Below are 144,179 nucleotides of genomic sequence, written 5' to 3'. Positions count from 1 at the left end.
TCAAAAATATAGCTGATATTTTTGTCAAAAAAGTTGGTTCGAAATATTCACCATCCCTCTTCTATCATCAAACGTAAAACCAATGACGCTATTTTTATCAGTTTTATCATTTCTTAGCAGAACTTGATCAAAATATATGCAAAATCTACGAAAATCTGAACACAACAACGGAGGCCTCCTAATTTCTTTAAGCCTCCTATTTCTTTAAGCCACTTAAATCCTCGGAAAAGCGAAATTCAATAAAAATCGTTTTAATTAGAAATTCAACGCTTTCTAATGATACCACTCACATTCCTGTATGATGAATATATTGATCGGCGAAGATTGACTGAACAAAAAAAAACAGTTGAGTGTATAGTTTATCCCCCCACTAAAATGGGTCGCAACAGAAACTTGTTACTAATGCATTTTTGGAGCCCCGGGCTTTATTTGTAAAATTATCAGCAACATCATGGAAAGAGCTTTAAATCTTGTACATATAGTTGTGCACGTTCGTTATACAAGGCACGTAGTCATGATATTAAATAGTCTTTTCAGAACGAAGCCAAAGATTTATCTTTTTCGGGGTTGCGTAAAATACAGCTACATAAGACTGGTGCGCTATCTGAATTGATCCAATCAAAAATAATCAACATCTCAAGAAATTTTAATTAGGAATAATAATTTGATAAAATTGCGTAATTGGATACTATTTTTTCGTTTTAATATCTATTTTTGAGAGGTAAATACAACGAGGTCAACTTTCGTTTCAAAACTAACTTGCAGAACGTGAGCACCCGTAATATTCCTTGAAAAAAAACGCGTAATAAATCAACAAGATTCCCTCACAATTTTTTCATTATATATATAATATATATATATATATATATATATATATATATATATATATATATATATATATATATATATATATGTATATATATTTAGGCCCCACTGGCATCAGGAGTCCAATAATTTTATTCCCATTATGGCCTAATAAAATTATTACCCTACCAATTGAAATTAATATGTTCGAAAATTAGCTACAAAGTTTACACATAAAACGGACCAAACAGAAACAAATAGTTTTGCCAAAAGTATATCAGTCCGAGTTCTCAAAAATTAAAACGCCTTCCAAATTTTCAAACAAACGTAGTCGATTTTTTAGAGAAGAACTGGTTCAATTTTCCACAAACTTGAGTTGATGTTGATCTAGACGCCTTTGATTATCGCAAGCGCCAATATTGATAATATCAATATTTTTCCAATATTTAGTTTAAGCAGAGATTTGGCATAACTCCATATAAACAAAGATTTCTTTTCATTTTAATTGATAGCTCAAAACCAAAAAAAAATTCGCATTTCTACAATAACAGTTCTCCTGTCTCTCCAGTCTTCAGTGGTTCCTGGATAGTCAGTTTCTTTTTCTTGAATACCGATCCATTCTGAAAAAATGCATTTAATTGTTGTGTCTATAAAAACTTGAGCCTAAATACATTTAGTTGCTTTATTCGTTTTAAATAAATAAGCAAAATATTGGTTTTATCCAACTCCGAAATTTTAATAAATGATCTCTCATTTAATGCCAAGTTGATTTTTGTTAACAATGTGTTACAGCACCAACAATTTGAGCTAGCTTCAGCTCAATCAATTAAATGATCAAAAAGTAAAAAAAATTGTTTGACAAAAAGTGCGCGAAAATTTTTTAGTTATATACGCACTTATTTTAGCTCAAATAAGTATCGAGGCAAGGTATATCAAATTTTCATTCTTTCGTATCCTTTTACCCCGAGTTATCATACAACTGTTTTGATTTCATACTAGTTCATATATGATTCTTAGCTACAATACTAGGTCATTTATGACTTGTATGACTTCTTAGTAGACATACTAAGATCCTATTAAGTTTTCTGGAAACCACTCAGGAGTCATACAAAAACTGCGAAAGCCAAAAATTGGTACAATCTTTGTTTTCGATTGAAATAAAAAAATATCTTGGAAGTTATGTAAAGTCATATATGATACATAAAAAAATGACTGCTGCTACAATTTTCCTTACAATGTACTCACTCGCCATTTTTATTGAACATTATGCATTTATTGAACACCACTTTATTTGGGGCGCTACAACAATAACTTTGAACTTGATAGATTTTTAAAAATAAATTTAAATATATGTGTGCAATACAAACTTTTTTGCCAGATTCATATAGATGAGCATTTATAGGTATGAAATGGCATTAGAGTTACAAAACGCTAAAATTTTATATATATAGAGAGACTTACTTTTTCATTTAGCACCAAAGTTTGCGAAAAATATTGCATTACAAGGACTCTTGACGGATCACAAAGCGATGACGGGGAATCACAAAAAAAACAAGTGTTTGGAAAGAAAAAAGGTACGATTATTGATTATCATATTAGGATCAAATAAGATTTCTTGGTAATCATACGAGGATCATATAGGATTTCTTCGATTTCATCTTAGGATCGTTCTAAGAAATCAAGTATGGACAGTATGAAATTATATAAAATCACTGCGTGAAATCGAAGAAACTTCAACCTGAGACTGAGCGGAACTTAGTTCAATAAGGCGCAGTCAGCAGGAAATTTTTTAATATTTGGTCCTTATTATTATCCAATATGACTTTTACTTCTTTTTAGTCACAAAGTTATGTCTCTCACATCCAATATGGCCATATAGGTTGAAAAGCATGACAAAAATTATCTGACAAATAATCAATCTCTGAAACCACTCGAAACTTTCAAAATAATATCTTATTTTGCGAATAATACAAAATTAATTCACAAAAGAGACCGATTATACAGAACTGGTCGGGGGATTGGGGGGTTGACGAAAACAGAACAGATTTGATAGAATTCCTCTCAAGAAAAATATCACGAAAAAAAGAACTCCTTCTGCAATCTTATGCAAATAAAAAATTTTAGTAAAATGATCTTTTGACTTATAAGGCTCTTTTTAGATCGCGTTTTTAGAAAATTTTTTGATGATTGAGCCATTTTTTGCATTTTAAAGCAACGAGCCCCATAACAGCTAACTTTTTCGCCCAAATATAGTGCTGACATTATTAACAACATATTGCCAAGAGCTGTGCCCATGTTGAGGTGCGCAACACCAAAACGCTTTTAAAGTTCTGATTAAAACATGCGTTTTCTCCGTTTTTGACATCTCTTAATAAAAAACAAAATTCTAACAAAATATTCAAAATTAAATTAAATTACAATTAAACTCTCACTCAGAAAATAAATTATGGTTTGATGAACTCATAGAAGTGATATGAACTTGTTATGAACAGGTAGCACTCGCTTTGAACAGGGAAATTTGATTTACTGCACGGATAGATAACTGAATTAGTTCAAATTTTATGCACATTTATTACAAAAATAAATTCAAATATCAAACTGCAGAAGCTAAAATAATGCAAACTCGTCTATGTTTTAAATTAACAGTCCAAGCTGCGAGCACATTTTGTACTGTCTAATAAACCATCAGTTAAGCTAGTCATGTTCAGGGATTCGTAATTAAATTTTGCCCTCTTATACTGTTTTTGTTTTCCTAAACTTGGATTATAAAAGTGCGTGGGCGTCACTTTTGACAAGATCAAACCTAGCTTACTAAACCTCTAAAATAAATTCATAATCGAGCAAAAAAATATCACCCTAGTTGAACTCCGATGCTTATCTTGCAAGGTTATTGCATATCCCACGGCTATGTTGCAAGATCTAGCAAGAATTTTGCAAGATAGTCGTCGGCAATAGACTAGGGCAGTTACCTAAATTAATTTTACTTTTCGGATGGAAAAGAAACAGTTGTTATGTAAAAAGGCAATGTAAAAACACAATAGCAGCACGTTATTGAAAAACTCATCAACTAACTCTCGATTCTTCGATAAAACTCGTAACTTGAAACATTCTGTAATCTAATAAGAACCCCCAGACAAAATAGTCCCAGACAGAATAGTCTTGAATAAATATGGAAAAAATTGTAAAGAATAATCTACTAACAATTAACAAACATAATCTATGAGTTGATTTTCTGAATGTTTTGTTTTTAATTGATATGAACGAGGATTATACCAAGAACTTGTTTCAAAATACATAATTTGGCTAAAACTAAGTTGTATCAGTTTAATATTTGCTCAATAAAGTACAACTATATGAATAACTTAAGTGGTTCCTTTGTTAATTGGCTCGCATATGTTTAACTCTATCTTTAGTTGTATTTTGTTTTGGACTGTTGGTCTGCTTTCTTGTTACAATTTTGTTTGGGACTGTTTTGTCTGCTTTCTTGGGACTATTTTGTCTGGGACTGTATTTTCTGGGACTGTTTTGTCTGGGAATATTTTGCTATTCGGGTCTGTTTTGTCCATGACTCTTTTTTCTGCGACTGTTTTGTCTGTTCACCCAAAAAAACTTCCTTCAACTGTGCGTCCTAATTCGCGAAAACATCTCTAATTTCAAATTAATTCAGTATCGATTGAAGCAGAATATTGTTCAGAGCTGGGCCAGTGCTGATCCGTAACCTTTTTCTCTTATGTGGCACCTGGTTCAACATTACGTGGGCAATGTCCGAAAAGGCAAACTTAAAAATTTTTCACTGATGGACGCAACATAATTTCACAATTTTGAGCAAATAATTGGGTTAAAAGTTTTTAGGCTAATTATTTGCCCAAAATTGTGTCAGGAAAAAATACCCAGTGTGACAAAGTACAACAAAATACACCCAATATTTTATTCAAACGTTGAAACTACCAAAACGATTATTTGGCTTAATATTTAGTTAGTGCATTTGACCATGCCGCAGCAACCCCTCGGACCTAAAATGAAAACATCACAACCAAAGATGGGATTAAAATATCAGCTAAAATGTGAGAAAGGAGTCAGGACAATTTACCCAATTCCATTTCACCCAATGCCATTATAGCCAATGCCATTTTACGCAACCTGCCATTTTAGCCAATGCCATTTTACCCAATGCCAATTTACCCAATTTACCCTATTGCTAAATTAACCAGAACGACTATTTAGCCGACTAATTTGTAATCGGATAATTGAACGAAAAGATCAAAGAGCATTGGGTAAGTTAGTATTGGGTAAAATGGCATTGGGTAAAATGGCATTGGGTAAAATGGCAGGTTGGGTAAAATGGCGTAGGGTAAAATGGCATTGGGTAAAATGGAATTGGGTAAATTGTCATGTAACCGTGAGAAAATATGCTTGTAATACCGAGCGCTAATTTCTAATCCGATTATTGAACGAAAAGATCAAAGGGAAATAATTGGGAATAATGGCATTGGGTAATTTAACACATTGGCTATTTCGGCATTGGGTATTTTGTCATGCAGTCTTAACCACCATTCCGACTTTATTTAATTTCGGTCCAATTTACATTATCTTAGTAATTAGATTAGTGTAACCATGGACAAAAGTAAGGTTTGGAAAGGAGTTATTTGTAGCTTGAAAATGTGACAAAATTGAGTAAATTTACTCGAGAAATCCAACATTGGCCACGTAATAAAAATTTCTCTGAATTATACACTAACTCCTGTTGTGACGGGTTATTCCAAATTTTAGAAGATTCCAGCAAGATAGTTTAACACATGCAAGATTCTAGCAAAGATCTGAATCTTAACAAAGTATGAACAAATGTTCTAATGTTCAAAAATGTTTTGAACAGAGAAAGTTTTTTGTACTAATTTCATAACTCAAATTTACAGAAAAACTCATTTGCAATTGAAATTTTTACTGGGACCTTGCGAAATTTTACCAGGCTGCACTAATTTTGCAAGACACAATTTTTAACTTTGGAAATGTCGTGAAAACAATATGACTTAAGATTAAAAATGCTTTTGCGTAAAAAGCTCAGCTTTTTCTGGTGGATATTCTAATCGGTAAGTCTAGTGAGAATATTGCGAGTTTCATGCTGGATTTTAAATTTTTATATATTAATCTGAAGTCAGCTGAAACGCATTTTTGAGAAGATATAAACAATTGGAGTCCGAAAATTTTTTCAATGGTAGCTTCAAGACAAAAGGTTAGCTTATTTGACGCAAAAGCCATTGATTTCGTTTTTTCTCACAAGATTGGAAAGTTGAATTAATACTTTGCCCCAGTTGGGGTACAAAAAAGTTTTGTTACACAGGCAGGTCGATTTCTTAAAAACTTCGTTACAAAATATTCAAGAGCCAAAAGTGAAAAATATGTTTACACAAATTTTAGCAATTTATCTATTGTTTTCTGTCATGTATTTTTGTTTGAGGCTTCACGTTTTCTTATTTCCAAAGTCTTTTGTCTTCAAAGTAACCCTTGTGCCTGTTTTATCCTTGTGGGTCCTTTCTTTTTCTTTTTAAATCGAATCAAAATGCTTAAAAAATAACTGCGAATCGAAAAACTTGAAAGCACCTTGCAGGCAATTTACAATCGTTTGCAGTCTCCTGCAGGAGTGCTTCCAAAATTCGATCAAGTTTTTCAATTCTTCGATAATCGCGGAGTCACTAAAAGAAACCCTGTATGTATCCTAAGTAATGCTGCTTCAGGGCTCTCACCCTAACACACAATCTAAACACTCTCTAATTAGTTCTTGAACAGATTGAGGGATTTAGTTTTTAAGATCAATTCCATTCCTTTCTGACTTCCCGTTTTGGTGGTGATGGCCATTTGTCATCTCATTTCCAATATTACCATTTTTCATTTCATCAGATTTGTTTCCGGGTTGTCCTGTAACAACTTTTTTCTCGCTTGCAATCTGCAGCAAAGCCCTCTCTCGCTCCCGGCTTGAAATTGCACAGCCACAGCAGAGAACAGAGGATAGACAACTTAGAACAGATGTGATTGTTTTCACTCTTTTCAACCCTTTTGCTTCAATCTCCAAGTTACCGAACTGGTCTAGGGTTTCATCCTTCATTTTGGCAACTCTGGCTCCTGTCATCATCAGTTTCCAGTTTACAACCAGCAGACCGTCCTCTCGTCCAATTGTAACCGCTGAAAAATTTAAAATTTCCCACATGGCTTGAATTGAGGTTGATGAGTTTTCGGTAACATTCGGATTTGGAAAAATCTGGCTCAAATTGCTATGCCTACCCTAGTAGCAGTAGCAACAAATTTTACATCTTATTCGGATTTACAAGATTCGGATCTATTCTGTTTTGCCCCCCCCCCCCCACCGATGTTTTTTACGCCCCAGTTACAAATGATATGTTGTTATAAAGCGCATTACAAAAGCACATTAAAAAAAGCAATTAAAAAAATAGCACGTGCGCCTGAGGGACGCAAAGGATATAAGGGGGGATACAGAATAGATCCTGAAATTCTTGTAAGATTTAGAGGAACTCTTATGCTTCTGACCCCCCTCCCCCATGTTTGTATAACCCACGCTTACCAAATATGGTATATCTTACCAATATGTAAAAATAGCACGTGCACCAGGGGGCGTAACAATTATATCAACACTGAGGTGGGGCGGGGGCCGCAATAGATCGGTCTGATTCGGTTCCGTCCATCAAAAGGGCCACTTCAGATAAATGTAAACCGACTGACGTTGGACAAATGCTCTCAAACGGCAGGCTAGGCATTTTAATTCAGAAGGGTCGGTAGCCTAGATAAACTCTTATGGGTACTTAATTTCCTACTAAGGAGCTGTTCGAACCCTCGACCTGCGAGTGCTAGACTGAATCATTCACCTCTTGGCTACCACGCCTTTGAAATTTCCTATCTTGCAATCTGTTTTGCTTTAGCAAACAGACTTCATTTCTGAATAAGAGCAACTGATATCAGGCAAAAAATACAGTCAAGCGTGAAAAAGTCACTAGAGAAGAGAAATCGAAAAAATATATATATTCCAGAACAGAAGCGCAAAAATGATAACGCAAAAACGGTGAAGCATAAACCGAAAAACCGGAACTGGGTTTAGTTGAGGAGGTTTGGTGCGGTTGGCGCAATGTTCGAAAACAGAGTCAATGTTCGTAAAGAAAGAATTCAATGTTGAAATCATGAACAAAATTCCTTCAGCTAAAAAACTGCAGACTATCATAAAAAGACACATTTACAACAATTGCTCCAAAATTTTGTTCGAGAGTAATTAAAACATCTGAGGTTGAATAATCGAGTGGAATAATCTCTGTTACCCTGTAAGAGTTCAGTTCTTGGAGGCACTGTGATGAGTCTTTCTGCATCGTGTTTGTTCACCAGATTTCTCCACACCACCCTCCCCAGCTGATTAATTGCAACCACACCCTTCTCTTCCACAACTGGGGTCACACAGCAGTCTCCCAATGCAAATACATTGCGAAATGAGTCCACCTTTAACATCCAAAGCGAATCATTTCTTTTGGAGAAACAATTTGAAATTTTTTTTCGGACAAAACTTTAGGAATGGAAAAAGAATAACGTTAATTTTAAAAGAGTTTCCCAACTCTTTATAATTGCTTTTATGCGAAATCGTAGTCGCATCAACTGCTCTATTTGAACAAATGAAGCGAAAAAATGATAGCGCGAATTACATATGCCCTTAAGATAATTGTTTAATTAATTTTGGATTGTTAGCGAAATATGAATTGGGATTATGGAACCCGCATTTATGAAATCAGAGGTTGTTACACTGTTCTCTTAACATAAGAAAGCAGGCTTTGGTGGCAATTTCAAGAAAAGCCTGAATATTGATTCTTTTTAATCATACGACTGGAGAACTAGGTGTTACTTAGGCCAAAGGATTTTAAAAATGGACAAAATGGTCCACTTTATTTTGGCAGGAGCTGTAGCTCGTAATGATTAAAATTCTAAAAAGAACAAGGAGAAGGTAGCAAGTAGAATGCTACTGTTGTAATCATTCTATTTTTCAAAAACAATGAGCGAATTGGTTTGGACAGTTGGCACTGCGAGCAAAACTGCGCAATTGGAAACAAAAAATGCACTAAGATTCGTTCAAACCAGTAATACAGATATATACTGGCAAAGCTTAATTTTTTTTGGCTTTCTGATACTCTGCGCCGGCTGCTATGCAACCGCTTACAATCAAATGTAAACTAAAATGTTCTTTTAGGTGGAAGCTAACCTTTTGACAAAACATTAAGTCAAGTTGAGATCAATCTATTAAACATATGATTTTTTTGGCTGACCAGAACTTTAGACCTCGCAGTATTTAAACCGGTTATTATATTTTTCTTACTAAAATCGCTACCTTAAAATACGCTTAAATGCTGTCAGAAACACCACAACTACAAAGATGGCAATTTCGAAAAATAGTTGACTCATGATGATTATGCAACCAGGCTCATATGTCTGGAATCCTACAGGGGTCTGAAATCACTAAAGAGATAATGATTAGAAAGAAAAGTGATCTTTATCATGCAAAAATAACTCGAGTTCCTTGTTTTTTTATCGATTATCAAGAAAACAAGGAGGCTCGGTAATGTGCGTACGCACATACTGTTCCGACCCCGCTCATCCACAGTTTTGACTTAATTCGCTACCAAATGATGAAGAGATAGATGAAAACTTTCAAAAATATACACATGGTTCAATAAACAAGGAATGAAATATAATAATGCCACACTAGGGGGCCGATGAAAATTGCTGATAATAAGAGTACTAGAAAAGACAATGAAAAAATCAAACAACAAACATTATTTACTACCAAAACTCGATGTCTATTAAAAAAATCATAACAAAATTAAACTAGCATCAGATAAAAACCAAAACAAAACAATTTGACCTGTACATCAGTAGAAACGATATGAGGCCTGTCCCCAATGCGACTGGTCAACAGGTCGACAAAAAAGAGCAAATAGGTGCGAAGTTCAAAAATGATTTTCATTTCTTGAAAACAATTAATTTCACAGTTATTAATGTCATTAGATATCAACTGAAATCAATAAAATGTTCATTTATATGTCATTATCCAATGTTCGATTGGGCAACCTTTCAAAGCCAATGGGATCAACAATTCTTGTCATAATTAAAAAAGAAACAAAGAAATCCTTTGAAATGTACAAATCTAAAGAAATCTAACATTTTATGAAATCTCGTAGTAACAGTAGTAACGAAGCCAAGAAACAAATGTTTAAAGCAAAAGTCGTTGTAAAGATTAAATTATAGCTCACTGGAAATGGGTTGTGACCTGTGTTTACAGAGACTGAGCTACGAATCGACAGAAAAAATATTTAAAAAGGACGAAGCTCAAACACCCAAATTTATTTTTGAAAACAAACGTTTTCAGAAGACATAATAGACTTAGGATTACCCAAAAAGCGATGGATTAGTTTTCAACACCTCAAGAAACCAACTGGACTTGTTAACAAGGAGTCTAAATCACGAGCCCACAAAAAACAAATACATAAAGAAGCCAAAACTTCAAACAATTTTACGACAAGACACTGTTCAAGGCACTATAATTTTACGATGTAACATATCCAAATACGCATTTTTCGACGTTTTGCAATTTCGATAAATTTTTTCTTTATTTGGGTGGGCCATTAGTGTGATAATTCGACAAGGAATCTAAATGAACTCATAAAATATGCAATTCTGATCAAAAACAAAAGAAAAATTAAAACGCTTAGTACCAAAACAAAGAAATCTTTAGTTGAATATAAATCGTTACCGATAAAAAAATATAACTCAAAAGAAGCCGGTTTCCTCCTGTTTTTACTGAGACTGCGCCCGAAGTTGACAGAAATAAAAAAAGTGGTGGCAAAGTTCAAAAATTCAATGATATTTTCTCGAAACAAATATATTCAAAGTCATAACAGGCATTATGTAACAACTGAAAAAAATGTCCAGGTTCTTTTATACCTTCTAAAATCTTACTGGATCTCTCATTGGGGACGGTAAGTAATTGGGCTACAAAAAGTATAAGAAATGAATGCAAAACGCATGAAGTCCTACATATTTTTTTGGATAGAATTGGTTAGAGCCTTAAAAACCATGAGCTTAACTCTGAAACCATAATATAATCTCGTTTGGTTTCATTTATTGTATATAGTATCTGTCACAAATTGAGCCCTGATGTGAAATTAATGTCCGTATTTTACATAAAAAACATTTACATAGCGGAAATATTTTGAAAAATAGGTCGCGCCCCATTAAAATCTAAAAAAATTTTATGATAAGGATCCATAATGAGATCAGCATTAGCCCAAATATTGCTGCACGTCTTATAAAAACTCAATTGTTGAAACGGTTGCGAAATAGATCAATTCTTTGCAAACTTTTTCAGTTTTTCAAAAATAAATAATGCTTTTTGTGTAGTTATCGAGTTTAAATTATCAAAAAAAGGCAAATTTATAATTCCAGAGGATTCTTAAAGCCAGCAGGAGTATAACTAGCTCTCTTTCAAACTTAAGAAGAATATGGCTGCTGTTTTAAGGTATACACTTTCAGCAAATTTAAAGCCAGTGGGCTAAAAAAAAGCCATTTTTCGACGAAAAATTTTGAAAAGTTTAGCATAAGTTCTAACAAAAAAACTCGCATCGAACAATTCAGTAACCCTCCTCTATCTTTAGAGATAAAATCGATAACACGACAGTTAACACTTTTAACAAATTTTACCAAAATTGACGATAATTTGGTCAAAATTGACAAAAATTGTTCAAAATTGTGAATAAAAACAGCTGATTTACATCTAATATTCACAAAACTTTTAACCCCGATAACTCCCCATTAAAAAGCTAAAATTGAAAAAAAATCTTTTTAATTCCATATTCTACGCTGGACGGGTTTTCTAATGATACCCCTCACAACTCTCTACGAGTACTATATCGATCGGCCAAAATTGTCTGAACAAAAAAAAACAAAACCCATTTGAGTATATAGTTCCTCCCCCCTCATGAAGGGTCGGAACAATGATGCGGTTTTTCTGGATAGTTGTTTTTCGAAATATCACTTGTGTGTTTCGAATTTATCACTTTGCTTCCTCAGAACTATCCTCAGAATTGTCTTTAGTCCTTTTGCACCTTTTTCCCAGAGTACCACAAATGCACTTGTTTATTGAATCACAGCAAATGTCTCCATTGAAACCAGCTTTCTTTAAAAATTTTCCTCAGCAGTTGTTTCAATTTCAGCTTCGGCTTCAAATTTCGGCTTCAACACTCAGCAGCTGCCATGTTAGGTATGTGGGGAAAAATAGCTGTTAAACGCATTTCCCTGCAAAACCGAACAATATTGAGTGCTTTTCCCGACCTGCATGAAACTGTTGACTTTGATGGCTCCATTGGTTGCAAGCGATCCTCTGAATGTGTTGTTTTCGAGAAAAGAACTGTTAAAATGTGTCCTTCTAGGCAACATCACAATTTCTGAGGATGGCGCAGAGGTCGACAACTCCCGTGTCACACTGTCGGCTTCTTTCCCCATGTGCAGAGTGACTCCAAGGCTTCCCAGGGCTTTCTCTGCATACTGACCCGCTTCGGGTGGCAATCTCTCAAGTAGTTGTTTGGATCTTGTGACCAAGTGCACCTTCTAAAAAAAGGTCGAAGCACATCAGTAAGATTTAAAGAAGGAAGACCAATTTATCCAAAGAACGGAAGGCAACACATTCCTCCCAAATTATACCCCCCCCCAAGGAAACTATAGCTCCCATCATGCTATATTTAAGGTAATTCGGATAGGTGGCTAAATGTCATGTGAACACTCAGCTGGAAGTGACGTTCCATAAAGTGACCATACGTGACTATAAACTAAGAGGGAGGACTATAATGAAAAGACCCCAAAATACGACTAACAGATATATGTTGAGTTTACTTTGCTTTTGTCGTTTCGGAATTTATGAGCGAGACCTCCTGCCAACTCAACCCCAACAGGACCACCTCCCACTATCAGAATCTGACCAGCTCCACTCAGCCGAGAGCGCCACAAACCCAACTCTGAAACAAATAACGAAAAGCTTAAAATTTGACTGACTTTAAAAATGCAGGGCTTCCTGTTTGGAAACTACAATTAAACATACCCGGCAGATTGCCGGAAAATAGCCGCCGTTGATTTCAATAAGCATGATTGGGATTGAACGAATAGAATATATTGAAAAAAAAAAAGATTTTTGTACAAAAATATTTTTTAAGTTCGATTTATTCTGATGGCATTTCGTAGTTGAACATACTTCTGTTTCTTAGAGAGAGGCTACAGGGGCTACTATCAACACCAATAAGCATTAGAGGTGGTAACTAAGACTTATAGGAACGACGTTCAAATAGCGGGCATCTAAAATTGGGCTTTATGGGTTTATCCCGTTTCTATTTCTGACTTCAATTTTTTATACCGACTCTGTTCATTTTGAATTGCTTTGCTGAGCAACTGATGTTCAAATTCACTTTAAGCAGAATGAGAGAAGAGAGAAACTAGCCTAGAGAAGTCAAAAAGATTTCACGCAAAATGTCGAAAAAGCGGCAAAATGGTAAAGCGAAAAAAAGTTTGACGAAGTAAAAAAACATAGCAGGACAAGTCCTGACGTACAATTCAAAGAATTTTCATTGACTAAACAGAAAAACTAGACCTAAATTGGACTATGGGTGAATTGAAAAAACCATTTTAAAAAAATCAGATAAAAAAAGAAAAAAAAAAACAAAAAATCAATGTTAAAATACCGCATGTGAACAAAAAAAACCACTAGCGAGAAATGAAAATTTAATTCAAACAAAAAACTAGGCTTATAATGAGCTGTGAGTGGATTGGGAAAACCATTTAGAAAAAAATCCGATCCAAAAAATCGAAAAAACAGTAAAAATCAGAGTGAAATTGCCGCATGTGAACAAAAAACCACCATCGAGAAACCGAACTTTTGTTCAAATACCATTTTCGCACTCTACTTTAAAATTAGAGCGAAAAAATTTCAGGCCGCAAAAACACTCGTTTTTTCGCTCCATTTCCTGTTTCGGCGTGACCAAAATCACTACTCCAATTTGACTTCAAAAATCATGAAAATGTGTGAACAGATCTTAAAAAAAAAGACAGCGCCCCAATACAATTCAAATTCTTTGAATTGTAAAAAAAACATAGCAGGACAAATCTTGACGTACAATTCAAAGAATTTTCATTGACTTAACAAACAACTAGACCTAGAGCGGACAATGCGTGAATTGGGAAAACCATTTCTAAAAAAAAATCAGATAAAAAAAAACAGAAAATCAATGTCAAAATGCTGCTAGGGAGAACAAAAAACCACTAGTGAGATATGTAATTTTGATTCTAACAAAAAAACTAGGTGCAGAATGAGCTGTGAATGGATTGGGAAAACTATTTAGAAAAAAATTCGATCCAAAACATCGAAAAAACAGTAAAAATCAGAGTGAAATTGCCGCATGTGAACAAAAAACCACTACCGAGAAACCAAATTTTTGTTCAAACACCATTTTCGCACTCTACTTTAAAATTAGAGCGAAAAAATTTCAGGCCGCAAAAACACTCGCTTTTTCGCTCCATTTCCTGTTTCGGCGTGACCAAAATCACCACTCCAATTTGACTTCAAAAATCATGAAAATGTGTGAACAGATCTTAAAAAAAAAGACAGCGCCCCAATACAATTCAAATTCTTTGAATTGTAATACGAGCGCAATAATAGCCGGCTGAGAAGATGAGGGCGGCTATTAACTAGAACAAAATTGAAAATCAATCTCTAGAAATTAAAGCATTAAATTTCACAAATCGTTTGACATGTTCATTTTCCAGATAAAACAAAATTTTGAGCCAGTAATTTTCGATAACCAAGTAGTTAGACTTCGACCATTTAAAAAATTCTTTGATTGGCTCAAAGTTCTGTAAGAAAAAATTAAACGCACAGTTTGGTCAAATGATTCGGACGTGGTCTGATCAACTGACATTATGATGTAAGGCCTCAAACTGTGTTGATATAGTTTTCTAACGAAGCTTGAATTTCTTAGCTTTGATTGGCTAACCTGTCAATCTGGCACTTGTATCTCTGTTGTGGTCCTTGATTGGGCTCCCGTATTGTGCCCCAGTGGCAATGACCAGGTATTGGTACTTGACATTGCATGACACTTCTGTCCCTAGGCGGTGGTTGTTCACGTGCTTGTCTGTATATTTAGTGTCATCATTAGGTGATTTAGTATTGCATGACTGTTCAGCTGGAGTTGTGTACTCTACAATACCTCCACTCTCACACCCGTCACTTGTGATATTTGTTACTGTTCCTGGGCAATAAATAATTGCTGATAAAACTATATATAATAACTGACAGAAACAATATTAAATTGACAGCTTGAAGTCACATTGAAGTTCTGAGAAGTTCGATAACATTCGACTACCAAAAAAGTTTGAGAACAAATAATGATTTTGAGGAAATGGTGCGAATAATGACAAAATAGGTGCTAAATTATTATTTGTGTGAGTCGCGTTATGCAAAAGTGGAGACATTTTTGCATCAATTTAAAGGCCCCAATTTAAATTATTGAAGTTATTTTACTATCTTTGTTAATTCAGGGTTAATATTCAACCAATTAAAATTTTAGAATTTTCGGCAATTATAAAGCAAAAGTTTGGTGGTAATTTTCAAAATCCATAATGCTAAACTTTACAGATCGTGAATTATACTATAAAAATTTAAATCTTACATCAATTGTGAATCAATTATAGGCCTACTTACGTAAAAAAAAAAAGTTTATTTATCACTACGCGCAGATAGTTAGCAAGGCAAATCTTGTAGCGCAAAACTATGTTCTATTTTGTTAGTGCTTTGATGTTATTTTTGCACGTTTACTTCATAATCCTGGTTAAAAACCAAAAGAAACCAAATGAAATGAAATGCGCCAATATAATCATGACTTTAAGAGAATGGTGACATAACGATTACTAAAATTATTAAATAATATATTAAAAGGTTTATATTCACGAGTTAAGAATTGCACTAAACCGATTCTATAAACAGAAATTATTTTAAAATATTGTCCCCAAAAGATTTCTGGTCTAGCAAATAAACCTCCACGGAAAGAAAACCCTGTTGGGTTATGGACTTTCGCAGGCGAAATAAAAGCGTTTTTAACAAAGTAAAAAAGAATTAATTTCTCAAAAATTGGAGAATACCATATATAGATTGCTTTTATACTTTTCTAAGAAATCATTTCGAACTCCAATGGTATCATAATCTTTCTAAACAAGCTGGAAAGTTTTTACATCATATAATCTAACTCCAATAATAGTTATCTAAAGTCATCAGTTTGAACCAAGTATTGATTCACAGCACCATCTCTTAAAGATTATATCATATCAATTTAGTGAATTGAATCAATTTGCCCTTGTCTGATTAACTATTAGGTACAACTTTCTGATATTTCTAAGTTTAAGACTATAGTACGGTTCGAATTTCCAACACCACCACTAAGACCTGAGCAGATTGCGTAAAATCTGCTCCCCTCGAAACTGTTTTGAATGTTTGCGCCTTTGACAGGGGTAAAAATTTCCTCAAGATATTTGCTGCCAGTTTGCAAGTAGGAACCTGGAATTGAAATAGTCTCATCTTTCGTTTTGTCCCGAATGAAGTGAAATTTTGTCTCGATGTGCTTGCTCCTCTTTGAATGACTGGGTTTTGGCAAAGTCTGGCAACTATGGTAGTTCTCTCCAATTGCTATTGGATGTTTCTGTTGGATGCCAAAATCTTCCAGAAGTTGCTTCAAGTACAGTGCTTTTTGAACTGCTGCTGCCATGCCATGCTTCTGATTAAAAAAGAGCAACTGTGGCCTGCTCTTTTCCGAAACCGCTCAATATGACTAACTTTATGTATTTTATAAGTCAGGTTTATATGTCAGTTTTATATGTCAGGTTTATAACTCAACCTGGTTTGCTCAATACAATTTCTAAAAGTTTCCCTATTATTGTAATGCTAATATTTGTCCGACAATTTTCTTTCACTTTTTGATGAAATCTTCTCTAGTTAAATTATTGCTGGAGTTTGAAAGTTTTTATTGTTGTGTCTGAATTTTGAAAAAAATTGTAGCGCAAATCTTTGGAAAATGTTTAATTTGCACATCTAGTAGATCTTTTCCTATTTCTGTTCAAAGGTTTTTAAAGCTTTTAAGAACAGGAAATCCATTTTACTTGCCTTTCATTTTCAAATAATAACATAAAACCCTTATGCATTTATTCTAAATGCAGTAAAATACTACAGATAAAATTTTGATACGTTGCACTTTTCGCCATTTTTTCGGAAGCGATGTCAAAATGCCTTTTCTTTCTTTCTTTTTTGGAGGTTTATTCGTTCAGATCAGGGTTACTCCTTTTCAATTTTTTTGCATATTTTTCTTGAAATTCTTGCTGAATAACTTGCTAACTTTTAACGTATTATTAATTTAATTTTTTTTCTTAAAAAGTTTTAAAAACTTGTTCCAAGTTTTGTTTAAGTTAACTAAAAATTGTATGCTTTAATTTATTTTGGTTTTGATGACACATTAATCTAAGCTGGAACATAAACTTGTAAATTTGTGATGTCCTGGTTTCAAAAAAATTTTTGACAGCAATTCATGCTATGACAAACAGCTACCTTGTACGAAGTGGATGTTGTACTGGGCCATCTTATTTTTGTCGAAATAGTCCTGTGTTGATATGAGGTGTTTTTTAGCCAGCTCCTCATCACACAAGTACCTGTCCACACCCAGGAACCACTCCAGGTACTCATTCTTGTCAATTACTACTGTTTGGAACTTCGACCAGGTGCCAGTGCTGATCAACTGGCGAATCAGAAATCCTGCAAAAAAGAAGAAATAATGATATCTGCGACCTATGTTATACCTTAAGAAAAACAAACAAAAGAACAATAAAACCAATTTAAGCGTTAATTTTCAAACGTTAGCTATCAAATGGCGATTTCAGTTAATTCAGTGGTTATTTAACCAGAACAAAAATTCTTTCTGTTTCAGAACCTACTGGGAGTGATACACTCCTACGACAGTCCCAGTTTCATTTGAACAAGTCTACTGTTTTAATTACTGCTTCGTTCTGATTTTTTTCGAATATTTTGTGTCAGGACAAAGTACTTGATGCCAAATTACCCAATGTGGCAAAATACCCAAAATACCCATTATTTTTCTCTATATGCAAAAAAAATTGGAAAATAAATAGCATAACTTACCTAAGAGAGAAAAATTATAATAGATTTAAGATTTATAATCACAACGGCCGGGCTTCAGCGGCCATAGGATTTGACCGTGAAACTATCACAACCGAAGCTGAGATCAAAAGAAGCGCGAAAAATTGACAAAACACGATAGTAGTACGGACCACTATTTGTTCCAACATTACTTGTAATGAGGGGAACTATATTATAGCCTCTTTTTTCTTAAGCCAAAATCGAAATTTTTCTACGCATTATAGAAAGATAGGAGTCGTATCAATTGAAAGCTTTAGGTTTACTTCCGTCCTCGATTTCACATACACAAGCGCTCACACACATACACACACATACACACAACACACACACACACGCACACACACACACACACACACACACATATATATATATATATATATATATATATATATATATATATATATATATATATATATATATATACAAACACACAAACACTCACGCCCACTACAATATCATGAACAACTCCACGATAAAAATCTTTTCTCTGACTTTTTATATTATGTTTTTACCCAAGTCCGCCATCGTTCAGCTAGGTCTCCTCGTTTGTTTATGCGCATTGAGGTGTAAACTATTCAGGTATTTATAATGATAACTTTAACACACAAAGCTGTAGTGAAATTTGCAAAAACTTTTCTAGCTCTCCTTTTTTATTTGTTTTTTGGAATCTACCAGCCTAACAGGCCAGTTTAACAGCTTTAGAATTCAGGGATGGGTTCTAAGAAACATATAGCAGCACAACATTGCTTTTTGAAGACAGCATTTAATTTTACAAGAATATCATTCCACTTTGCAAAATTTTTGAACGAATTTTGTTAGTTTTTGTCACTTTTGCCTCTGGTAGCGTCTTTCACAACAAACTTAGTTTGTGATGGCCTGTAGGTTAGTTGTTTCACAGCATTTAGCAAAAACAGACTTAAACACTTTAATCAAAAGTTGTAACCAAAAACTGGTTTTTGACTGTGTCTGTTTTTGGATTTGACCTGAATGGCTCTAATTGACAAATTTTTGTTTTAGAGCTTTCTTATTTTGTTCGCAAAGTTCATAGTCTAATTAATCTTTGATGTTTTTTATATTTCAATGACTGTAAAAAGAAGCTTCATTGCTGATAAATTTTTTATTCTTTCTTTGTGTTTTTGTAGCTGCTGACATCTAATTATTTAATGACAGTGTTCCTTACAATCCTGAGAACGCTTAGTTCTTGAATTTGACCCCATAATTCTGATTTCCATTTTTCAAATTGATATATGCTTAGAAGTTTAGAAAATATTACTTTTCGTTGAGCACTGATCAACAAATCAGAAAACAGTTTTCTCTATTACAGTGCTTATTGTACAAGGAGTCTGGAAATGCTAAAATTTTTGTTAAAAAGGCGAGTTTTCGAAAAATTTTAGCACAAAATTGCATTTTGTTTTTTTCTGTGAAAACTTTTGGGCTGCTTGTCAATTTCGTTCTTGCATGAGCGCAGTAGATGTTGATATTTTCCTTCTACACAAGGAAAATTTTTTCATCTGAAGCTCGTGGTCTGTGTATTATGCTAAAGTCGGCTCTAACAACAAACGATGAAGTCATATTTGACAGAGTTTATATTTTTATATTGTCTTCTTTTGAAACATTTTGTTAGTTATTCGTTTTCATTTAAATTTCAAGGGCTATTTGTATTTGTTTTTATTCAACTCTTATCGGATTGCAAGAGCCAATTTTTTTATTGTCATCTGGGCTTTTAAGCAGATTTTGTCAACAAAAAAGGTCATTCGATTTCTTTAAAAATTGAATGGAATAGATTTTTTATTTTTGCTTTTTTCATTTTTTTTTCAATTTTTGTTGTATTTGCCTCTGTTTGCTTTTTTGTGTCAAATAAAATATTTTTGATGGTTTCAAAGAACCATCGATAAACTTAGAACTCTTCTTTAATAAAGTTTCATAGAACAAAAGAAGAACTTAACTGACGAACTTTGTTGTTATGTCGATAAGTAATGGTCTCAAGACTAAACTCAATTCTAATTTTGTTTTGGCGCTATCATTTTTTAGTGACCTATCAATCACATGTCAGAAATAATTTCTCCCACTAACAGAAAATTGATTTTAGCATTCACTGACCTCCAACTAATGAACTCGATTGTACCTAGGCCATATATGATTCTGAAGAAATGTTGATGAAAATTGAAAATCAGCTCCGGGATTCGGAACTAAGACCTATTCACATGTCAATCAAGTAAAAAATTTTTAGCTAATCTAAAATTTCTCTGTATATCTTCGCATAGATATCTACCATATATACGATCTAAATTTTTGTATATTTTCAGTTCCGATTTTAAATAAAAAACTCAACTTATTGAATTCTTTGGACCCGTGTTATCGACCAAGACAATGGTGTCCAGACCAACTACAGACAGACAAATTTTGGATTCTACAGAATGCAGAATCAGATACTGCGTGGATTTTGTTTTTGAGGCAAAATGTCGAGCAGAGAAGAAAAAGGAAAAAATCAACAACGATGTTACGGTACAGGAGCTACAGGTAACCAATATCTTCCTTAATATGTGCGGGCAAGGTTCAATTATTAAACTTAGGAGCCTAATTAGTCCTATGAATTTAATAGCCACTCCATATAAAGACATCAGATTGGCGATTCAAAATTATAATATTCCTAAAGACAGAGTAGTAACGGCAGAAAGAGCTAAATTTCTGTCCATAATACAAGGTGTAGGGGAATCAGACGACAATTTCCTAGCACCTCTTAGAGAAGAAGCACGCTATTGCGACTTAGAAAAACCCAAAACAGCGGCCATCTCCGAAGAGGAGTTGGTAGAAATAAAGTATATCTCAAATTTGAGGGACCCTGAAGGAAAACTTAGACTACTAGACGGTATTAAAGCAAAACCAACAATGTCGACAAAACCAAATCAACAATTACTGAAGTGACCGAGATCTTTCAGTTCAGAAGTCAAGCAATAACTTTTGCAAGTTCTTCATCAGGTAATAAGCTTTTATCTGTGAAAAAGAAGATGGGTTCAACTTCAAAAAGAACTTTCGGAAGCCAAATGAAAAATTTACGGCTAATAAAAGCAACAATATATGCAGTAGTTGTGGAGGTAAGCCATATTCTAGTAGACACTGTCAAGCGCTAAGTAAAAAATGAAACACCGTTGAAACGGTGGGTCACTTCTCAAACATTTGAAGAAGCAAACCCCAACCAAATTCAAGTAACTACAATAAACAGAATAAATTTTGCGAAGAAGGAAACATTTCTTGAGAGCAAGCATCTCCAGCATCTGAGATGGGAATGTTTTATACTAAAGAACAAATATTTAGCATGTCTGCGACATGGGAATATATCTCAATAAATAACTGCAAAGTACAAATGCAGGTGGACACAGGTGCAGATAGCACAGTGATGTCATCAAAAATATGGACTGAGCTTGGTAAACCTCAGTTGGATGGTAAGATAAGACATCTCGAAGCTTAAGATGGTCATCAATTAACGCTTCTGGGATCACTTATTCGTGACTTTGATTGGAACGAAAGCAGGCGCACACAAAAACAACTGGCAGTTGGGCAGTCTGATTAAGAATTTGGACTACTTGGTAGAGACTTTCTACCCAAGCATGATATAAAGGGTTACAAATCTCATGTGAAGCTGATACCAGAATCACAGCCAATGTTCTGCAAAGCCAGAAAAACACCTCTAACTTTTCAGTACAAGGTCACAGAGAAGCTGGAACAGATGAACAGATGGTCAGACAGAGCGTCCTTGAACCGGTACAGCCAGGAGGAGTCACTAATGCATCTCAGGTGACGTGGCAGAGAAAGAAGAGTGGAGAACTGAGACTTTGCGTGGACTTGAAAGTGCATATCAACGGCAATGTGATTGGCAAAATTGACCTCTCAGGTGCCTACTATCAAACTGAACTTGACAAAGAGGCAAAGGATATATTCCCAATTAACACATCTCAGGGACTGTTCAGGATGTGCCGATTACCTCAGGGATTGAAAAACTCAAGAGTCGACTACATGAAAAAAATTTTACTTTAATGAGAAAAACTCAAAACCAGTTGATAGCGTTAGTTTTTTGGGATACTCCATTTCAAAGGAGAGTACAGCACCCGATCCCAAACATATTGTAACAAATGCAAAAGCACCAACTAACAACAAACAACTCGAATCGTTTGTTGGGCTAGCAAATTTTTAAGGAAGAATGATTCCTGATTTTGCAACAAAAATGCTGCCCTTAAATAACATGAAAAAAAGCGATTTCTCATGGAGAAAAATGCAACAAAAAGCCTTTGAAGACAAAAGATATGAATTCTGTGCTAACCCACTTGTGCAGCCATATAGTTTACGAAAAGAAGCATCAGCTACTACTGACGCAACTGAAAAAGGCATTGGCGGGGTTCTTTCCCAAGAAGGACATCCAATCATACATGTATCAAGAAAGTTCACTACAGCGGAGCAAAACTACTCAAGCATAGAGCGGGAAGCACTGGCAATTGTGTTTGTGGTCACAAGAGTGATGCAATTCCTGCTTGGAAGACGATTTACCCCACAGACGGACCACAGACCACTCATATATCTCTCTGCACCAGACGAAGAAATCCCGAAGACAGCATCAGCTAGATTAACAAGATGGGCAATGGGCAGTAGTTCTAACGGGCTTCGACTATAAGTTGAAATACACATCAGGAGAGCAGATACCCATGCAGATGCTTTGAGCAGAATGGATTTTGACGAAGACGAATCCGACAACGATCGAGTGTGCTTCGCAATCAACATCTACTTCACTCAGAGTGATTTAACTGGAGCAAACAGACTCTTCCAGGACATAATGAAGCGAATCAAAAGCAGCAATTGGAAACAATGTTCAGAAGCGGAAAAATGATTGGAAGAACACAAAGATGCACTGACCATACACAGTGGAATCATCTTCAGAGGTGTTGTTCCTTTCATTCCACCCGAACTAAGACACTTGGTTTTGACAAAAGCATCCTGGGAAGAATGCAACTGAGGCATCAGTCAGAATGATAGCATAGTGGCCTGGAACTACCCAAGACATTCAACACTTTGTTAGTAAATGTATGAATTTTCAAATAATCCAGCCTAGCCTGGGAAAATTGGTCTATGCGTGGCCAGAAGCCGACGTTTAGGCACGTCTCCAAGTAGACTGGGGTTATGTTAAGGACAAAGGCAATATTTTAGTAATAGTTGACGCGGGTTCTGGCTGGATAGAAGCTTTCCCCGCGGGAAATAGAACATCAGAAACAGTTAAAGTATATCTTAGTCAAATCTTTGCAAGATTCGGAATACCAAAAACTTTAGTATCAGATATTGGTCCTGAATTTGTGAGTGGTGACCTTAAATTTTGGTGTGAATCACTGGGAATTAAGAAAATGGAATCACCAGTCTATCATCCAAGAGCTAATGGACTAGCTGAAAGAGCAGTTCAGACAGTGAAGCGGGAACTTTTAGCATGGAGTCCCAATCATAATGTTTCATTTGGAGCATTCCTGCAAAGGGTACTGACGACGCATCGCAATACTTCAAAGACGCGGAGTAAAACTCAAGTTGAACTCCTGATGGGACGCAGAGTGAGACTACCAGCAATTGCATATTTCGACTTGTGCGAGCCCATTCTATTCAAGGCCAATGAAAAGACAGTCGCAGCTCCTGCTGCTTTCATCATCTGGAAAGGCTCGAACACATCTTTCAGACAGCCCGAAAACTCAACACGGACTATTTTAGTGAGCGACAACCAAATTACAAGACTAGACGAGCACAAATTGAAAACTGAACCAGCAAAGGAGGAGAGCATATCTCAATCAGAACCACAACTTCAGAACACAGATGTGGGACTTACACATGAAGATGAAGCTTCTGCAGCCACATCATCTGCAGAGCACCAACAGCCGGAAACATCAGAGCCTTCACGAACATCAACAAGAAACAGAAAACAACCTGACAGATTTGGAGAAACTATACCCACAAACTTGCTTAAAAAACGAGGGAGGATGTGATGGTTTCAAAGAAACATCGAGATACTCAGAAGTTTTCTTTCTTAAAGTTTCGAGGAACAAAAGAAGAACTTACCTGACGAACTTTGTTGTTATGTCGATAAGTAATGGTCACAAAACTAAACTCAATTCTAATTTTGTTTTGGCGCTATCATTATCTTATTGACCTATCAATCATGTGTCAGAAGTAAATTCTCCCACCAATAGAAACCTTATTCTAACATCCACTGACCTCCAACTTATGAACTCGATTGTACCTAGGCCATATATGATTCTCATGAAATGTTGATGAAAATAGAAAATCACCTCCGGGATTCGGAACTAATATCGATTCACATGTCAATCAAGTAAAATATTTTAAGCTAATATAAATTTTCTCTGTTTACTTTCGCATAGATAACTACTATAAATACGAGTTTTTTTGTATATTTTCAGTTCCGATTTTAATTTAAAATTCAATTTATTGAATTCTTTTGACCCGTGTTATCGACCACGACAATTTTCATTAGATGACAAGTTGTTTTTGTTGCTTTTGTGATTTTTTGATAAACTTTTTGGTTTCTTTTGTATGAATTAGCTTATACCGGTTTGGAACATAACTGTAAATTTGTCTGCTATATTATAAATTTTCAGGTGTTTCATGCAACTTGGGATAAAAAAATTGAGGACTTGTTGGAACTTTTTGTGCATTGCCTGAGCCCTCTTGCTTGTTGCTTGCAGTCAATTAATTGATCGGTAAAGATTGAAGGAGTCACTTGGGTATCATGGGTGGGTATTTTGGAACGATTTGGTTTTGGTTGCCTCTTTCTTGTTATTGGTTAAGATGCAGCGTAATAAATTCTTTATTAATTTTTATTTATCAAATGGATCAATTATTTAGCTTGTTCGTTTGAAAAATATTTTTTTATTTGTTTCCTCGGCCATTTTTGTAGCAAAATGCTTGCGACAGAGTATTGAAAAGCATTAAGATATAACATATCAGCTGATATGTTTTTCAAGAAGTAAGAAATGCAGATTGAAGCAGGTAAAAGCAGCCCAGATTTCGAACCGAACCTGGTTCCGAAGATAAAAACGAATGTCAACTACTATTTATTTTATCTTGAATAAAACTCCGTAGGCGAAAGTTAACATTTAACTGATTAATTAAGTGACGTAGAAAGCAGCAACAACGCACAGTTGAAGAAAAACCGTCATTTTTGATGTGTAACGACAGAGATAAGAGATAAACATCTAGCTCGAAAATTAATTGAAACTTTCTCTAAAATGTTCCCGCATAGAGCAAAGTGCCAGCTTTTAAGTCCCAATTTGGCAAAATAAACATCGAATTGCTTGCTAAATTGTAAAGAGAATTACTACACGGCGCTCTGCGAGACAGCCATAGAATATTAAACTCTATTTTTTAGCAAATGTTCTGACCCCACTTTACTCAGAGGGAGGATACTAAATGCTCAAATGTGTTAATCCATATAAGTTATTCGAGTTTCGCTTCCCAAAGTTCTTGAGGCATAAGAATTTGCTTATTTTCAGCACAAATTATGTCAAAATTCAGCCATTTTGTTCTGGATTTCTGAACAAAATTAAAAAAAAAATGTTTCTTATTCAAAACATCTGAGTTACACAACAATTTCAGTCTTGACTTTTTTTCAATTCTACGGTTTTTTGTTGTATCTTCCCAAAAATGAAAGTTAATGAATAGCGCAGAAAATGATCATTAAGGTTATTTTTGCGGCTACACCTAAAATGAGGTGTTGTATTATTATAATATCAACACATCGAGCGGAGATTAATATAAATGTAAAATATTCAAACATGAGATGCTTTAAGGAAAAATTAAATTACCTTAGAATTTCAGCGTTAATGGGTTTAAAATTAGCTCAAAATAATTTTTCGATGCAGCGTCAAAGCAGCTTATTATATAACTTGATGAAAGATTTGTTTTTTTGGGGGGTCTCATCTCTTCGCCAGTTTTCAACTCTTACAACGTTTTAAAAGAAATGAATTATTTCTTATTTAAACGGCTTATCAATTCAACCAATTTTTTGGTTCTTATTTAGCTAAAGGGACTAAATTTTTTAATCCGATAAAATAGGTGTCTTAGAACATTTTTCTAAATTTTTTTTTCTAGAAATCTGAACTATTTTGTAAAACACATCTTTAGTATTTCAGTTTTGAGACTGACAACTCCGGTACTGTGAATCGTGCGTAACTCTTCATTGAAATTATATCTTGTGCAATATTTATGAACTTATGTTTTCGAAATTGATAATTTTTTAAACTTGACTAAATTTGAAGAATGGAGCTTTATCTGTTTTCAATAAATAAAAAAATGTGCATCAAAGAGCACGACAATCGTGAGAGTAGGTCAAATTTCTAAAAAACTACCAAATTTCTTAATTGTTTCCTTTGTCTCCCCACAAGGACGTGTGCTTATACATACAATTGTCCAATTATATCGCAGATCAAGATGACCTAGTAGAGGCCCTTGTAAATCTGGATTCAATACAAAATCACTACGTACGCAGAATCGGTCACAGAGTTTTGTTGGGATATAAACTTAACGCGGTTTGTTTTGTCGACCTCTTACTAAACTTTGACATCTTGCCTTAAAATTTAGAATATTACTAGATTCTCATCCCTTCAGGGAGAACCGAGTTGTTAAAGTTATATATCGTTTTTTGAAGTATATATATATATATATATATATATATACATAAATATATATATATATATATATATATATATATATATATATATATATATATATATAAATAGTCCTCTATTTTGCTTCCAATGAGCAAATACAAAAACGATGATATTGTTTCAGACAAAGAAAAACCTCTGAACAATCAAACCATCTGTTGTTAAAATGTCTTTTTTGACGAGTTGTATCTACTATTTTTACTTCGGCGTTGTCCGAAAAGCAATTCAGTAAGATCAGAAAATATTTTCACCGATATGTATCTCGAAAAACGAAGCTCGATCACTCAATACTTTGTGTCTATTCAAGCAAGGGTACAACAAGCATTTTTTGCTCTATATCTTTTCTGAATGCAATTAGACAGATGAGCAAAAACTTTGTTTGAACCTCATTGGAAAAATAAGTTTATGGTACTCACTATAAGTAAAAAAAAGAGGAATACTATTTCGATACGAATTTTGAACAACTTTGAATCAAGTTCTTCCAGCCACTTGAAGATATATTAACTAATTAGTTTTCAGTTGAAGCAAGAAAAGCCTACCATTCGCTAAAAGATATCTATTAATTAGAAATTTGCTTTTAAGATCTTTTAGAAAAAAATAGCCAAAATTAAAAACTCAATTTAATTTTAAAACAGTTTAGCAGTTTTTGAAGGTTTCATAAAATTAGTTTATCCAGATGCGTCGCACTGCAACAAAAAATTAAACGATAAATCATGACTTTCTTAAAGGGCACATAAGATGCAAATCAAATAAAATTATTTTTTTGAAAACACTGCGTGAATTGTTTTTGAAATTACTGCACGAAATTGAACCGGACTGTTTGCAAGTATGTTGAAATCGCGTTAAGTTACAGTAAAGAATGAGCCCAGAACGCGCTGTTTTTATAAAAGCGCAATTACTGAAAAACTCATTGAGTAATAACAATTGAGTAAAAATTGCGTAATGATTTAACTTTTATATGAAAAAGGCATAAAAATAATTGTTTGATAAAATTTAGCGTTATGGTCCGAATCTTCGCCTGGCACAGAATTGAAAACATTGTTTCTGTGCAGCGAACTATAGTCCACGCAAAACCCGACCAAGAAAATGTGTATTTTGTCCATGCGAGCTCAAAGTATTTAACTTGATTTCTCGGTTGTCTTGGAAAGTAGCTATGACATTCAACTTAAGGATCCGAACTTAAGGTCGACGTTTCCAGATCGACTAGACCTCTGATCAGATGATCCTCGAGCGCACACCTGTGCATGGATGGTGGGCTCTAATAACATTGTCTGAAAAAAACCTCGGGCGCAAATTAGCCTGAACAATCGTCTGGAACTTATCTGAGCAGATGCTGATCCAAGCGCACACTATTCTGATCAGAAACCATTTGGAACAATTTTTGTTTCATATTTTTTGTTTTATTTTACTTAGAGATGTCGGTTCTCCCAGGAGGCAACAATACAGCTGCCTTCTGATCAGAGACTAGTTTTTAGTCTGGTGGCACTGCTCAGAAGGTAGGGGTCTAGTTGATAGCCAAGATCAAGACTGCTGCTGCTTGCTATATAGAAAGCTGCCTACGTTTATACATTGAATCGGAAATACATCCTAATGGTATACTAAATAAATCATCTTCTCAACACTTGGGTTTTATTTTCATTGGCAATACTCTTCGGATTGACTTTTTCTTTGTTCATGTTCAAAACTATTCTCTGATCAGACTAATCTGAGCGCACTTGAGTCTGATCCGAGATGATTTCGAGCGCACTTTAGTCTGATCAGAGGTGGATTCAAGCTCAAACAAGTCTGCTCAGAGGTGGATTCCGACGCGCATTACTCTGATCAGGAGTGGCTTTTGAGCGCATGATCGTCTGATCAGAGGACGTTTTCGAGCGCACTTCGAGCGCATACAATTTGGAGAGCAGGATAGTCTGCTCAGAGTCCACCACGGTTTAAATCGCTCAAATCAGTGGTCACTGTTGTCTGAGACGGTGTCATCAGAAAATAATTCGATCTGGACCTCAATCTAGGAGATAGGTGGTAAAATTTTACCTCCAGCAAGTGAAGCTCCGACAATGACGAGTTCGGCACCCCCTGTCTCGTATTTCTTGTCAGCTGCCATTATAGAAAATGTCTCAACCTCATAGCCCAATTAACTGTTCCGGAACTAAAACTAGGTTCAGCGAAAAAATTTTCTCTTCACGATCGTCTTTCAAATTGGTAGCTGTACCTTCAGTAATGGAATTAAAAACGGCGTAAATCTAAATAAAGCGGCACTAATTTAAAATTGACAGTGGAAAGGAACCATTAATTGGTTGCTAAATGAGTATCTTTCTTCCGTTCCATCCACTGTCCACTAACGATTAAGTCACTCAGTCATATATTTAAGTGCGCCACTATCCATCCAGAAATCACATTTTCGTTTCCTCGCAAATGTGATTTAAAAAGCGAGCTTTGAGAGAATAAAGGGACAAAATTTTTGATGTGAGTTGGCGTCGTTTGAACTGCAGAGAGCTCAAAGGGGGAACGAAAAATGAACTAGAGAGCAGTGGTGGTGGTAACTGAGGTGATCGAAGGTAGAGAAGTGCGTTGCTAACCATTTGACGTTTGCCTTAGCAAGCACGGCCGAGTAAGTAAGGCGGGTGCATTAAACTACTATTGTTCCCGGAGATTTAAACTACACATCAAGCTTGAAGCAAATCTAGTGGAAAAACAGATTCGTTCACAGCAATAGGGAGGTAAAACAGAAAACAGAGTACACAAAGAGTGAAACTAAACAACGTACTGAAGGGAAATGTAACATTTTTTGTTCAACTGTATTTTTGTATATACTTGCTTTTATTCATAGCGTTTGCAGCAGCTTCCTGTGTGAATGAATTGATGCATAAATTAAATACAAAGTACAGAAGAGACAAAAAGAGCTAGCCGTCGTACCTAATGGAAGCATTTTATTTAATGCTATATTTAAAAGTGAAAAAGACGGAAGCGGCGTTTAAGCAAATGCATTTTCTCGCAAATTCCATTTGTGAATTTGTGATTATCTTATTTCTAAAACGGATAAGCGCTTAAGAAGAACAGTTTGGGTCATTAGGACAAAGCATAAAATAAAACTTACTTCAAAGTCGAACTTACTTGGAAATAAAAATGTGCTTTCAAGTCGCAAAACAGCTTTCGATAGCTCAATGGCTACTAAATTAGTTCATTCTTTGACAAATCGACGCACACAAATTCAGATAACAATAATTTAGGTTCTCAAAAATTTTATTTGGATGAAACTTATAAAGAAATTCATTTTACGTTATTTTGAAAGCAGCTTTGGGTATTGCTGTTAGAACAGCTTCGATTTTATATCAGCCGTCTAGCAAGTGACTCAGTTTAAAATTGGTAATTTTCAGAAACCTGAAATAAGCTAGCAAGTTACATGAAATACTAAAACAAGTGCCACACAAAATTTCTCCAAGTTTTGCAAAACCAGCGTACATAAAATGCAAACATCTCGCAGCCCCTTAATTATATTCAAAATCTGGCAAAATCTTAAAAATTCTAAGTTGCGCTTAAGAGAAATAGATTTTGCTAAATCGTGTCCCCGCCAGATGACAATTGCAAAGCTTGTTTTATAAAAAAAAAGTTGGGAATAACAACAGCCTATTTGCACACCAGTTCCTACCTATACGTCCGCATCACTAGTCTAATTGCATTTCTTTCGTTATGAATGTTCAACTCATAATATCACTTGTTTCAAGTAAACGTAATTCTAGACATAGAAGAGGCATGGGTCACACTATATTTGGTTCCCAAGACAAAAATGAACATTCAAAAATTTCAGAGTAAGAAAAATAGAATTCTTTATAACTTCCATATATACCTTGAAAAAAATCTCAGAGTAAGAAAAATAGAACTCTTTATAATTTCCAAATATACCTTAAAGAGCAAAGACGGTCGGAAGCCTGCTCATAAATTGACATAATAGTGACTTACTTTAATAACGGCTTTTGTCTGTTTTGGTCAGAAGTTTATTTAGAAATTTATTGCGCTCGGAATTGCGCTATTAAGTGAGTCACTGAAATGCAATAAACTATCTAGCTGCCTTCACCTTGCTCAATGATGGCAATATTTTTAATTTTAAGCACTGCTTAACACTTATTTGGTTCCAATTATTACAAGTTTGTAAAACTGCTTGAATAATTATTTGAACGGTTCGGACGTTAAATCATTGAGTTTTGCAGTATAATGTGTTTTGTCTTTTTTAGGTCTAAACACTTTGTATTCCATAAGAACTGTCAAAAATTAAAAGTAACTGCCAGTTTCATGCAAGTTTTACTGCTTTCTGCAAACTTCCGCTTGGCTTCTATGTTATGGATCACTCAAAAAACAAATCATAAAAGCCCACTGAGACAGCTGCTCTCCTATTACTGACAGGGAAAGCTTTACGCTGCCGAGTTACATTCAGTGGTTACAAATCTGTCCAGATGTCACAATTTCCTTTTTAGCTTTAGTGAATCGAATTACCCGCTGCATTATAAAATATCTTCGCGGTACATTATACTCAATTAGTCTCAATAAATAAGCGTCCATCATTGCTGACTCAACATTTCGTATCAATGAGTCCATCAATTAATTTCCAAGTTGAGGCAATCAAAATTTGGTTGATTTTTTGTTCGTGAATCAAGTTAAAATTCGATATTGTAAAGTCCCTTGGGAAAACAAGTTGGGCAGTTGTAAGCCAGTAGGATAACTGCCTTGGCACTTCAGACAAAATTGTGGGATTCTACTATATTTAATGTTAATGTACTTTAGTCTACTATTGTTACGATTTTGGGATTCCCTTTAATTTATGTCAATGACTCATTATCTCCGATAAAGAAGAATGTCAATGGATTTTTTAGCAATAAATAAAATTACCATGTATAACCAGAACCTCGCCTTGTGCTTGTTCACTTAGTAGCACAGTAACACAATGGTTTTGCGAGGTTGTAAGCCAGTAGGAGACATTTTTTCAATTTGATACCAAGTTTAACTTAATTAAGAATTTAGATCCTCAGCAAGAACATATAAAAAACACACAGTAGATCTGATGGAGTTTAGGTTTCAGACCCACTTCATATATGTATTCACTTATTTATGATACAATCTAACTGGAATAGTTGAGAAATCATGAAAAAATGGATTGGGTTGGGACTGAAAGTAACCTTTAAAATCTTTTATTATGCAACTCAATCGTTACTGTTTCAATTACCCTTAATTGGGTTTAGTCCGTTAGTAAGGTCGGCTCGAACATCGATAGCTCTTTTTCCCATCGTCATAATGTTTATTATCTTTTCTAAAAGGAAGTACAAAACAGAGCTTCACTACTTTACTCTGGTAGTAGAAATTTTGGTAGTAGAAATTTTCTGCTTCATCAGAACCCTCATTGGTACCTGTAACTGAACCGAGCTTGTGTTATCTTCTTTTTTCGCTGTCATTCGTTAAAAAAAACAGAGCAGCAGGCAGACAAATTTCTGTTCAAAACAAATTTATTCCTGCCAGGTGTTCAAATTTGACCGATAAAATTTTCGGAATAAGTCTCAGATGAAATTTGAATAAGTTTGTGTCTGTCAAATTTATTTCAGAAGAACAACCAATTTTTTCTACGAATGCTAATAAATGGTGGACCAAAATTTTTTTAGCTAGCATAAATGGCTTGTGAAAATGGCGTCAAAGTTGTTTGCTTCCGAAGTTACTGGTGTCAAAAATATTGAATTGAACGTCTGCACAACCACACGAATTATTGTTGAACAAAGATCTTCCACAATCAACAGCCTCCTCAACGCTGAAAACAAAGCTTTCATGCAATTTGTCACTATTGCTCTCACAATCCTGCAAGCTGAGGTATCGCCGGCAGGTTTAATTTTCTTCATATCTTTTGTTGAATTAGATGCTCTTTGATGCCTTCTTTGTTCCATCCAGAATGATACTCCATAAAGTCTTCTCCTGCTCAAACTAATGATCCAATTATTACTGATTGTCGCTTTTGGTTAGCTTCTTCGCGCAAGGAGCCGCACAATTGCATCAAGATGATAGCTGTGTCTAGCTGGGTCGCCTTTTCTTTTTGAATCATTTTCATTTTTACACATGTTAACAGACACCACAAATGCTATTTGTGTCCTAGCCCAATTTAAAAAATGAAGTAGCCAAAACAGTCCATTCCAACTTTTATGAAGGCTTCTGATTCAACCAAAAAATCTTCAGTAAGTCGGCCACAACAGGCGCTATTGCTTGTGCTATCGATTGTGCCATCGATTAAGCTCCGCAGATAATAAACTTGTTATATATGGGGTGCAGAGACAATCATATGCTAAAGTTTTACGTCTACTGAACCATGTCTTTTTAAAACTCAGTTCCTGCTTGTTGCTTATTTCTCAAGGATAAATCAACAGCAAGATGTTTCCAATGTAACAATAACAAGTGATTGCTCTGCGTTGAAATTCGATTAACATTTGCATATTCTGACTCTGGTGCAAGAGGTCCAAAAAAGTCCTTTGCGGTGTTTTTGTTTTTGGACTTGAAATGTTCATCTTGTAAGCGAAGATTTTTTGCAGGTTGACCTTAAAAAGGAAAGAATGTTATAACTCAGTGGGAAAAATTCAGTGACCTTAAGAGGCGCGTGAAAACAATGGCTTACGTAGAGCAAGCGATAGGTAGAGCAAACGAGCAATTTTGAAATCCATTACTTCTAGCTTTAATAACTTGCAGATTGCCCTAGCTTTTCTCCTGTTTAGCGCATACTGTACGTGCTACCATTATAAATATTTTAAAAATATCATAAATATCGCTCGCTTTATATATGACAGTTTTCACGAGTCTGTTTAGGTTACTTAATGGTTCCCACTCAATCATAACATTCTTCTCTTCAAACTGTTCTGAAGACTGGCACGGTTATGCCTTCATCTGAGGTGATGAAAAAATTCACTTGTTCTGGCTATTAAGTTTCCGGTCGCATCAATCAGTCCAGCCAAGTAAGACAACCGATGGCAGCTGTGTAATGATTTATAATTGACATCGTGTATATTTTTTTTCATTTTTTTTTACTATCTGTTCTCTCAACCTCACTGCCAAGGGTGTTGCTTATGATTCCTAGCATGGTATTTAGGAAATGTACTTCATTGGTGCCCTCTGACCTCTCCAATTACGAACCCTAAGTCGGTTCAGAATACTTTTAGGTGATTGCGTAGAAACGCCAGTGCGCACGTCGTGTCTTCATAAGCATCAGTGAGTACATGAAGAGCAGGTTTGTCCCCCACAGTTTTGAAGTTTATTCCACCGATTTTGGCTTCAGCGAAGATTGGAAGATCCTCTCTACCTCAAGAAGTCTACTTATGACTCCACGCCATATGACTCTATAATCACTTTGACTCTATAATTTTGTCCCAATGCTGTCCAAACTTAGTCCAAGTTTTGTTCAGAATTTGTCTCATCTGATAATTTAACGGAGAAATAACCTGATTGTGTCCAAAACTGGTGACACAAACTTCCCTTGAGTGATTGGATTGTCAAAATTGTTGTTGACAGCTCTGCTCAATTAACGAGTGTAGTCTGTAATTATTTCTTTCGTAATTCAGGTATTTAATATCCCTCCGTATTTGGTTGAAGATCAACTTGCGTTGCGCTCCTGATTGACATCGAGTATTATGGAGTTCTTGCGCATCTGCGTCGTTGCTGCTTATCCAATTCTACAGCTCAACACTATGTTGTGCCAGTGATCGAAAATTCTCGTTCGTTGCTTGAGGGGAAATAAAGTCTGGCATATGTTTATGTGAAAGTGGAATAATACGAAATATGATCGCATAGAGTTTATGCAACATTTGAATTTGCTATACTTCAAAGACAGTTTCTTGATATCGCAATGAATCTTTACTGACGCAATTGGCATCAATATTGTCAAAACTGTATTTTTAGAAAAGCTTCTTTCTGATTTGCTCTTCCACTGCACTGTGCCTAGCACTCAGGTTGAGATCTCAGACCGGAGTGCCTTTGGATCAGATCATACCAGGACTACATACCCGTCATTTTCAAGACATTCGCGTTCGAAACCACCTCTGATATAACTTTTTTGCGCTCGAAAAACATCTTTGATCAAAGCCTCTGCTCGAGCCTAGGATCAGTCACAACTGCCATCGTTACCGCCAAAATACTAACATACAAAAAGATCTATGATGTTGAAGACTTGGATAAGGTTTTGGCTGTGAAGAAAAACACGTACAACGCGAGGTCAAACAATAATGACAATGATGATCATTATTCGCCGGCTCACAAAAAGCAGAACACAAGACAATACTGACAATGACAAAAACTTCATAATATCAGAAGTCTTGGTGAAACTTAAGCATTCTTGTTAACATGTTACAAAAAAACTGAACTGTTATTAACACAGAACTTAACGTGTGGTTAAATTTATTAACAGCGCAAGAGATCAAGAGGATAGGCTAAAGTTAAGTTAGTGTGTTTTCTCCTCTATAAGCATGACTGTCTTGCTTGTGATTTCCGCAAGTTGTCATTAGCAAACTGTGAGGTACGCAGTTTTGCTGATGGCTACAGATGGTTACACTATACTAAAAAAACTAAGTGATTTCCGCAGAGGAAGCAAAAAAAAGAAAAGAAAAAAGAAACTTTTAATTCATACTTTCTTTCTCTCTTTTTCAAACTGCTTCTAATTAAAAGAATTTAATTGATAATAAATGTGATGATCTGAAATAAAACAATGAAGAGTGGGATGGTTTTAATTGGCATAAATTTGCTGCCAAAACGCGGCGCTCCTTTATTTCTTAAAAGGAACTTCTCAAATCTCCACTAAACACAATGAAAAAACTCAATACATCTGCAGAATATAAGATCACTGTCGAAAAATTTTGACGATTTCAAAATATTTCAAGAAAGTGAGAAACAGGCAATTGCGATTTGCTTAACTAAAACGTGGCTAAAGCCAACAGATAACAAACAATTTTTTAATCTAGCAAAGTACAGTAGTTCATTTAGTTCGGAAAGAAAAAAGAGGGCTGGTGGCGTTGGAATATCTGTAAATGGCAATGCTACGGCAAAATTGCTTGCAAAATTGGAAAAGAGACTCAATATAGACTATATCAGTTCTGATAAATTATAGAGGGACTGAAATAGTTATAACCTGTGTATATATATCGCCAAATTATACCAATGAAGCTACGTTTTCAACTCTAGGAAGTTATTAAGATGAAATAGTCCTCAAACACAATGCGAAACATATTTGTGGAGACCTGAATATTAATTTTTTTTCTTAGAAGAAAAAAAAACATGACAGGCTAATATCAAAACTTAGCGCTATTGGGCTCTCTTTTGTGTCATGACAAGATGCAACAAGAGAAACCATTTACTCAAAAAACGTTACTTTATGTGTTTTATAAGAAAATCAAATCTTCTCAAAAAGTGCTGAAAACAGCTGTAAGCCATCACTATTACTATTACAATTACTTTTTTCTGAAAATACCACATTTACCAAAAAAAATAAAATAAGATACGAGTATGGTCAAAAATACAGAACACAGATACTCTCAATCAAATAAGAGCAAAAATTGTGTCATACAGCAACTTTCTGCTCAAAAAAATTAAATTCCATCAAATGCAATGAAACATTGATTAAATTCCAAGACTTTTTAAACATTGAACTGAACAAAATAATTCCGGAAAAAACCCATCTGTTAGAAACAACAGAAACTGGATCGACAACGAAGTAAAAAATGCTGCTACAAAAAAATCACTTAAGGCAAGTGTACTAAAAAAAGGACTTCATCAGCCAAAGAGAAATATGAAAACCAATCCAAAGTAGTAAAGAAACTTGTCAGGAAAAAGATGAGACAATACTATCAAAAAAAATAAATAAAAAAGCTGGTCAAAGCCTTCGAAATTTTTTTGATGCTGTAAAAGAAATAATGGATGACTCCAAAAACCTAGAGCTCAAGGAAGTAGAGTCAAAATTGGAATCGTTTAATAATTTCTTTGCAGACATAGGGAAAAAACTTACAGAAAAGTATACTGCTAAACACAATGAGACCAACACAAAGAAAATTGTCAACAAGCTATTTCTCCAAAAAACAACAATAACGGAGATAAGCAAAATTTTGAGTGATATGAAACACAAATGCTATGTAGTTGCTTTCAATTTGAATAACTATTGCATACGGTTGCTTACGCCATAAATTGAACCTTTTCTTTTTGAAGTCTTCAACTCTTGTCTAAATTTTGGTTTACTTCCTGATTGCCTGAAAATTGCAAAAGCAATCCCAATATTCAAGGAAGGGGACGAAAGTGATCTATCAAATTATTGTCTGATATTACTGCTACCGGTGGTAAATAAAATTTATGAAAAAGTTATCTACAACAGAATTTCCTAAATAAAGTAAAAGTGTTCAAAGAAAATCAATTTGGTTTTAGACAAAACTGCAGCACAATTGATGCACTCGTGGAACTCAGCGAAAATGTCCGATTAAATAGGCTAAAAAATAAACAGAATACGACCAGTACTTTCATGGACCTCAAAAAAAGCTTTGAGACCGTGGATCACCAAATCTTACTATCAAAGTGCTCCAGTTATGGTCTAAGAGGACATGTTTTGAAAGTTCTGAAGTCTTATTTGAGCAGAAGACTTTAATACTCTGAAATAGGTTCGAAGAAGTCATCCATGAGGAGCACAGAAGTTGGTGTCCCACAAGGCTCAATAATTGGTTCCTTGCTTTTTGTTATATACATTAATGACTTGACCCTAGAAACATCTGACAAAAAATCCATCCTCTATGCAGATGTCACTGTAGTTTATACAAAAAGTGAACCCAAAATAAATGAAAATAAAATGAATGTAATTCTTCAGAAAACAGCTTCCTGGTGGAATCGAAATCGACTGACTTTAAACGATGAGAAGACAAAATGCGTCGATTTCTCGAAAAGAGTGCAAAAGAAGTCTGATGTATTTTAACAGTAAAACAATCTAAAATGTTGAAACTTTTAAGTATCTAGGGACTCAGGTAGATAATAAATAAAGTTTTCAGGAACATGCTAAAAATTTAAAGAAAAGAATGTTAGGTTTCTGCTCACTTCTCTACCGAATTAGGAAGGCCCTAACAACAAATCAGTTAGTTCAAGTCTAGCAAACATATGTGCAACCAGTAATTCAATACGGAGTCTTAGTTTACGCTAACACAAGCAATCAGGTACTCAAACCCTTGAATCAAATGGTGAAAAGAGTAGCCAGAATCATAACAAACAAAAAAAGTTTGACTCCATAACAAGTAAGCGGAAAGAACTTCTACTCTATAATGTATCAGAGCTCCACCTGTATGAAATACTCAAAATGGCAATAAAAATAATACGAAAAGAATATGAAATCCCAGTTTTAAAAAAACTCTGTCTCAGGGGAAGAGCTTCTCAAAATAGCAAATGCGCGAAACAGTTCTCGCAATTTGTGTTTATTTAAGAACAAGTTCCACGACTTCTCACTGCAACCAAAAATTTGTAAAAATGGTTAATTGCTTGCTAAACTTTTTTCCCAATATTGACATATTTATTTTTGATCTCTCAAAGCGGCAACTAAAGGACTTTTGTCACAAGTTTTTGGACTTATATTTTATTGAAAACGATGAGTTGTTATCTTGGTTTAAAATGTAAGAACAAACCGAGTACTAAACTCGAAGCTTCCAACAGTTTTTTTAATGTAGCCAGTTAAATTTCATAATCTTTACATATAATCTTTGATGTTAACGATCTCTTCCTCTAGAGACACTTGAAAACAGGCCAACCTTGACCTAAAGTGTTCTCCTGGAGTATTTAATGCATTAATGAATTTCGATATTAACTTCTAAATGTAAAAGAGCAAGTTTCTTTTTTTTCTAATCAAGACTTTGGAAACAATTTATTATTGTTACGCCGTTCCGGACGAAATTGACCTCTGGTCAGACCATGTGAAGACTGCTGACCAGATTTTGTGCGCACCAATTTTTTCCCAGTCTATGCAATTGGAGCGCAGAATACACCGGCGAACGCTGGAAATTGGTATGAACAGAATTCACCTCAGTCTGTGACCATGACCTTGTTAGCACCACAAAACAGCTAAGCGAGACAGTTATTCAATTGCTCATTATGTTTTGGTTAGATTTAACATGATGCAGTCGCTAAACGGAATTCAGGAAACGTATCGAACGCAAAACAAAATTTTTCAAAACAAGAGTTTTAATTTTTCAACTATGGTGAAGTTTCATTCATATTACCAAAACAGTTCAATTTAGAATGCTAAGTAATTCCAAGTCATTTGCATAAGTAAACTAAGAAACAATCATAACAATAGCGCTTTCGCTTTAAAATAAACTAATCAGCATAAAATAACTCATTTTAGTTTTCGCACTGATGTACTGAATTTTATAAGGTCCATTGGGTTCTGTAACTTGAGAGTCTTTTGGCAAAAATCAAGGAAGAATGCAGGTGTTTGATTCTGCCAGATAAATAGCTCCATAAGTTGCTCCCCGTTCATCCCTTTTAGGGTTTTGATGACTGATGATGCACTTTGAATGCCGATAAGTTGAATCCATTTCGCAACTTCCTCTTCAGACCAATTTGACGCAGAATTTTGTCCCTTTGGATCAGGTGAGGGTTGGATGTAACCTTTGATCGGCCCAGACGAACCGGGTTGACTGGATAGCTGCTGTACGTCGCTCTTCTGTACCTTAGCGTCTTTATCCTTTATGTAACTTATCATTTTGTCAAAATGAGTCTCGAATTGAGACTCGTCGAACAGATGATAGTAGATCTCAGCTCCTAAGATTAAACCAAGCCATCCTTTAGGCTCGAAGTCCTGCTGCACTTTTGCAAACACTAAATTCTTTTTCTGCTTATAAGCATACGTAGCCTCAGATCTGCACGCTTGGCTCTGACTGTAATCCTCCGAGAAGCAACAGATTACGTAGGAGGAGTTCTCAATTGCGTCTGCCATTTTCTCTACTGAATCGCCTTCCATTTTCTCAATGTCGATCCAAACTTTGTGTCCTTTTTGTCGCAATTTTTGAAGAATCCGGATAGCAGCTGGCTGTTGTTTCCAGCAATAGCTGATCATTATATGTCTTTCCTCCTGTATGTCGGGTTCAGGCAACTTTTCATCATCATCAATGTCAACTTTTTCGTACTCGTAGAAGGTATGATAATGACTCGGGTGGGCACCTTCAATCTCAAATAGAATTCCATGAGCTGGTTTTGATATTTCAGTTCGAGGATGTTTGGTCAGCTCTCGGACCCTTTCGATCATTTCATCTCTCTCCCTGACCTTAGCATGCGTTTCTTCGAGGAAACAAAGGGACCAAAGCAGTTCCAACGTCCACTTAACTTCTTCTTCTGAGAATTTTTTGATAAGAACTGAGTTGCAGTGTGTAATAATGTCTAGTTTGATCATTTCTAGACCATTGTTTTTGTTCATTGCAAGGCGTGACAAACTTTGCATGAGTTCTTCAACAGTGTATCCATACTTAGTCCCGCGATGACTAGGTAGTTTGATAGCACCCTCAAGAAGAGACAGGACAATGAAGCGCATGTTTGACTCAGTGGCAGCTATGACGTCACTGCTCTCGTCGAGGTCAGCAGCGAATGCCAGCACAAGGAGGGCTTTTGCTTTGATGTTGAGTAGAGACGTGCTCAGAAATCTAAAACAGAGTTAAAGGTCCCGGTACTCAGTCTTCCAAGAGTCCCAATGTTTACATGATCCATGAAAAACAGTTTCGCAGTTTTTGATATCTTTTCCTAAAATTGCACCCGACACATCCGTTAAACGAACAAAGTTTTCCAAACATCTCTTTTACCAGGTAGTATGCCATGACAATTCAACGATAGCAGATAATCGACCATAAAGGAGATATACTATTCCATCAGAAAATCTAAAAATGAGGGGAATTGGTCTTAGTATCCAAATGAAAAATCTTATTCTTTTCACAGGCTCTTGGTCAATTAGCTTGAGTAAGAATCAAAAATTAGAAACTTTGAACTAGCGCAAAGAAATAAGACTAACTTGAGACACACCGGGACTATTCCTTCTTTTCTTATAACTCTCCTGGAGTCTTCTTGGATCCTCAGCGTGTTATATAGAACTGCGAAGAATGCTTTCACCCTTCCTATTGGCTTCAACAGCTGCTTCCCTTCACTGTCTTTCAATTTCTCCACTTGCAACTCTGGCTGCTTGCTTAGCTGACTAATGATTGTACAGTGAAGTCCGTCTTTAGTGACACTCGAACAGATATCTTTACTACAATCTGAGGTGTTCCAAAGCAATGTTAACAGTCCACTGATATTTTTGTGTAACGGGTTCTCAAAATATTCATCTCTAGGAATCTCTAGCAAACTTTTAACTGAGGACACCAATTTCAGCTTATCTAAAATACCCCCAAACTGCCCAACTTGCCCATTGGCTCTCTTACTTAGAGTTCTGTACAGCTGGTTCAACTTCTCAACAGGTTTTGTGATATCTTCCTTTCTAGCGTTTGAAGAAATGCCGGCTGTTACTTCGGCGAATTTTTCCTTTGTGTAGGTTTCAATCTTTTCTAAAGTGTCTAGAGATTTCAATTTGACTTCTGAAGAGCTTTCACCAGCTTGGTCTTCTTCAGTTTCGTCGTCATTCTGGGTGACCTCATTGATGACAAGGGACTTGTTGTCGCTGCCGCCGGCGTTTTCATAACTCATGCCAGGAACTTCAATTTCCTCGGCTTCTGGTGCGTCCTCAATTTGACCTTTTTTATTCGTGGGAGCACAATACATCTCTTCGTCCTCTACCGCTGTCAGTGATGACAACTTAGCGGGAGTTCCCGGTTCGTTCAAATTTGAAACTTTTTGTTCGTCCACAGCCGACGAGGGTGACTTAGCCGGAGCTGGCACCTCTTTTGAGTCCGGAACGTCTGAGTTGGTGGTGCTAGTTACAGTGCCAGGGTCTAATTCGGTTATGACAACTGGATTAGTTTCAACAAACCTCTCCTCAGGTTCACGAGGTTCGATCTTGGAATTTGATGGACCACATCCCATCAAAAGTAAAGCGAACAAATTGACAACTGAACCGAAATTATAAGCTAAGAAACTAGCTGTCCTTCAACTAACTGCAATGTTTAAAATATGTTCAGTTCGAACAACAGCGAGCGTAGTGTATTTTTATTCAACGTGTTTTTGCTAACATTTGTGTGTTTATTGTAACGTGACCAATCAATTTTTCTACTCACTTCTACATTTAAAAAACACGCGGAACAAAAAACGCACGCACAATCAAATATGCGTGTACCAAAAAACAGTATTCACTTAGATCAGACGAAGTTGTGTCTATCTTCGCATACATGTATATATGCTTATACATTTGAATATACATGTTATATAGACATATACTAAGATAACCGAAAAAAAAATTATCAAAAAAATTGCCTAAAAACTTTTTTCTTCATAAAACTTTTTCCACAATTACTCAACTTCAAAATTTTTCAAGCCAGGAAAAAAACGCTCGTTTATTATATCTCGTGCACAATCAGCTAAAAAGTGTGAACTAACGTCGAGCAACAGAAGAACACGACATGTGATCAAAAAATCATGAAATTTTATATAGTGTATTCACCCCCTATATCATTTCACTCATCAAACTTTTCATCCCGAGACCCTCTCCGCACACGGTACGATTTAATTTTAAGTCATTAATCCACAAACTTTGAAAAACTAAAATTATTTTTATCCCTCGGGTTGAAATGAGAGCGTGCGAAAGAATTGAAGTTAAATGATAGGGATGGAAAAAAACGGGCGCACAGTTTTTGAAGCTTTTAAAAAGATATTTACATGTCCGCTTAATGGTGAAGCCAATTCCTGTTAAGGTAGTTAAATTAAATTGATAATGGGCAGTGTGAGACCAGTGATAATTTATGTTAGAATATCGATCAAACTATAGTCTTAAACTTAGTGAGAATTAGAAAGAAAGTTTGACTTACCAGATTAGAAAGACAAGCAATATGACTTCGATCAAAGAAATTATATAAATGAATCGTCAAGAAATGGTGCTTAGAATCAATATTCGGTTCAAATTGGTGAATCTAGATAACTATTATTAGAGTTAGATTAATTGATGTAAAATCTTCCCAGCATGTATTAAATGATGATGATATCTCCGGAAGTGTGAATGAATTCTTAGAAAAGTGCAAATGCATTCCATTTATGGTTCCCTTTGCGACTGATTTGCAGAAGCAAACCATATTGGGTAACCTTTGCTACCCCCACTATAAATCACGGTGCTAAGATTAGTTTTGTATCTTGACTTTTTCAGACTGATAATGGGTATATTTACAGCTGATTTTTGAGTCCTTTTTCATTCCCAAATTCAAATCACCATCTTGATCTAATAATCAGATCTCTCCTGTAAATCTCTAAATTCTAATGTAAAATATCATTTTGTTATCCTCTCATTTTTGAGAAATTAATTCTTCTACTTAGTTAAAAACGCTTTTTATTCCGTTTGCGAAAGTTCATAACCCAACAGGCTATGGGCCCAGCAATTTTCTAAGTCATAAAATTAATTTCCAAAACAAAACTAATTTGTTGTTGACAGTCATAATCCTTTTCTGCTTAGTACCTTTTCTTTTCACAACTGTTTTGCCTGCTCAAACTCCAATTGATCAACAGGTAGTGAAGCTGCTGACCTACACAGGAAAGGCACAGGAGTTTCCAATCTGGAGCACAATATTTGTGGCGATGATGCAGACGAAGGGACTCTACAAATCACTACTGGGGACAGAGGAGCAACCCAATGAGCCTGCGCCACCGGCCAATGGGGCAACCAAGGATGAGAAGAACCACAAGGTGCTGAAGGATGTATATGAGAAGGAAGTTGCAGACATCAAGGAGAAACGGAACAATGTGTGGTGCCATCTGGCACTGACTCTAGATGCAACAACCCTCATGCTGATGAGACATGACTGTGTGGGAGATAATGGCATTGGAGATGGAGCAAAGGCTTGGAAGCTTTTACAAGAGAGATTTAAGAGTGTGGAGACGCCGACAGTGGTGACTTTAGTGGCACAGCTTGCTCGACTGCAGCTCGAGGATTCGGAGGATTTGGACAGCTTCTTCATCAGAGGACAGGAGTTGCTCACAAGGCTACAAGAAGCAGGGGAAGCAGTCTCAGAGACCCTCTTCAACGCCTTGGTCCTCAATGGTCTGCCAATGAGGTATGAAAGTTTTGTTATACAGGAAAGCTTCAACCCGGCAACAAATTTCACAGAGTTGAGGAAAAGGCTGCAGAATTTTCATGAGAGCACGGTGCAGAGACACAAGGGAAAAAGTGGTTCAGTGGCACTGGCAGTGAAGCGTGACTTCAAGAAGGGACCCAAGAAAGGAAACTGCTTTGTGTGTGGGATCCCTGGACACTTTGCCAAGGACTGCAGGAAGAAGGAGACAGCACAATGCAGCAAATGTGGTGAGAAGGGTCACCTAGACAGGGCTTGCAAGAGACAAACAGAGGAAGGCAAACATGAGTCAGTGGCAATGGGTCCAACATTGGCTACACCAGACAACGAATGCTCGGCAGCTCTTACCCAGTGGAAGACAGCAGGCATGCTAGTGGACAGTGGTTGTACAGATCACATAGTGACGAACATCAATGCGTTCCTGGAATTTGTGCTCATTCAATCAGTGGTCAGAAATTCCAACGGAGAGGCTTCCAGAGTGGTGGGCAGAGGCTGTGTGAGGATCAGCCTCAAACAAAGGGAAATTCCAATGCGAACTCAAAAGTGTTCTGTGTGTGCCGGACTATTCTTCAAACCTCCTATCAGTCTCAAGATGCACGGAGTGGGGACATAGCTTCACCTTCGAGAGAGGAAACAGCTGCATGAAACTCCAGAAGGGAACTCGGGTAAAACTAACACAAGAAAATAATTTGTTTTACTTACCCTGCAGCGTTCTAGAATTCAAGATGAGTTCCAACAGCGTGAAACTTGACAGTGCAAGGAGGTGGCAGAGACGATTGGGTCATTTGAATCAAGCAGATGTGGTCAGAAATGCACCAGAGACAGTGGGGGAACTCGATGATGTATGCAATGTGTGTGCATTGGTCAAGATCACAAAGACTCCAGTACCAAGAGTGGCAAAGACCCAAGCAGAAGAGAAGCTGGAGAGGGTGTTCACAGACGTGATGGGACCTTTCAGAGTAGTGTCACTGTCAGAATTCCGGTTCTGCATAGTGTTTGCAGACCAGTACACGAAGTTTGTGTTTGTGTAATTGCTTAAAGCAAAGAGTGAAGCATTGGCCAGCCTGAAGAAATTTGTTCTCAGTGTGGGGACGCCCAAGAAGCTGGGGCAAGACAATGCGAAGGAGTTTCTCTCAGAGCAGTTCAAGAAGAAATGCTTAGATGCAGGCATTCTACAGGAGAAGACCATACCAGAGACGCCACAACAGAATGGGTTAGCTGAGAGGTGCAACAGGACACTGCTCGAGATGGCAAGATGTTTGCTCATCGACTCAGGACTTCCCAAGATGATGTGGGGAGCAGCAATTCTTCACGCATCAAGGATCAGAAACTTGGTTGTGAGACGAGGAGAAGAAAAATGCCCAGCAGAGCTGATGAGAGGTATAAAACCTAAGCTTTCAATTAGTAAATTATCTATTTTTGGTTGCACAGTTTTCATGAGGAAGAGGGACAGAGAAGTCAGCAAACTTGATCCCAAGGCACTGGAAGGAAAGTTTGTGGGTTACACTGAAGGAGAGAACGGATACCTGGTGTACATACCCAACACACGCAAGGTGATGGCAGTTCGAGATGTGATCATCAAGGAGTCTGAAGTGGGCTCAATCCCTGACAACAAAGAAACGGCTGACCTACTAGATGATGGGTCGGAACTGGGAATCTGGCACCCAGATGATGATCATCAAGACGATCGATGACAAGAGAGAACGACAGGACACATCTACTGCAGTAAAGGAGGAGTGGCATGACGCAGGGAGCGTGAATACTCAACAAACAACACTGAGAAAAGAGGCCTCGGATGTTGGAGAAACAGCACTAGATGAAGGATCTAATGCAACAAGAGGGAGTCACAGAGACTCAGAGCCACTGGAAGACAGTGAGACAGAAGACTTCTCACAGTTAGAGACAGTTGGCTTCAATAAAGATGCACTGCAACAAGCGGACAGAGCAGAGCCCAGACGAGGGACACGAGCAAGGAATGTTCCGCAATTTTTTCGGAGAAGTCCGGACTCATCTTGCTGTGACTGAGGAAGACTATGTGGAACCCAAAGCAGTCTACGAAGCCAAGCAACGTGACGATTGGGACCAGTGGCACCGGGCAATGAAGGACGAGGTCAAGGCACTCCAAGACAACGAGACTTGGAATCTAGTGAGATCACCCTCAGACAGGGACGTCATACCGGGCAAATGGGTGCACAAAGTGCAATTGGGACCCAGTGGTCAGGTGGACAAATACAAAGCGCGCTATGTGGCGAAAGGCTTCAAACAAGTGGAAGGACTGAACTACTTTGAGACTTTTGCGCCTAACTGCAAGCCAGAGACATTCAGGATTCTACTTCAGCTATCAGCGAAGCAGGGCCATGTGATGCAACAATTTGATGTCAAGACTGCTTTCCTGCACTCAACAATCGAGGAAGAAGTGTATCTGGAAGAGCCACAGGAATTTGTAAAACGCGGATCAGATGGGGAGAAGTATGTCGACTAAATAAATCAATATATGGTTTGAAACAGGCTGCTAACAACTGGTACAAAGAGCTGGCAAACTTCCTACTGAGACAGGGGTTCACCAGAAGCAGGAACGATCACTGCTTGTTCGCAATATCAGAGGCAGAGGATCACACCTTCATCTTGGTCTGGGTTGGCGACATCATAGCAGCATCAAGAAGTATGACAGTGGTCTCTGATGTCAAGAAGGCACTAGAAGCAACCTTTCACATGGAAGACAGAGGGAGACTACACTGGTTTCTGGGTCTCAGAATCAGACGAGAAGATGGCAAAGTCACAGTTGACCAAAAACGGTACATATAAACAATGGTTGAGCGGTTTCAAATGGATCAATGCAAACCCTCAAGAACTCCAGCTGATTTGAATTTGAAACTTCAGACAGCACAGAACGGAGACGAAGAAGTGGACCAGATGATCTACAGAAGCTTGGTTGGATCACTTCTGTATCTGACCAAACAGACGAGTTCAGACATCATGTTCACAGTCAACATTCTGTCCAGACACATGAATGCACCTACCAATCAACAATGGATGTGCGGAAAACGACTTCTGCGATATCTTCAAGGTTCAAAAGGTTTCAAACTTACTTACACAAAAGAGGCTAGTTATGATTTAGTGGGGGAAAGTGATGCAGACTTGTCTGGAGACGTGAACGACAGAAAATCAACAACGGGCTATTACTTCAAGCTCAACGGACGTGGCGCAGCACTCAGCTGGGGTGTCAAGAAGCAGGCCACAGTTGCTCTTTCTTCATCAGAAGCAGAATATCAGGGCATGGCAGCAGCAGTTCAGGAAGCACTCTACCTGAAACAAATTCTAGAGGATTTTGGCGTCCAACAGAAACGTCCAATAACAATGGGAGAAGACAACCAAAGTTGTATCAGATTCTGCCAAAAACTCCCAGTCATGCACAAAAGGAGCAAGCACATCGAAACAAAGTTTCACTTCATCCGGGACAAGACGGAGGATGGGACTATTTCAATTCATTACGTCCCTACAGACAAAATGGCAGCGGACATCTTCACAAAGTCCTTACCCGTTTCGAAAGTGGAAACATTCAGAGCAGTTTTGATGCGAACAGACTCTAACGATCAGCTCAAGTCTGAGTGGTGGTGTTAGAATATCGATCAAACTATAGTCTTAAACTTAGTGAGAATTAGAAAGAAAGTTTGACTTACCAGATTAGAAAGACAAGCAATATGACTTCGATCAAAGAAATTATATAAATGAATCGTCAAGAAATGGTGCTTACAATCAATATTCGGTTCAAATTGGTGAATCTAGATAACTATTATTAGAGTTAGATTAATTGATGTAAAATCTTCCCAGCATGCATTAAATGATGATGATATCTCCGGAAGTGTGAATGAATTCTTAGAAAAGTGCAAATGCATTCTATTTATGGTTCCCTTTGCGACTGATTTGCAGAAGCAAACCATATTGGGTAACCTTTGCTACCCCCACTATAAATCACGGTGCTAAGATTAGTTTTGTATCTTGACTTTTTCACACTGATAATGGGTATATATACAGCTGATTTTTGAGTCCTTTTTCATTTCCAAATTCAAATCACCATCTTGATCTAATAATCAGATCTCTCCTGTAAATCTCTAAATTCTACTGTAAAATATCATTTTGTTATTCTCTCATTTTTGAGAAATTAATTCTTTTACTTAGTTAAAAACGCTTTTTATTCCGCTTGCGAAAGTTCATAACCCAACAATTTAAAATGAGACAAATCAAACAAACCAAAGGAGGGTATGGGACAAACAGAACAAACTCTGCTGTAAACCAAGCGTATTCTGGGCAAAGACATGAGCTAGACTGAAACTTTCCATACCCTAAACCAGATCAAAATACCCTGGGCCAGAACAATTCCATTTGAAAAGAAAGGAAGCTTAAAATGACAATGACTCTTAAAAACCACTAAGAACATTGTCAAAAACCGTGTCATTTTCATCAAAATTGTTTGAGCCTGAGTCATGCTTATCAATGAAATTTTTTATGACGTAGACGAAGTGAAGTTACCAGAATTAACGACTGAGCTCTGTCAGTTTATCTCATGTCAATTTTGCTTTTCTACTCTATGCAAGATTGCTCCTTGCAAGCGATTTGACTACAGTGAGAGAAGCATGCAATTGGCGAAGAAAAGTCAACACTCGGAAGAAACATCTGTTTGACGACGTAGAAATCACAACAGGAGAAAATTCAAAGAACTCTACAAACAGAGGAGCGGACTGCCCAGTTCCAAGCAAATGAAGAAGCTTCGAAGTAGAAAGGAATGTGACCCCACATAAAAGCAGAATACCAAAAAAGTTATCGACAAGATACCAATGACAACGAAATAAAAACCTTAACGAGAAACCATCCATATTTTGAAAACAGACCTCCACCTTTCACTAATGCCACTAACCCAGGTTGAGGTCCCAGACGGAAAGTCGATATGTCCAGAACGTCCCAGACGGAAAGTGCCTATGTCCAGACCGTCCCAGACGGAAAGTGCCTATGTCCAGACTTTCGTGCGTTCACCAGACCTTCGTGCGTTCATGTCCAGACTTTCGTGCGTTCACCAGACTATTCGTGCGTTCATGTCCAGACTTTCGTGCGTTCACCAGACTATTCGTGCGTTCATGATCAGACTTTCGTGCGTTCACCAGACTATTCTTGCGTTCATGATCAGACTTTCGTGCGTTCACCAGACTATTCGTGCGTTCATGTCCAGACTTTCGTGCGTTTTTCCTTGTTTCCAGACCATGTAAATTTCGCAAATAACAAATTTTAAAAATAGGTCTTTTTCATCGGGTCAAGGAGTTGTTCAAATTGAACCAAACTTGGTATGGAGTATCCCCTTTGTAGGTAGAGTGTAAAACAAAAAAAATTTTTGCGATAGCTTTCGTAGGAAAAAAGTTAGTTTTGCGTACGGTTTTTTTTTTGAAAAAAATTAAAAATAGAGTTAAAAACGGGTGGGACGCCTTTCGGGCGTCAAGATTTTTCGGTGCTCTCTCTCCCATCTCCCCTCGTTCTCTCGCCCTGTTTTCGTCTCTCGCTTGTCTCGCGTTCTCGCTCGTCTCGCGTTTTCTCGCTCGTCTCGCGTTTTCTCGCTCGTCTCGCGTTTTCTCGCTCGTCTCGCGTTTTCTCGCTCGTCTCTCGCGTTGTCTCGCTCGTCTCTAGCTTCGGTCTTTTGGTTTGAGTCTATGATGTGTGTTTATGATGTATGATATATGTTTCAGCTTTCTTGAATGAGTGTCAAAAAAAGTCTTATAAAAAAGTCTTATTAGAGGTTCATTTTATTCTTAATATTGATAGATAGACACCTTGAATTTTGCTCACTCTAGCAAAAAAAGGGATGTCTACTATTAGTACAAAGATGTTCATGTACGTCACGTAAAAAAAAGATCTTATATGTGGATTTGTGGACTGATGGAACCCTCTGGCGTCTTCATCTTCAAAAGGCATCTACAAGCATAAAAGGTTAGTTTTTTAGTCTGATCATGAACGCACGAATAGTCTGGTGAACGCACGAAAGTCTGATCATGAACGCACTAATAGTCTGGTGAACGCACGAAAGTCTGATCATGAACGCACGAAAGTCTGGACATGAACGCACTAAAGGTCTGATGTACGCACAATTTTTTGGTGCGTTCATCAGACCTTTGGTGCGTTCATGTCCAGACTTTCGTGCGTTCATGATCAGACTTTCGTGCGTTCACCAGACTATTCCTGCGTTCATGATCAGACTTTCGTGCGTTCACCAGACTATTCGTGCGTTCATGATCAGACTTTCGGGCGTTCACCAGACTATTCGTGCGTTCATGATCAGACTTTCGTGCGTTCACCAGACTATTCGTGCGTTCATGATCAGACTTTCGTGCGTTCACCAGACTATTCGTGCGTTCATGTCCAGACTTTCGTGCGTTTTTCCTTGTTTCCAGACCATGTAAATTTGAACGCACGACACCCCCGTCGTGCGTTCATCTGGGTCTGGACATATCGACTTTCCGTCTGGGAACTCAACCTGGGTAAAGGACAACATAAACAAAAAGCGCAGGAAACACTGGCAAATTTCAAAAACGCAATCGCTTTTACAATTATAAACGAACACAAAGGTTGTCAAAAATAGTAAACAGATTATACAAAATGAGGACATAAACTGGAATACAAGTCAACAGCTTTAAAATTGCTCAAAAAGGCAGTCAGAAAAAAAGCAAGGCTCGCTGGCAAACAAAAGTTACCAATAAAAAGCAACATAAAGAACAATTAAACAGGAGATAACAGTATCTCAACTAAAAATCAAGTCTGCTATAAAATTTTTCATGCAGTACAATTATTTTTTTGAAGACAAAATTGAAAGGGCAATAAAAACCAAACTTAATTGGTTTACAGCAAATAAAAAAATAGCAAACAAAAGTAAAAACTAATTTATTGTGAAAATTTGCATCAAAATTTTAATTATTAGCAGCTGTTAATCAAAACGAAAATTACCGAACTCATAGAGCAAACAAAACAAAAAACACACAAAAAAACAACAACTAGCAAACTGCACCTAGCATTCTTTGCAATTGTTCGTTTTATTCGATACAAACAAACTATATATAAAATAACAAATCAAAAACAAATTAACAAGCATTCATGCCCTCATGTAATCAACAAAAACAGAATTGAAAAGATTCAAAATATTTGCTAAAGTGAATGATAAATTCTCATGACATAGTATTCGCTTGCACCCAATGCCTAAAAAACGTGATACATGCAGAGACGTACCAGAAACCTACAACAAACCAAACCACGATCACTCCCACCTCAAAGTAACACAAAAAATGGCAAAAAACTGGTTAAAAAGGTCATTAAAAAATTTCTGGGTACATCGTTCAAAAAACAGACCGCCAAACAAATCCAGTTTTCGGAATGAAAAAATATGAGCGGAGAAATTTGTCGAAATCAACAAACTTTAAATTTTACTTACTCGGTAGATAATTACGTGATTAAAACCGTTATTTACATCATTTTAGGGTTTAGTTTAAACATAAACACAAAATTTAAAAATACAAGCAAATGTAATCTCAGATAATTTTTCAAAAATTTTCCACATGTTAGGACTCCAAACTAATGTTTCTGAAGAAAACAGTTGTACCGATTTCTATCAATGAAATATGACACGACAAGGAAACTTAAGGATATCATTTCGATTTAAAAAGTATTTACCCACATCACTGATAGCATTTTGAGACGCAAAAAAAATCCAAAAGCACAAAGCAAGAGAATAAGAATAATTTTTGTTTAAAAAAACTGATCTGCAACGAACAATCACAAAAGAAACAGGCAAATCTCTGAGAGACCAGAGACCAAAAACAAGTCTAAAATAAAACCAATCAAACTAACAGCAAACCAAAACCAAGAGAAAGACGAACTGCAAACAAAAAACTATTGTCCGGAGAAACCGTAGAAAGATTTCAATAAATTGTATGAAGTGCTTGAGGCCGTTTCAGGTCAAAAATTAGCCCGAAACTGCATCCAGGTAATAAAAAATGCTCTAAATGATTCTAAAACAAATAAATGTCCATCTTTTTTAAAATGGCGACTGCTCAAACAAATAGCCTGAAAACAACAGAGTAAAAACTAAAAATTGCCCTTGAAAATTTACAACGCCTCCTGTAAGTGCAATTAGTCAAAAACTTGTATCAACTCCCTCTGCTCTTCCCCTCTCAATTTTTGTTCCGAACCAAACTGTGGGGGGAGGAACTATGTACTCAAATGGGTTTTTTTTTCAGACATTTTTGGCCGATTGATTATTCATCGTAGAGAAAGGTATCATTAAAAAGCTCGTCCAGCGTAGAGTTCGAAATTAAAAAGATTTTGTTGAGTTTCGTTTTTTTTTCGAGGAGTTATTGTGATTTAAAGTTTTGTGTAAACACGCGATATTTGGCATTATTTTGTTCACTTTTAGATGAGTTTTCGTTCAAATTAACTGACATTATTCTATTTAATTCTATCAAATTAATTGACATTTTCTATAAAAAAAACAGTAAATCAAAATTACGTTTCACGCCACTAAATGAATCAATTTTGTGTTCCTAATAGACGAAAGGCGATAAGAAGGCTAGTACTGGTCTCATAGGGAAGTTTACTATAAAAAAATCAAATTCTAATTTAGAGCTCATTTTTTAGAAAACGTTTCAAAATTTTTTGTTTTTTTTGAGTCACCAGAGGCTAGTCACTTTTCATATCACTAGAGGCTAGTCACTATTCATATCAAGGTTCCGTTAAAGACAAACCTCATTTATAGTCAAATGCAGCCCAATGAACAAAAAATTCGCTTTCAAGGAATTGATCATGTTCTTTTTTGGCTTCGACTCTTGAGTTTTCGTAATTTTAATTGACATTTGATTTCCTTTTTAAGGGTTTACAAAATTTTTGGAGTCCTATCGCATACAATCCTTGACTAAAATTGAAATAGGTTTCGTAAGGAGCATTAAGTGAACCTATCTAGTGCTTTAAATGGACAACTAAAGGCTGTTAAGACTTTGAAAATAAATTTTCGGAATTTTTTTTCAGCAATAAACAATCATAAACTTAATTTCGTTAACTGTAAACCCCTCTCAGTAATTACAGGACCCCTTTCCTTCCTACTTCTACCATTCTGGTTAGCAGTTTTATCTTCTAACTGTTGGTCATTTGACTTCAATGCCACAAGAGTTCAAAAAAAAATTCAAAATTTGTGGATATTTTCGTATTATTGGTTCCTTTGGAAATCTGAACATATTATCTCAGTATTAATAGCTCCCATTGGCTTGGACAAGACGACCAGTGGATCATTGATAAAGTTTTCCAGAGAAAGACGTATGGTTTAAATGACTTCGACTATTTCTTCTCGCACTTTTCTACTGAATTTTATTTTTTGCTTATACTTATTGTTGTTTTCATAGTCAAAAGACATATTGCGATGTCCTATTGATTACATTTGCTTGGCAAACAACCTTTTCCTCCCAGCAAAGCATAAGTGAGCGTATTTATTGACATCCATTGAAAGCTATCGAATTTAATGACTGTAAAGACTTTCGAAAATTTTTTTGAGCATTAACCAATCATAAACTTAATTTCGTGAACTGTGAGTCAATCTCATTAATGTCAAGAACGGTTGTCTTTCTACTTCAACCAAAATTTATCTAGTTAGCGGTCTTAACTTTTAACTATAGGTTTTATGACTTCGATGCACGAGTTTTCACCTTTTTTATATTTTTGGACATTTTTATCGTAATTTTGGTTCCTTTTGAAATCCTATCACAATACCTTAAAATTAATAATTACCCCTGGCTTAGAGAAAACGTTTAATGGATCATAGAGACAGTGTTCAGAGAAATGCTTATGGTTTAAAATGCCCCGATATTCTTCTCGCACTTTTCTACTGAATTTCTGGAATTTTCCTGTTATTGTTTTTGTTTTCATAGTCAGCGACTTTTTGTAATGTCTTAATGATGACTTGTGAATTGTGATTTACTGAAACATCTTTGTCGCCCCACCGAGGCTTAATTTAGCGTATTTATTGGCTTCCGTTGAAATCTATTGAATTTAGTGGCGTTGATACCACGGACTTCATCAAAAATTTTGTGGTTTTAAAGTATTCGTTCATTTTTGTTGGTTTTTTTAAGACAATTCGTTGAAAAAGAAAAATCGATGATTGCTGTTGAATAATTAATCGAAAATAGAAAAGTTTTACAGAAAATTTCATGTTTTAAGGGCTTTTCGCGCGACACTTTTCTAGCTCAATTTTTTTTTTGAATTTGACGTTTTTGCGTTTTTTATTCTTTATGCAGCCGTAGAATTATGACCGGTCTCATAAGCTTGTAATTGAGTGCTGAAAGAATGATGTTACCCGAGGCAGTCAGTTTATGGCGAAAAGTCACAAGGTTTATGATATCATACATTTCCAATATTTTTTCAGTTTGTGTTGTACTTTTTGTGAACTTGTAACTTATTCTCGTCATTGAGAAGTTCCATCCAATTCCTTGTATTTCAGAAATTAACACAACTACTGATATTATGTCTATTATTATGTTTTGTTAGTTGGACGATATGCGTTTTCACAAAAGATTTTTATGAGTGGTATTTTTGTTTCTTTTGCTCTTCTTTTAGCACATTCGGGTAATAACAGATACCAATGATTTTCAAATGTGCTTATTTATTTTTTCAATATAATTTTAGCAGAACTGCTATAGGTATAAATTGAAATAAAAACTCAAATTAATCAGATAGTAGCTAATGATTTTGATGGTTTCAATAATTTGTTTTCGGAAATGGTTTGTATTTTTTGAGTTTTTCTGTATCTTTAGTCCGTTCCCATGGCTTAGTCTAACAAAAGACAGGTCCCATTGATTTCAAATTGATTTTTTACTAAATTTATCGAGATTTATTTTGTTATAAGCTACTGATTTTTAAGGCTTTTGAAATTATTTGGTGTAAAATATGTTGATTGATTTTTGAAGTTCGCCTCACTATTTCTTCACTTTGTCGACTTGTTACTCAGTATCATTAAGGACGGTTTCCATCTGTTGTATAGTTAGGAAAAAGTTAGTTTTTGTAGTTAAAGTTTTATCTAATTTCATTTTGAAGTTGTTACTAGGTGCTTTTAAACTTAGATAGTTTTTGCATTGAAATTTTTGTTTTTGCTTATTTCGTTGTTTGTTTTCTTTCCTCGTAGTCTTTTTAATGGCAGATCCCGTGAGTGTTGTAATGAGGCATGACATTATGTAATTCAATTAGTAGTTAGGCTTTGTAAATAGTTTTGTAAACATCTATTTTTATTGTCTCTTATTTCGTTGACAGTTAAGTCAAAAATGTAGATGAGCTCGGGTCGGAACATCATGTCACCGCATCGTTTTGCATTACTATATTATTTTTTTCATAAGCAGCATTTAACTTACATGCGGCGAGAATGTAGCTCAATGTTATAACTTCTGTTCCACAACTTTATGTTTGGCTTAGTTCTCGGAATCGGGGTGTGCTTGCTACTTGATACTTAAAAATGCATCAAAATCTGTCTAAACTCAGTCTCTTAAATTAAATCTTCTCAATTGAAATGGTCAGGCACCTGGTTTGCTGGCTCGATTGTGCCGGGATCTAAGGCAGTATTAAAAACTTAGGTGCACGAAATCTTTCTGCGCTTTATTCGTGGCTGTACGTTTTTGGATCAGTCTATGTAGCGTATTATTGCATTCGGCTCTGATCAGTCTATATAGCCTATCATGTACCCTAATTGGCGCCAAGGAACTTGACTATTTATTAACAAGCGCTTAAAAAATTGAAATTAGAGTTCAATAGACTATGATTTTGGCCCGCACTTTAAACTGTGTTCTCGACTTAAGTCCATACCTGTGTTCGAGGATAATTAGCTTTGCTTGTATTTAATTGTAAATCGACTATATCTGTAACAATTCATAAAAAATTTAAGCATATTGAACATTTGAACGTTATCATCCTGATAAATAGCAGTTTGGAACGCGATAAAAAGCTGTATTTGAATTTGGAAACAACATAGCATCTAGGAAGAGCAAGGTAAACATGCAACTTGAGCATTTATTACAGAAAGTTTTTACTTCAACTTAAAAAACTTTCGTGTCCCTTATCAAAAATATGTTCAATTCTAGATAATTCTGTATGTTTTCGGGGCTTTAGATGCAAACATTTCTGGTCTGGGGGACAATACGACGATGAAGATCTGCCACCACTAGCTTCTGTTGTGTTGAACAGCTGATTAGATCCACGCGAGAATTCCTCCATTGATTTCGCTGACTCTGATGCTAGCGTTTGATCTGTGACAGCGGTCCTGAAACATACTTTTCGTTCCATAGAATGGATTTTTGCCATTTTAGGAGATGAGTGAATTGTAATACACAGAGGAAATAAGTAGGTTCTAAAACTGGTTGTGATAAATTACAGTTAGAGAAAAATTATCGATATATAAGTATTAAGGTATATATACAGGAAGATCGGGGGGATCCTTCGAGATCCTATCGGCAGAGGGGAATCTCTGATCCCTTAGGGGAGATCTTTTATGTTAAGAAAGTGGTAATTGTGCTACATTGGCGGCTTATTGTTGGTATTGCGCTCTTGGAAAACCATTCCAGCTTCAACTTGTCTTGCCTATTTGTGGCAAAACCTAGCCCGCTAGATTTGAATTAAAGCTGAATTTATACGTTACAACATATAGAATAGAATTTTTATAGAAAAATTTATAGATAAGAGAATTAAACACGTAAAAAAGCGTCAAAATGGATAGAAAATAGCGCTTTGTTTTGCTAATTAAGAGTCTGATTCTATCGCTTCATAATCAGTAAATGGGTTATACACTGGACGTTCTTATTCTATCTCATTTTCATCGGCAATTTCATCAGAATCAATATCGGACTCTCTGATTGCGGCGGTTCTTACGAAGCCGGGGTCAGGTATTTCAGCGTTTTCAGTAGTCGCTTCAACTGTGTTTCAATTACCCTCTGGCTTTCCATTTCGTACAACTCTCCAGACGATCAAGAACTCAACGATTCATTATCGAAATTGTCGTCTTTGTCGAAGAAACGATCGTGGACAATATTTATGTGATCAAACGGCAGCGTATCAATCCCATTGTCAAGAATGTATCGTTTATTGCCAAAAGCGTCATTTTGTTAACGGTTACTGTATGGACTTTGTGGCTGCTAGAAGCTATTCTATGGTTTTGCCTGCGGATCAAACGACTAGGAGGAGAGAGTTTCTTTGAATCTGCCATGCGTCAATTGTCGTTGTGCTAATTTTGTGACGCCTTTAGCTGATTTCTTCACCCCACCATCTAAATTAGCAACTTAGCAACTGCAGTTACTGAGCACAAAATTCTGGAATAGACACGCTGGCAAACTCGTCCCTAAACTTCAGGACGATATATTCGTTCACTTTGGAGAAAAACGGGTGCTGTGGAGGATAGATAGAGAAGTCGAAATGTTTCAATATTTGAATTTTTCGGCGTATACCTTTATAAACGTCTATTGTATTAATTTGATATAGCAATGAATCAGTAACCGAGTAGAGATCTTTGCAATCAAAATTTGGCTTCATCACTGTATAATGGAATTGTAACATGTGTATTTTTTGGCCAGATCAAGTACATATGCCCCTACAATAATAGGTTTATTCCAATATATCCGTTTTTTGCAATTTTTTTTTGCGGCCAGGCTTTCTCCAAATGTCTTGAACAATTTGAAACGAAAATCCTGCGTTCTTGGTAGCTCACTTTGAGATTTTTGAACAATAACGACTTGATCACGGTTCCTCTTAGCCTCGCACGTTTTTCCAAACGCTGAATTATTCATGCTTTTACAAAAATTTTTGCCAGAAGCAGTACTGGCAGCAATCCGGAGACTGGTATTTAGCTCCATGTAGGGTCGCATCCAGTTGACTTGCTCAAACTTCAAAGCTCTATGAAGTTTTATGATTTTCAGCCCCATTGAATTATGGAATTGCGCCAGCCGATAATGTAGCGTGTAGCGGTTTTTAGGCAACAGCGTTCGAACGAGTTTCGACCCCGAGGACTTTTCAGGTAAGTGCATCTGTACCTTCAAATTTTCTGGTAATCACTCAGCCAAGAATGTTTGATTTTCAACTTCGATGTCGCCAGAGAGAGATCTTGATGAGCTTCATGAATTTCGGGTGGAAAATCAATATCAACTTCAACGATGTAGCCATTGTGCCGTTGACGACATTTTGAGTATTTCATCGAGCGTGATGTGAGCGTCTAGCGCAAATGATCGTTTTGCATAATGCCGCCGTAAAGGTTATTTGCGTGTAGCATCAACGCATATGTAGATGGGTTAGAAGCATCATAGTTGGGCAGATGGCAGTTGTTTGCTTGAAAGATTCGTTGCTCATAGATTGAAGACACTCCTCTGCGCATCATGTTCTCTACAAGTTCAGGTTGCTCTCACTTTGGTTAGCAGATGCAAGTCGGGTTTGCATTTCTTGAGGAAGGCATCTCCAGATAAATTTGATGCTCCATAATAGTGTGCACAGTCCAGTCCGTGCCTGTCATAGCAGATATCTCTGAAAGCCTCAAAGACGCACGCAAGAAGTAAAGTGTCAGAGGTTAAATAAAGATCTTTTGACAACCGAATTTTGAAATCACTGCTCGAGCTTGATTGTAGTCGGTTTCGATGATTGTGACTTCACCACCATGCAATGTGTTTTTCCGTTTCGATAATGGCGGCAGGACTTTTTAAAAAAACTTGTTTTTATGTGAAGTAGGAATAACAGTAAAAAAACCTTTTTGGCAGAGAAGTTGAAAATTGCTATTGGAGTAATTTTTGCATTTAGAGCGGAGAATATCAAAGAGATTGTCAAGCACATCAGCTACCAAAGACTCGAGTGATTCGGGCATGAAGTTAGACGAGTCAATTAATTTTATGTATTCGAAGATGGTACTTGTTTTCCGGCCTGCCACTCAAAGTTTTTTATGAACACGCCAATACAGAGTGATATATAGTTTTCGTCACTAGAAGGTGTGACTTCATACTTCGTTAGCTACTCACACTCTGCAAGTGCGAGACATATATGATGAATATCATACTTTTTGATGTTGTGACCAATCATTGGCGTAAAGTTAGATGTTCTGCGACGAGTGTTACAGAGCTGATGTGCCCACCCTAGAAATTGACCATCATAGTGAAAATCGTCAGGAACAAGCTCAACCTCATCGTTTATTTCGCTTTCACAGATCCAACATCTCGTATTAGTTTCACGTGCTGAAACTGATCCTCAGTAGGGTCCCTAGAAAGCTCGTTTTCGGTTGCAGATATCGCACGCCAGTACGTGCAAAGATTTTACAAATTCTTGCAAACAGTTGTCACGTCTTTTGAATTCAAAGTAGACAGGAGTTGCTTTACGGTGTTCTATGGCTGCTATAGCATAACCACAAGATTCAGGTTTTTCAATTGCTACTACATAGGAAGTAAAGGGTGAGGGTTGTGCTATAGCAATTGGAACAAAATAAGATTATGTGTCAAAGTATAGAACAATAGGAAGAAAACAGCGTGCTTTCCAGTTTTGGAACTGTAGGGAAGTATTGCTTGCTTTTGGCAAAAAAAAATTTACGCTGCTGCATGTTCGCTGCATGTTTTAACATGGTTTTGATAATTTTTTCTGTTTGTACACCAATGAAAACAATTTCGACATATACGTTGCGCTGCACGGTGCGCAATAATTTTTAAGTATGCGACAAATCGTACGAGATTCAAGATGAGCACGTAGTGATGGGCATTCTCATCATGAAGAAGGTCCATTGTGAAGGATGGTAAATTGATTCGATTTTTAGTGTGATACGCCGCAACGAAACAATACACAAAGAAGTTGTGGTCAAAATGGTTCCGTATGTTGAGCAATGAACGGCATCCGTTTAGGAAGCCAGGCAGTGCTTTATATGACGATGCATGCACGCGAGCAAAGGCGGCTTTCTTGATTTCCAGTCTGTATACTTCGCGTAGGATCCATCCACTGCCTTGTGATGAAAACATTAAGAGAATATTCAACATCTCACTCAAAATCTTGAAAAATTCTTTGTTTGAGAGTCCGTCCAGGTACACTGTAGTCATCTCAGAGCTAGCTAGTCATCTCAGAGCAAGATTTCGATCGCTTGTTCTCCGTTGTCATTTTCGAATTCTTCTATGTAGAGGTCCAGAGACGAAACGAACTGAAGTTTTTTAGCTGCATTCGAAACTTCGCTGTTTATAAGGTCAGTTATGATGTAACTATTGTTCAGCCTGAACTCCATGAGATCTTGGTCATCCTCCGTTCCATCAAAAGTGAAAACTTGAAGTGTTCCTTGGTCCATCAAAATGTTCAATTCCATCAAAAGCGGATTTCGTTGGTCTTCTACTTTTTTCACTAGTTCTCGAGGGCAGTCCATATTGATGTCTTATGTTTGTGGCAACAAAGCGATCAGCAGAGTCAAAGCCAAAGTAGCAGCAGAGGCAGCATTGTACTAACTGGTTATGGCGGTTTCCAAAATGTCGTTTGAGAGTTCGCAGACCTCTTGAAGTGAAATCACAGTGTTCAAATCGGTACACTGGCGCTCCGGCTTCATCAGGATGCAAGTTTCTTTGGTGATGATTGCGGTTGGTGCGAAAAGTGAAAACGGCGTTACAAAATTTGCATGAGCAACTCATACGTTGAAGAATCAATTTGAAGACAAAATGGCTTTGAGTTCGAGCTAAAACAAACCTTCAACTCTCTAAAAATAACCAAGGTCCTGATTGGTTCAATATGAAAACATGTTCGAAACGAAATATCTTAGGACAAAATTTCTTTCCATTTAGTTACCTAAAGGATTACGCAGGTGTGGATAATATCCTTGCGCAAGTATCACAGCCCAATCAATTAAATTAGTAGATGTATGAAGCTTCAGAAACAACACTTTTTTTAATCCCTTATGAGAGTGTTTAGCATTTAATGCAAATTTAGTCCCTGCTTTATGCAAATTCTATCAATCGCCAATGAGGGCGTAGATCAAGTTGTATGCAAATCGAATTGCATATATGATTGGTATTCTAGCCAAAGAGGGCTACAATCATGTCTTATGCAAAATTGAATTGAAATGCATATACGAACATTTTGCCGTAATAGCTGGAGCAACACATGAGTAATATCTATGCAGTATATGCGTAATTTTTATGCAATGACCTGTTTTAGCAAGCCCTATATGGTTAAATAGCTTCATTGGTGTTCTAGTGCAACTGAATATCTCTTTTTGTGGGTTAAAAAAATGATTTTTACCAATTGTTAACCAAAATCGTTGAAAAAAACATCTTTGAAAACGATTTTGAATTTTAGAATAACAAGTCTCATCAATGATTACTGGAGGCCGTAGCAGAATCAATTGAGGGTTGAAAAGTTGTCTAAAAGCAAGAAAAAATGTTTTTAAAATTGGAAAATAAATTGATATTTTTTGTTTTTTTCGCATTCTTTAATGAAACACATACTTGGCGAAGAGCTGGCTTCATCATGCTTATGATCGAAGATTCACAGCAGGAGATTTTATGAAGACTACTTTTTACAGAACTTTGAAAAAACCTCGGGAATACAATTTTTCAAAACATCTGGCAGCCACATGCTTTCAATTGAAAACAGGTGTTTGCAAAAACCGTGTTCACGGGGTTTTTGGCCATGATCATCATAACCTTTTATTTCTGTTACAAGGGCGTAAGAAAAACTCAACCTGAGCTTTTTCAGCAAAACAAACACATAATTGATTTTTTAAAAGTTTTTCTGAAATTTTTTTACTATAATTTTTTATGAGGTCTTTCTAAAATAACATCTTCAAAATGTAGTAAAAAAACATAGGAATAACATTGCAACGTTAAAAAATAACATGCTTTCAAATTATCTGAAAGAAAAAAAAGTTTTCACAAAATTTCTGCTTTTTTACAAATAATTTTTTTCTGTTACAGATATTAGAAAGTTTATGGTGACCAAAAATTTAGAGCGTGTTGTTTTACATAATATGATATACTTATCAGTAGTTTTCTCATCAGTCTTCCAATTGTAGAGTGATAAGATAAAGACAAAAATATATGACTTAACATAGATTTTGTTCTCTGTGACCGGAAATTGTGCTCCTCCAAATTTTTTGTTGAGAGGTTTATTAAAGAACACTTTGCGCTCATCAAAATGTCTCGAAACAGAATTATCCAATTTTTCCGTTTTCATTGTTTTTTTGTCTTTCTTCAAGCATTTGCCAAATTTTCAGCAATTTGTTTAAAAATGGTTTGAAAATTGAAAAACGCCACTCCACAATGAAGTTGTTCGAGTCCTATTTTGTAGACCATATTGCTCTATAAAACCATGTTTATAATTTTTTTTCATTTTGCAAATATTGTCATCTTTTAACAGGTTTTCGCAAAAAAAAAAGTTTGAACTTGGCTTTAGTCCTTCGAATTTTTTTTCAATTTTCGAAAAGCAAATTAATAAAACAAAATTTTTATATAGAACCCCAAAAAAATTGATACTCCTTTACAAATTTAAACAAATAAATCATAGAAATTGACTCAACATTTTAAAAAAAACACAATTGTTGATTATTCTAATAAGAATTTTTTCACACCATTAAACTGAGAGTTTAAAATTTCTTTCAGATTTTCTAATGAAAGAGTTTTTAACAGGGTCCTATTGACCTTCATATTCTTGGCGCGAGAAAAAATGTTTGGCGTCTCGGAGTTGTCGGTGGTTGTTGTCGTTGATACCCAGCTTGAACCGCCTTCTGTTCTTCTGCTTTCAATTTCTGCTGTTGTTTCATGCATGTTTTGGAAAACTGTTTTTGGTGTCGTTGAACCTGACCGGGGGGGCATTCTGAAGTCTTTCGCAGACAAACTCTGCAATAATTGACTTGCTGTTGGTAGTGAGCCAGAATTCCATACAAGTTTCTCCTCTTTAACGGGGGAAAACAGAGACGGTGAGCTCTGGAGTCACAGTGGCACTAGGATCAGAGGTTGGCGTTGAAGTGCATCCTGGTGTTAGCGGTGGTGACTCGGGAAACTCAAGAATACCCCATAAATCGGCTAGGTCATTACAGGCTCGAACTACTCCCAACGGGTTTTCAGAAAGGGCACACAGTCACAGTCGTATTTGTATAGAATGGTTTGAGTTTCTTTTTGCAGTGCCACAATGTCATACAGGTAAAGATGATGTGGTAACGACAAAGGTGGAACAAACCCGCCTTATGTGATAGAGGTTCCACCGCAATGTTCACTCTCTTTTTTGTCCGGCAAGGTTTCAATGAAGTTAATGAAGATTTTGGGTACCTTGAAGTGCTCAAGCGTTGTACAGTTCTCCTCTTTCTCGTTTGTTCTTTTTGTTTGGTAAAACCCACAAAATTTTCGTAAAAAGTTTGGTACACAATAGTTCGCACCCAGACATTGTTTTGGTAACTCAGGATATATAAAGGTATTTTCTGCGTTTGAACAAGAAGTTTGAAGAAGTAAAATTGTTTCTTCTTAAACAATTTCGGATTGCTTTGAAGAGATGAAGAACAAATTGAATGTTTTTGATAATTAAACAAGAAAAAGATTTGAAGGTATTTCAAACGAGAGAATATTTTTGATTTATTCACAAAATTTGACTTCTGCTCAGACAGTGGATTCTCAACAAAGTTAAAAGTGCTGTTTCGAAACTGAAATGAAAAAAAGTGTCGCGGGGAATAGAGATTTCACCCCATGTAGTCAACAATGATTCCAGTGGCCTCTCTTATCTGCCCCCGGCACACCCAATAGCCAACTATTTTGGCCATGAATTCTTATTGAAAACATATATGCTTTATTATTTTGTCTATAACAGATTTAGGCACAAGCATCGAAACTGCACATGTAATAACAAAATTTAATTGAACGCCAAGTGTTTTTGATTAACTTGCAATAAAATTCAATTCGGATAAGTAGACCACACACGTGTAAACCACAAATATCGTGCGCCTGTAATTGCTTATAATTGTTCATGTATTCCCCTCTTATCAGTCAGTTTCTTTGAAACTCGTGGTGTTAGGGACTATTACCAGTGTGTATTTGTGTGTGTGGGTTAGCAAGGCTCTGTCAACAAGTTGCGCTTATTTTTCTAAATATAACATCGCGGAAATTACACAGAACTCTGCAGACATTGATATATGTAAATCACGTAAAACAAGAGCACACTTATCAGTACCGTTTTGAAATGAATACTGAACATTTGAAAAAGTTAACCTTTCCCTAACAGTTGACAACATTCTATAACAAAAATTCCAAGTACGGTGATTGCTATATCGATATATCTAAAACAGAAAAGAAGCTGATACGAGCTACTCTCAAAACCTATGAAAACACCGGGACGTATGTCTGTGTGCATATTTTTAAGAGATAATACAAGGAGTATGATTTTGAATAGAGAATATCCCTTACAAGAGAGGAATTTGACAAACTTATGAAAAAAGTTGCAGGATACGAATTCGCTGCAAGTCAGAAGGAAAAAAAGATATTTCTTTTGCTAAAAACAGGTCGCTAAAAGACCTAAATTAGCGGGGAAGAAATTTTGATACGAATCAGCGTCCTCATCCGCGGCTGCTTCCGCATATTAATCGAAATGGTTCCAACTACTACAAAATGGTTTTCGGAAGAGGGGCACACAGACACAATCGTATTTGTATAGAACGGTTCGAGTTTCTTTTAGCATTGTCACAATATCATACGGGTAAAGAGGATGTGTTAACGACAAAGGTGGAACGAACCCGCTAGAAGTGATAAAGCTTCTACCGCAATCTTCACTCTGCTTTTTGTCCAGCAAGGTTGCAATTAAATTAATGAAAATTTTGAGTACCATGAAGTGCTCAAGCGTTGCACAATTCACCTCTTTCTCGTTTGTTCTTTTTTGTTGGGGAAAAACAACAAAGTTTTCGTAAAACGTTTTGTACACAATTGTTCGCTCCCAAACATTTTCGTCTTTCTCGTTTGTTCTTTTTTGTTGGATAAAAACCACAAAGTTTTCGTAAAACGATTGGTACACAATTATTCGCTCCCAGATATTGTTTTGGTAACTCAGGATGAAGAAAAGTATTTTCTGCGTTTGTTCAAGAAGTTTGAAGAGATAAAATTGTTTCTTCTAAAAAAATTTCAGATTGCTTTGTAGAGATGAAGAACAAATTGAATGTCTTTGATAATTGAACAGGAAAAAGATTTGAAGGAAGGTATTTCAAGCGAGAGGATATTTTTGATTTTTTCACAAAATTTGACTTCTGCTCAGACAGTGGATTTTCAACAAAGTTAAAGTTGCTGTTTCGAAACTGAAATGAATAAAGTGTCGCGGGGAATAGAGATTTCACCCCATGTAGTTTATGTGAGTTAACAATGATTCCGGTGACCTCTCTTATCTGCCCGCGGCACACCCAAAGGCCAGCTATTTTGGCCATGAATTTTTATTGAAAACATATACATTCACAGAAAGCAAAGACAAAGAGTACGGTGATTGCTATATGGATATATGTAAAGCAGAAAAGAAGTTGATAAGAGCTACTCTCAAAACCTATGAAAACACCGGGACGTATGTCTTTGTGCATATTTTTAAGAGAAAAAACAAGGATTATGATTTTGAACAGACAATATCCCTTACAAGAGAGGAAATTGACAAACTTATCAAAAAAGTGGCAGGATACGAATTCGCTGCCAGAGTCAGAAGGGAAAAAAGAAACTTCTGTTGCTAAAAAACAGGTCGCTAAAAAGCCTAAACTAGCGGAAAAAGAATCTGGATAGGAATCAGCGTCCTCATCCTCGGCTGCTTCCGCAGATTAATCAAAATGGTTGATGCAATGTCTTAAGGATTGCCGGATTACTTCAATTAATTTTAGAAGGCGTTCAAACTTTCAGTTTGTGATGAAAAACCGGAGTTAAATGTAAAAAACTATGCTTTGTGTATTCAAAAAGCTATACGTTGCCTTGTCTCTACACGATTTTCAAAATTTTGTTTGTCAATTCAAATACCCTTGAGTTGAATGGGAAATTTATTAAAAGCTTTTTTTGAAGCTTGAATTGAAAAAATTGAGCATAGACTCCCACTCAATTCAGAAACTGTTGCCAAACTTCTCTAACGTAGCTGCTAATCAAAAGGTCAAAAACCACAACTGCAGCAACGTGACGTTGAATGAAGACAGTAAACAGCAACTACAGCGAGGAAGCAGCTCACATTTTCAACTCCATTAAAAGTCATTGCCAAATTTTATTACGAAGTCCACTAAACAACAAACTCAAATCGATGAAGAGATACCAAAAACTCTTGTCTGGGCCATACTCAGATGATATGGTAAATTGCTTGTTGATTCTGATGTTTTGTTTGTACGCATAGTTTATGAAGAGAAAAAAAACTTTGAAAAAAAATTTACTCAACTAACCAGAATTTTAGTAGAGTAAGAGCATCATGTGAAGCGCAAAAAGTACCAAATCAACATCACTCATTTTTACAATTTCTGTTTTGTTAGAAATGTAATGAGCAACATGAATACAAAATAAAACACAGAAAACGGAGTTTTGTGTTTGTATTGGTTGATTTCTAAGCAATTCATACACGTTTTCAATATCAAGAGCAGCAGAGGCGAATCTGTTGTACAAATATTTGTATGATGTTAGTTTCTGTCCGAAACGGATCAGCATAAATATAATTGCCAATCTTCCTACACAATATTTTGTAATGTGTTCCAATAGAATCAGAGCTGGTTACATTCAAAATAATGAATCTGTTCTGTGATAATTTCAAGGGAAAATTATCAGCAGCAACGACACCATAAAGTGTGTACTCTAGAAGTTTACATGCTTGGAGCAGGATCTTTATTTCGTCTTCATCCATCAGTTGGTCAGAATATGATTTTTCGAAACTTTCCAGGCCGAATCGATTAAAATAGTGCTCGCTTTCTCACCAATATTGAAAATTTCTAAATTACTTGGCAAGGCAGCTGAAAACTTGAGTTCAATTTAAATTGAACAATTGGTGAGTTCAGGGTGAATAAAAAAAACATGCGACACCTGCTGAGTGATAGTGAGATCAAACACCATAACAAAATGGCTCGGGTACTCAGACAGTTTAATTCCATGACCATTGTCAATATAGGCTAAGTATGACATTGTGTTGAAATATAAGCGTTTTTCACCAGTTGTATTTATTGGACTGTCAGCAACAGAAACTCCATTTCGGTAAATACAAATTTGCTCCAGATTGAATTTATGAAAGTGGAACGGATTCAGTTGTTTGCTTCCTAAAAATGTTTCATTTGTGCTAAGGCATATAGCAAGACGTCGAAATGGCTCCCTGTTGAAAACATCCTCCTGTTTCCAGCTTTGCAAGCCAGTGAAAGCAAGAAACGTTTTAGTTATGGTCTCCAAATACGGATAGGAAGCTGGACTTGATAGTAAAGTTTTTTCAATTGCAAGAACCACGTAATCGTTCAACGTCATTTTTCTGACACACAAATTAGCTTCTATAATTTTTACTTGTTATGAATTTGCATCATCGTCGAAAATTGTGACAAAATCATCTATTGATCGTCGAAAAGAAATTCGCAGCGCCACACCACTCAATAGATGTCGATCGCAAGTAAAAAAAATCTACAGCTACTTTTCTGAGCATAGCTTTCGTTCGCATTTGAAATTTTTAATCCGTTGGCAGATACTGTTCAGTCAGAAAAGAGTGAATGTAAAAAACATTATTGCGGAAGTAAGGGGCGTTTGTTTTGGTTATGTCTGCTGCAGTTCCAGCGTCATATTTCAAATCGGCTTCAGAAGTTTAAACTATCTTGCATTTGATTTCTGGAGAAATTTTTTGTAGGTCAATATAGTTATTTTTGTCTCCAGCAATCTCAAATTCAATCATTGGTCCGTTTGGGCTGTAAACCCGCCCGAATTTTCTACAAAAAGTACCATCAAAAAATACAAGAAGCGCTGGGTTTTTAAAATAAATCCGGGGAACTATGTTGCTTCTGTTGGTAAAATATTACCGATCATCTTCAACTCTAGCTGAGAAATCCGACCGACTTCTTTTTGGCTGTTTAAATTTTGAAAAGATTGTCTTCCGCATATTAGTACTTTTTCTAACTTTTGAACCAGAAACTCCGATTCATTCGGTTTTGTCGTCTCATTCGCATTGCAGGGAGCCTCCTGTTTGCTTTTTGACTGTATTTGAAATAGTGTTTTTCAGAGCCTGCTTTGCGGATTTTGTTTTTGCTGACAACACCCACTAACTCTGGTACACTTTTTCAGAGAAGTTCTTTCCTGACGCGCTTTGCTGCGGGTAGAATGAACTTTCGTGCAAGCGGTAGGGCAATTCAACGAATACAAGTTGCTTAAGCTCCAAAGCCGCTTCCTCTTTGTCTATGGTGTCCAAAAAAAAGCAACAAAGATTCCATTGTTTTAGTCGCCAAATTTTCCGAACTGTAGCGCCAATATTACTTTACCAGTCCCTGAAAAGGGGACCAATTGGCCTGTTTCAGTACGTAGCTCTATGGAAATTGATTTAATTGTACTTGAAAGTATATTTTTTTAAGTCCAAAATTGAAAAAACTATTCTATTTGTTGGTTAAAGTTCACACACGCCACCATTTTTCAGACGTTCTTTTGAATCAATGACACGTAATAACGGCGCCTTAGCGTCACCAACATACGGATACTCAATAATGTTTGTTTAATTGAAAATTAGACGCTTTTCCACGCAGAGCAGCAGGGAATTCTCCCTAATAATCTTTTGTCTCATCGCTGTTCATTAATTAATTTGATGTAGCTGTATTTATTTTGTACCCAATTTGTACAACATGTCTATGTGGAGTTCCTGTAAAACACACAATACTGGGTATTTCCTCATTAGGGAAAGTGATTCCCTCATTTCTATCAAAAAGTATTTCGCATATTCCAGTATTCTTGCTTTCGGGAAACGAAAAATTGGGTAGTCCAACTGTTCGCTTGATAGTAAATCGAAGTTGAGCAACAGTGTCAAAGTTTCCAGTCATGAAAAAGAATTTATCTCCACTGTTAGGCCGAGACATGACATTGGCATCAGATAAGAATCTTCGTGAATCCTCGTAACCATTAAGACTATATGCTATCAAATCACCATTCACAACATGCTGATTTTTGGTCGGAAAAAAAAGAGTTTCACTAATAGCTAACCTCAAGACGCCAGTTGGTTGAATTTCATCGTTGAAGAAGTTTCTGAACGAAGCTAGTGTGTTTTGACCAATTATCTCCATCGAAGCGCTAGAAAAAACATGTACCGTTAACTCGTCTTCGAATCGTTTACATCCCATTTTTTAGAGGAGAATCGTACTAGTTGAAGTTCGGGTTGATAGAATTACCCTGGTTAACTTCTTTATCCGCATCAATAAGAGAATACGTGGGAGGATGCAATTTTGGGATTAAAGCAATTTCATAAACCTCGTCATTAGACGACTGTTTGTAGCCCTTCCCGAACGTCTGCTTTTTTTTCTAAACGCAAAAAATCACCAATAAAACAATTGGGGTTTCGAGAAACTGATTTATTTGTAGTCAAGGACACAAGCCTTGGAACGTCTTTCTTTGTGACTTTGTTCGGAGCAAGTTTTATCGTTCGATTTACTCTAGAACTGATGGTTTTAACAAACTCATCTAAATTGTTCAGATATGGATGAGTCCATTTTTCTTATCTGTAGATTATATTTTTCAAAGAGCGTATATTTCTTTCAGCAAAAGCAGATTTTTTTGTCAATGAACGTACTGTATAAATGAAATCCGCGTTCAATGCATAGGGCTTTGAAGGCCCCTAGGAACTCTGTACCATCACCAACCCAAACTTTTTCAGGTTGCTTATGCTTGATCATCTTTATGAAGGTCTGCGCTGTCTCTGCAGCATATTTCGTTTTCGTTGGCTCAACCCTGAGATACCTTGACAAACAGTCAACAGCCACCAGCAGATAATTTACACCACAGTTGTATTTTGCAAGTTTATCAACATAAGCTAGATCTACGGACCAGATCAAGTTCATATCTTTAACAACAAATTTGAGCCTTGGAGACCTGAGGCAATGTGAACGGTATTTGGTGAAAGATAGTTTCGTCTCTAGATACACTTTAATTTTCTTCATTGATAACTTACTCAACTTCTGCAACCTCCATGCGCTTCCAAACGACGCAGGACCATTTAAATAGAGATTGTCAAGTTTACGCACTTCGTCAATAGAAATCCCAGTTTTTTCTACGCGTCACTTCCGCTTTCTTTTGCATACTTTCAACGGCTCTTGGCTTTGCAATTTTTTCCTTTGTTTCAGATCATCTTCCTTATTGTTTTTTTTGTGTTTTGCTTCGGTTGTTTTGATATGGTTTCTTTTTCATCTTCACTGTAAAGCTGATCTACAACTTTTTTTGAGTGAGTATTATAAACCAAGTCGGCTGATATATCAAGTTCACTCAAGATTTGGGAATAATTTGACAAGTCAATTTTTTTTGTGGCTTGTTGTAATTTGTACAAAAAGCTTGCGACCTCTACTCCTTGAGGCTCATCGTCAATGTGGAGAATGTTAGTCTCTTCACTAATAGAATCACTATTTGAATTAAAAATTATGTTTAGGATAATAGCAGCTCTTCTGGTTTTGTTTTCATCCACTGGTTTCAGTTCTTACATTATTGAGTCAAATGCTGAGCCCTCCTTTTTTTCACTATTGGCTCTATTTCACTGTCATCACTAAAAAACAATTCGGTTTTTTACACCGTCTGCATCACTTGTTGCATCGGCGCTACTCTTGGTTCTCTTGACCGACCTAACAGTGTTCGTGTCTGGATCTTGTACTTTTTGCTCATTGTTTTGTTCACAATTTGGATCAGTCCTTTGTAGGAGTGCCAAGTGAGTGGCTTTTTGCTGATACATTGGATTATCAAATACTTCTTCCTTAGTTGGGTTTTTTGAAATGAACACTCTTTTGGGGATCAAAACAAACTCTTCTGCATGCATTATTTGACCTTTAAGTAAAAATAGCACTGAAATAAGTTCTGGAATTTGGCTACTTTTTCTTCAAACTTGTCTCTTTTGATAATTGTTGAAAAGATTTCTCCTGATTTTTAAGTAACTGCTTGTTCACTGGAACATTGCATTGATCTCATTGAGCAAACACTCACAGAGAAAGTTATAACCCTATTTAGTACTTGTTTGAGGAACTTTCTGAAATTGCTCTTGGGCAACTCGAGCTTTTACTTTAGAATGCATAACTCCTTGTCTCTCATCTGTCAAAGTTTTGAAAACCGCTTTAGAGGAAGGTAGTTACAAAAATGTCGGACCTGGTTGTACAAAATTTGAACAATAACGCCGGGAGTCTGATGTTTTTGGATCTGGGTCAATGAGTAAGTGTCCAAACGGTTGTTTTGTTGCAAGTTCATAGCTTTCTTTCAAAATTTAATTGTTCAACTGTTTTCCAATATAGGGGATCTGTTGTATGTCTCTAGGTGATTGGAACAAAATGATATGGATTGTGTTCAGATCAATTGTTCGCGACCATTTACTCTGTTCAAATAATTCATGCTTAACATAAATCACACTAATGTTTCTATGGCGTTCGACAGTTGCAAGTTGAAAATTCTTTGTAATTGAAAATTGCTTCACACGAATCGCCAAACACAAGCAGACAGTTTCCCAGCTGAGAAATGAATTCGAATCCAGAAAACGTAGTGAAAAAATGTCAACTTTACGCTCTATTGTGCTGAATTTTGGCTGCTCGTGTTGATAGAACTAAAGTTTGGATAGAAAGTGTTTCTCAATAACATTTGAAATATATGTTCTGTTTTGCAAAAACACGACGGACCCCAAACAGCCATAACAAGCCTATCGCTATTGGATAAAATTTTGTTCACAGCTTTGGATTTGGAAGAGCGTAGCCAACTGTGCACGAAAGGAATGAAAACCAAAACGTTGATTCTTCACAACCAAGTTTGGAAAACACAAGCTTGATTAAAGACATTACAAAAAGAAAAAGTATTATTGAAATTTGAGTAGAATAAACGACTTCGGAACACGATAGCCGAGCATTAAAAAAATTCCACGAACGCCTCTCCTAAATTTCCTTATCAAAAACTAAAGCGTTCAAACTTCTCTATTAGCGGCGTCTATCTGGTCTTCTTTAACACTCATTTGAAAATTAGCTATTTGCAAAATGAACTAACACTCAGTTTTTTAGTTTAAATTGCTATTTTGTTAGTCTCACTTTCAATCCAAAAGAAATCATAAGTAGTATATCTATAGTCTCTGTCGTCTTTTTTGTAAGTCAATTTATAGTTTGCCTGCATGCCGTAACCACTTCCATAGTAGACAATAGACTCTACGTTGCCTTCACTGACCATCATTTTATTTTCATCAGGGAGATTGGCATCGTCCTGAGGTACTTGAACTGCTGCTGGCCAGTTGGGCGTGGGTAAAGAAGATAGTTTCAGTTTTCTCATTTTCTGTTGTAACGACATGGTACGTTTGAAAATAATCAAGTAATGAAAGATACTTCTTCAGCGTCTCAGTTTTCTTAGTGTTGCAATATTCTGTCCCCGTTATTCTATTTTCTCTTCTTTTAATAACATGAATGTCAACTGATTATCATTCGTGATGTAACTACATACTGCCAAACTTGAAGATAAATTCACTTGAAGAACTGACGGAGCTGCCTTTCCCGCTCCTCGGCTCATTGGATGGCAGGGAGATCCAATAGAAATACAACTGTGCTTTCCTTTTAGCAGATTGTTTCCTCTTTTGCTTATCTGGTAGGTAGAAAGAGTGCAGAGCGCAAGTAATATTATCAATTGACGATTTAATATCGTAAACATTTGGACATAGAAGAGTTTCCAAATCTATTACCTTTTTCTGCAAGAGAGTTTGAAATGACTCTGTTTTCTCTTTCCCTTTGGTATAAAAATTAACTAACGGAAACCGAAGTTTAATGGCGACAAAAATTGAGATAGAAACCAGTAGGGATACGTGCTGCTCGTCCAAGACACACCATGTAAAAATTTAGTAAACCACCTGAGATCTCCTGTCACTAGCGCAAAGTGAGTTGTAGGAAACTGGCGGAAGAAAAAGAATTGTGTCCAAATAATTATTTGAACAAAACGATAGCTCTTTTATTATAAAACCAGTTTTCCTGTAACGAAAACCTTCAAAATCTTATATCACTATTTTATGTTTCAGCATTCCATTAAAGTGAACAGATTGTTTTTGAGCGTCTTCGCAAACAAACAAAAAGCCAATCCCGTGATATGACCTAAATAATCGTTCGTAATTGGACAAGGTAACACATAGGAGTATCCAGGGCCTTTATGACTTTACTCTGCTATAAAACCCGATGCTTCGTGGAGTATTGCATGAAGTCAAAGTATTTTGAACAATTTGAAGTAGTTGTTCAGCGACGAAATATCAAATCCAATTTGAACACCATACGGTCTCAGCTTCAATGTTGCCTCCAAATCAATATCAGGATCAAGGTATTGACAAGCATCTAGAAAAAACAGGAAACCTTCTACCGTACTTTGGATAATTGTTCTTTATCTCCAGGTAAACTTCATGAATATTTTTTAGCTCAATGCCTGCTATCGTTTTGGCCATCCTTTTCACCAAATATTATTCTGGCCAAATGAATCAACAATATCTTACCTCCTAGGATAACCTCCTCACTTCAGTTTCCAACCAAAGTATATTCACACAAATACATGTAGCGAGAATACCACACTTTTAACTTGAAGGATCTTCCCTCTCTCGCACTCGCGAATAATATATATACCAAAAATAAGCCGCCAGACAAATACATGTAGCACAATTACCACTTTCTTAACATAAAAGACATCCCCTAAGGGATCAGGGATCCCCCTCTGCCGATAGGATTTCGGAGGATATCTCCCCCCCCCGATCTTCCTGTATATATACCTTACTACTTATATATCAAAACTATTGTGTGATAATTAAGAGAGCTCGTATTTAGTTTCTTTGAAATGATGCTGTTTAACTGATTTTTGTTACTCTGCTAGCAAAAAATCTAATTTCGCTTTAAAAAAATTTATTTTCAAAAATTTTCCTATTTTAATGTCGCATTTTATGACCGCAAAATGAGGCAGATTTGTTCGCCTAGACGCACAATGCTCAAACCTATTTTGAATAAGACATCAAACTAAATAAAACTGTTTGAATATTGAGTGTATTTTAACATTAAAAATTGAACCTAAATTCTCTAAAAATTAAAAATCGCAAAAATACTTCAGTCGATTGTACAAGACACTAGTGCAGCAGGATTCTAAATTTGAACTGTTTCACACTTTATCGCATAGAGATCCCACAATACGCTACCTCGGACTGAGTATCATATAAAACGAGTGGAACAATTCGGTGCTCCGTTTTTCACCATTTTCGCTGCCGAAATACAATTTGCAGATTAAGTTTTGCGTGAAAATAACATTGTGGTGAAAGGGCTGTAAAAATACCGAGCGCAACTTTGCAACCTATACCTACCACAAATCATACTTCAGCGCTTTTTAGGTAAATTCAGAGTAGTTGTATTGATGTCTTCGGAGTAATCAATAGCCATTCTAGACGAAATTTTGTATCTGTAACTAATGAAGTTCTATGTAATTATTGCTATTCGCAGACTAACAGCAGTTTTAGCCAACGCAGCAATAATCACACCGCGTGTCACACATTTACTATGTTGCTATAAAGTTTGTTATCAGACCACAGTTTTGAAGTGTAGTGGGTAACAGGGTCGAGGTTTTTCTCTAAAAATTATAAAAGTGAGCTGATAGTCCCTCAAAAATTGTTTCAGCATATATTCTGCAAATCTTAGATAATTGACTATTCAATGTGGTGATTGAAATTTTACGACCTTTTTAACATAAATCAGTTCACCTTTATTACTTATGCCAGTTTATTCCACTGCAGATTTTTCAGCTGCCTTTTTCAACAGGTTAAGGGGAAAATTATGAAATAATTATCCGCTGAAAAAAATTTCAGCTGTCAGTGGACTTTCAAAATAAATTCACAATTGGCTCACATTTGCTCCGACTGTTGTCTTCTCGTTTTGGATACAGTACTCATCCGACTTTCTTTGATGTGATCTTTGACAGCTTGCTGGTGGCTTTTGTACAGTTTCTGATATTCCGACTCTTTCTCTTTTACTGAAAATCATCATTCGTTGATTAATACAGTATACGCAATTAATCAATATACGCGAGTAAACGACAGTTTTGCGGTGTGCTTTGAAGTTAGCTAGATTTACTGTAGTGCTCGGCCAAAATTATCTTAAATTATAACATCGCTGGATCAAGTGTTGGTTCAGATAACTACACGCCAAACCGTAATCTTCTCGATACTATTTGTGGGGCTTCCTTGCGTTCAAAGATTTCTATTAATAGACCTCTAAATGGATTCTCCGATCATAGTGATCGAACTTTCTTCTTCATGCTTTCAAATCCAAAAATAAAACCATCATCAGATCCTCTCACTGATTCCTTCAACGAATAAAGACAAATAAGTCAAACATAACTGGTAGATTTCCAGAAAATAGCCGCAATAGCTTCGTAGATCTGCAGTCTCAAAAAGATAAAAAGCAGAGCAATTTTTTTAAAATTAAATGCTGAGATGTTATATTTTGATTAAGAATCTGTTTAACTTATTTCTGCTTCTATTAGCTGCCCTCGAATAACCTTCAATTACCGTGATAAACATTCAATTGACCTAATATCTTTGAATTGAAGTGGAAAAAAACTCAAATTCAGAGTCAGGGAATTATTTTTGAGAGTGAGGTAACTCAAGTACGACTAAAAACTTTAATCACGCGAATGAACAAGAAAATTCACTACAACAAGAGCAAAAATGACGTCACGCAAGCAATTCAGTTGAATGGTTGTAACCTCATATGGTTCTAGCAAAAATCTTGCCGACGGAAAAAAATATAGCACGACAAGTCCTGACCAACAAGTCACAGAATTTTAATTGACTAAACAAATTAACTAGAAGTAGAATAGGCCATGAATGGATTGCGAAAACCATTCAAAAAACAATCCGGAATAAATCGAAAAACAATGAAAACAGAAGAAAAATTGCCGCACGTGAACACAAAATCACAATAGAGAAAGCCAATTTTTGTTCAAACACTCAAGATTTTTGTTCTTAGTCTACTTGAGAATTTGAGTGATATTTCACGCCGCGAAACCACTGGCTTTTTCGCTCCACTTCCTGCTTCGGCGTAACCAAAATCACTACTTCAACCTGACTTCAAAAATCATGAAAATGTATGAACAGAGCTTAAAGTTTGAACAGAGCTTAAAAACAAGACAGCACCCCAATGCAATTCAGATTTTGTTTGAATTGTAAAAAACTAAGAGAAGACCAATAATAGCCTCAACTATCGCTTAGTATGAGCAATGACGTCACACGGGCTTTGCTGCCGAAAAATTGTACAAATAAATGAGCAAAAAGCTTATTTGAAGTGAGCGTAACGTCACCAGACGTAAGAACAAAATTGCCCATAAAATATGATGACAAAACCTAGCGAGAATATATCAGGAAACAAACCGCAGACAGTTAACTCAAACAATCAGAAAAAATCTGCAAAAAAAACGTAAAACTTGACATGAGAAAAAAGTTCTATCAACAAAATATAACCGATAAATTACCGGAAAATAGCTAACGTTGACCCGCTAGACGCCTGGTGGGATTAAAAAAGAAAAAAAATAAGAGATAGAAATTGACAGAACTTTTCTAAGTGCCAAAGTGTTCTTATTTGGTGTGTAAATTCTGCACATTCGATTAGATTCTAAGATTAGACTTATCTTAGCTTCTATTCATTTTAGAAGCTAAAATAAGAGTAATCTTGGAATCTAATCGAATGTACAGAATTTACACACCAAATAAGAACACTTTTACACTTAGAAAAGTTCTGTCAATTTCTATCTCTTATTATTTTAAGCATAATACTGATGTTAGCTAGCAATCGCTTTAATGATTTTTGATAACCTAAAGCATTATGACTTAATGACCGGGCTTTATATGTTCATTCCGTTTCTTTTGATTTTGATCTTCTGACTTTGACCCTATTCACTACATTACGTAATTCAATACGTGAAAGAATTTAAAATCCATGCAATTGAAACATTGAGTGAAGTAAGTCCGAAATCAAGCGTGAAAATCATGACTTATGTAAAACAAAAAACGTGATCAAAAGGTAAAGTGAATTAAAAAAAATAGCAGGACAAGTCCTGACGTACAATTCGAAATACTTTCACTGACTAACAAAAACCTAGACCTAGAACGGAAGCGAATTAAATAGTAAAGGAGAGCGCATTACAAATTGATGCTCGAAACACTAAGCGGAGAAAAAATCACGCTTCAAGACTCACCAAAAAATATAAATAATACAAAAACTCATCAAGAGAAAACTACACAAAAGTGAGTCAGACAAGAAAAAAATTCTTACGCTGTGCAGTCATTATTAGAACTCACCAGAACTCTAGTGATCAGATTTTTGTTCCAGTCATAGGCTGTCTATGCAACAGAAGGCACAGCCAAGAACCAGAAACGAATTAATCGAATAAAAACATTGCTCCTTCTATAAAAATGCTCCATTTATTTAAGTAGAACGGGTGTTTCTAGTTTTCAAACCTACCAAACTTATGATACAAGAAATCTGGCAGAACACTATTCTGAATCGCTAAAAAGCAAAAAAAAATGCACCCATAACTTTCAAAACAAAGGAAAAATTGACTATGTTATGTGATTCTTCTAGAACAAAACAACCATAAAATCTTAATGGATCAAAAGGATCAGGTAAACCGTCAAAAAAGGTAACTGCAATCAAAAACTCCCCGCGAGCCGTAGTAACCAACAGTCTAGCAGTATGGGCGCATTAGTGTTGGTGTGAGATTTGGGTTTGTGGGAGGGGGTTGAAGGGGGAGAGTCCAAAGCGCCTAAAATTGCTTTGCCCCACAATTTTGTGCTCTCAGCAGCTTCGGTGAATAGAACAATTAGAGGCTAGCAGAGCTCTGAGAGAGCTGCAGTGACATCATGCCCTAGGTGCGTTACCTGCTTATCCCGTTCTTGAGGACGAAAAGTTAAAAGCGTCAGACAAAAAATCGGTCAAGCAAAAAATTGCATAAAAATGCATAACATCTGAAATGGTCAAAATGCCGCCCAAACGCATTAACTGTTAACATACTTGAAACAAACCACTTTAGCAGAATAAGTCTGATTTCAATCTAAACTTCTACTTTGAAAAAGCTCAACAAAAACAGAAGATTGTCATAATTACCCTTCGGCGTTCGTGAACTCACCTTGTTTCGCTAAAACCAGGCCGAGAAGGCCAATAATATATCCTTTCTTTTATCACTATTGTAGTTACTAATTACCAAATAGACCCAAAAGTAAACAACAGTTTTTGGAAATTCTCTTATTAAGGTGCCCAGCTAATGCAACAATGTTAAAACCATCAACCTTCGAATCTATCGCAAAAACTCTAGGTCCTACAAAAATTTAAAAGGAGCCAAGAATAATTGCTAACACAATTTAAAAGGGGAAAATGGAATCTCATTCAAATTTTTCTTAACCCTTAATCTGAATCGCATGCAAGCTAAGCTAAGACATCTAAAATAGGACACAAGTGCTAAAAGAAATGTTTCGAAAATTCTGTCTTCAAGAACAATATATATTTGATCGAGTCATTAAATTGTAACGTCTACTTGTAAATAGAGACCTTAATTAAAATGTGCAGGTTCTCACGATGAAAAACATCACGCCACTAATATATTAGTCAACGAAACGAAATTTTTGCATATTTGTAGACCAAAGAGCACTTCACGTCTTAGGTTATTGGAGTCAATTTAAACTGCCGTTCGGAATAAAGTTCTGAGCTTTATCGATTTACCATAATTCTTTTGGCATCTCTTGCAACAATAGATCAGATCTTTTAAGAGGAATAGATCTCCCTCATACATTTCTTAAACCTTTGTCTAAAACCAGAAACTCAAATAGCGACCGCACATATGTGATTAGACCGCACATAGTCAAATAAAAAATAAAAACCACAAAGATATAACTCGTTTATCAGAGAAGAATAACCTCAAAATAAAAGATCAAAATTGTTTCAACTTAAGTTATATTGCCACCTATCGAAGACTTGAAAACAGGTTCTTTATTGACAACAACTCGTCAGTCGGACAACAATATGTCCTAAAGACGCAATAGAAAAATTTATTTAGTAAAAGTAAATTGCTCGAGTTGATGTGATGCATTTACACTGAATTAGGGGGAAATGGAGTAAATCTGAAAACAATGCCCTAGAATTAGTAAAACATAGCTGGCAGATTGCCAGAAAATAGCCGCAATAGCTTCGTAGATCTGCAGTCTCGAAAAAAACAGTAGAAGACAGACCAAAAAAAAATTCGCCTTTTCATTGAAGGCTGATATGTTATATTTTGATTTAAAATCTGTATATAAGTTTTTGCTGCCTCTATTAGCTGATCTCAAATAACCTTCATTTAGAGTGACACACACCAATTTGTCTTTATATCTATGAATTGAAGTAAATAAAAGTCATTTGAAGTAAATAAAAGTCAATGAACAAAAAAACACGCTCCAATAAGAGCGAAAAATGACGCCACGCCGACACTTCAGTTGAAATTGCATGAACGAATGAACAAAAAGCAGATTTAATTTGGTTGTGACGTCATATGGTCGTAACAAAAATCGCGCGAAATAAATAGAAAACATAGCAGGACAAGTCCTGACGTACAATTCAAAGAATTTTCATTAATTATACAAAAAACTAGACCTTGAACGGACTATGAGTCCATTGGGAAAACCATTTCTAAAAAATAGATGAATTTTTTTAAAAAAAAAACAGAAAATGATTGTCAAAATGCCGCATGTGAACAAAAAAAACACTAGCGAGAAATGTAAATTTGGTTCAAACAAAAAAAATAGGCCTGAAATGAACTTTGAATGGGCATTCAAAAACCATAAAAATAAAATAAAATTGCCCATACTTATGACTAAACAACTCGTACAACTTTTGTGAACCCTCAACCGCCACAAATCCCATCAAAAAATTCACGGAAGAATAGAAACGGCATTCAAAAACAAATTGAACAAAAAGAACTAGAAAAACTAGAAAAGTTTTTTTATAATAGTACAAGGAACATAAAGCCGAGTAAAATTCCTTTGCCATTAGAGTAATGAAAAGCTTGCAAAACAATGGGCAAGTCATAATGGGCTAAGAAACTTGTCAAAGACTAAAAAGAAAAACTGCAAAAAAAAATTTAAAAAAAAAATGGTTCAAAATTCTCAATTTTTCTGTCAAATTTCCTCAGAAAAAAATAATTTATACCAATAAAACTTTCGTAAAATGGTATCTGAATATTCCTTAGGTTACAAGCTTCTATTCAAATCCCACTTAAAGCATTAAAACAAAAAAACAGGCAAAAAATCTTTAAATTTTTTCTAAAAATCAGCAAAACTGATCAAAAACCTCCAAATTAGCATTAAACTCAAATTAACTACTTGAAACCTTCAATTCCTATCAAAACAAGCCTAAAACTAATACAATATCATTATCAAACCTCGTAACCATCACAAGTTTCAAAAAAACTGTTTTTAGAAGCCGCACGTGAACAAAAAAATTTCGCTCGCTTAGAGAAAAATTTTTCACAGATCAATTTCTCGCTCTCTCTAAAAACAGCGGTATGAACAAAAACCACTCTCCTTTCGCTCCGCTCTTCGCTTCCGCTTTTGTTCAGCACCAAAATCACACCAATTTTTTTCACGCGTTTCATTTCCCGCTTAAAAAATCACTCCAATAAAATTGAATAAAAACGGAATTCTCCTCTTCGAGTCGTAATAAAAAAAGACAGCGCCCCAATACAATTCAAATTCTTTGAATTGTAAAAAAATCCAAGAGAAGGCTAATAATAGCCCCAGCTATCGCTGTGCGGCTATTAAACAAGTTACGGAAATTAAGATTCCAGGCCTCAATTGGACACATGCATTTGACTTACACTGTCTTTTCAGTCTTTCATTTTCAGTCTCTAGGCAATCACGCTCCTGCTTTACTTTACTCCCTGTTTCCTGTTTTCTACAATATTGCCTCAATTTGTGATTATCATTTTGAAGGGCAGCTAGCTGCTGTTCCAATTTGATCTGCGATTCATCGTGCTTTGCCGAACACTGTTTCAATTTTTGGTTTTCTTTTTCTGAGTATGCCAGTTGCTTCTTGTAGTTCGTTGACGCTTCCTCTTTCTCGGCCAACTGTTGCCTCAAATGCTGGTTATCTTTGCTCAGATGTTCCAACTGTCTCTTCAACTTACTTGCAAGTGCGTCTTGTTTGGATTTGATTGAGGTCAATCGTTTCAAGGCAAACACCGCACCTGCGTATTTTTTGCACTGCATTACTGATAGTCTTTGTAACCCGGAAGAGGAATGACGTTTATTGCGTTCCTTCAATAACTGAATCAGAGGTATGGGAGCCTTGTGTATGTTACTTTGAGCTATCAACATTACAGGCACTTCAGCTTGACACGCAACACAATTAATTTTGTCTTTTCTTTTGCTCTTGATTTTACTGCCACATAATTTGCAATAAAAGTGCTTGCAAGCAGTAAAAGCAAATGGTTGCAAAGATGCACCTGGGATGATCTTCTCGTGGCAACCATTGCAGTGAATTTCTCGCAGATCCATTTTAAGTTAACCTAAATCTTGATTTACATACACTCCAAGCTTCCAAGTATGTCTCATACTTTAAAAATTTCTTGATCTTTGCACCTGAAATAGCTCTAAATTTTATCGAAAGAGAACCTTGAGCCATTTCCTACCAGAGCCAGATTAACTGCATAGAACCATAATTGTTCAACCAATTGTCGATTTCATACTTATAATTTTTCTCTAAGAAAACCAGGATTTTGACAAAGAAGATCCGATAAATTTTGAGGATCCGATAAATTTTACAAACAAGTGCGCTTTCTATAAAATGTGAGTCAACAATAAGGCACCTATAATTGATCAAAAAAGTGTCTGTTCATCAAATCAAGAGTTTGCGCATCGCCGAATGTGAACGAGAACTGCACTAACTGAAGTTCCTTAAGCTACATCGGTTAATAAAAGCGAAACGAGGGAAAAGTCTTAATTATAGATATAAATACCAGTCAAAGTAAACCAAATCATTTACAAAATGTTTGCTATAAGGATTTAAAATAGAATAAAAGCAAAATTATCTATCAGAAATGAGTTATAACAATGTCTCTCAGTCGTGCACTCAAGGGTTGCAAGGGAAGTCCAACTACATTGTAGAAGTCTCCGTGAATTGCCTCGATGAACGATCCTGCAATACCTTGTGCGCCATAGCCACCAGCCTTGTCAAATGAATCGCCCGTTGCGACGTACGCCTTAAAAATGCAGCTTACTATGAAATGGTACACCAAAAATTTGAGAATCACATTAAAACTTGAGAAAAAGCAAATGTTGATCACATTTGAGATCTCCAGAACAGCACCGCTTAATATTTAGCTAAAAAATATTGAAAAATCCATAATATGAGTTCAAGATTTTGATGCAATTATAATTGCTGACTCACTGAGCTGATGGGTAACCTCTTTGATCTTTAGATCATATGCTATTTTATCAGAGTCACGTTTAGTTCAAGTGCTCATGCAAGACTGAATTACTCTTTTTTATCGAATCAAATAGTTGACGTCAAACAGTAAATCATTGGTGCTGTCAACTGCAGAGTTACATTAGTTGTTTCAACTATTTATGACAGTATTGAAATTCAATTCATTTCTATAATTTTTGCACAAAACTAACGTATTTTGCGCTTTCAGTTGCTCTTTTTCTATCTGGTCAATGAATACAGGATAGCCGTACTTATACAATTGAAAATAGCATCTGGTACAAATACACGTTTTGACAATGCCAAAAAGTTGTGAGAGGTTCAACCTAGAATGATGCATCCTTAAACAGAATTCCTGTAAATCCGAGTCTCAGAAGCAAAATAGAAAACTATGAAACAAAAAATAGCCATTGTACTATAGAGCGAAGTCCCCGAATAAAATTACAACAGATTTCTAAAACAATCATCTCGATCTGCATTTACACCACGCAAACGACAGAAAGTCAAGGACGCAAAATCAACCAAAAATCAAAACAATTAGGATAAAAATTGGCATTTAAAGACGCATGCGGCTACAATAATTGCTTCAAACTAATTCTTTAAAACATTCAAAAATAAATAAACATAACCGATCGCGGTAAAATAGACATACCGTCGGGCGAATCGCTCTCAAACGACTGGCGAGGGTTGGCTTCGGTAGTAGCCAGCAGGGGCTTGGAGATTCTATTAGGGTTAGGGATGTTAGCGAAGTGGTGTGGATCAAGCGACCCGGGGTAGGGCTGTGGGAGAGGTGCACGAAAGGGGGGTCCAAATCGACAGGTTGGAGGAGGGTAGACGGGGTGTCGGGGGTGACTTAGGAGGGAATTAGTGATTGGGGTCGAACCTTTAAGATTAATAAAAACAGTTTCGGTACATCGTATACTAAGCAGCCACTATGGCGCAGTATCTAAGAGAGCTGTTCGGTCATTTAATGCCCTCCAAGTTATGCATGATTATCCCATTTTTTGAGGAAAAGTCAAATGGATCAGACGGAAAATCGGTCAAGCAAAAAATTGCATAAAAACAGCCGGGAGAATACCGCAAACGACTCGAAGAGTCGTGCAACATAATCCTAACGAAACTTACCTAATTCAGAAATGTCAGAAAAAGAAAACAATAAAACGTTAAAGAAGCTTAGTTAAACACGATTTTAAGTTACTGATGCGGGTATTATGTACGGGGGGTACGTACGTCGGGAGGCGGCTTGAGGTAGGCAGTTGGGAGATGTAGGCAGCAGATGCGGCGTGTGGGGTGGTAAGGTAAGTGCGGAGTGTGTAGGCAGGTAGGTCGGTAGGGGAGAGGTGGGGTAGGTAAAGCGTTTGGTAAGTGGGTGAGGGGTCTTAAACTATAAAAAGGAGGGACTTAAATGGGATCAAAAATTCTCAAAGTGGCCTCTTCACCTTGAACATTATCAGCAGTTGCTAATTACTATACATTACAAACTAAGCTACTGTTAAAGTCCAACATTCAAAAACGGAGGTAAAAAGTCGAATAGACAGAAGTCAAAATTCAAGTGATGAACACACTTGCTTCAGATAAAAAAAACTGTAGAATACCAATACTCGTCTTCGAGTCGTTAAAAGATCATAGGACTAAAATAATTGCTACAAACTTTAGTTGAGAGAAATTAAACACAATCAACTCCAGATTAAAGATGCCAACGAAGAGACTCTCAATGATCGTTTTAGTGAACATTTTACCAATTAAACTGCTGCCCAACTATTCAAATCATAACGAGGTGGATGATATACGACTGAAGCGTACGAGACGCTCCAAAACACACCGAGCAGCACAAAAAACGCCAGCAAATAAAAATAACCGGGTAACGTAGGACGAATTGCTTTCAAACAACTGGCGAGCGCCTGGCTTCCTAAGTAGCTAGCTAAGTCTCAAGGAGGCTAGCTAATGCTTAACTGAGGAGAGAGAGAGAGAGAGGGAAACGAAACGGTAATAAAGGGGTACATTGGATTGGTTGGAACAGAGCGAGGGGGGAGGAGGATCGAGCGTTCGGGATTAGGGGTGGAACATCAAAAAAAACTGCCCCTCAATTTTATGTCTTCACAGCAGCTTCGGCAATTTGTGCATTTAAAAGATTACCAAAGCTCTAAGAGAACTGATCAGCGACTTAATGCCCTCCGCGCTTTACCTGTTTATCCCGTTTTAGAATGAAGAGTCAAATGCTCAGATGAAAAAACATAGCCGGCAGATTGCCGGAATAGCTGCGAAATAACAGACCTGCGTGCCATATAATAGAGATAGATCTAAATTGAAAAAAAAATTGACGCCGCTCAAAAAACTAGGCTAAAAAACAGTCAGCGATAAATTAATGAAGCTTGTTAAAAATCATTCCACAGAAGCCTCTTATTAGGGACCTTTACTGCACATATGAGTTCCTTTGACCTTAAACAAATTCAAACTAGACTTAAGTTTTAAAGTGCAAAAGTCATTTTATTGAGTGAGGTAAGTCACGTATGATCAAAATCTAATCACGCAAATAACCAAAAAACTTTTGCTAAAGCGAGTGAGAAATGACGTCACGCGCGCAAATGCCGTTAGTGACAGGAAGATGTCGTTCAGAAAATTTTTCAGCTTTGCTGTGTGAACAAACCTATAACGAAAAAAGAGTGTCAGACGACGAAACAAAAAAAACATAGCCGGAAGAAATCCGGGAGCGACTCGAAGCGTCAAAACTTCACTAACAAAACAGTAATTGCAGCGGAAGCCACTACCTTTTGTATTAAAACATTAACTACTTCTCCAGGTCTGCTCTAAAAATTAGTGAAACTTAAACCACTGTCAACAAGAGAAACAAAATGCAGCAAAATTTTATTTTGAAAACGTTTGTTAACGTTAAAAAATCCAAAATAATTAATGTGGTCAAAAACCTGATAGTCTGAAAAAGCTGAAAAGGTTATCAATAGCCCTCAAAAAATTCATGATTCTAATCTGAAAAAGATCGCTAAAGCAAAGGGCGGATAAATCTTATAAATCAAGTTAAATTTTTCAAAAAAGAATGCTCAAATTTAAGAATCAGAAAACACCTATAATTACAATTCTAATCACTGCGATTAGGAAAACAAAACACACACCTGTTCTTCGTTGTACATATGATAGATAACATGATTCAATAATAAATCAAAAATAAAATTGATCATAGAAAAGACATAAGCAGCAGAAGAATCTTCAAAGGCAAAAAATCGTTTAAATTAATACCAAGGCCGGAAGAAAGCTGCAGTAAATAGCCATAAGTGAAAATTTGGGAAAAAAGCTTGCTATCAAACAATCAAAACTGCCTTGTTGAATCAAATCAACTGCAAACAAAAGAAATAACGAAGATCTAAGAAAAAGCTGAAATCATTCATTTTTTACAACTGAAAAAATCAATATACCCAAAATAAATGTAGGTTCCAGGACAAAGCTAGAATGATAATAACTAGAATGTGAAGAATATGGGCACAATGTAAGGAACACGGTAACAAAAAGACATTCTTGATTTTTGAAAGTTAAAATTCAATTTAAAAAATTCAAGAAAAACGAATACATTTCATTGTTCAGCGTTCAAGACATAGAAAAGATAACTAGTCATCCGATACAAAGATCTATCCTCCTGAAGAGAATAAAAAATAGGAAAAAGCAGAATTTATAGATACGAAACATTGAAACATTTTGCAAAAAAATGGTCAAAGAACTTTTATGTTAAGACTGCATTTATGAAAAAGTTTTAACTGTTTTTTCAAATTAAACGCCAAAAAATGATTGAATTTTTATTGAAACGGAAATAAAGTCCTTCATGTCGCACAAAAAAACTATTTCTAGCAAATACAACCAAAATACAAACAAAAACTGACGAAAATCGGAAAAAAACTACCAAAATCGGATTAGCATATGTACAATTTTATGAAACAAAATTACATCGTAGAAAGAGGCGTTGAGTATAGGAATTATCAAAGAGAAGTTGCCATATTAACTGATTTTTGACAAAAAGACGGTTAAAAGATCCAAAAATGAAGAAATTAACAGAAAAAAGCCAAAAATTAATTAAAAAATCAAGAATTATGTGCCAATTTTCAACTTGAAACGCATTTTCAGGCTCTGTAAAACAATGTGGCATCAATTTCTGAGGTTGAAATTTCAACATAGTATCGCATAAAATTTATTTCTACAAGAAACCAAATTAAAAGCAAAAAAATTGGGCCACGTAGTCGAAAAAACGGCTAAAACAGTTATCTATATGTGCAATTCAGTCAAAAACTACTTTTCAAAGTCAAAAAGTCATTCACTTAACGCAGCGCATGATCAAAAAACTTCCCTCGCTTAGCGAAAATCTGTTCACCAAGACAGCTTTTCTCACTTTTGCTTTTAGGTCAAAATGCCGCGTGAACAAATCTACTTCCTGTAAAAAAAAAAGACCGAGAGAAAACCAATACTCCTCTTCGAGTCGTAAAAACCAAGAGCACCGCAATATAGCTACGCTCAGCTTACAGCTTCGCAGCTATAAAAATCATGAGAAAGAAAGTCGTTAGTATGCAAAATTGCACAGGACCAACAGAAATGATATAATTTCCATAAACTCCTTTGAAAGGAATCTAAAAACTTCAAAACTTATGGATAGAGTTCTGTAAAAAAATTTGCTCCAAAACAATTCAGTCTCCGCTTCAGATCAAAAGAAATTTTGACACTTTTAAGAAATTATGAACACTGAATTCATTATGGCTATTTCATACCCTTTCGAGATAAAAAAAAATTATAGTGGCGCATCTATATCGTTGTTGCACAAACCTCAATAATCGAATCTGACAATGTCGCGAAATTCACATCAGTCACAGTCTCAAACTGTTCGCAGTTCCACTGCACGTTTGCCTTTGTTTTGTACAACAAAACACAAGATGATATCACTTGATGGGCTCTTCCCGAAAACGACTTTAGCATCCTTTTCGCTTCGTCAGCGGATGCCGGCTTTTCCATAATTCGTCCGTCAAGCACCACAACAGTATCTGCTCCTATGATCAGCCTGCAAGATTCATAACTTTCGTCAACTTGTTTACGAACATCTTCTAGTTTATTTCTCGCAGTAGCTCTTACATACTCTACCGGTTTTTCAAACTGATTCTTAGCCAAGTCCTCTGGAAAATTAGACTTAACTACAGTGTATTTGAGCCCAATTTGGGCCAATAACTGCTGCCGTCTGGGAGATGAGCTACCCAAAACAATACACAAAGCATTTAACCTGCTCAATACATCTGAAATCATGCTTATTTATCTGAAATTTTTGCCTATATTCAAAATGCACTGCTACACAAAATTACCTCGTCAGTCGAGTTAAAACACGCATGTGCAAGTTATAAAATTGTGCAGAAGTTAAAATACCAGAAGTTCCTATATACATAGCCAGGAGTTGACTTCTATGAACTTTCAGCATTTTCAAACTTGCAAGTTGCGTGTTTTAAACGAGGTTGCGTGTTTTAAATGTTACTCTGCAGAAGTCACTTCAAAATTTTCGCGAAACATCTCAAACCATTACGCGGTTCTCGATAAACGCCGAAGTTCTCAGTGACTTCAAGCAGAGTCACGTGACTTATACTTAAACGTAACCAACTAACGTTGAAAGAATCGCTCTCGAACAACTAGTCGGAGCCCGAATCTATTGCATCCTGCTTCAGTCGAGGGGGGAGTAACTAACTTCACTAAGGGGGCTTCAAATGATGTCTTTAGAGGTTATCATATCCCACTGTAGCCACTAATAAAATTGAAGGCAAAAAAATTATGCCAATTTTGGTGGCGAACTTTTCATTTGACTTTTAGTAGTGAACTGCCGCGACTTGAGCGCAGCAGCTGACACTTGCGAATGAGAGAATAATTAGATCACGCTTAACTAAAAAGTCGAAGAGCGTAAAAATTTCTCGAAAAGACAAACGGTCAAGAAAATACTTTGCAATAAAGACCAACACGTTTACAAAAATGGCTTCAAACTTCGTTCGTGAGCAAACAAGCCGCCAAAGTACAACCACTAAACTCCAAATAGGGAGCAGTGCTGGAAGGAGGGAGAGGGGGTTAATAGTGGGAAGTGGGAGGGTGTATTAAAACCACATAAAATTTTCCTTCACACAGTAAGATTACGCCAACATAGTTTGATGTTCAGAGGTTGCATGGCATGTGGGGAATGAACAAGAATGTTAAGTGAGGGGCTCAAAGAATTGCACCTAGAAATTGTCTCCTGTCAACATTTTTGGTCAATCAAATACCAATCGCATTACAGTAAGGCTCAAAGAGAACAGCTCAGCAACTTAATACCCCCGGGCCCTACCCGTTTATCCTGTTTCTACAGACGGAAGTAACAAAAATTCAGTGGTCAGACAAAAAAGTGGCAGTACAAAAATCGCACAAAGCAACAGCATGATCGTAATTGCTGCAGAATTCGTTTGATATGAATTAAACATAACCAACTAAACGTCGGAAGAATTGCTCTCGAACGACTAGTGAGAGCTCTAATCAATTGCAGCCTGCTTCAGTCGGGGGAGTCTAAATGGGAGTAAGAAGATCAATAGTTGGCTTCAAATAACCACATTAGAGGTTAACATAAAAAACTATTACGATTTAAAGTAAAAAATGGCACAAGTTTCGGCGCATTTTCATTTGACTTTTAGTATTAAATTGCCGCCAATTGAGTTCAGTTCCTTGAAAATTTGATTGAGAGAAAATTTTAGATTACGCAACTCCAGGGCGTAAAAGTCACTCAAAAAGTCAAAACTGTCAAGCGAAAATTTTGCATAAAAAAGACACACACGTTTACAATAATTGTTAAGAGCTTCGTTCATGAGCAATTAAACAGATTGTCTGACGAATTGCTCTCCAGCGAATGGTGAGGGGTTGCATTTGTAGCTAGCTTAAGTTTAGGGAATCATTCTGATTTGGACGAAGCTGAGAGGCACGAAAATTGGGTGGAGGCAAAAGAAAGACAGAGGTCATGGGCATAGGTGGAGAGTCACAGTTCTATTGTCCGAATGAAGAGCGGGTGGGAAATATGGGGTCCAGAAATCCAAGAATTGTTCTTCACAAAAACTTATGCCTCATTAGCAGTTGCGGTCGATCGTATACTTCGGGAATCGAGACCAGTAAGGCTCTAAGAGAACTGCTCAGAAACATGAAACCATCCGGTCCGGCAGTTTCTCCAGAAGACAATTCAAGAAAATTAATCAATCAGGCGAAAAACGATTGGACAAAGATCATTAAAAAGACCAACAGGAGTAGTATGATTGCTACAAATTTCGCAAGTTGAGCAATTCAACAGATCGAATTAAACCATCAGAGTTCTGTAGTGGCTAATTAGGATGTACTTTTATTCAAACATCAGTGAGATAATTTCCAGTCATTCCATGTATTTTATATTCCATCAGAAAACAAAATTGACTAGCCTACAAATTTGGATTTTGAAAAACTCCATCACGGGACTGCTGACAGTTAAATTCAGTACAGTACAAGTTCCGTTTTGAGGTCATTCACTCAGATTGAAATGGGCAAAAAGATGAGGTGAAAAAGATAAATTAAACTATGAAGACCACAAGCTTCGCACAAGACGAGAATATGATACAAATGGACAATATGTACAACTATGAACACTACATACAAAAGAATGCTTGTTTCGTGCAATTTACATACAAACTACAACAGAACAGATACTATCAAGTTTATCAACGGAAGCGCCTTTTGTGATGAGAATGAGACTAATTGGCACAAGTTAGTTTGTTAAATTGGAGAGTAGCAAAACTATAAAAGCTGTTAAAAAGTGACTGCAATATCTGATAATAATCCTTCTAGAAAGTGTAAGGCAGGTTTGAAATGACAGCAACTCAATGAGTTTAGAGGTTTGGCGCCGAGGAAATAAAGATCATTCTGGTGCTATTCCGCTTCTGCTAGAAATGCTTCCAATTGTCGACGTTTCTCCAGGATCAACATCCGCATCTCTCGTGTCCTCCAGCATGTATTCCCGTCTCTCATTCAGAGCCTAAAAATAATCAGGGCATTGACGTTTGCTGTTAAATATAGCGAACGATCCAAGTACACATGTTGTGAAATGGACAACGTAGACTCTTAAATAACTTGAAAACCTATCCTTATTGCTCGCCCAGAAATGTAGAATTTAGGAAAAACAGCTAATTGACAAAACATAGCAGGCAAATCGTCCGAGAATAGCCTGAAATACCCTGTCGAGACTCACTACTTAAAATGCCACAAAGACCAAAGACAGAAAGCGATTCAGAACACAGCCGAAAATGGCGGCGATATAAAGCAGTGAGACTCGCAATTAAAAAACGACAAAGAAAAGGACAAAAATATGACAAAAAACCAGACTGAATTCAATTTCTAGGCTTATTTTTTCATGGAAATTTAAAACATGCTTGGGGCCTTCCATGAATTGAAACAACTAAAGAAATAAGATAGACAGAATGACCACCAGTACTTCAAAAGAACACTAGAACTTTGGGTTAGATTCCGACTGTCACTTTTATGAGACACATACGCTCTATAAGCAAAAAGCCCTATTAGAGCTTTTTCAAAAATTAATATTCCAAATAAAAAACTCAAGACACGAATTAGGACATATACGTTTGGCCTTACTAAGATCTAACTATAGTAGACCACTAGATTTTTTTGGGTTAGATACGTACTGTCATTTTTATGATACACATACGGTCTGTAAGGAAAAAGCCCTAAAAGAGTTTTTATGGAATTCCCAGAAAATTTATCTGGGAATTCCCAGAGAATTCCCAGAATAGATTCCCAAAAATTTATTTTGGAAATCAAAAACTCAAAAAGACTAATACTCACTAATTAGGGCATATAAGTTTGGCACTACTTAGATGCACACAATTGATCTTTAACTAGTAAATTTTCATAAAAATTAAAGTTCATTAAGCGAGTTCAGAAGTCATTTTTTTCAGTGAGTTAAGTTTCACAATTGACCTAGCAGCCGAACAAATGACGTCACGCACACAAATTTTAACTGCGAAGCAGTAGAAACCACTAAAATTGAAAAAGTCAATTCCAAGAAGTCAGGTCGCAAGAATCATCGATGGAGACGACGAATTAAAGAAAAAGCGCAAATATCAACAAAAGTAAAAAAAAAACGCGATCTCAATAATAGCCGCTATCGCTTTGCAGCTATAAAACAATTCAATATTTGAAGCCTAGTAATTATTCAGTTTTGATTACCTATATTAGATTTCGTTTAGATTTAATAAACGCAAATCAATTTTATTCCGATATATATGTCATGTATGCGAGATAAGTCGCATAATTGACTTAAAAACTCAAGAAAGGGAAACACGTGTCACGAACACAAATTGAACTGCTTAGTGCTAGAAGTCATCGAACAAGTTGCTCTGACTTCTTGCCACATGATCTAATGGTCGTAACAAAAGTAGGGAAGACAAGAAAACGGTCGGAAGTATCGGGAACCGACTCGACGTAGATATTCATTTAGGACTGAATCACCCACTTGCTAAACAAAAACAATTTTGTGCTTAATTATTCTTACCGATTTCAAATGAACAGACGGAAAACACGAGACAAGCAACACAAATTTCTAAAAATTTATCACAGCTTTCCACTCCAAAATAGTTATTTGCAGCTCACATTGCAATCCAATTACACACGTACAACGAAAACAGAGAAAAAGGAGAAATGAGGCAAATTGACAAAATCTTATATTTTGTAAAAAAAAATATTAATAAAAACATCAAAGATTGAACACAAGTCTATTGAAAAATAGAAAGAACAGTAGAAATAGGCAAACTAAATTTACAGACGAAGTCAAAATTGAAAGTGAATTTAGTTACCCTCTAATGAACTTAGTTAGCCCTCCCCCACCGGCTGAAGCAGGTGGCAATAGAGTGGAGCTCCCGCTGGTCTTTCGAGAGCAATTCTTCTGACGTTAGTCAGTTATGCTTAGCATAATTGTGTTTCAGTATGATCAAACAATTTGAATTGCATTGGGCTCTGTCTTAAGTTGACATTGGGGTGCTCTTCCAGAGACATCTTCTAAAGATTCTGATTGGCTATTTTCATCACAACGAACCAGGAAGTGGAGACAATAATCGAATGGTTTCACTGCGTGTTATTTTTCTGTGAGTGAAAAATCCGCTTTTTTTGTTAGGTGTATTTTGTTCACGTGTATAATTTGGCTTGTTTTGTAATTACGCTCAATCGAAGTTTAGCCATTATGCTATTCCTGCTGTCTTTCATGCGGTTTTCGCTTGACGGATTTTTCGTCTGACGCTGTTAACTTTTCGTCCTCGAAAACGGGATAAACAGCTACAACCTGAAGCCTTACTAGTCTACGTATGCAATTCACCGATACTTGAGGCAACAGCGATATTTGAGGCCTGGAGCCTTGCTAGAGCTCTCCTAGAGCCTGAAATCTTACTAGTCTCTAAGTATGCAATTCACCGATATTTAAGGCAACATAATTTTGCCATGTGAAGGACGGTTCTTAATCTTAAGTATATGGGCCACCTTCCCCTATCGGTTACCCACCATCTCACATAAAGCCTCCGTCCACCCTCCTGCACCTGTCGATTAGGACTTCCCTTATCAACCCTTCCCATCCACTCGGCTTGAGCACCTTATGCTAGCATCTTTACGCCCAGCTGGCTACCACCAATCCCAATCGCTTGCCGGCCGTTTGAGAGCAATTCGCACTCATTATAAAATCGGGTCTTTCGAATTATCCTCTCACCACGAATTTTTAGTACTCCCGCGTTGTATGTTTCCATGTTGGGGGAGAGAGGGCTATACGTTATGTTATCTGACCATTAACCTGGTGAGCTATAATGGGAACGACTCAAAAATTCTCCGAATACAGTTGAAGGCACGCCCTGTTGTTTTTTTTAATCGCCGGCTTTCAGATATTATCACAATTTGATCAAGCGCCACGAAGTCAATCTGCAAATTTCTGGGTGAGGTCTCAGTCTCACCAAATACATTTTTGAGCGCGACGTCGTCTTTTACTGTAGTCTGCACGTGTCATTAGAACAATCCTGTGCTAACGTATTTAATAATATATGGCCTACCTCACTAAACAAAAGACTTCTGCAAGTATTTAATCTCAGCTGAGAATGTAAAACTTAATTGAAATTCAATTGAGGTAATCTAACCGTTCTAATAATTAGGCCAGCTCTGTATGAGGTTTATCGTTACTTTAACAAAACAGTACTCAACTAATGATAATCTAATGACTCTGCAGTCCTCTACGGGAATACTAGGAAGAGTACAAAAGATATTACATTACATCAAAAGTTGGTTTTTTAAGTTGTGTGTAATTCTTGACGATGTCCAATTTGATACATTTTGGAGTGATATTGTTAGCTGAGAACTTGAGTATGGATTATCATGCGGTTTCTCTTTGGAATTTTCCTCAACGGGAAATCAATAGGGGATTAGATCTATCACTCAGTGATCCGTGAACACTTCCACAAATTTTGTAATATTCAAATAAAAACATAACCGACTAACGTCGGAATAATTGCTCTCGAACGATAGGTACGAGCTCGGATCTATTACAACCGACTCCAGTGGGGGGGGTAACTAAATTCATTTAGAGGTGGCCTCAAATAACGTCATTAGAGGTTATTATACTCTGTGCATAACCACTGAAATTTAAAGTGAAAAAATTACACCAAAGTTGGTCCACTTTCCTTTTGACATTTATTACGAAATAGAAATAATACTTTGCGTTTTCAAGGAGCTGGAAGTTTTTCCGGAAACAATTGAGATTCCTGTATTGAGATTTTGGAAACAATTGAGATTTTGTAAACATAAAAATGTTCATGCTGCCACTAACTTTTTCACTGATTACAGGTTGCTCACGCTTGGACTCTTTTCTAATAGAGAATTTGAAATTACTTCTCATTAATTCTCGCTGCACTAATCAATTCGTACAAGCAAAAGGAGTTGTTCTCTAACAATTAGACTAAATTTCTTGAAAATATTTTATTTGAAATTAGGATGTTTCCAAAAAAATGTTCGTTTTTAAAAGGTGCGGTTTTGAATTTTAGAGTTCAAAGAGAGGTTATTATTGTCTTATTTGTTTAATCGGTTAAGTGTCAAGTTAAAAGTCAATACCCTAGGTGACAAGTTTCGGTCAATCTGTTAAACAAAAGCAACACGGAGAGAGAAACTTAAGAGTAGTTTTTGTTGATACATTAATCTGAGAGTGAGCAAAAAAATTAGGTTTGAAAAACTTCTCACTGCGTGAACAAAATTGTCTATGCATGTATTTTTAGTTCTAGCTTCTATTTTTTAAGACAGTAGTGGCAGTGGTTTTTTAAAAATAAATCAACTAGTAACTGCACCTCTGGAAGCATTTTTGGCATTCTGAATAAAAAAGCCGGCAGATTGCCGGGAAATAGCCGCCGTTGACGGACATCAGGATTGAAACAGAAAAAGAAAGATAGAAATTAAAAGAATTTTACCTATGTTTCAAAAAGTGAGTTAATTCGGTGTGCAGCTTCCGTTGATTCTAAAACTATAATTAATTCAGCTTCTAAACTAAAAGATAAAAAATTAATGTCAGCTAGCAACTGCTCTAATGAACTTTGATAACTTAATGTACTATGAATGAATGACCGGGCTTCATCAGTTTATTCCGTTTCTTTTCATTTAGGTATTTTGACGTTGACTGTATTCATTACATTGCGAAATACAATGCTTGAAAGAATTTAAAATTCATTCAGTTGAAACAGTCAGTGAGGTAAGTCAGACGTCAAGCGACAAAAATTGTGACTTAAGTAAAACGAAAAACGTGATCAAAAGGTGAGGCGAAATAAAAAAACATAGCAGGACAAGTCCTGAAATACAATCCAAAGAATTGAATGAAAAACTTAGATGTACTCTACCTGACCATCAGATCAATTGAACAATGCCAGACAAAACACAAAAACATCTCAACAAGTTGAGAAACTAAAACATAACCGGCAGATTTCCGGAAAATAGCCGCAGTTGATTCCCATAACCCCGATTGGGATTGAAAGAAGAGAAAAAACTAGTCAAAAAAAGATTTTCATACAAGAAATGTTAAAGTGCGAACTATTTTGATGTCATTTTGGAGCTGAACATACTCCTGTTTCGTAGTGAGACAGCACATGGGCTAGTATCAATACCAATAAGCATTAGAGATGGTGACTAAGAACAAAGTTAGAGTAACGGGCATCTAAAATCATGCTTTATGAGTTTATCCCGTTTCTATTTCTGATTATTTCATTTTTTAATACTGACTCCATTCTTTTGAATTGCTTTGCTCAGCAACTGCTGTCTAAAAGCACTTTGAGCAGAATGAGAGAAGAATGAAACTAGCCTAGAGAAGTTAAAAAGCTTTCACGCAAAATGTTGAACAATCTGTGAACTAAGGTAAAGCCAAAAATTTTTAAAGCGCCAAAAAACTAGAAGCGCTATAATAGCCGGCTGAGAAGCTGAGGCGGCTATTGAACAACCAAACAAACTAAACAATCAAACAAAAATAAAAAAAAATATACGCACTGCTAAAGCTTTTACCCCGAAGGCAAAATTTGATCCAATTAAATATACCTATATGTAATAATACCTCAAAAATAAGTTCAAACCCAATTAGTTTCTATGAAATCGGTCGAGCATTACATCTGCATGACCTGAAAAAATGCATTGGCCCTTGAAGATTGATTAACTCAGAAAATGAGAGAAAACTTCAAAAAAAATTGAAATCAACTGCAAATTTTTATGAAAGGTTGCTGAAAATTGTGATATTAATATCTTCAGAACCATTTCTGTGTCTCTAGAGGCTATTCAGAATCCCAATTCTAAGCCTTAAAAAATTCATTGGCTCATAAAGATCGATAAACTAGGCAAAACAATAATTTTAAGAAAAAGCAAAATTTATCAAATAGATTTTCGTTCTATTAAAAGGTTGAAAACCATTCCATTGCCCCTAGCAACTGTGTAATAACATACTGTCAAACCCTGGAGGTTACCTGGCAACTGAGGTTGACTGGAAATGTTAAATTTTTGGACACATTTCCCTTGACACTAACAACCATGCAGCAACTTTTATTTGACATCAAAATTTGACAAAAATTGGAAAACTTAAAAATTTCAGATTTTAGATCAGGCAGTTCTTCCGAATTTGAATTTATTTCCTGATTTCCCTAATTTTTCCCTAATTAAATTGTTTTTTCGTTTCTCCACCGCCTGTTCGGTGCAAATTTGTCCAGTAGAAGCAACATTGCTCTAATTTGACTTCTCAATGACGTAGAAAAGCCCAAACAGAAACTGTGAACAGATCATAAAACAAAACATACCCGGCAGATTGCCGGAAAATAGCCGCCGTTGACTCCAATAAGCATGATTGGGATTTAAAGAATAGAAGATAGAAAAAATAAAGATTTTTGTACAAAAACATTTTAAGATTTATTTTGATGGCATTTCCTAGTTGAACATACTTCTGTTTCTTGGAGAGAGGCTACAGGAGCTACTATCAATACCAATAAGCATAAGAGATGGTAACTAAGACTTATAGGAACGACGTTCAAATACCGGGCATCTAAAATTGGGCTTTTACGGGTTGATCCCGTTTCTATTTCTGACTTCAATTTTTTATACTGACTCTGTTCATTTTGAATTGCTTTGCTGAGCAACTGATGTTCAATTTCACTTTTAGCAGAATGAGAGAAGAGAGAAACTAGACTAGAGAAGTCAAAAAGATTTCACGCAAAACGTCGAAAAAGCGGCCAAATGGTAAAGCGAAAAAAGTTCGACGAAGTAAAAAAAATAGGAGCGCTATAATAGCCGGCTGAGAAGATGAGGGCGGCTATTAACCATATGGGACTAACCTCGTTCGAAATGCTCATCGTTGGGCGACTAACGTTGGGCGAGCGGTCGGCTTCACTACTAGCCAGCCGGTCTTTGGTATGCTAGAAACAGGGGGGTGGTTTGCTTAAACGATGGGGCAAGGTTAGGGAGGGCTGGTGGAGAGGGGGGTCAGGTTGAAATGGCCAGGTTAGGTTGAAGAGGGTAGAAGGGTGAGTGGGGTGTTGGGGGATTCGGAGGGGGCGGTTTGACCGCATACTCACAGTCTAGTAAGACGCAAGAAGCTAGGAGTTGCGCAGCCAATTATTGCCCTCCGGGTTTTAACTTTTTCCCGTTTTGAGAACGAACAGTGCCGAAAAAACAGTCAGACGAAAAATCGCATAAAAAAGACTACTTTAATATAGATACTACATACTTTGTTTGAGAGCAATTAAAAGACAGCTCACCACTATAATTGAAACACTTTGAATTGTTAAAAAGGAGAGCTCCTAAAAAATAGCTATTGAGAGGCTGACGGCTATTATTTAGATGCAACTCTAGATGCAACAACTTGAATGCAACAAAATTATACTTTCAGATTCAACTCCAGCTAATTTTTTCATTTTGCGTAGTTTGACGCATCTTTAAGTTTTGCTCTTCTTCAAATGTCATACCATATCATTCCTTGTATTTTTATTGAATTTGTTTTGATTGATTTGGTGAACTTTTGCATTCATTGGTTTCAATTTTTGATTTTTTGTGTTAAAATTGCGCAAAATTTATCAAACTCTGGACCATTTTGTCTATTTTAAAATTAAATTTGGTTATTTCGACTGTTCTTGTTATTTGATAGAGATTATTATGTTCAATCTACAATGTTGAGATATTCGATGGGCGTTGCTGTCAAAGTCATATTTGAACGATCAGGCAGTTCTTACTACACATTCGATTTTTTTCCGGATTTATAATTTTTCCCTACTTAAAATAGTTTTTCCGTGTCTCCACCGGCTGTTCGGTGCAAATTTGTCAAGCAGAAGCAACATGAATCTAATTTGACTTCTCAATGACGTAGAAAAGTCAAAAAAAGAGAAAATGTGAACAGATCACAAAACACAGCCGGCAGATTGCCGGAAAACAGCCGCCGTTGACGCACGTCGGGATTGAAACAGAAAAAGAAGAGAAATAGACAAAACTGTTTCCCAAGTTTCAAAAACTGTTCTAACTCAGTGTGCAATTTCAGTTACATTCTAAACCTATACTTACTTCAGCTTCTAAACTGAAGGGTATTAAGCTTAATACTAATATCAGCTAGCAATCGCTCTAATGAACTTTGATAACCTAATTCAAAAAGACTTAATTAATAACCGCGCGTTATCGGTTTATCCTGTTTCTTTTCATTTTGATCATTTGGCATTGACCGTATTCGCTAAATTACGTAACCCAATGCTTGAAAGCAATTAAAATCCATTCAGTTGAAACAGTGAGCGAGGTAAGTCAGAAGTCAAACGTGAAAAAAGTGACTTATGAGGTAAAGCGAAATGAAAAAAGGAGAGCGCCTAAATAACAGCCGTTTGAGAGGCTGAGGGCGGCTATTAAAAACATATCCGGCAGATTGCCAGAAAATAGCCGCCGTTGATTCCCATAACTCTATTGGGATTGCAAGAAAATAACAAAAATTGATTTTTGTACAAAAACATTTTTATGTGCGATTTATTTTGATGTCATTTCGTAATAGAACTTACTCATGTCTCTCAGTGAGAGGCTACAGGGTCTAGCATCAATACCAATAAGCATTATGGATAGTAACTAAAACTTAAGTACTTGAGAACAAAGTTCAAGTACCGGGCATCTAAAAATGGACTTTATGGGTTTATCCCGTTTCTATTTCTGATTTTGATTTTTTTTTGTACTGACTCTCTACAATTTGATTTGCTTTAACGACCAGCTGCTGTTTAAAAGGACTTTGAGCAGAATGACAGAAGACTGAAACTAGCCTAGAGAAGTCAAAAAGATTTCACGCATAATGTCGAAAAAGCGGCAAAATGGGTAAAGCGAAAAAAAGTTCGACGAAGTAAAAAAAAACATAGCCGGAAGAATTCAGGAAACGACCTGCAGGAGAAAATTGCCCGTATTTATGACTAAACAACTACAACTATTGCGAACCCTGAACCTCCACAAAAACCTTAAAAAATTTGAGGAAGAATAGACAGCATTCAAAACCAAAAACAAATTAACAAAAAACTGTAAAAACTTAATGACTTTTTAAAATAGTACAAGGAAAGATAGACCCGAATACAATTCCTTTGCAATTAGAGCAATGAAAAGCTCGCAAAACAATGGGCAAGTCATGATAGGCTAAGAAAGTTATCTAAGAATAAAAAAGAAAAACTGCAAAAAAAAATAAGAAAAATGGTTTCAAATTTCTCAATTTCTGTCAATTTTCCTTGAAAAAAAATGATTTATACCAAGAAAACTTGGGCCAACTGGTATCTGAACATTCTTTAAGTAACAAGCTTCTATTCAACTCCCACTTAAAGCATTAACACAAAAAAAACATAGCTGGCAGATTGCCAGAAAATAGCCGCAATAGATTCGTAGATCGGCAGTCTAAAAAAACAGTGAAAAAGACAGACCAAAAAAACCCGTCTTTTCATTGAAGGGTGATCTGTTATATTTTGATTAAAAATCTGTATAACTTATTGCTGCCTCTATTAGCTGATCTCAATTAACCTTCATTTAGAGTGACACACATCCATTTGACCTTATCTCTTTGAATTAAAGTAAATAAAAGTCAAATTCAAAGTGAGGAAGTCATTTTAGAGAGTGAGGTAAGTCAAGTGTGACCAAAAATTTAATCACGTGCATGAACAAAAAAACTCGCTCCACTAAGAGCGAAAAATGACGTCACACATGCAATTCAGTTGAAATTGCATGAACGAATGAACTAAAAGTGGCTGTGACGTCATATGGTCGTAACAAAAATCATGACGACGAAATAAAAAAAAACCAAGAGAAGGCCAAAAATAGCCCCAGCTATCGCTGTGCGGCTATTAAAAACAAGCAAAAAATATCATTAAATTTCGTCTAAAAATCAGCAAAACTGCAAAAACCTCCAAATTAGCATTATACTCAAATTAACTACTTCAAACTTTCAATTCCTATCAAAACAAGTCTAAAACTAATACAATATCATAATCAAACCCCATAACCATCAAAAGTTGCAAAAAACTGCTTTTAAAAGTCGCACGTGAACAAAAAAATTTCGCTCGCTTAGAGAAAATTTTTTCACACATCAATTTCTCGCTCTCTCAAAAACAGCGGTATGAACAAAAACCACTCTTTTCGCTCCGTTCTTCACTTTTGTCAGCACCAAAATCACTCCAAATTTTTTCACGCGTTTCATTTCCCGCTTCAAAAATAACTCCAATAAAATTGATTTTAGAAAAAACTTCTCCAATACTCCTCTTCGAGTCGTAAAAAATAGGAGCGCTATCATAGCCGGCTGAGAAGATGAGGGCTGCTATTAAAAACCGTATCAGACTAACGTTAGTCAAATTGCTAATCGTTGGGCAACTAACGTAACAGAGCGATCAGTGCCGAAAAAACAGTCAGACGAAAAATCGCATAAAAAAGACTACTTTAACATGGATACTACGTACCTTGTTTGAGAGCAATTAAACAGACAGCGCACCACTATAATTGAAACACTTTGAATTGTTAAAGAGGAGAGCTACAACACAATAGGGGTTGAGAAGCTGACAACGGCTACTAAAAAGGATACCCGAAAAGATCACCTGTTTGATAACTGCAGCAATGGAGCTCAACCTTCCCTCGTCAACACTTGCCAAATTAGCCAGTTGGCTCGGGTGCGGGGCAACAGTTGTCGGACGCAGTTTCGACTTCTGAAGTTGAAGCACTGTGTCGGATATCTGGGGTCTCATAGGCTCACCAGCCGTGCCAATCACAGTCCTCGGTCTACTCTCATGTGTGAACAAATTTGGCTGCTCTCTTTTTTCGTTAATATTGCTTTGTGGTTGCATTTGGGATGATGCTCGTGGGGTAACATCACTTGAACTTTTGTCCAATAAGCTTTCAATGTCTTTCATCTGACTGTTTAATAGACTACTCTTTTCGCTCGTAGACCCGCTCAGGTTTGTTAGAGCTGGCACCAGAGATTGGTACGACTTCTCTTTTTGTTTCCTTGTCAGCATCTCAAAAGCAGATACGACTTCGAGATCAATCATTTGGCGTTCCTCATGAAGTAAGGACTCCGATAGTCCACCACCGCTTGTTGGAACACTGCTACTACTGTCGGATACATTTAAAGACAAGTGAACAAACTCGACAATACTCCTGGTAACATCTGGATCTTCAAGGGCTATTCTTGGAACCCCAGCTGCATCAAGAAGACTCTTCCATTCCATTGGCAAATGAAGGTTGTCCAGAATATCAAGCACGTCCTAAATAAAGCATTCCAGAACTATATGCACAAAATATTGTCAAGGTTAAAAATTTACCTGAAAAGACGGTCTTTGTGCTGGCTGTGCATGCCAGCAACTGTTTATCAGTGCCTGCAGCTCCTCAGGAACCCAGCCAGGTATGATGGGTCTAAACAACGTAGAGAGTATCTTAACAATTCTTGCCCAGACATTGAACAACTGTCTAAATCGACACTTTATTATTGTTTTTTGACAGTCTTCACTTCACTTAAATGGATGAGATTTATTTGGAAGGCATTTTGACACAACATAATTGGTACACTAAAAACACCACTGCTGTTAGCTAAAATTCAACTACATTGTTTTCAGTGTGAAATGCCATTTCAAAGAAAACTCTGAATCAAATTATTTGGGTTAAAATTTCGGATCTTTTTCGTTTGCGCCCCCAGCTTAGCGGATGCATTCTATTTGCACCCCCCGACGCACGTTCCATATTTTTCACTGTGCAATGATTCACTATGTAATGGCAAATTCTCTGTAACTTGGGGGTGCATAAAGTACTGGGGGGGGGGGGGCGCAAACGGAAAATATCCCAAATTTCTGTGCTTGACAATACCTAAGTCCTTTTGTGACTCCCTCCAGAACATGGAAAAGTCCCATGCCTTCGTACGGCTTCTCTCGTGTCAACATCTCCCATAGAATCACTCCAAAACTATAGACGTCGCTTTTTGTTGACACTTTGCCCTGTTGCAACGTCTCTGGTGCCATCCAGGCTGGAGAGCCTTTTCTGCTTTCCACGGAAAGTTGCTTTTCGGTACCACTTTCTGTGCTGCTCCTAAGAATTATAAAGGGGCATTCAATAATTATAAAGGGGCATTCAATTGTTCAAAATTTGCACTGAAGTTGGCTACTCAAAAACCGGAAGCAGAAAAAGCAGCAATCGCTAATTATCATAACATCCACGATAGCAACTTAACTAATCATGGCATACACAACAAACACCGAATGAAAAAGTTCCCACATAATATTCCCAATCTGTTCATCCACATTCTTGGCCTAATTATCTACCAAGTAACGTAAAGAGAGACAATTTTCAATATAAAAGGTAGTGGATCCTTGGTTCTCAAATACAAACGGACGTGTACACCAGTGAGGTCTTTTTTTTTCATTTCACTAAAATGGAAAACAAATTGCACGGAACAAATACTTGGCGGAACAAAAAGGAATAAAGCCAATGTAAATGCTCAAGTGTAACAAAAACAATTGCATCAAATAAACGCCTAACTTTGCCATATAAAAAAATAAATTCTGAATTCAAATTCTATTTCAAAAATTGATGTCTTTCGAGTTAACTTTCCTCATAAGTATCTAGCATGCGCTATTTCTATTTAAATCAATTCAGGGGTGCAGAAATTTATTTTCTAGTAGTGAGGTTAGTCATGAATGCTAAAAAAAATTCATCAAATGAGCTAAAAACCACTATAAAAGGTAGTAACAGTAGACTTCGTGCAGGCAAAATCAGCTGTTGAGTGGTAGTCTACACCTTAAATAAGTCGCTCTTTCAACTCTTTGAGCGTGCTTAGATGGTCCTAAAATGAATCGAGGAAGACTATGAATAAGGAAAACTTAAAAAAGGAGGATAATTCTTGAAATGCAAAACAAGGAAAAAAATAGGTAATGCCATGACCAGTAGAATTTTTAAAACAACAACAAGAACAACAAAAACTTTTGACATTAAGCAAAGAATGCGACCCTATATAATCTTACAGAGAAAGCAGAAAAAACAAAAGGAAATTCCTTTTTTCATAAAAAAAATAAGGCTGTTAAAACTGAAAAATAATCACAGCCTGATTGATAATTGATAGATGAAAATAGAAACGATTCGCTTATGCTTTTCAAGAAGGAAGATGGGTCATTTATAAAACTGAGTTACAAGTCGACAAAAGAGAAAAAAAGCAAAATTTAAAAATCAGTTATAATCTTAAAAACACAGCACCATTAACTGAAAACATTAGTAAAATTAATTTAAGCATTAATACAAAAGCAAAGGAAATTGTATAATGATACCCAGAGAAAAGACGACAATTCAAAATCCTTTTTTAAAAACACTGCATTAAACATTTTTCATTTACGATAGCCAACTGCAGATGCCATAATAATGAAAAATAATAATGAAAAAATTACAAGACAACAAAAAGCAAAACATACTCAAACAACATAAAATTCATAAAAATACAAAAAAAAATCGTTAAAAGTTTAGCTATCCATTTAAAACACTATATTGGTTCAGTTATCATTGCCTAAAAATCCAAAATCCAATGAGATCTGTCCATAATAAAATTCAAGGATCAGATTTCAAGAAGAACAACAATAACGGAAAAACTTAAATTTCATAGTCGAAGCCATGAAAACCATAGGCAATAAGCAGGAAACGCTAAAAAATTTTCCCCAGTCCTCAGTGTAAAGAATGAGACACAAAGTCAATGAGGGCCCTCTCATTAAAACAATTTATCAAATACGCAATCAGAAGGAATAATAATAAAAAAATTGGAGTGAAAAATTAAATAATTTTAAAGCTTTTTTCAAACTCCTAGAAAAAAGCCAGAGAAAAAGTTAAAAGTTTTTTTTCAGCTTAATTAAAAGTAATACCCGAGTTAGACCATTCCTTGACATCAAAAGTACAAAAAAATGAATATAAAACAGCACCCAATAGAGTGAAATATTTTGGATTGCAGAAAACCTCAATTAAATCAAAAATAAACTATCATTTTGTGGCAGCTAGCAATAAGTCAATCTTCCAATTATCACTGGGCAAAATTATCGAAAATAGAAATGGCGCCTAAGTGGAAAAAATTAGGATAAATTGTTTTACATTGGATTAAAAACTTGAAGCGCACTTCCAAATGACGTAGTCAGAACATGGCCGGCAGATTGACAGAAAATAGCCGCGATAGACGCTTGCGGCCTTCCATGAATTAAAACAACTGAAGAAATAAGATAGACAGACCGATCGCTAGTCCTTTAATAGACCACTAGACCTTTTGGGTTAGTTTCGGACTGTCAATTTTATGACACATTCGGTCTATAAGGAAAAAGCCCTAAAAGAGCTTTTTCAAAAGTGATATTCGAAATCAAAAACTCAAGACGAATACTCAAGAATTAGGGAAAACAAGTTGGGCACTACTTAGATGCACAATACTGATCTTTAACTAGTAAATTTTCATAAAAATTGAAGTTCCATAAGTGAATTCAGAAGTCATTTTTTTAGTGAGGCAAGTCATGCAACTAACCTTAATGCAAAAATGTCGTCAAGCACACAAACTTTAACTGCAAAGCAGTAGAAGTCAGTAAAGTCAATGAAAAAATCAATTTCAAGAAGTCGGTTCGTAAGAACCATCGATGGAGACGACGAATTAAAAAACATAGAAGGACAAGCCCTGAAGTACAATTCAAAGAATTTTCTTTGAATAAACAAAAAAAACTAGACCTAGAACGGACTATGATTGAATTGCGAAAACCATTTCAAAAAATCAAGAAAAAAAATTCAATGACAAATTGCCGCATGTGAACAAAAAAAAACCACGTACGAGAAAGCGAACTTTTGTTCAAACACCGTTTTCTCAAACACCGTTCAAAATTTCATGCCCCAAAACCAATCGTTTTTTCGCTCCATTTTCTTTTTCGGCGTGACCAAAATCACTACTCCAATTTGACTTCAAAAATCATGAAAATGTGTGAACAGATCTTTAGGAAAAGACAGCGCCCCAATACAATTCTTTGAATTGTAAGAAACCATGATAACCCCAATAATGGCCGCTATCACTTCGCGGCTATTAATAAAACAGATTCAACTTATACGCGACCTCAAGAGTCCTCACAACAGACGCATTTACTACTCGGCTAACCTAGATAAAACTTTCTTTATGGGTGCAAAAACATAAGTCTAAGGTCGGGTTCAAAACCCCACCTTCTGAGTCCGATTCCGTCACGTCGACAGAGGCATTAACCACTCGGCTATCAGGGTCATCGTCTCTCTAACAATCGGTTTTGTTTGAAAAAACTTTTTTTCGGAATGAGAGCGATTGAAATCACTCAAAAATCAAGAAGTGCGTGAAAAAGTCAGTTGAGAAGTCAAAGATTATTCCAGAAAAGCGCAAAAACAGTCAAGCAAAAAATCTTCATAAAAACACACACGATTACGATAAAAGCTTATCATTCGAGAGCAATTAATCGCCAGAGAAATCAAGAAATGTTCTAGAACAAAACGCAAAATGAACACACAAACATTGATTTCAACTTCGTTCGAGAGCAATTGAGAGCAATAATACTCAACTTAGCTCTAAGCTTATGCAGATAATAAGTGTAATGAATTAGGTTACTCACATAGAATCAGTAAATGGGTAGAATGTTTAAGCCTTTTTCTGAAAAGCACAAAAAAACAAGAAAGACAGAACACATTAAAATGGACCAAAATATACCAAATTAGACTTAATTTAAACAATTCTCTAATAAAAACGCCATAAGACTGAATCGATTGACTGTCAAGACAAACAACTTAGAAGGGCGAATAGGCTTGACGTCAGCGGGGTTTGCACCCGCGACCTCAATGATGAGAGTCTTGAATATTAACCTCCTCGCCACACGGACTATGTATGGTTACCCTTCAGAATCAGTTTCATTTCAGAATCAGTTTCAAAGTATCTTAATTTCTGAATGTGCAATTCAAATCACTCAAAAAGTCAAGCCTGAAAAAGTCACAAAGAAGTGTAATCGAAAGAATATTCCAGAAAACGGCTAGCCAAAATTTTGTACACGTTTACAATAATTGCTCCTAACTTCGTTCGAGACGAATTAAAAATGTCACTTAACTACCAAAAAGACTAAATCCTAGCACAGCACTCACATTAGTCTGTATAACCTGAACATCTTAAGACACTTGACATAAGTCCTTAAACTTTAAGTCTTCTTGGTTCATTCCCTGTCTTTTGATTTCGCTCTCAGACATTGAAAGTATTCGCTTAAATTTGCTGAACGAATTCTAAATTCTATTCAGTTGAAACAGTGAATACGGCAAGTCAAAAGTATAACATTAAATTAAAGTCTTACGTAGAATGAAAAAAAAACCTAAAAAGAAATACAAAAACATAGCAGGAAAATTCCTGAAAAACGAACCAAGAATAGCATAAAACCAAGACCTGACAATCGATCACATCAGATGAACAACTTTCAATCAAAATCAAAGCATATAACCGTACATGCAGCAAGAAAAAAATGAGGAAAAATTTCCATTCATTTTCTTTTAGAAAATCAGAGTATCAAGGTCGAAAAATCCCAGTGCTAACAAATAAATTCACCTTAACGACACGCGTCCTCAAAACGCGAATACCATCTAAAAACTACTGAAGACGAAAGGATCAGATAAAAATTAGAGAAATGATCAAATCGAATATAACTTTTGTCTTTGAAACAGACGTCAAAGACATTAAACCAGATACCAAAATATAAAAACCTTGAATGAAAACGGTCCCAAGCGTACAAATAATTGTTAACCGTTTCCAGAAAAACCACTTGCGCCGAAAAGTTGGAGTTTCAAATAAAAAACTGATAGAAGAGAACAACTTCAATCACTTAGCTATAATTGGATTTAGCCAAATTGACTGTAAAAAAAACCAACACGATCGCATTATAGCTACAATCAGTTTGCAGCTTCCAGCTATAATAACCTGTTTTGTTTTGAATTTTAGATTCCGTGCTCCTTTCGATTAAAAATACGTTAAACTTGTGGATGAGAAGGGTCGGAATATTTTGTACAAAAGATCATTACTCAGCCTGATTACTTTCAACTCGTGACGCATTCAATGCGGTTTCCAAGCGTTGAATTTGCTAAATAGATAAATTCTGCTGTTTTCAGCTGCACCCTTGCCAACAAATTGTCGCAACAATAAGCGGCCGTAATTTTAGAGCTAAACAACTGGAAACATGAAACTCCACTGAACAAATAACGCGAATCACATTTGGTTTCTCGAGAACCAGTCAAGAACATTTGACATGTCATTCATCAGAGAAAGGCTATTTGGTGAGCCTTGTACTCGAAATGTCACTAACTTGAGCTTTGAGAACCCGAAGTCGCCAATCTTTGCTCTACCATAGCCATCCAAGAGGACATTCATGGACTTCAAGTCTAAGTGGAGAACAGGCCCTGGCTTATGTCGGTGCAAATAGTTCATGCCCACTGCCATATCCTTTGAAATCTGATAGAAAGCCACGTGATCCAACCCTGACCTAAAATAATACATTAATGAGACGAAGGATTTACAATCTACAAACGTTGCGGTGTACAATCTACAAACCGTCATCATTTAAAACAAAGAAATTAGTCAAAATGAATGACGTCCCACTTCAGGGTTCTCGCTCAACGTAATCATTGCTTTACAAAATTTCTGGTTCACAAAGGCTCATAACTTATTCCTGGTTATCGTATAAATTTTTCTAATTTGAACAATTTCAAGACAGCTACATAAGTGCCCACCCTAAGATCACACGGTAAACACTTCATTATCACTGGGACCTTTACCTTTCAAAATCATGCAGGACGTCGAACAGACTTCCATTGGCCATGTACTCCAAAACCATCAAGGGCCTCTGTTCTGCGTCTCTGCATACTCCCAGAAGCAGCACTACATTTGGATGTCGCAGTTCCCTTAACAGTGCGACCTCTGCATTGAAATAGGATTCATCTGACGAGGACAGAAGGCCTTTGAGTCGTTTTATAGCCACTTCAGAGCCACTGTAGTAGCCCCAGAACACATCCGCAAAAGCTCCATCGCCTATGAAATCTGCAAAAAAAAACGTTTCCAAGCCAAATAGTAAGAACGCTCTGTGATTATGAATTTTCAAAGCACTTGATCAGTAGCCTTTTTGTAAAAAAGTGAACATAACCTACTATCCTCGGGCGAATTGCTCTCAAACGAACGGCGAGCGGTTGGCTTCGTCAGTAGCTAGCAACGGTTCAGTGAGCCCAGATTTTGCTTAATTGAAGCGGTGTGAGGTGCTCGCAGTGGGGGGTCAACTGCGGTAGGAGGATCTTTGGCTCTACGGTGCCCTTATGGACTGAGCGATGTGCAGGGGTAGGGATTGGGGGACATGCTGATGTGGGGGAGGCGGTGGGGGTCTGGGATCATTTTCTAAGAACCGCCCTTCGCACCATAAATATAAGTCTCCAAAACAGTTTCTGTGAATCGCATACTTGGAGAATAGTGAGGTGAAAGGCTCTAGGAGCACTTAATGCCCTCTGGGCGCTACCTGTTTATCCGTTTCTGAGAACGAAAAGTCAAATGGGTCTGACAAAAAATTGCATTAAAAAAAAACAGGATTAACATAATTGTTACAAACTTTGTTTGAAAGCAATTAACAATGATTTCTTTGAAAGTGCTAGTTAAGTCATTGATGATAAAACATTTCTACAATAATCCAGCGTTAATAAGGGTCATGTATGGTGACATCACGCCACTCATCAGACTATCTAGTATCCCTATTTCAAGCCTCAAAAAGTTTCACTGGCTCATAAGAATCCATAAACTTCGAAAATGATAATAATTTTCCAAATATTCGAAAATTAAATTTTAAAAATGGCTAAAAATTGAGTCATTAAAACATTGACATGCATTCGATTAACTATGCAACAGCTTGTTATCAAACTTCGGAGGAGGTCCCTGGTGCCAGAAAAAAATTCAACAAAATGAAAAATATTCAAAAAAGTTGAAAAAATTGCAAATATTTTTTTTAAAATGCTAAAATTCGTAATAATTAAATCTTTAAAAACATTCAATTACACCTAGAAATTAGGCAGTAACCTGTTATCAAACACTAGAGGAGGTTCAGTGGCTCTTGAGGCTGTAGAAAACTAAAAATGACAAAGATTTCAAAAAACTTGAAAATTGCAAAAAAAATGAACGAATTTGTGATTAAAAAAGTTAAAACTAATCCATGGCCAATAAAAAATTTCCAGTAATTTACTATCAAACCCTAACGGAGGTTTTCAGAACCCTGACATTCAGAAAACCTGAATATTGACAATAAACGTATAAAAAAATGCAATTTTGTCAAAAAAGCTAAATTCGTGATGCTAAAATCTTGAAAAACATTTCATTAAATCTAGAAACCATGAAGTACCTACCCTATTATCAAACCCTAGAGGAGAAACCCAAAAAATGACCAAAATTTGAAAAAAAACAAATTTTAACAAAAAATTGTTAAATTTTGTGATATTAAAAAGTTGAAAACTATTACATGGGAAAAAATATTTAGTAAATTATTATTAAACCATTAATGATGTTTTCTGGCCCCCTGGGTCTGGAAAAACTTGAATTATGACAATAAATGTCAAAAAAAGTTAAAATGCTAAAATTCGTGCTTTTAAAATGTTGAAAACCATTCAATTACCCATAGAAAATATGTAGTAACCTATTATCAAACCCTAGATGAGGTTCCTTGTATCCTAGGGCTAAAAAATGACAAAAATTTTCAAAAAGCTTGAAAATAAGTTGAAAATTATGATAAATTTGCGTGTTTTTCTTTGAACTACCAAAACATATCTCTTAAAATGGTCATAAAAAGTACTTATGTCTTGCAAATGACCTTTATCAACTTTAACCAGCCTCAATTTTAGACTGGTCCGACAAAAAATTTGAAAAATGGCGAAAAAACACGAAAAATTGTATTATTTTGGGCTCAAAAATCCTAAAAATGATCTTTTAACCTTAAACTAAGCCTTCCCAGTAGCTTCACCACACAAGCACTTGAAGGACTACTAATCGCGGCTGAGGGCCTCTAATGAAACTTAATGCCCGCTGGGCGCTGCCTGTTTATCCCGTTTTTAAGGACGAAAAGTCAAATGCGTCAGACGAAAAATCGGTCAAGCAAAAAAAATAGCATAAAACAGGACTAATGTAATCGCTACAAACTTCGTTTGAGAGCAATTAAGAAGGTCAAACAAAGTCCTGCATGTCGCAAAGAATGTATCCCAACGCAGCGCAAAGGAGGCTCGCGCGTTGACATTACCTCGATAAATTTATGTAGCGAAGCACAAGCAATGAGAATAGTCGGCACAGGTAACAGAATAGTATGCAGGAAACTAGCCGCTGTTCTCCCACTGATAAACGTTGGGATTGAAATAGATACAGGAAAAACTGACAACATTTTTTATGAGAGTCAAAAGTGTACAAATTTGAGCGTAGTTTCGTAAGATTTAATCAACTTGAAGAATTCGATCTCTGAATTGGAAGATAACCAGATTAATACTAATACCAGTTAGCCGTATAACATATGGGACTTGAATAACTTTACGGAGAAGTCCTTAAACATTGTCATAGTGCCCGAGCCTTCTCGTTTTATTCCGTTTTTGATTTTGATCTGACCTTGAACGTAATCGCTTAAATTTGCTGAACCAACTTAAATTCTACTCAAGTTGAAGAGTGAGAAAAGAAAGTCAGAATTCAAACATTAAAGTGATGACTTATGTAATATGAGAAAACTAAAGAATTCCAAAAAGCAGGAGGAGTCCTGAATAACAATCAATGAAATGAATAAAACCCCGACCAGATAATCGATCACATCAGAAGACCAACTTTCAATTGTTACCGAAGCATATAACCTCACATACACGAAAACAAAACTCAAAATAGCAATTTTCATTCCTCTTCCTTTCGAAAACCAGTATTATCAAAGTAACTAAATACGGCAACAATATCTAAATTCACCTTAACAATACGCGTTTCAAGTATTATCTTTGAAGAAAACTAATGAGGATAAAAAAAGAAAAATGAGAAAAACGAATATCACTTTCGTCTTTGAAACAGGCGTCAGAGAAATTAAATCACGTACCGAAAAATGAAAACCTTTAACCACATTAAACAATTGCCAATAAAAATTACATACGGATTGAAAAGATGAAGGAAACAACAAAGGTTGAATGAAAATTTTGTGAAAACCAGTAAAATCAAAATCAAAAAATTGTTACTTAGAAACTGGACAAATCATACCAACAAAACTAAGCCTAATCATAGAAGCTTATCTGAGAAGATCTGCCATAAACATGGATAGGTGAGAAGAAAACAAAAAAACATAACAGAATAACGTCGGACGCATCGCTCTGGATCAACTTGCGAGCGGTTGACTACGTCATTAGCTGGATACCGTTTAGGGAGGCTAGCTTTAGCTTAAATGGAAGTGCGTGTGTGGCCGAGGCTGGGAGTGCAGAGGGGAGGGGTACGGGGAGTCGGGGCACTGTGTTACGTGTGGAAAACGGCATTAGCTGTTCGTCCCGATTTTGAAGACGGAAAGCATCTTTTTGAGTTAACCGTCAGAAGACAAATCGGTACAGCAAAAACCTTACAAAAATGATTGCAGGACTAATATAATTGAAGCAAACATCGTTTGACAGCAATTACTTCGTGGAACCGTCACTAAAACAATAATCAGGCAGAACAATCCCTGAAACAACCCAACTAAAGTCAGACCAATTGCTCTTGAACAAATTAAAAAGTATAAACCTATTTATAAAGCATTTCAGGGTGCAAAAGCCAGTCTAAGCTGTTAAACCTAGCCGGCAGATTGCCAGAAAAAATCGGGATTGAAACAGAAAAAAAGAGATAGAAATTGACAAATATTTTTCCTAAGTTCGTTCTAATTCAGTGTACAGTTTCAGTTAGATTCTAAACCTATACTTACTTCACCTTTCAGCTTCTAAACTGAAGGGTATTCAGCTGAAAACTAATATCAGCTAGCAATCGCTCTAACGAACTTTGATAGCCTAATTTAAAAAGACTTAATAACCAGGCTTTATCCGTTTATCCCGTTTCTTTTGATTCTGCTCTTTTGACATTGACCGTATTCACTAAGCTACGTAATTCAAAGCTTGAAAGAATTTAAAATCCATTCAGTTGAAACTGCGTGAAGTAAGTCAGAAGTCAAATGTGAAAATCGTGACTTATGTAAAACAAAAAACGTAATCAAAAGGTAAAGCGAATTTAAAAAAAACATAGCAGGACCAGACAAGTTCTGACATACAATTCATAGAATTTTCATTGACTAAACAAACAACCAGACTTAGAACGGACTATGAGTAAATTGGGAAAATCATTTCTAAAAAAACAGATAAAAAAACAGAAAATCAATGTCAAAATGCAGCATGTGAACAAAAAACCACTAGCGAGAAATAAAAAACTGGTTCAAACAAAAAACTAGGCCTAAAATGAACAATGAATGGATTGGGAAAACCATTTAGAAAAAACTCCCATCAAAAAAATCGAAAAAACAGTAAAAATTGAAATAAAATTGCCGCACATGAACAAAATACTAGCGAGAAAGCGAATTTTTGCTCAAACACCGTTTTCTCACTCTACTTTAAAATTAGAGCAAAACTATCAGAGCAAAAAAACGCCGCAAAACCACTCGCTTTTTCACGCCACTTCCTGTTTCGGCGTGACCAAATTCACTACTCCAATTTGACATCAAAAATCGGATGGTTTCTGCTAGCGCTCCCGCTTAGTTAGGCACCCCCCTTTATAAATGTGTAAACATATTGTTAAAGCTAGTTAATCTTATACGCGAACATATATGAACAATATGCATTTACTAAAAGCTACTACAGCTATGATTTGAAAGTATTACGTATTCAACCAAAAATTGTTGCATATAACGTAAGCATCAATAAAAATTTCTGTATTAGATCATTTTTGGTGCTATCGGCTACAATAAGGGCTTGATTTTTAACAAATTTTGAAGGAAACTTATCAAAAATCGTTCTAGCAAATATCGTTCTTACAATTCGCGAAAACTTAGATTTTGGGGGTGCAAATTTAACGGATATATAGGGATGGGGGTCTAGCAGAAAAGATCCCAAAAATCATGAAAATGTGCGAACAGATGTGCGCCCCAATACAATTCAAATTTTTTGAATTGTGAAAAAAGGAGAGCGCCTAAATAATAGTGGTTATAGAGGCTGACGGCGGCTATTAATCATGAAACAATACCGCCATTTAAGTTTCTGTTTACCGTCTTAACCACTAAGCTACATTTGCGTTGATTCTTTTCGCTCATTATAGCTTTTATATTAGTAACAAACTTTATTTCAGAAAGAGAGCAGCAGATCACTCAAAAAAGATGAACTCAAGCGTGAAAAAGGCACTCAAAAAGTCAAGGAATGTTTTAGAACAAAATTTTGCATGAAAAGACGCACACGTTTACAATAATTGCTTCAAATATCCTTAGGGAACAATCAAACAAACGTCTTGGCGTCTTAATCTTAGGTGACATAAACGTTTGATTAGAGTTTGACGCCCTCAGTTGATCTGATCCCCTAACAAAATAGGCAAAATCAATAATGGCAAAAATACTTCTTCATAAGGTTTTAATCTGCCCAGCTAGGACCTGAGAATTCCAAATCTAAAGCCATATAAACATGCACTTTTGATATCTACCAACAGCAGTTAGAAATGAATTTTGGCTAAAAAAATTTAATCACATTAACTCTTAAATTTGCTGTAACAATATCAAGTTGAACGAATAGGGCGTCGCCTCTATAGAAAATCACCTTCTTCACTGAACTGGAGGTCTTCTATGTTTAGTTCGCAGGCTGATAAAGGGTCATGTTCTTTGAGACGCTTCAATTCTCTCTCCAGATGACGAATTTGCTGTTTATACTGCGTCTGCTGCTTTTGGAGATTCCTGAACAAAAAGAAAACATGTGAACACCGAATTCAAAAATTCTGCATTCACAATTAGTCTAAAAGAGAACTAGAATGTACCAAGGGCCACACCGTCAGTATCATTTTCCTCTGATATTAATCGGACCGAGATGCTTTTGCTTAACAAAAATGTACCAAGCATCTATTGACAATAACTCACGTAATTGATAACTTTATGATTTACGATGGCCTCTTCATAACTGCTTCAGACAATGAATGCGTCAAGACTTTACAAGATACGCAAAGCTGATAATTTAAAGCTATCAGAGAAAAATAACGGACGCCACAGCGATGTAAATGTTGATCTTCGGTATAGTCTAACCTTTGGCATAGAAAAACTAATTAATTCTCAAGCTGAGACTTAAAAAGTTGATGAGCGAAACTACTAATTGCTTTCTATTTAGTATAGAAAGTTTTCAGATAAGACTATTCTCAAAAATTATCCGGATCATTTGAGACATCAGTTAGAAGTTCTCAAATCAAATTCCTATCCGATTTATTATTATAGACAAATTGTCGCAAACTAGCCGAGATTCGCCCTATTAACCTCAACTGAGAGCAGAACAATGACGTAGCATAAGAAGATTAAATTGAAGCCCCTAATATTGAGATCGGCTGTCTCGTTCTTTCAAAGTTCCCGTTCTATTTAGTAGGGCCAAGACCTACAAAATTTGAGTCAAAATTTCTTTCCATTGACTTTGAGATCTTTGTAAAAGAAACCACCAGAAAGTACTTTTAGTGGATAATAGTGAAAGATGGAAAAAGTTGTGGAGTTTCACAACCGGCATGAAACAGAATCGGTACGTGGTCCCTTAAAATTACGTACTTGACCATATCTTGCTCCGCCATAGACGCCTTAAGAGACATCAATGTTTTTGCCTTTGAAGAACTCTTCGCCTGACCCGGCAAATCTCGACCAGGCATTAGCATCTCTCGCACAGGAGTGTGTTTATACTGTGACAACTTTGCACTTGCCACAGTTCGCGCTCGATTACGTCTAGCATAAGAAGGGTAGTCCGACAGCACGCGAGTAGATCCCGTTCCAGTCATGCCAAGCTCGAATTGTGCTAGCTGCACCTTAATCTTCTCAATCATCGACAGGGTTTCGGGAGTCGATCCACTGTGTTTCAGAACCTAAAGCAATCGAATCTAAAACTAGAACACATAGTTTTTTTAGGAGCCTGAAATAGGATAAAACAGCAAAAAAAGTTTTCAAAGGAATCCGAATAATCTTTTGCACAAAAACTTTACAGGCAAATAGATGCAATACACCAATCAGACTGAAATTGAGTGTGCAAAGAAATGCAAGGACGACAGAAAAAAATTTTGAGTCAATGGATAGTACAACCCATAATATAATGGCAAAATAATTTATATCACAAGAAGAACTCCTTTCGCAAATACGGACGTACCACCATTATTAACAGCCGATTGGATAGAAGACACGGCTACAAGAAAAGCACGCTCAATTTCATGAACTTATCCCTTCCCAGAAATTATGATGTACGGTGAGTTTTTACCCTATCAAATTTAAAAGGCAAAATTTAACTTATTGGACAAGGATTTTAGCGCGCTTCCCTTAGCGAGCAGTCGAATCGAAGAAATGATATTGGTTTTAAAAAAATCGAAATGAAAACCAAAAAAAAATCCATCGATCATAGAACATAGCCGGCAGATTGCCCAAAAATAGCCGCGATAGACGCTTGAGGCGTTACATGAACTGAAACAACTATAGAAATAAAATAGACAGATCGACCACCAGTCCTTTAATAGACCACTAAACTTTTTGGGTTAGCTTCGGACTGTCATTTTTATGAGACACATAAGCTCTATAAGGAGAAAGCTCTGATACGGCTTTTCAAAATTAGGATCTTTTCCGTTTGTGCCCCCTCAGCTTAGTGGGCGCATATTATTTGCACCCCCCGATGCACGTGCAATATTTGGGCGGGGGGCACAAACGGAAAAGATCCCAAAATTAATATTCGAAATCAAAAACTCAAGACTCTAATATTCAAGAATAAGGGCATGTTTGGCACTACTTAGATGCACACTATTGACCTTTAATAGGTAAATGTTCATAAAATTTAAAGTTTTATAAGTGAGCTCAGAAGTCCTTTTTTTGAGTGAGGTAAGTCATTGAAAAAGTCAATTCCAAGCAGTCACGGTAGCAGGACAACATAGCAGGACAAGTCATAGCAGGACAAGTCCTGAAATACAATTCAAAACATAGCAGGAAAAGTCCTGAAATACATAGCAGGACAAGTCCTGAAATACATAGCAGGACAAGTCCTGAAATACAATTCAAAGAAATGAAAGAAAAACTCAGAATTACCCTGACCAGCAGATCAATTTAACAGTGCCAGCCAAAACTCATACAAAATCATCTCAAAAATTGAGAAACAAACAATCAAACAAACTAAATATATAATCATAAAACTTTGAAGCTTTTACTCCTAAGGCAAAATTTGATTCCTTTAAATATACCTGTATCAAAAATATGTTCAAACCAAAATTTGTTTCTGAGATTGGTACAGTATTATATCTGCAAGGCCTGAAAAAATTCATGGGCCCTTGAAGATCGATTAACTCGAAAATTTTCAAAAATTAAAAAAATGGTATCAATTGAAATTTTAATTGAGATTTTTTGCTGAAAATCGTGATATTAATATCTTAAGAATCATGTCTTAAAAAATGATTCTAGTGTCTCTAGAGGCTATCCACAAGACCAATTCTAAGCCTTAAAAATTAATTGGTTCAAAGATCGATAGGCAATAATTTTTTTAAAGACTTTTAAATTTCAAAAAACAGAAATTCGTTATATAAAAATATTGAAAACCATCCAATTACCCCCCTAGCAAATATTTAAAAACATATTATTAAACCCTGTATGAGGTTATCTGGCTACTCAGGCAAGAAAAACCGAATAAAAGACAAATGTCTTGAAAAAAAAACAACTTGCAAGTTTTATCAGAAAATTTTCGAAAGGTTAAATTCGAAAGGTTAAATTTTTGAAAACAAATACATTGAAACTGACAACTATGCAGTAATTTTTTGCAGAACGTGGAATAGGTTTCCTGGCACTTTAGAATGGACAGATATCAAAATTGACAAAAACTTTAGGAAACCTCAAAAAATAGCAGATTTTATCAAAAAAAATGCTAAAATTCGAGACACTAAAATGTTGAAAACCGCTCCATCATTACTGGAAACCATACAATTCATTATTATCAAACCTTAAAGGAGGTTCCCTGGCCCTTGAAGCCGGAAAAACGCAAAAAATGACAAAAATTTTCAAAAAACTTGAAAAAAATTGCAAAAACTAGTATCATTTTGTGTGTTTGTGTTTGTAGTACCAAAACATATAGCTCAAAAAATTGTCATAACAAGTAATTTTGTCTCGCAAAAGGCCTTCATCAACTTTTAAAAACTTCAACCTTAGACTAATCAAGCAAAAAAAAACTTGGAAAAAATCACAAAAAACATGAAAAATTGCACCATTTTGAGCACGAAAACTCCTAAAAATGATCTTTTAACCTCGAATTGAGGCCATCCCAGCAGCTGCAACACTCTAAGCACTTGAAGGACTACTAATGTCCACTTTGGGCCTCTAATTAAACTTAATGCCCGCTGGGCTTTACCTGTTTATCCAGTTTTGAAAGATCAAAGTCATTGAAAAATGTGTGAACACATCTTAAAAAAGACACAGCGCCCCAATACAATTCAAATTCTTTGAATTGTAAAACAATTAGGAGCGCTATAATAGCCGCCTAGAATTGAGGACGCGGCTATTAATAATTAACAATATTTCAGATAATCTCTATGAAAAATAGATAACAAACTATAGAAAATCCTTCAATAGATAATAAACATTTGAGACCTTAAGATGGATCCGAGATAGAAACATAAACCCCCTAACGTTGGACGAATTGCTCTCGAATGACTAGCGTGGCAAACAATTTAGAAGGGCAATTTAGCTACAGGTTAGATTTATTGTGCAAAAAAATTCTGACTTGGGAGAGGTCCGAGCCGCTGACCTCTTGGCCAAGACTCAAAAAAACGACCTAGAAAAAACGATCCAGCGAAAATTTTGCATTAAAAAAGACAAACCTGTTTACAATAAATGCTTCAAACTTCGACCGAGAGCAATTAAAAAGTGCTACTCGAAAAATTGTTTATTTTTCACATTCATTTAAAGTTTAGATTTAGATTTTTATTTTCTACTTTGAAAAGATGTCAAAAACCAATTTCTTTCAACCAAAACAGCTTTAAAATAATGTAGTTGGGAATCTCTATTCAATTTCAATTAGAGTTTACATTCTCAATGAATATTCACAAAATGAGTGCAGAAGTCAGCTTTTGAGAGACACAAAACAAAAACCTTATCTCAAGATTGACCAAAAAACTCATACTAAAGAGGTCGACAAATGACGTCACATGCACAAATTAAGCAGCAGAGGCAGAATTCTAGAAGTCAGTACAAAATTCCCTCTTTTATTTGTCAAAAGCTCGCAACAATGGAACAACGCTTTAAAAAAGACGGGACCAATAATAGCCTCGCTATCGTTTCTCGGTCATCAAAAAACTAACACAACTTGTACAAATTCTTGAACTTATTCAAAAAAGTTATCTAAAAGAAAGAAGAGATCTCAACTAGCTTTTGTCTTAATGTCGCTTCCCAAAGTTAGGAAAAAGGAATTCGTACTAATAAAAACTAGCATGATCTTGCAAAAAAAAATTAAAACATACCCGGCATATTGCCGGAAAATAGCCGCCGTTGATTCCTATAACTCTATCGGGATTGAAAGAAAAAAAAATATCAACGAAAATTGATTTTTGTACAAAAAAACAATTTTAAGTGCAATTTATTTTGATGTCATTTGGTAGTTGAACAAACTCCTGTCTTTCAGTGAGAGGCTACAGGTTCTAGTATCAATACCAATAAGCATTATAGATAGTAACTAAAACTTATGAGAACAAAGTTCAAGTACCGGGCATTTAAAAATGGGCTTTATGGGTTTATCCCGTTTCCATCTCTGACTTTGATTTTTTTATACTGACTCTCTTCATTTTGAATTTCTTTGCTGAGCAGCTGCTGTTTAAAAGGACTTTGAGCAGAATGACAGAAGAGTGAAACTAGCCTAGAGAAGTCAAAAAGATTTCACGCAAAATGTCGAAAAAGCGGCAAAATGGTAAAGCGAAAAAAAGTTCGACAAGGTAAAAAAAAATAGGAGCGCTATAATAGCCGGCTGAGAAGATGAGGGCGGCTATTAAACAAATATAAGCGAAGAGCGTATGAATATTTAACCCACTAGCGTCGGAAGGATTGCTTTCGAATGACTAGTGGAGGAGCGAGGACTAAAATGTTCACTAAGGTTAGAATTTATTACGCCATTGGAATTTATTATAACTAAGTGAAAAAAGACATTTGTTTAGATCACACGAAACGCAAAAATTCGAGGTCGTAAAATTCACTCGAAGAGTCAAAATGATAAAGCAAAAACTTTGCATATGAACACAAGTGTACTATGATTGCTTCGAACTTGGTTCGAGAGAAATTAGCCACCCTCTAAATTTTATTCTCGTTTCTAATTTCATTTTCAATTTAACCTTGGTGGCATTTATTTAAGATAAACCCACCATTGAGGGATTCGACAGAAAAGTTTAAAAATACTGGAAAAAGAGAAAGATAAATTGATTGACACAAAATAAACCATCTAACGTTGGAAGAATTTCTCTCGAACAACTGACAAGGCAAACAATTTAGAAAGGGGCATAGGCTTGAGAAATTGTATGATGCAGAAATTCATGACTAGGGAGGGATTCGAGCAACACGACCTCCCGGATGAGAGTCATTGACATTAACCATTTAGCTACACGGGCTATTTAGGTTCATCTCTCACAATCGGTTTTGTTTTAGCAACAAACTCTATTTCTGAAGGCTCGCAATTGAAATCACTCGAAATCAGCGTGAAAAAGTCACTCGAGAAGTGAAATCGGAAGAAGGTTCTCGAAGAAAACGGTCGAGCAAAAACTTTGCATTAAAAAGACACGCATCTACAAACATAGCCGGCAGATTGCCCGAACATAGCCGCCATTGACGCGCTTGATGCAAAATAGGAATGAAACTGAAAATGAAAAAAAAATAAGAGACAAATTGACTGATTTTTTTTCAGTGTCTAAAAGTGTTCTAATTTGGCTTGCAGTTTCAGTTAGATTCTAAAACTATACTTAATACAGCTTCTAAACTAAAAGCTAATCAGCTTAATACCGATATCAGCTAGCAAACAATCTAATGAACTTTGATCACCTAATTCTCAATGACTTAATGACCAGCCTTTATCGGTTTATCACGTCTCATTTGGTTTTGATCTTTTGACTTTGATCGTATTCACTATATTGAGTAATTCAATGCATGGAGATTAAAATCCTTTCAATTGAAACAGTGAGTGAAGTAATTCAGTAGTCAAACGTGAAAATCGTGACTTATGTGAAGCAAAAAACGTGATCAAAAGGTACAGCTAATTAAACAAAAAGGAGAGCCTAAATAATAGCCGTTTGAGACTGACGGTGGCTATTAATAAATGTTTCAAACTTGCTTCGAGAGCAATCAAACAAGCAGTTATTGGCACTAGAACCATAGGTTTATCCCGTTTCCTTTGACTGTGCTCTTTTGACAATGACTGTACTCCCTAGATTGCGTTATTCAATGCGCGGAGAATTTAAAATCGATTAAGTTGAAACAGTCAGTGAGGTAAGTCAGAAGTCAAGCGTAAAATCGTGACTTATGTAATACGAAAAACGTGATCAAAAGGCAAAGCTAATTAAAAAACATAGCAAGACAAGTCCTGACATACAATTCAAAAAATTTTCATTGACTAAACAAAAAGCTAGACCTGGAACGGACTATGAATGAATTGGGAAAACCATTTAGAAAATCCGATCCGAAAAAACAGTAAAAAATCAAACTGAAATTGCCGCAAATGAACAAAAAAACACTACAGAGAAAGCGAATTTTTGTTCAAACACCGTATTCTCACTCTACTTTAAAGTCAGAGCGAAAATTTTCACGCCGCAAAACCACTCGTTTTTTCGTTCCATTTCCTGTTTCGGCTTGACCAAAATCACTACTCCAATTTGACTTCAAAAATCATGAAAATGTGAGAACCGATCTTAAAAAAAGACAGCGCCCCAATACAATTCAAATTCTTTGAATTGTAAAAAAGGCGAGCGCCTAAATTATAGCCGTTGAGAGGCTGACGCCGGCTATTTAAAAGTTTAAAAAATAATTAACTTTGTTAAGTGAAAATAACTTTGTCAACACTAAATATCAAGACATAAAAACCCAAGCTGTCGCAATAAAGCGAGGCCCAACTTTCAGCAAATGCAATAAGCCTACGGAAATTAAGCGTGTCTTTCACTAGAAGCGATCTCGAATCATCAGAACTTCAATAATTATTAATCAAAAAGTTTTCATACTTCAAAACAAAAAAATATTAGACCATTGTCTGACGAATTACTCTCAAAAGACTGCAGAAGCTCAGGGAGACTAGTGTCACTGGGTCAACGGGGGCAGAAAACTGGAAGCGCAAATAGCTATGAGGGGTCCAAACCATACTAGAATTGCTAATTTTCATGAATTTTTGCCTCGTCGGTCATTTCGGTGGGCCGTACTCTTAGAAAATAGACCATAGCCAGCAGATTACCGGCGAAAGTCTGCGGTGGACGCTTGGGACATTCCATAGAACTGAAAAAACTAAAGAAATAAGATAGACAGATTGACCACCAGTCCTTTAATAGACAACCAGACTTTTTGGGTTAGATTCGACTGCCATTTTTATGCCACACATATGTTCTATAAGGTAAAATCGCTCAGATCTTTTTCAAAACTAGTATTCGAAACCAAAACCTGAGCACTCTAGTACTCAAGAAGTAGGGCACTTACGTTTGGCACTACTTAGATCTTTAACTAAGAAAATTTCATAAATTTTTAAGTTCATTAAGTCAGTTCAGAAGTCATTTTTGGAGTGAGATAAGTCCAGATAATTGACCTAAAAGCAGAACAAATGACGTCACGCACAAAAATTTTAACTTCATAGCAGTAAAAGTCACTGAAATTGATTAATTCAATGATCTCAAGAATCATGGATGGAGATCACGAATTAAAAAAACATAGCAGGACAAGTCTTGACGAACGGTACAAAGCATTTTCATTGACTAAACAAAAAACTGGACATAGAATGTAATATTACTTGATTAGTAAAACAGCTTAGAAAAAAATCCGATGAAAAAATTGGACAAAAAAGCAGTAGAAATCAAAGCGAAAATGCCGCATAAGAACAAAAAACCACTAGCAAAAAATCAAATTTTAGTTCAAACACCGTTTTCTCACTCAACTATAAAACTAGAGCAAAAAAATGTCACGCCGCAAAAGGACTCGCTTTTTCGCTCCACTTCCTGTTTCAGCGTGAACAAAATCACTACTCCATTTTTACTTCAAAAGTCATGAAAATGTGTTTAGAGCTTTAAAAAAAGTACCCCAATACAATACAAATTCTTGAATTGTAAAACACTGCCGGCATAATCGAAGAAAAAAACCACCCTTGATGCGCTTGAATCAAATCGGGATTGAAACAGAAAAAAACAAATTGACTGCATTTTTTCTGTTTTTTAGGGTCAAAAAGTGTTCTCATTATGCGTGCAGATTCAGTTAGATCCTAAAACGACACTTAATTCAGCTTCTAAACTGATAGCTGATAAGCTCAAAACCAATATCAGCTAGCAAAAACTAATAATCTTTAATAACCTAATTATCAATGACAATGACCGGGCTTTATCGGTTTAACCCGTTTCTTTTGATTTTGCTCTTTTAACTTTGACCGTATTCACTACATTGCGTGATTCGATACGTGAAGGAATTTCAAAATCCATTCAGTTGAAACAGTGAGTGAGGTAAGTCAGAAGTTCAACGTGAAAATCGTGACTTACGTAAAACGAAAAACGTGATCAAAAGGTAAAGCGAATTAAAAAAAATAGCAGGACAAGTCCTGACGTACAATTCTAAGTATTTTCATTGACTAAACAAAAACCTAGACCTGAAAAGAACTATGAGTGAATTGGGAAAACCATTTCTTAAAAAATCAGATAACAAATTTAAAAACAAACAGAAAATCAATGTCAAAATGCCGCATGTGAACAAAAAACCACCAGCGAGAAATGGAAATTTAGTTCAAACAAAATAGGCCTGAAATGAACTTTGAGTGGATTTGGAAAACCATTTAGAAAACATTCGATCCAAAAATTGAAAAAGCAGTAAAAATCGAAGTGAAATTGCCGCATGTGAACAGAAAATCACAAGCGAGAAAGCGAAATTTTGTTCCAACGCCGTTTTCTCACTCTACATTAAAATTAGAGTGACAAAATTTCACACCGCAGAACCACTCGCTTTTTCGCTCCACTTCTTGTTTCGGTGTGACTAAAATCATTACTCCAATTTGACTTCAAAAATCATGAAAAGGTGTGAACAGATCTGAAAAAAAGACAGCGCCCCAATACAATTCAAATTCTTTGAATTGCAAAAAAAGGAGAGCGCCTAAATAAGAGCCGTTGAGAGGTTGACGGCGGCTATTAAAAAAAACCACGATGTCCGCAATAATAGCCACTATCCCTTCGCAGCTATTAAAAATCTAACATAACAGCACAACGACTCGTTCAACTTTTTCAAGGTGAATTTTCGACTGAAAAGAGATACCCTTATCTTCAAATGTAAATCCACAGTACCATCTGTGCAATTGATTAGTTATACTTTAACAGCTCCACTTAAACATACCTGAAGTTTCATATCAAGTTGTTGCAGTAGATCATGAGTGCTGTTTGTAGATACAGTTGACTTGCTTCCTCCTGAATATTCAGAAGTGACGTCATTATCATCATGCACATTTAATGACTTTTCTGACACCACAAAGTTTGGCCTAGAAAACAAACTCGTAAAAAGAACTGCTGGTAAAGTTAGAGAAAGTATTGCAGCAATTGTTAGAGAACTCTAACTCACGAAATGGTTCTAGATTTTTCTTGGGCCACCGGTGTTTCTGCGCCCCTTTCAATTTCTGTTGATTCTGTAGTTCTCTCACGGAAAGGTTCTCGTTCATTCAATGAGCTCATCTTCATCGTCTCCCTTTCCTTGGCTAACGCAGAAAGCTGATCGTTGCTTGTTTTCCTCATTTTAACAGCTTCCTCCAAAGTGCCAAAATGTTCCTGCTTCAAAGGTTTCTCCTCTAACCGAGGTGTTCCTTCTAGTTGGTTAAGAGCTTCTTCTAGATCATGTTTAATGGAACTGAATTCCTTGTCAAAGGTTTTGCTTCTGCTTTCAGGTCCTTCTTTCATTTGAAATTCCTCCAATTGTTCTGATTTCGGTATGTCTGCTCTCACCGTCCTAAAAACATTTTAATTGAGCACCCACAACGTACTTTGACAGTAAGTATGTCAAATTCGATTAGTAACACTTTTCTACGTCACGTCCCTTTTACAAGAGATCATCGAAAATCTTGTGAGGTTGGATAAATGGTCAAAAATCTTGCAAAAAATAATTCTTGATGAAGCTGATTGCCTGCTGGTACGCAGATCACAAACTAACAAACATAGCCGAATAATGTCGGGCTAATTGCTCTCAAACGATTGGCGAGCGGTGGGTTCAGGGATTCATCAGGTGGTGTGAGCGAAGTGAGGGGGTCAAGCAATGGGGGGGGGGATCAAGTGATGGGGGTAGTGTTGTGGGAGAGCTGGACGAGAGGGGCTCCAAATCACCGAGTTGGAGGAGGGTGGACGGGGGCTGGGGTGAGTGAGGGGGTCAAACATTTAAGACCAAGAACCGCCTTTCACACCTTTAAATTGTCTTCTCAAAACAGTTTTGGTGAATCGCATGATTAGAGTCTAGTAAAGAGTAAGGCTCTGAAAGCTGCTCGGCCACTCAATGCGCCCCGAGCACTACTTGTTTATCCCATTTTGAGGACGAAAAATTGGATCTTTTTCACCCCCAAACGCATATTATTTGCACCCCCAAACGCATGTGTGATATTTTTACATAGTTGTTTACTATGTAATGGCACATGCTCTGTAACAGGGGGTGCATAACGTATTGGGGGCACACACGGAAAAGATCCGAAAAGTCAAATGGGTTAGACGAAAAATCGGACCAGCGAAAAATCGAATGAAAAGACCACAGGTCTAATGCGATTGCCGCAAACTTCGTTTGAGAGCAATTAGGAAGAGATAGTTACCTTTGAGTATTCAGCTTGTTTGGTTCAATTCGAGGCGAATTGATCACCGCTTTGCCTTCCAAAACCAGACCACCATTCTCCTTGTCTATTATATCGGAAGTTGGCAATTGATCTTGGGGATACTTTTTCTTACTCATAGGATTGGTAACAACTCCAGTCTGTTGAACGGAGGCTCCTGCTTGCATCGAGGTCGACTGTTTGCTGTACGGGTTGTTCTGCATCAGGCCTCTTGTCGTCATTAATGGTTTAATTTTGGCACCCACTAATTCGAACTCAGTGTCACCGGCTATGCTCCCCACTAAAAGCAGTCACGCCACTTTCGTCAAACACAAAAGTTACGAAGTCACACATAAACCCACTAACGTCGAACAAATTGCTTTCGAACGAAAGGAAGGGTAATCTAACTCAGAGGGGACCGTAGCCAAGATGATAGTTTATGGATGCAGAAAATTCCGTCCAAGGAGGGGTCCGCACCCCTGACCCCGGCGTAGCAGACCACATCATTAACCTCTCAGGTTATCAGGTCCTTTTTTAGGTTAGAGTATGATCGCTTTTGTTTTAGCAACGGACAATCTCTAAATAAAAGGAATTTGGGTCACGCAAAAATCAAGAAGTCAAGCACGAAAAAAAATCGAGAAGTGAAATCCAAAACATAGCCAGCAGATTGCCGGAGAATAGCAAGCGTTGACGCGCTTGATGAACATCGGAATTGAAACAGAAAAGAGTGCTCTAATTCGGCGTGCAGTTTCAGTTGGATTCTAAAACTATTCTTAATTCAGCTTCTAAACTGAAAGCTAATACGCTTAATACCAATGTCAGCTAGCAAAAACTCTAATGAACATTGATAACCTAATTCTCAAAGCCTTAATGACCGGGCTTTATCGGTTCATCTCTTCTCTTTTGATTTTGCTCTTTTGACCTTGAATATAATCACTATCTTGCGTAATTCATTAAGTGGATGGATTTAAAAACCATTCAATTGAAACAGTGAGGTATATCAGAAGTCAACCGTAAAAGTCGTGACTAATGTAAAACCAAAAACGTGATCAAAAGGTAAAGCGAATTTAAAAAAGGAGAGCGACTAAATAATATCCATTTGAGAGGCTGATAGCGGCTATTAAAAATAACCTACAGACGTCGGGCGAATTGCTCTCAAACGACCGCGGTTGGCTTTGTCAGTAGCTAGCCACGGTTTAGAGAGCCTAGATTTAGCTTAACTGAAGGGGTGTTACGTGATCGCAGCGGGGGGGGGGGGGGCAACTGCGGTAGGGGGATCTTTGGCTCCATGGGGCCCTTACGGCCTGAACGATGTGCAGGTGTGGGGATTGGGGGACAGGGTGATGTGGGGGCGGGGGTGGGATCAATTTCTAAGAAACGCTCTTCACACCATAAGTATAAGTCTCCAATACAGTTTGTGAATCGCACACTTGGGAGGCTAGTGAGCTGAAACGATCTACGATAACTTAATGCCAACTGAGCACCACCTCTTTTTCTAGTTTCTGAGAACGAAAAGTTAAAGAGTCTGAAGAAAAATCGCATAAACAACAGGACTAATTTAATTCGTAGAAGCTTTGTTTGCGAGCAATTAACAATGATTTCCTTGAAAGTGCTGGTTAAGTAACTTATGAAAAATCATTGCCACAATAATTCAGCGTTAATGAGGGTAATATATGATGACATCACGCAACATAACAGCAGCTGAAGTGCGGCATCAACAAGAGTTAAGGGAGAGAGAGAGAGAGAGAGAGAGAGAGAGAGAGAGATAAAACGTGAACGAGAAGAAAGCAAGAATCCCCAACTAACAGTGAGTGAGGGAGAGATAGAGCTGGGGAGATTTTTCTCTCTGGCGTTCTGTCTTCTAACCCATCCGCAAGACGAAAAAAGTTTCGTTGCCCATTAATGATCGTTAATTTCAGAACAGGGCAGAAATAATCAAAAACTTTAAAAATAGCAAATTTTAACAAAATCTTGCTAAAAATCCTCATATTAATATCTTCAGAACAATTTCATTGTCTCAACAGAATATCCAGTATCTCTATTTCAAGCCTTCAATAGTTTCACTGGCTGATAGAGATCCATAAACTTGGAACAAAAAAATTCCGAAAATTTAAAAAATTTAATTTTATCGAAAATTGCTAAATCTCGAGTGAAAAAAATATTGACACGCATTCCATTAACTCTAAACTATGCAGCAGCTTATTATCAAACCTTAGAGAAATTCGAAAAACTTGATAAATTGCAAAATAATTTATTAAAAATTGCCAAAAATTCTTGATATTGAAACCTTGAAGAACATTCCATTACATCTAGAAACAATACAGTAACCTATTATCACACCCTAGAGGAGGTTCCTCGGCTCTTGAGGCTGAAATCTGAAAATGAAAAAAAAATTCGAAGAAATTACAATTTTCATGGCCAATAAAAAATTGCAGTAACTCATCAAATCCTAAAGGAGGTTTCCTGGCCCCTGGGGCCAGAAGAAAATGAAAAATCGCAATAAATGTCAAAAATCAAATTTTGTCCCAAAAAATGCTAAAATTCGTGATGTTAATATATTGAAAACCATTCCATTACCCATAGAAACTATGCAGTAACCCATTATCAAACCCTAGAGGTTCCTTGTATCTTAGGGTCAAAAAACTTAAAAAAATGACACAAATTTTCAAAAATTGAGAAAATTTGTATAAATTTGCGTGTTTTTGTTTGGAATACCAAAACATATAGCTCCTAAAACGGTCATAAAAAGAACTTATGTCTTGCAAAAGGGCTTTTTATCAGTTTAACTAGCCTCAATTTTAGACTGGTCAAACAAAAAATTCGAAAAATGGCGAAAAAAACACGAAAACACATTTGAAGGACTACTAAACGCGGCTAAGGGCCTCTCATGAAACTTCAAGTGAAATGGTCAGACAAAAAATCTGTTGAGCAAAAAAACCGCATAAAGACCGACAGGAATAATATAATTGCTACAAACTTCGTTTGAGAGCAATTAATAATGTTCTAGAACAAAACGGTCGAGCGAAAAAAGACAGACGTTAATAAAAATTGCTTCAAAGTTTGTTCAAGAGCAATTGAAAACCCACTGGTTGCAAAAAATAGCCGCCGAAGATTCCCATGACCCCGATTACTATTGAAAGAGCAGAAAGAGACCTTTGGACAAAAAGATTTCTAAAGAGCTATTTCAACGGCATTTTGTAAATAGCAAAACTGCTGTCTCTTAATGAGAGGGGCTAGCATCAAACACAATAAGCATCAGAGATGGTAATTACGACTTAAAAAGAAAGTTCAAGTAGGACACATTTGAAGGACTACTAAACGCGGCTAAGGGCCTCTCATGAAACTTAAAGTCAAATGGGTCAGACGAAAAATCTGTTGAGCAAAAAAACCGCATAAAGACCGACAGGACTAATATAATTGCTACAAACTTCGTTTGAGAGGGGCTAGCATCAAACCCAATAAGCACCCAACTTAATGAGAGGGGCTAGCATCAAACCCAATAAGCATCAGAGATGGTAATTACGACTTAAAAAGAAAGTTCAAGTAGAGGGCATCTAAAACTGCGCTTTATGGGTTTATCCCGTTTCCATTTTTGATTTCAATTTCGGATATTGACTCTGTTGATTTAAGATTGTTCTACTGAGCAACTGCTGCTTAAAAGAACTTTGCGCAGAACTGAGAAGAAAAAAACTAGCCAAGAAAAGTCAAGATTTCACGTAAAATGTTGAACCAGCTGTGCACTAAAGTAAAGCAATACAAATTTTTGTTTGAAGTAGAAAAAACAGAGCCGGAAGATTCGGGGACCAATTTAAAGTAGAAATCCACTGAGGACGGAGCCAAATACTAACTATAAAATAAGCTTACTTTATATAACATTTTAAAACAACGCAAATTATTATCAGTAAAGCCAAATCTGATATAAAAACTGCTAAAATATCTCCACAAGATGTGACGCAAGAACAACTATTGAAAGAACATGCAATCAAGAAATTTCCAATAACTCATCATCTACGAACTAATAGAGAAAAGGTATATAGGGAGAAGACAGGAGAGGTAAAGTAAAAGGGAAAATCCAAATTTTAACAAAAACTCCTACACAATGAAAAAACTGCATTTCACAACAATTGTTCAAAAAGCCTTTTGAAAACATAACCGACTAAACGTCGGAAGAATTGCTCTCGAAAGACAAGTGGGAGCTCTTATCAATCGCAGCCTGCTTCAGTCGGGGTGAAGGGAGAGCCTAAATGGGACTAAGAAGTTCAATAGTGGGCTTCAAATAACCACATTAGAGGTTATCATATACCACTATTAAGATTTAAAGTTTTAAAATGGCAACAGTTTCGGCGCACTTTTTTTGACTTTTAGTATTAAATTGCCTTCAATTGAGTTCAGCTGTTTGAAATTGTGATTGAGAGAGAATTTTAGATCACGCAAAAAGTAAAGGGCGTAAAAGTCACTCGAAAAGTCAAAATTGTTAATCGAAAATTTTGCATAAAAAAGACACACACGTTTACAATAATTGCTATGAACTTCATTCATGAGCACTAAAAAACTTTTCTTAACCAGTTACACACCCAATTGTTTTCAGAGACATAAACAACAATTTAAAAAAAAGGAAGAGGAACGAAAAAAGAAAATAGCAAATGTTGATCATTTATTTCTTCTTTAAACTTGAAGTGTCACTTCTTGGTAGAATCAGCGAGATGAAGTCTTTTGGTTAAAAATTGAATCAGAAAAAAAGTTGCAAAAAGCTCAAAATAGAACAGGCAAAAAACTTAAAAACATGAAAATTCGTCAAAATTTGAATAAAATTATTCCATTTTCTTCAATAAACTTACCACAAAATAACTATCAACAAAAAAGAGGATACCCAAAAGTAATACAGCAACAAAACTGAACCATATACTTCGTTGAATAGTAAAAATTGTAGAAATTTGCTGAAAAAAAACTTTCAAACGGAAAAAAAGCTCGAAACTGCAGCTTAAGGTCTAACATTTGCTTCAAATGGTCGGATATGATATTAACGTTCCATTAATAGCGTAAAAAAGACACAACCAACTTTGGCTGAAACGGTTAGAGATAAGGTATCAAAACCGCTTCGAAAAAACCCGGCGTGGTCAAACACATAGCTCGCTTAGCGCAAAAAATTGACCTACTATTCTCCTTCCTCTTGCAAAGATTTCGGAACTAAAAGCATTCCATTTCTTATTTTGTACAGCAGGCTGACCTAAAGATTTCTTTTAACGTGCGGTATTTCACTTCCGGTAAAACATATCCTTTAAAAAATCACCGAATAAAAAAACGTAGCCGGAAGATTCCGGAAACGACAAAAAGTTTTTAAAATTGACCAAATTCACAGAACATATGCACCTCCCACATAATTATAATAAACAATTTGAAACAATAACAGGAAAAATAAAATGAGAAAAGACACATAACATAAACTGATATATAATCTGATGAAAAATTTCTAAAGTTGAGACCACAAAAACTAGGTCTTGACAAAAGACCGTTTAAGACAAGTCGTTTGTAATAAAATCATACCAATTGTTATATTTTCTCAAAAGCTTGTTTCACAGAGAGCAAAACCCCAAAAAGACAGATGACGAAGGGCAAGATAACAAAATAATGTTCCATAAACGTCTCTAAAAAATTCTCTAAATGCTTATAGGCAATTTCCCAACCAATACATGGAGAAAAAAATCAATTTAATCACTGTCCAGATCTTTACTGCATTTAACAGCAATTGAGAATTGCGAAGATCCTGAAAAACTTGAAAATAGATATGAAGAATTGAATTACCCTCTCTGCCTTTCAAGTAACTTCCGAACAAGAGTTCGGCCAAAACCTTTATTAACATCCTATATATAACATCCTATGCAATACTTGGCAGAGAAATTTCACACAAATGAAAATCGTAAAGAATAAAGAATCCAACAAATTGGAAATTTGTCGCATTTATTTTAGTGCCGTTTGGCTTTCCAGTGTCCTGCCAACATTTAATCTGCCAACACTAATAAATTTTTCAATCGTCCACCGAAAACCTGGCCGAGAAATAAGAAAATTGTAGAAAACAAACAACCTTAAAAAAATTGTAAAATTTAAAACAGAGAAAAGTGCCCTGTCTGGCTTTCAAGTTTCTTCTCAAACATTACAACTTCCGTTAGATCAGTCACAAAGCCAATACTCGATACAGAATTACTTAACACTTAAAGCAAAAACTCCGGAAATAAAAAGAAAAAATCCTTAAAGAAAATTTAATTTATTTAAGTTAAAATTGCCAAGTCTATATTTCAAATCTCACATAATAGTAGCAGCACAAATAGAATAGCTCTGAAGCAAGAACTTATCAAGCAAAACTACAGCAAAACGCATAAAATCAGACGAAATAATCAAAAAAACTTTGAAAAAAAAAACAAACGGAAATTTGCTCAAAGTTTACTAAATCTTCTTTTTAACAAAACCAACTCAAAATTAAAAAGATAGCACACATATTGCCCAAAAATTAGCCGAAATTGACGCTAATGAACGTTGATAACCTAAATCACTGACTCGATGAACAGGCTTTATCGGTTTCTCCCGTTTCTTTTGATTTGCTCTTTTGACATTTACCGTGTTCACTAAATTGCGCACTTCAATACGTAAGAGAACTCAGTTGAACCACTGAGTGAGGTAAGTCACAAGATAAACATGTAAAAAATGATCAAAAGGTAACGCGAAAAAACAGAGCCAGAAGTCTCGAAAATCGACTCGAAGTAGAAATTACCTAACGCCCTAGCTTACCACTAACTAAGCAAGTAAGATTGTTTACTTCGTGATACAACTCAAATTGAAAAAAACAGTAAACAAATTAGAAAAGAAAATAAAAATGTGCAAACACATTCTCGGCAATTTTTCACGAGTTGCGACTCCAATAACAATGCTTGATAACAGATTGCCTAATATAATCAATTTCTGTTCAAGGAAACTGCATATCTTAGAAAAACACACCGTAGATTGCTGGAAAAAAGCTGCCATTGATTCTCAGGAAACTGATCGGGATTGAAAAGAAAATGAAAATAATTTTTCTACAAAAAACTTTAAGGATTGAACTATGTTTATGTCATTGCGTAGTTAGACACACCCCCCTTTCATAATGAGGGGTTACAGGGGCTAGTATCAATACCAATCAGCATTAGAGATGGTAACTAAAATTCAAATTAACGAAGTTCAAGTAGAGGGCATCTAAAATTGCCCTTTACAAAACAAACGACAATTCCTGAAAAACAATCCTAAGAATTGACTAATTAAATGATCTTACAATTAATATTATACAGCAACATCAATCTAAGACAGTCAACAAATCCCTTGACTCTCTATGCGCAAAATTGAAAAAATACAGAAACAATCAGAAAATTTCTTTTTCAAAAATTAAGTGCTTTAAGAATCCCTAAAAACAACAAAAATTCTTGAAAAAACTGATTCTATGCGTTTTCAGAACAAGTAAATAAAACATCAACTTCTTGGGAATCAATTAGAGACAACGCAACAAGAGGCAAAAACTGAAAATTGGTGAAACTTTGAAAACCACCGGCGTCAAATTATCAGAAACCTGTTAACTACAACCTAAAATTTTATATCAAAAAGTCATAAAAAAGTTTTCAGCAGTTCTGATGGCCAATAGAACTACAAATGAAGGCAAGATTCGCAAATTAATCCTTTAAAAAATGGTAACTTAGTGAATAAAAAGGTTACCTAAAAGTTGGAGCCGATAAACTAAAAAAAACCGCTGCACTAGAAGGCCAATAAAATATTATTGTTCTTAGGGTGAAGTTAAAAAAACCAACACACACTTGAGACCCAAAAAAAATCTATTTTTCGAAAAACAGGTGTGGAAGTCTTAAAATGATTGCTGTTAACTCAAGCGAGTAAATAGACTCACCTACAACACATTGTCAACTTAAAAATGAGATTAGGTGATAAAACAGTAGTAAGTACCAATACTGATAGAACTCAAAAATTCTATTAAAGTATTTTTACTCAGTAAAATTCAGTAATCTTTTTGAAAACGAAAAGCTTATACGTCAAACAAAAAAATGCTAAAAACTACAACCTTTAATTCTATTAATAAGGCACCTTAGCAACCAATGAGTTTTCTCAATACAGAGACTAAGAGATACGATAATAAATTGAGCAATAAAAACACATAAAAAATAAATGAAAAACTCAGGAAATCCTCAAAAAATTCATAATTTTTCGAAAAGAATGAAAGTCGAAGTCATAGAAAGCATTAGCTTTGAACTAAAAAAATTAAATCGATTAAAATCATTTAATTTAGCGACTTATGAAACCTTTTCCTGATGAGATTAAACCATCAGACAATAGGAAGTACAAATTAGACTAATAGCAGTCAAGAGAAAAAACATAAATGACTAACGTCGGGCGAATTGCTCTCAAACGACCGGCGAGCGGTTAATTTCGTCAGCAGATAGCTACTGTTTAGTGGGGCTTGCTTAAGCTTAATTAAAGGGGCGTGAGGTAAGCGCAGCAACCACGCGACAGTCAAACGCACTGAAAAAACAAAAAACCCAGAATTGATTTGTTTATTTTATAAAGTTATGTACTGTCAAACCGTTAATTATTTTCATGAAGTAACAAAAACCCTATAACTAACCCTAGCAAATTATTTGAATATGAGGAAAACTCTGAATGCAGAAAAATACAATAAGCAGGCAAACAAACTTGAAAAACGGAAGAATTATGCAAAACTTGTTAAAATTTAGACTCTTTTCTTCAAGTAAATCAAACTTCAAAGCATAACGACAGAATTAAAAGGTCACAAAAACCCACATGAACACTAATTTCAACGAAAAAAAAACCATAATTCGAGCACTAAAATTTAAAAATAACCCGTTAAAGAAGCGTGGAAAACGGCTAAATGATAAAAATGGCTCCAGATTGCATATAAAACTCTAATATACAAATGGTTCAAAAATGCACCCAAACAATCAATTACATGTTGTTATGTTACAGCAATTCAACATTTCACCCCACAAAACAACGTAAAAACTAAAAAAAAACTGCTTCGAAAAAGCCGCACGTGATCAAAAAACTTTGCTCCAAAGGCAAAAAATTTTGCACACCATCTTTTACCGCTCTTTATCGAGAAGGCAACATGAACCAAAATCACTCTCTGCTCTTTCAATTCGTCCAGCTGTTTGACCTAAACGCTTTGTTTTCACGTGGGGCATTGACTTTCACAACCTGTTTTAAATACACTCCAAAAATTATCGATCAAAAAAAGACGCTCCGCCAACACTCCTCGAGTCGTAAAGATAGTGAGCGTCTAAATGATAGCCGTTGAGAGGCTGACGGCAGCTATTAATCAACTAAAATGAAAGTCAAGCTGCAAGAACAACTCATTTCATCCACAAAACTCTCCAATTGATAACAAAAAACTGAAAAGACAAAAACCGGTTTAAAAGCTTACAACAAATGTTAATAAAAGCTGAAAACTGAATCTAAAAGTGTAATATTTGCTTCAGATAGTCAAATGCTTCCAAACACACTTGCTAGTTAAGAACATAACCGACTAGCTCTACAGAATCTCAATACCCTTTGAGTCGTAAAAACCTGTAAATACAAATAGTCTTCGAGTTGTAAAAAGACACACACGTTTACAATAATTGCTTCTCTTCGAGATCAATTGTTAATTGAGAGAAATGCCTTCGACTGAAAATATTGCAGTAAAACTTAAAAATAACTGCTTTGAAGAAGCCACACGTAATCAAAAAACGTTGCTCGCTCAGCGAAAACTGTTCTACCTACTATTCACACATACTTTTCTCTCTTTCTCTCAAAAATGGTTATAATCCTGCTCTTCATGTTTCTTCAGAAATTTAAGCTGAACAATAGGTTTCCACGCATTTCACTCTGTTTCAAATTCACTCCAACAAAACTACCAATCAAAAAAGATGCTTCACCAATACTCTTCGAGTAAAAAAAAAACAGGGCCGCTATAATAAAAGGCTGATAAGATGAGGGCGGCTATGAATAATACAAGGCAAGTTAGAATTAACGATCAAGTCCTTTCCGGTTAGCGAAAGCTGATTGCTTCATGGTTAGCAGTTTTACTTGTAGCACCTCTAATGCTTAATTAGACTCCTGCAGCACCTCTAATGCTTAATTAGACTCCACAAAGCGTCATCAATGAAAACTAGGATACTGCCAATGAACACAAAATTCTCCAGCTAACTGATGTATGTACCTTCAGCTGTTATTAGTTGATTAGGAACAGGGACTCTTTCAGGAGACGATGAGGCATTCTCTCCATCCAGTGTACCCCTCACCCCTACTCCTGCTGTACTTCCAGTCTGTTGTTTCTGCTTCGTAGTACCAGCTTTGTTTGCATTACTCATTGCATTAGATGAAACTGTGACGGCAGTTATGGATGTTTTATGATGGTGTCTGGCAGCCAATCTGTCTCTTCTCTCTTGCCTCTCTGCTTTCACACCCTCTGCCTTCTCCTGTATTTGCTCCTGCTCTTTCTGTTTCTTCTCCCACTTCTTTGTAGCTTGTTCTACCGCTAAAAATTAGAAAGATCCCCTCCATTAGATAAACAGGGCGCCTTATATCATGTTCCATTTCCGTTCTATTTAAGGTATTGAGCATTTTTTTTTCTAGTATATTCTTACCCTTAGCATTGATGTTTAGCTTTCACTACATGAGAGTTTATGAAGGGGTATAAAGTAACTTCACATAAGAGCATTTTTGTTAAAAGTCTTTTAGAGAGTGAACTAAGTCTAAAAACTGATCAGACATTTCTGTTCAAAACTTATTGCTAATTAACATAACAAATGAGGTGTCACACATAAAAGCAGTTAAAGCGCGGCATGAAAAGATGAACAAAACTTCTGCTTTGAGGTTGACGGCGTGAAAAAAAAACGAACGTAACACCGAGTTAACACCAAAATTGCAGTAATATAGCTACACTCATCTCAAAACTTTACAGCTATGAAAAGTAAAATGATCAGCATTGAAAGAACACAGTTTACTTTTAACGGACGAAATTGCCAACTCAAGCTGATAAACTGAAGACAAAGTTTTACTTCAAAACAAAGAAGGTTGCCAGATAATAGTTGCCTTTCATTCCCATGACTGCGATTGGGGTTGAAAAAAGCATTGAAGAGAACATGAAATTGATTGCTCTCTTAGCAAGAAAAACATAGCAGGCAGATTGCCGGAAAATAGCCGCGATAGACGTTTGGGGCCTTCCATGAATTGAAACAACTAAAAAGATTAGATAGACAGATCGTCCACCAGTCCTTTAATAGACCACTAGACTTTTTGGGTTAGCTTTGGACTGTCATTTTTATGAGACACATAAGCTCTATAAGGAGAAAGCCCTAATACGGCTTTTCAAAATTAGGATCTTTTCCGTTTGTGCCCCCTCGGCTTAGTGGGCGCATATTATTTGCACCCCCCGATGCACGTGCAATATTTGGGCGGGGGGCACAAACGGAGAAGATCCCAAAATTAATATTCGAAATCAAAAACTCAAGACTCTAATATTCAAGAATTAGGGCATATGTTCGGCACTACTTAGATGCACACTATTGACCTTTAATAAGTAAATGTTCATAAAATTTAAAGTTTCATAAGTGAGCTCAGAAGTCATTTTTTTTGAGTGAGGTAAATCATTGAAAAGCTCAATTCCAAGAAGTCAGGGTAAGACGAAACAAAAATCTGTTAGACGAAGTAGAAAAACATAGCAGGACAAGTCCTGAAAAACAATTCGAAGAATTGAATGAAGAACTTAGAAGTACTCTACCTGACAGATTAATTGAACAAAGCTAGCCAAAACACAAACAAAATTATCTCAAAAAAATTGAAACTATAAACAAACTAAACAAAAAAATACTCTTTGCTAAAACTCTTGAAGCCTTTACTCCAAAGAAAAAAATTGATCCCTTTAAATATACCTATTTCAAAAATGTGTTCAAAACCAATTTTTGTTTCTGAAAACCGTCCAGTCTTTTATCTGCAAGACCTGGAAAAAATTCATTGGCCCTTGAAGATCGATTAACTCGAAAATAACCAAAAAAATTTTAAAATGAATTGCAAATTTTAAAATGTAGCTAAAAATCGTGATATTAAAAACTTCAGAATCCTTTCTGTGTTTCTAGAGGCTATCCAGCAACCCAACTCCAAGATTTAAAAAATTCATTGGCTCAAAGATCGATAGGCAATAATTTTTAAAACTACCAATTTCAAAAAATAAAAATTGGTTCTATGAAAATGTTGAAAACCATTCAATTGCCCCCTAGCAACTATTTAATAACATACTACCAAACCCTGGATGAGGTTACCTGGCTACTGAGGCAAGAGAAACTGAATAAAAGACAAAAGTTTTCAAAAAAAACTTGAAATAGCAAATTTTATGAAATTCCTAAAATCCGAAAAGTTCAATTGTTCAAAACAATTCCAATGAAATAAACAATCGAGCAGTAACCTTTAGGCAGACCCCTGAATAGGTTTTCTGGCACTTGAGAATGGACAAATATAAAAAAAATAGTGACAAAAAACTAAGGAAACCTTAAAAAAATTGCAGATTTTATCAAAAAAAATGCTAAAATTCGAGAAATTAAAAAGTTGAAAACCAATCTATTGTCACTAGATACTATTCAGTGCTCTATTATCAAACCTATTGAGAATGGACAAATATAAAAAAATGACAAAAAAACTTGGAAAGAAACCTTACAAAAATAGCAGATTTTATTAAAAATGCTAAAAATCGAGACATTAAAAAGTTGAAAGCCAATCTATTGTCACTAGATACTATTCAGTGCTCTATTATCAAACCATAAAGGAGATTCCCTGGCCCCTGAAGCTGAAATAAATCAAAAAATGACAAAAATCTTCAAAAAACTTGGACAAAATTACAAAAATTAGTATCATTTTGCGTGTTTGTATACCAAAACATATAGCTCATAAAATGGTCATAACGAGTAATTTTGTCTCGCAAAGGGCCTTCATCAACTTTTCAAAACTTCAACCTAAGACTAATCAAACAAAAGAATAAAAAAAATCACAAAAAAAAACATGAAAAATTTCTACATTTTGAGCCCAAAACCTCCTAAAAATAACCTTTTAACCTCAAATTGAGGCCATCCCAGCAACTGCACAACTCTAAGCAGTTGAAGGACTACTAGAAACCACTTTGGGCCTCTAATGAAACTTAATGCTCGCTGCGCTTTACGTGTTTATCCCGTTTCTAATAGAAATGCCTTCGACTGAAAATATTGCAGTAAAACTTAAAAATAACTGCTTTGAAGAAGCCACACGTAATCAAAAAACGTTGCTCGCTCAGCGAAAACTGTTCTACCTACTATTCACACATACTTTTCTCTCTTTCTCTCAAAAATGGTTATAATCCTGCTCTTCATGTTTCTTCAGAAATTTAAGCTGAACAATAGGTTTCCACGCATTTCACTCTGTTTCAAATTCACTCCAACAAAACTACCAATCAAAAAAGATGCTTCACCAATACTCTTCGAGTAAAAAAAAAACAGGGCCGCTATAATAAAAGGCTGATAAGATGAGGGCGGCTATGAATAATACAAGGCAAGTTAGAATTAACGATCAAGTCCTTTCCGGTTAGCGAAAGCTGATTGCTTCATGGTTAGCAGTTTTACTTGTAGCACCTCTAATGCTTAATTAGACTCCTGCAGCACCTCTAATGCTTAATTAGACTCCACAAAGCGTCATCAATGAAAACTAGGATACTGCCAATGAACACAAAATTCTCCAGCTAACTGATGTATGTACCTTCAGCTGTTATTAGTTGATTAGGAACAGGGACTCTTTCAGGAGACGATGAGGCATTCTCTCCATCCAGTGTACCCCTCACCCCTACTCCTGCTGTACTTCCAGTCTGTTGTTTCTGCTTCGTAGTACCAGCTTTGTTTGCATTACTCATTGCATTAGATGAAACTGTGACGGCAGTTATGGATGTTTTATGATGGTGTCTGGCAGCCAATCTGTCTCTTCTCTCTTGCCTCTCTGCTTTCACACCCTCTGCCTTCTCCTGTATTTGCTCCTGCTCTTTCTGTTTCTTCTCCCACTTCTTTGTAGCTTGTTCTACCGCTAAAAATTAGAAAGATCCCCTCCATTAGATAAACAGGGCGCCTTATATCATGTTCCATTTCCGTTCTATTTAAGGTATTGAGCATTTTTTTTTCTAGTATATTCTTACCCTTAGCATTGATGTTTAGCTTTCACTACATGAGAGTTTATGAAGGGGTATAAAGTAACTTCACATAAGAGCATTTTTGTTAAAAGTCTTTTAGAGAGTGAACTAAGTCTAAAAACTGATCAGACATTTCTGTTCAAAACTTATTGCTAATTAACATAACAAATGAGGTGTCACACATAAAAGCAGTTAAAGCGCGGCATGAAAAGATGAACAAAACTTCTGCTTTGAGGTTGACGGCGTGAAAAAAAAACGAACGTAACACCGAGTTAACACCAAAATTGCAGTAATATAGCTACACTCATCTCAAAACTTTACAGCTATGAAAAGTAAAATGATCAGCATTGAAAGAACACAGTTTACTTTTAACGGACGAAATTGCCAACTCAAGCTGATAAACTGAAGACAAAGTTTTACTTCAAAACAAAGAAGGTTGCCAGATAATAGTTGCCTTTCATTCCCATGACTGCGATTGGGGTTGAAAAAAGCATTGAAGAGAACATGAAATTGATTGCTCTCTTAGCAAGAAAAACATAGCAGGCAGATTGCCGGAAAATAGCCGCGATAGACGTTTGGGGCCTTCCATGAATTGAAACAACTAAAAAGATTAGATAGACAGATCGTCCACCAGTCCTTTAATAGACCACTAGACTTTTTGGGTTAGCTTTGGACTGTCATTTTTATGAGACACATAAGCTCTATAAGGAGAAAGCCCTAATACGGCTTTTCAAAATTAGGATCTTTTCCGTTTGTGCCCCCTCGGCTTAGTGGGCGCATATTATTTGCACCCCCCGATGCACGTGCAATATTTGGGCGGGGGGCACAAACGGAGAAGATCCCAAAATTAATATTCGAAATCAAAAACTCAAGACTCTAATATTCAAGAATTAGGGCATATGTTCGGCACTACTTAGATGCACACTATTGACCTTTAATAAGTAAATGTTCATAAAATTTAAAGTTTCATAAGTGAGCTCAGAAGTCATTTTTTTTGAGTGAGGTAAATCATTGAAAAGCTCAATTCCAAGAAGTCAGGGTAAGACGAAACAAAAATCTGTTAGACGAAGTAGAAAAACATAGCAGGACAAGTCCTGAAAAACAATTCGAAGAATTGAATGAAGAACTTAGAAGTACTCTACCTGACAGATTAATTGAACAAAGCTAGCCAAAACACAAACAAAATTATCTCAAAAAAATTGAAACTATAAACAAACTAAACAAAAAAATACTCTTTGCTAAAACTCTTGAAGCCTTTACTCCAAAGAAAAAAATTGATCCCTTTAAATATACCTATTTCAAAAATGTGTTCAAAACCAATTTTTGTTTCTGAAAACCGTCCAGTCTTTTATCTGCAAGACCTGGAAAAAATTCATTGGCCCTTGAAGATCGATTAACTCGAAAATAACCAAAAAAATTTTAAAATGAATTGCAAATTTTAAAATGTAGCTAAAAATCGTGATATTAAAAACTTCAGAATCCTTTCTGTGTTTCTAGAGGCTATCCAGCAACCCAACTCCAAGATTTAAAAAATTCATTGGCTCAAAGATCGATAGGCAATAATTTTTAAAACTACCAATTTCAAAAAATAAAAATTGGTTCTATGAAAATGTTGAAAACCATTCAATTGCCCCCTAGCAACTATTTAATAACATACTACCAAACCCTGGATGAGGTTACCTGGCTACTGAGGCAAGAGAAACTGAATAAAAGACAAAAGTTTTCAAAAAAAACTTGAAATAGCAAATTTTATGAAATTCCTAAAATCCGAAAAGTTCAATTGTTCAAAACAATTCCAATGAAATAAACAATCGAGCAGTAACCTTTAGGCAGACCCCTGAATAGGTTTTCTGGCACTTGAGAATGGACAAATATAAAAAAAATAGTGACAAAAAACTAAGGAAACCTTAAAAAAATTGCAGATTTTATCAAAAAAAATGCTAAAATTCGAGAAATTAAAAAGTTGAAAACCAATCTATTGTCACTAGATACTATTCAGTGCTCTATTATCAAACCTATTGAGAATGGACAAATATAAAAAAATGACAAAAAAACTTGGAAAGAAACCTTACAAAAATAGCAGATTTTATTAAAAATGCTAAAAATCGAGACATTAAAAAGTTGAAAGCCAATCTATTGTCACTAGATACTATTCAGTGCTCTATTATCAAACCATAAAGGAGATTCCCTGGCCCCTGAAGCTGAAATAAATCAAAAAATGACAAAAATCTTCAAAAAACTTGGACAAAATTACAAAAATTAGTATCATTTTGCGTGTTTGTATACCAAAACATATAGCTCATAAAATGGTCATAACGAGTAATTTTGTCTCGCAAAGGGCCTTCATCAACTTTTCAAAACTTCAACCTAAGACTAATCAAACAAAAGAATAAAAAAAATCACAAAAAAAACATGAAAAATTTCTACATTTTGAGCCCAAAACCTCCTAAAAATAACCTTTTAACCTCAAATTGAGGCCATCCCAGCAACTGCACAACTCTAAGCAGTTGAAGGACTACTAGAAACCACTTTGGGCCTCTAATGAAACTTAATGCTCGCTGCGCTTTACGTGTTTATCCCGTTTTGAAAGACCAAAGTCATTGAAAAAAATGTGTGAACACATCTTTAAAAAAAAACACAGCGCCCCAGTACAATTCAAATTCTTTGAATTGTAAAAATAGGAGCGCTATAATAGCCGCCTGGAATTGAGGACGCGGCTATTAACCGTCAATGGACTGTCATTTTGATGAGATTTAGTAGTTACGCTTACTCCTGTCCTTTATTGACAGTTTAGAGAGACTGGTAGCAATGCCAATAAGCATAAGAAATGGTAACTAAGAATATTTTAACCGAAGTTTAATTAACAATCATCTACAACTGGACACTATGGCTTTCTAAAGCCGTTTATCCAGTTTCTGATTTCGCTCTTCGACATTGACTCGTTTCATGTTAGATTAAATTCCTTTGCAGAGCAACCGCTGTTTAAAGGCAGCTTGAGCAGAATGGGCGAGAATTAAATAGCATTAGAGATGGCAACGATTTTATGCAAAACGCCGCTAAAACAAAAAATAAACCGACAAATGTCGGAAGAATTTCTCTTGAACGACAGGCGAGGCAATTTAATTCAGTGTCGGTAGCCTAAATCAATTTTTCTTTATGGGTGCAAAAAACCACTGACCTCCCGCTCCACAGCCACCCACACTAACCACTGCGCTATGGGTCACTTATTTTTGCTATACTGCAACCGATTATATATTAGCAACAAGTGAGAGCAATAGAGATCACTCATAAATGATCAACAAAAGCGTAAAAAAGTCACTTGAGAAGTCAAAGAATGTTCTAGAAGGAAAGCGCAAAATGGTCAAGCAAAAAATTTGCATAAAAAGACACACACGTTTACAATAAATGCTATGAACCTCGTTCAAGAGCAATTAAACAAAGCTAAAATTATTTGTTTCAAGCATTAAAAAAAACAGTAACAGCCGACAAAGCTGACGCGGTAATTCAAGAAAAGGGAAAATCAATCACAGAATGGTGAAATTTGATCTACTTAAAAGCATCACTTGTCAGTCAAAAATTGAGCGCTGATTTTTGACGTCTCTAAAGTTGTTTCAGATGCACTTTCTTTCTAATTTTTAAGAATGAACTAAAAGTTCAATAAATTTAACGAGTACTAACTTCAAAACTAACATATTCTGCTATCAAAACCAATTATTGCCAATACCTATTCCCTAATTACATTATTAATTTTATTTTTACATTAACTAGTGTAGCAAAAAGGCTAAAGGCAGTGGTAAATATCAACGCTGAGCCGAAATTTTATAAGAACCCGGCGACATGCCGTAAACTGTATGCAGCTAGGGACAACCCTAAACAACCATCATATCAGATGTGGAAAAAAGAATCTGTTTGAGCATATCAAACTATCTTTTTTGCTAAAACCAAGATTTAAGATTTAAAGGTCCAGATCTAGAGTTGTAAA

General features: G+C 36.1%; 5 protein-coding genes and 1 long non-coding RNA gene across 7 annotated transcripts in view; all 6 read right to left on the bottom strand.

The window, feature by feature from the left end:
• Positions 1–6,597: 6,597 nt before the first annotated feature.
• LOC142348358 (ferroptosis suppressor protein 1-like) lies at positions 6,598–29,561 on the bottom strand. Its single transcript, XM_075399680.1, has 7 exons — positions 28,822–29,561; positions 17,477–17,680; positions 14,880–15,134; positions 12,733–12,854; positions 12,175–12,450; positions 8,124–8,298; positions 6,598–6,981 (listed from the first exon to the last, which is right to left on the bottom strand). Exons 1-7 carry the CDS (start codon positions 28,889–28,891, stop codon positions 6,599–6,601), a joined length of 1,485 nt encoding a protein of 494 aa, XP_075255795.1. The 5' UTR covers positions 28,892–29,561; the 3' UTR covers position 6,598.
• A 9,418-nt stretch (positions 29,562–38,979) lies between these two features.
• LOC142348353 (uncharacterized) lies at positions 38,980–41,955 on the bottom strand. Its single transcript, XM_075399670.1, has 2 exons — positions 40,817–41,955; positions 38,980–40,454 (listed from the first exon to the last, which is right to left on the bottom strand). The coding sequence occupies exons 1-2, from the start codon at positions 41,818–41,820 to the stop codon at positions 39,152–39,154; spliced, it is 2,307 nt and encodes a 768-aa protein (XP_075255785.1). The 5' UTR covers positions 41,821–41,955; the 3' UTR covers positions 38,980–39,151.
• Positions 41,956–55,794: 13,839 nt separating this feature from the next.
• On the bottom strand, positions 55,795–75,329 carry LOC142348346 (uncharacterized). Its single transcript, XR_012760722.1, has 2 exons — positions 75,061–75,329; positions 55,795–56,331 (listed from the first exon to the last, which is right to left on the bottom strand). It is a non-coding gene; the product is annotated as an uncharacterized LOC142348346 (long non-coding RNA).
• Positions 75,330–82,162: 6,833 nt separating this feature from the next.
• LOC142348332 (dTTP/UTP pyrophosphatase-like) lies at positions 82,163–87,958 on the bottom strand. Of its 2 annotated transcripts, XM_075399652.1 has the most exons (3): positions 87,788–87,958; positions 87,481–87,712; positions 82,163–82,438 (listed from the first exon to the last, which is right to left on the bottom strand). In XM_075399652.1, the coding sequence occupies exons 1-3, from the start codon at positions 87,949–87,951 to the stop codon at positions 82,271–82,273; spliced, it is 564 nt and encodes a 187-aa protein (XP_075255767.1). In that variant the 5' UTR covers positions 87,952–87,958; the 3' UTR covers positions 82,163–82,270. The 2 variants fall into 2 exon arrangements, with proteins under 2 accessions (XP_075255767.1, XP_075255759.1); XM_075399644.1 differs by having other exon boundaries at positions 87,481–87,958.
• A 2,266-nt stretch (positions 87,959–90,224) lies between these two features.
• On the bottom strand, positions 90,225–136,791 carry LOC142338090 (uncharacterized). The gene is made up of 12 exons (XM_075387725.1): positions 136,217–136,791; positions 125,974–126,271; positions 124,749–125,129; positions 124,527–124,668; positions 115,527–115,834; positions 114,547–114,680; positions 108,529–108,790; positions 108,060–108,236; positions 102,571–102,789; positions 102,033–102,123; positions 101,310–101,975; positions 90,225–90,703 (listed from the first exon to the last, which is right to left on the bottom strand). Exons 1-12 carry the CDS (start codon positions 136,365–136,367, stop codon positions 90,587–90,589), a joined length of 2,946 nt encoding a protein of 981 aa, XP_075243840.1. The 5' UTR covers positions 136,368–136,791; the 3' UTR covers positions 90,225–90,586.
• A 2,504-nt stretch (positions 136,792–139,295) lies between these two features.
• The window catches only part of LOC142348322 (uncharacterized), an 11,716-nt gene continuing 6,832 nt past the window's right edge, over positions 139,296–144,179 (bottom strand). The window contains exon 4 of the mRNA XM_075399632.1: positions 139,296–140,094. Coding sequence (XP_075255747.1) covers positions 139,760–140,094 — 335 coding nt within the window. The 3' untranslated portion in view covers positions 139,296–139,759. The remainder of the gene's footprint in view (positions 140,095–144,179) is intronic.

Source organism: Convolutriloba macropyga, chromosome 1, assembly GCF_964194025.1.
Source record: "Convolutriloba macropyga chromosome 1, txConMacr16.3, whole genome shotgun sequence".
NCBI lineage: Eukaryota > Metazoa > Xenacoelomorpha > Acoela > Convolutidae > Convolutriloba > Convolutriloba macropyga.
This window is presented reverse-complemented; position numbering and strand designations above follow the sequence as displayed.

Coding starts and splice junctions, on each gene's coding strand:
- LOC142348358 (XM_075399680.1), bottom strand. CDS start 28,891: ATGGCAGCTGACAAGAAATACGAGACAGGGGGTGCCGAACTCGTCATT. Junction 17,681..28,821: donor CGGAGCTTCACTTGCTGGAG/GTAAAATTTTAC, acceptor TCTTTTTTGCAG/GATTTCTGATTCGCCAGTTG. Junction 12,451..12,732: donor TCCGAAACGACAAAAGCAAA/GTAAACTCAACA, acceptor ACCTTTTTTTAG/AAGGTGCACTTGGTCACAAG.
- LOC142348353 (XM_075399670.1), bottom strand. CDS start 41,820: ATGGGATGTGGTCCATCAAATTCCAAGATCGAACCTCGTGAACCTGAG. Junction 40,455..40,816: donor ATAGTCCCGGTGTGTCTCAA/GTTAGTCTTATT, acceptor ACTCTGTTTTAG/ATTTCTGAGCACGTCTCTAC.
- LOC142348332 (XM_075399644.1), bottom strand. CDS start 87,951: ATGATTTCAGATGTATTGAGCAGGTTAAATGCTTTGTGTATTGTTTTG. Junction 82,439..87,480: donor TGTCAGATTCGATTATTGAG/GTTTGTGCAACA, acceptor TGCATTTTTAAG/GCGTACGTCGCAACGGGCGA.
- LOC142338090 (XM_075387725.1), bottom strand. CDS start 136,367: ATGAGTAATGCAAACAAAGCTGGTACTACGAAGCAGAAACAACAGACT. Junction 124,669..124,748: donor GAAAAATCTAGAACCATTTC/GTGAGTTAGAGT, acceptor TTTGTTTTCTAG/GCCAAACTTTGTGGTGTCAG. Junction 115,835..124,526: donor AACTTGATATGAAACTTCAG/GTATGTTTAAGT, acceptor CGATTGCTTTAG/GTTCTGAAACACAGTGGATC.